The sequence below is a fragment of the Dryas octopetala genome, chromosome 1 (genome assembly GCF_963921425.1).
Source record: "Dryas octopetala chromosome 1, drDryOcto1.1, whole genome shotgun sequence".
Classification (NCBI taxonomy): Eukaryota; Viridiplantae; Streptophyta; class Magnoliopsida; order Rosales; family Rosaceae; genus Dryas; species Dryas octopetala.
Window position 1 is genome coordinate 23,769,246 of NC_141366.1, and position 127,382 is coordinate 23,896,627.

A 127,382-nucleotide genomic window follows, 5' to 3' on the forward strand; every position below is an offset into this window, starting at 1 on the left:
GAATTTGGGTTGTGGTGTACTTATAAATTTTTTCAGTTTTGGGGTTTTATGTTCTTACTTGAGATTTTGATTTTTAAGTTGTTTTGAGGTTGTGTGATGGATTTGGAGACTTTAAAAATGTTTCTAGTAGCCTAAAAAATTGATTTGAGGTGTTGAATTCGAAGGAAATTGAAGTTGAAAGAAATTTAAAAATCTGAAAATTTTCTTAACAAATGGGACAATTTCATATAGCTTACTTTGTGATCATCTATTTCAAATTTTATAACCCCGTTTTGAATGCTTTTTACACGTTATAAAGAGGAGATTCATATCTTCAAAACTAGTATAAAATTGATGAATTTGGTGGATATTTGATAGGTTAAAAGTTGGGTCAAAATTGAGAAGAAAAACTAAAAAATATGGGACATAATGGACCAAAATGAGAAGCGTCTGAAAGTTCGTGGATTATAATGATAACAAAAAAAAATTTGTGGACCAAACCGAAACAAAGTAGACCAAATTGGTAATTTTCTGAAAAAATTAATATACCAAAAGAAGAGAAAATACCAAAATATTAAGTAAAAACTAGGAAACACGTACCAACCAAAACATGAAATACAAAAACCAAAAAGCAAGTGAAATCATTGAATATACCTAAAAATAAAAAAAAAATACCAAAAATGATTTGGTAAGATTATTAACCAAATGATTGGATAGTAGCAATTGCCGAGCACTCGGTGCACAGTGTTGAGCAGTTGCTACTATTCACAGAGCGCTCGATAGGTTCCATGACATCATGTGCATTTCATTAAAGTGGACTAGGCTATGAGTGCTCTATAGCGCGTGAACTGAGTTATCAGTCTTTTTCAACTCGACTTAAAAAAAAAAAAAAAAAAAACCTAAATGTTATTTATGTCCAAAGTGGACCAGGATACTTGTCGTTCTCCTTTTATTTAATTTCTGACTTTTATTTTTATTTTTGTTACATTGAATGAAATTGAACCATACACCTATTCTAACCATAACCCATTATTCCATCCACCCTCACCATTTGGACTAACCTCAAGAGCTTATCAAAGGAGAACTTTATTCATTGAATTAAGCGTTTGTTTGTTTCTTTTTTTTTAAACACTTTCATTGAAGGATTAAGAATGCAATAGATTAGAATCCAAAAAAGTATACAAGCTAGGGAGGTTCATCCCAGCCAATACATGACCTCCTGCAAATTAACTAAGAGCATGCTAGCTGACAGCTAGCTAGTTATAAATTGAGCAAAAAATTGGAGCAAAATTGGTGGGGTGGCTAGGGTAATGATCAAGTTAGAATTAAGATACATAGATTCATTGTTTGATTCTTTCCAATTTAACAAAAAGCAACTAAGAGCATGCCTGGCAAGTTGATGGGCTACTTTATTACACTTAAGGAGGAAAACCAGAATGAAGGAGCAAAAGACTAGATCAAAACCTTGGCCTCTTCAATCGGATGTCCCTCTACACTAAGGCCTTCTACAATGCAGCCTGAATTTGATCCCCAAACTTATTTTTTGGGTATAAAATGGGTATAGTCCAGCCACAATGAGCCGGAATGTGATTCCCATAATTTTTTGAGATCCAAAAGCTATCCCCAATGTTGGATATAGACTATATCCAAAACCAAATTAAATGGCTGACCCACCAACAAATAAAAGCTGATAGAAAAGCTCATGATGTCAAGGCTGCATGCGGGCCCCACAGTTAGAATAAAGGAATGGATGGTGATATGATGGGTAATTGAAAAGCAACGACTCCTGCATGAAGTTTTGGCTTTGTTTTGATTTGCAATTCCCGGCTCAGATCTGCGTGTCGTTGAAAATCAATGGCCCAGATCAGTTAAATGTAATTTTTGAAAATAATAATAATAATAATAAATATAGAAAAATTCGAAAAAAATTCAGAATTTTTTTTAAAATTCCCTTTAATTTTATAACGGCTAGTACACCAAAAATTCTATATAAACCTCATTCTTCTTAGTTTTTTCTTCACATAATTTTCTCTTTTACACCACATTTTTATCAAATTTAGTGAATTCAATATGGTTAGAGGTCTTGATTAATGAATTTAACGTGGAAGAGGCGATTAGAAGGACAGAAGCAGAATATGATGGTGTGGAACCAAGCATACAAGGTGGGCTTCCATCATCTTTACCTGAGAAGAATGTCTGTTGCAATTTGATTAGGAACAGACGTGTGAATGCACACTTGAAGGAAAATTTGATTGAGCACATATGGATCCAAGCGGGAGGCGCACCATATGCTTGAGGGGCCAATTTTGTGTAGTTTATGTGTTTGTGGTTTAGTTTATGTGTTTGTATTATGAAATGAAATAAATTGTATTGTGTTTAACGTTTTTAATATTCTAATATTAATATATTAATATTAGTGTCATTTTGAAGAGCTAATTAAATTATTAATAATGATATAATATTGTTAATCATAAAATATTTTAAATATTTAATTAACGGGCATTTAATCAATTTTAAGATTAAGTAGTTAAATATTAATATCCCTATATTTGGGCCTCAATATCATTGTGGTGGTGATCTCCAAAATATATATATTTACACTTTTGATATCCAAAATTGATTTGGGTATTAGGTATTTGAGGATCACCATTATAGAAGACCTAATTGAAAAAGGGCAAGGGTTAAAGGAACTTTGTTTATACCCCACCCAAAATGGGTGGCCCACATGAATATTTTTTGGATTGAAAGAGGACTTGCTGTGTTTTTTTAGTAAGATGTCAGCAAGATGAGAAATAAGAGAAAGGCGATGATTTATACATACATACATATATACATATATATATATCAATCAAGAAAGATTGTAGGAGACATTGGTCGTAGACACCTAAAGATCGAATTGCATCTTGGAATATTTTTGGTGGGCCTAAATGTCATCATTTTGTGACTTTTGTCTATTGAAGAAAGATTTTAATTTGAGGTTGAGAGAAAGTAACGATGAGTATATTATCCTATTTTATGGATGAATTGGTTTCTACCGAGAGTTGAGAGTTGTATAGAAGCCTTTAGCATAGTTGATCACAAGCCTCACGGCCCAGTACCAACATTTGCTCGACTAAAGCCTCTCGGGTGAACATTTTGCAAGACCAAAAGTGACTCAGCTAAAACTCAATCTTATCTCATTCTCAAGTTCAACTATAGTTGTCCACCTCTAAAGCTAATCAATTACAGTTGTCTACTACTCTCCAAAAGTAATTCATTTTCAGCCCACACACGTAGCTACCAAAAGTTGGGAAAAAAAGAAAATGCTGAATATAAAAAGAAAGAGACAAGACAATTAAAGGAGAACAATCAACCCTCCACACAACTCCCCAAAAACTCACGAAAATGTGAAATTCCCGGCAACCTTTTTGCCCCCAAATCAGCCCAACTGCTTTTATTTCTCAAATCTTTCCTTATTTTCATTAGTCTAGCATCTCAAACTTCTTTTAATTGTCTTTAATTCTTTTATATTTATGCAATTTCCTTTGAATTTATTTTAAATTTTATTTTCTGTCAAGCACTCTTTCAAATTCATGTTGCTATTTTTTTTTTTTACATTTTGGTTTTTCATTGTCAAAGTCCTAGCTAGCTAAGCTATTTAGGTAAGAAAAGAACTTAGATAAATTTTTCTCGTTCATTTTCTATATATCGCACAATCGTTTGTTAGAAATTATATATTTAATTTGGCCCTTTTACATTTTCATCTTTATTGTTCGCAATTAGTAATATATTCTTCTAATCGGCTACTCCAATATGATTAGTGGAACACCCGCTCCAAAGGTCGAAAACGCCGCCGTTACCGACAATGAGGCGTGTTGTGGTCCATCCCGGCCCTCCACGTGGCCAGGGTATTTTTTGAGCCTCAACAAACTATCTTTGTAAATGTATCAATCACATATTCTGCTATTCATATGACTTGTGTCATATATGCAGTTGAACAGTATGCAACTTTCCTTTAACCCTTCAACTTTTCTTAACAAGTGGAGGCGAATGTGTTTGTTAAAATGCCTCAAAGACGGTTCCTACTTCCTATACTAAGGGGCAAGATACATAGTAAGCGTGAGCAAGCTTTATACGTCATGCCTCGATCCTGCCTCAGCTCCACATAGAGAAATTCGTAGTAATAGAGCTTATTGTAAAATCTTAATCATTTGTTTGCACACACTTTACACACGCATTGCAGACACACACACGCAAAGAGTCATGGACAGCAGAGCACAAGCAATATTAAGGCATGAATATACAACATTGAAACGTGAAACAATTAAATGATAATTTGTAAATTGAGGAAAAATTGGAGCAAAACTGGGATTTCCATTATTATTATTATTACTTATAATATTGTGTTACAAAGTATAAAGTATAGACTAATGTGCATAAAGGCATGGCACATTAGGAGAAGACAAGGTACTTGTGCCATGGGCATTTTTGCAGAAGGCATAAGTCTTCTTGTTCGAAACAGACGAAGTTATATCAATGTTATCCATCACAATGTTGGTGCACCCACCTCCACCACAGTCCAAATTAATCGCTTTCTCGTCCACAGAAGTTCCACGAATGTTACGGTACGTAACATCGCTCACTTGTACATGCTGCATGCATACATATTCAATACAATAGAATCAAACAAACTGTCTAATAAGAAAATATTTCATAGTAGACGAATATCGATAATTAAATATCCATAAACTATATATCTGCATGACTGCATGCATGGATTAAATTTCTCACGTACCTTCCTAAGATCAAGTGATCCCGTGAGTCTAGCATAGTAGTGTTGGTCTATGATGATAGGGTTCTGGGTTGCTTGAACTGTGATTGCCTCAAAACTGATTTTCCTAGCAAACCCTGACCCGCCCTATAAAAAAGTTTAAATAGTCATTAATCAGAGGAATTTTTCTATGTGACTCGTGTAACTTCCCTCTCGCAAATGCATGTAAACTCCATCAAATAAAGGTGGCTTTCCACATATATTGTAAGAGGGAGTGGCATATCATTGTCACATACAATTTTTTTCTATTAATCGTAGCATTAGCATATATATAAAGTAACTAAGCTAGACTGACAAAATAAGTAGTGTAAAATATTAATGACTTAATTACCTGCCATGTCTTGATTCTCACTCCATTTTGTGTTCCCTTGAAGGTGCAATTTGCCACATGTACCTCCTCTACTGTGCTAAATTCTCCATTTTGACCAAGACTTCCCACACTACATACAAATTATGTATATATATATAAATATTAATCTAGCAATTCAACATATATTTCACTTAGTATTAATGGATCAATGTTGAATCATTTACTGATTTACCTTATACCATGGCCTGGTCCACACAAAACATTAGTAATGTTGATCTTGGATGAACCACTATTTATGGCAATACAGTCATCACCTATATATAAATTTGAAATTAATAAAGATGAAGAAATAATCCAATATTTGTAATTATAAATTAAAAAGGTTGTTAATTATAATTTGTGGATTTAATTAATTGATAAATATTATTTTCAATTAGGTACGTACCAGTTCCTATGTATGAATTTCGAATGTTAATGTTGGTTGAATCAGAGATATCAATTCCATCTGTGTTTGGACTTTCTTCAGGAGCCCTAATAAAGATTCCAGAAATCTGGGCACCATTACAGCCACTGATGCTTATGTGATTTCTCGCGCTATTCAGATGAGTCAAATGACTCAGTTCGAGACCATCACATTTGTGAAGATGCAAAGCCTGCAACAATTATATATAAATTTATTAAATTTATTAAAAAATTTATTTGATAACCGATATTCGGATCATTGGATCACATTGGAAAAATTATAGGGTATAACCGATATACCGCTATGTGGTATAACCAATTCAACTTATAAGGGTATTACTGGACGATGTGTTTATATTAGTAGGGTATAATATTAATAACATCTACTCATATTATAACAAATAGACTGGTTATATCACGTGTCAATATAGCGGTTATACAAAATAATTTCTCATCACATTGAGGGATAAATCAGGACGTACTAGTCATGACCAGAGTCAAATGAGGCAATCACTTTGGTCTTTGGATCCCAATATTTGTTAGGATTGATAATCTCATTTTTATGATTTGCCTCGGACGTACATCCAAAATTTTAAAATGGACCATGAAATAGGCTCAACATGTTATTACGAGAAAGAAAAGAAATAAGGCTTACAGTTGGACGTCGCTGGCAGTTAGAGCCCTTGTTCACGCAAGCTTTCCACCAAAAGAGACCCTGGCCATCAATTTGACCTCCTCCATTGATTATTAGGCCTTGTACATTTGAAAACTTAATCCATTTATCACTCTTTGACCAAGCATCAGTGCCATATGGTGCAACGATATTTCCTTGAAGCTGTAACGCATAAAATATTGGTGAATCTACAAGTATAAGTGAGTAGAAATTATTGACTAAAAATAAAATTGACAAATCACAATATACATATATATATAACTGTAATAAAATAAACAAACGGTTTTTGTAACAGTTTGATTCACCGTTTGTTTCTTGGATAGCATTGCCCAAATGTTTAAATAGCTCGATCATTTTCAATACATGCATTTAATTAAAAGGTTACAATTCAAAGCTAATGAAAACTTTATAGTGAATACAAAAAGGTTACAAGATTTTTCACTCCAAGAAATTAATTATGGGTCCGTTTTCCTTATTTGGTCATCATTCTTTAATTTTATTCCATTATTAATCCCAAAAAATATGGTTATGCATAATTAGGGTATATTTATACCTGGAAATTTACGTTACTAGCCTTGCAAGGACCATCAAAAGCCAGAGGTTTTAACAAGAATGTTTTTCCCTTTGGTATGACCATGGTAGGGGTGCCTCGAGTTGATCCACACACTGCTCCCCATGCTTTGAGGAAGGCCTATCGATCAATAGCACAAATTAAATCAGACGGTAAAAGAAAATATATGATTAGAAAAGGGAAAAATTAATAGAAAAATAAAAACAATATAAAAAAACTAGGGTAATTTCCATTTGAATATGAGGATTTAAAATGAAAAACTTAGATATGAGTTTTTCGTTTAAATTGTTTGTATCAAATGTTAAATGAGACAATAAAAGGAGAGTTTTGATAATTTATGAAATGAAAAGAAAACTATATGGATTTTTTTTTTTTTTTTGAGCATTTAAATCCATATACATACTTGTGAATCATCAGCTCTGCCATTCCCAACTGCACCAAAATCAATCACATTGAAAGTATTTTTTGTTTCTTGGACGCCATTCCCAACAGCATCATCATCAATCCGAACATTTGTTGTTGCTGATCCCCATGCTTGCAGGAAGGCCTTCATTTCAAGAGTAGCACAAAATCAAAACACAGTAATTAGAAAAGAAAAATTAATTAACCATTAGAAAATTGGAATAAATCAATGGAATAAGAAAAAAAGAGAATTAATCCAACAAGAAATATTTACTTGTAAATCAACAGTTTGGGCATTCCCAATATCATCATCACCATAATCAAACTCATTGAAAGAGTTTTCTGTTGCAGCATTAATCAGCTGTCTAGCACATGATGAACTAGGTAATGAAGCAATACAAATCCAAATGATAAGCAAATAGATAGCAAGTGGGCCCTGCATAGTCTCCTAATGCTAAAAGGGCAAGCCAGCAAAGAGAGACACAGAGTCAGAGAGAAGGGTTGGTATACAAATAATAACCTTTGGAGTGAATTGAGATGAAGGGCAAAGGAGAACGATTGAGAAGTATATATAGGGTTTAGGGTTGCAAAAATGGCGAGTAGGAAAGCTATGGAATGCAAAATTAATTGAAACCAATCACATTCTGGTTTTGGTAAAATTATTTAGAATTCAAATCCTTTCCTTTAATTTCTTTCTTCACCAACACTACAATTCAAATCTTTAATTGCTTTTCTTTTCTTTTTTCATCAACTTTATTTTATGGCAGTGATTTCTCTGTTTCCGATTCTATATATGTTTATAAAAACGTGCATGCTCCAAAATTTGTGGCAATGATTTCTTAATTGCTCGTATTCTATGCATATTTAACAAAGTGAAAGTGGAGCTCAAAATCTTTAGATTTTAGTTTCAAAAATTGAAGTTGTAGTTTATTGATACTGTGTCAAAGTAACACATTAATTCTGCGATTTGCGGATTTTGTTAGTTAACCATGCATATGCGTGAATCCATTAAAGGAAACTCATGAGAGATTGGAATGTGGGAATTTTCAATGTTCAAATCTCCAATCACATTTATATATATTGACCAAATTTTCCGTGATTGGTAATTGAATCGTGAAACTAGTTATTCAACCATCAATTATATCTATATCGAGTTCAAGAGTGAACAAAGAAAAGAAAAAGTCAAAGGTTCAATTCTTGTTGCAGGGTAATAAAATGAAGGCTCAATGAAACCTAAAAGTAAAAAAATATTAGTTTTGCAAACTACAAAAAAAAAAAAAAAAAAAAAAAAAAAAACACAGTTTGGATTCTGATGTTAAATAATATGTTGTGCTGGACTTGGGTTCTCAATTGGACCCTAAACCCTAAGTATTTCGCTTTGTTTAGAGTATTACTGCCTTTCGGTAAAACGTGGTATTTTTGTTGAAATCTAACTAGTGTAGAGAAAAAGCCTCAAAGAAAAATAATAATAAATTACTCACAAGTCTAGTTATTGTAAGAGTGCAAATTTGCTCACCACCTCTAAAAGTGGTGAGCATCACCACTTTATTTATAGGGTAACATGTGTCATCTAAATTAACTCTAGTTAACAATTTTGAATTAATAAATTCTAATATAATAATGAGGTGAGAGAAAATCTTTTTCTTCCAAAACTTACTTGCCTTTTTTAATTCTCACGCTCTCTCTCCTTTATTTTATTTTCCTTTTTTTTTGTAAATCTTTTTTTTTCTTGTTTGACACCCTATATCTTTTCAACTTTCATCTTCTTCAGGAAAAACAAGTTTGGTCGTCTACCTTATTCCCTACTAGTTTATTTCAAATATTAATTAATTTGATTTATTTATTTTGGCCAAAATTAATTAATTTGATTAACTAATCAATAAATATGTGATCATAAATGTGATAGGCAAGTACAAGCACTCAACCAACAACTCAAGGATCATCTCGTCAGTTAAATTTTTCAGGCTCAATTTGATGCGGTGTTTGAAGAGAAGAGTTGTAAATGTCCTTTACACATAATTTTCGATATGTTAACTTTAGCATAGTTGTGTTGCATTGCAACAACAACGTTTTTGGGTCGGTAGTATTATGGGTTTTGTAAAATTATGATATATTGGGCTTCATATAAGAAGCTTATGGAGACCTCATGTAGTTTTTTCATTCAAAATTAAGAATTTAAAGCAGACTAAAATAATTTATTGTGTTATAATTTTGAATGAACAATTAGCTTAAAATAAATTCTGGAATAACAAGTATAAAAATGAGGTCTTCGATTGCTTTAGATTTAAAATGAGGTCTTCAATTGGAATAATGAGTATAAAAATTTCTGAAAATTTCTTTCAAATGTGTGATGAAAGATAGTGCAGGGTGAATAAATAAAAAAAATGGTGTAATAGGGTAATGTGACGAAGAGTGCAGTGTAAAGAAAAAAGTGCATACATGAATAAAAGAGAAAAACAAAAAAACAAGAAACAAAATCAGGAAAATAAAATAAAGGGGAGAGAGAGCGTGAGAATTGAAAAAAGCAAGTAAGTTTTGGAAAAAAGTGATTTTCTCTCGCTTCATTATTATATCAGAATTTATTAATTTAAAATTATTAACTAGAGTTTGTTTAGAAAACACATGTCATCATATAGATAAAGTGGTGATGCTCACTGCTTTTAGAGGTGGTGAGCAAATTTGCACTCTTATTGTAAGATTTTTATATGGAAACTCAGCAAAAAAAAAAAAAAGTATTTTAAGTAGAAATTCAAAATGAGAAAGAAATTTAACCTATAGCCCAACCGGCCCAAAAATTAAGTAAAAGCTCAAACTGTCTACTGAGCGCTCGGCGAATCTGCATATGCAGCCTAAAACATGCATGTACAGCCTAAAACATGAATGTACAACCTAAAATCTGTCATCTACAACTTAAAAAATTACATCTGCAACTTAAAAATATAAATATGCATATGCATATGCAGGATGCGTCTGCATCCGCTGAGCTCTCAGCAAGCATGATGTAGCACGTTTTTCCCCTCCGCTCACACGTATACACAGATAGATTGAGTTTTTACTTAATTTTTTATTTCGCTTTTTTTTCAAAAACTGAACTTTGGAGTAATTTATTTTAAAAAAATAGAGAATTGTGTTTTCCGGATAGTATGTTATAGATAGAATTATTGTGTGTGGCTCTAAAACCACGTGTAGTGTGACTAATTCATAGAATTATAACATGTATACATTTATTAATATCTAAAACCGTAAATTATAAACTTATCGTTCACCCATATTATAACATGTAGAATAATAACATTACGTGACAGTGTTATGGTTACGTACAATAATTTTTCGTTATAGATATTTAGTTCAATACTGAATGATTCCTTTTGGATTTAGATTTTTTTTTTTTTTCAAAAAAAGATTTGGTTAGCGCGCTATGCATAATTTGGTTGTGAAAGAGCTTCATACAAACTTTGCGACATTCTTTTGTTTTTAAGAGAAAATTCGCTGAGTTATTCCTTGAATTTTAACCTGATTTATACGTTTCAAAATAGAGTTTACCTAGGATTATTTTAAGTCCTTTTTTTTTTTTTTCATGAAAAAATGGAGTACTAAAGATGAAGGTACGTTTTATGAAATTTCAAAGTTAAGCCTATACACAAGAATTCTGTAGTATTATGTTTTTGGGTAACTTGGCGGGATTAATTCAAGCCCAAAAACAACAGAACACTACATCAGGACAGACCTAGTCTTAGAGATACCCATCATATCCTTGAAGCTGCTAACAGCAAGGGGAGGCAACCCGAGAACATGAGATTAGTTCTATTGTTCAATTAAGTTGTGTCATATTTTAAAATATTTTATTTTGTTCTTTTGAAGCTGTCCAAAAAAGAGAAAAATTGATCAAAGGCAGTCTTAAAACTAGAACGTAGCATCCTATTTTCCTTCAATCCCAGTACAAATGGCTTCATTGAGTTAATCGCGAGTGAGATATCTTTGAACAAAATTAACCCTCTATACGATTAAGTGAACCCGGCCATGACACCATGAATTTTTCTATGGACTACACATGACCTCAAACAGGTGGTCTACGAAGAAGTGTGATAAAGACCCAAAGATACCGAGAAGCATTGCCTTCTAACAAATGGGTATCTGCATATATCATAACAAACACATACAACATATTTATATACTTTTAATAACAAATAATATATTGACTCATAAACACCTTTAATTGTAACTCTAATCACACATATAACGATTTCCCTATTCTGGTGGTAGGTATTAATTTTTCTTCTGCAGCAAACCTAATCTCCCTAAAAATTAACAAAGTGTTATTCCAAAAAGATTGTGAAAGCACAATATCACATTTCGTGCAATTTTGTTCATCCATAAAGGAATTGATCCATACTGCAAACCAAATAAAGAACTAATTAATGAGTTAATTATGTTCTTGCAATGATAACGTTAAAACTAATCCTTTTTCTTTTTGCCTTTTCTTTTTTTGGTACTAGAGATGCTAGAGAACGAACTCTGTAATTCCATATTACATGCAGGAAGTACGTACTGATCGATTTAAGAAGAAAAAAGAAATTAAAAACATAATGAGACAAACACAACATGACAACCAATAAGTTCAATAACTAAATCCAAGTGAGAGATGAGATCAAAACAAATTACGTATTACTAATTAATTTGAGAAAGAAACTTACACTTGATTCTTAGAAATATGAGATCAAAACAAACCTCCGGGCATCTTTCTGTTGAAGACAACAATAAAAAACTGTCAGAAGTTAGTTGCATAAACCTGTGAATACATACAAGTAAAGTATATAAATACGAAAATAATTTTTGTGAATAAATATTGGATTAAAAGATGCCAGTAAGTGATCGATTCATATGATCATATGGAATTTAATTTATAATATGATTATTAGGGTAATTAGTTATCATGCGAACTGTCACCAAATAGCCACTCTGGAAATGCCTCTATTCCGTTAAAACATCTTATATACAAAGATGTTAGAGAAGTGAAGTGTTGAATTTGTTGAGGTATCAGATTTCAAATCGGGGAAAGACGAAAGACATCTTCTGCCACAGGATTCAATTGACAACTCATCAAGAGATGTGCAGGATGGTATCCCACTCGGTAGACTTGTCAATCCATCACAATTGTGAATATACAACTAATTACCAAGACATGTGAGACTATGTGAGGTTCTCTAGACTAGGAATACTCTCTAGATTAAGGAAACCAAGTATTGATAACTGCTCTAGAGATTTGCAGGATGGCAACCCGGCCACTTGGCAGACTTGTCAATATATCCATCACATTTTTGAACATGCAAATCACGAAGGGATGTGAGGTTGTCTAAACTCACAAGATGTAAATTTTGGATAATTAATTGACCTTGCAATTGGCTTAAGCCACCTAGCTCCTCAATTCCCTGGCTCATTGCCCCGTGCAGAGTATAGTGAGGTAATTGTTGGGCTCAATTTATATATAGTTTATATCTTTAAAATCATACATTTTTGTGTATGTCTTTTAGCATTTGTAGTGTTTTACTTATTATTTGGTTAATTAGTGGATTTTATTAGTTTTTATCATTTTTCTTAGATTTAATTAGTTTTCATCATGGAGGAGAGGAGAGTGCGAGAAAAATAAACAAATAAAATTTTACAACAGTAATGTTTTCAAATGAGTCAATTGCCCCATCCCAAATGGAATTTCGATATACTCATCAAAATAAACATGTCTCAAGTTGATCAAATTTTTCAGTTCCTTCAGAAACTTTTTAAGAAACTTCATATTGTGCATTCTTAATGTCGGTAGATTATAGAGCTTTCCAATAGATTTGGAGAGTTCTTTGATTCTTGTTCTTGAAATGTCAAGATACCTCAAGTGTCTCAATTCGCCAATTGAAATTAGCAACTCCTCAATATCCGCCTCATATAAATTCAAGACACACAAAGCTCTAAACCATGGGAAGAATATGCTATTAGGGACCTTGTCATTATTCAAAAATTGTGAGTGCAATCTCCCAACACTTCTTGCTGGCATTCTTTCTAGTGTTGAAGTAGAAATTTGTGCAACATGTTGAATCTCTGGTAAATCACCCATCTCATTGAAGTCTCATGTCAAGCTTTCATATTTGGATACTTCTTCGGCAAGATCATGCATAAGATTGTGCATCTTGCAACTAGTAATAATGCCAAACACATCTTTTGTAGAATCTTCAAATAAGGAGTTTTCCAATAGAATATTAATATATTCATTGCCTATATCCTCCATCTCCATGTTGCTTTTATTAGGAGAAGGGTGGATTATTCCTTGAGCCATCTAAATTAGATCAAGTTTTCTCTTTTTATTTCAAAATCTTTTGATCTTGTACATTGAGTAATATGCAAAGCACTGTTTCAAAGATGTTGATTTAATATGATCAAAACTCAATTTCAAAATCGACATGATTCTCTTCTCTTCTTCTTGTAAGTCCCACATTCTATTTTCTTTGATCAACAACCATTCAGCTGTAGTAGTTTTAGAACGTAACAAGCTTCCCAAAACCTGTTGGTAGATGAGTGAGAATTTCTATTTAATAATGAATAGGTTAAAAGAAATACTAACAAAACAAAAATAGTAGTTTAACATTCGAAGTAGACTATATTTTTCAACATTCTTTTGGATATATGCTAAGTGCTATAGTGCTCTCCATTTTGGTCATTATAATTATTTTTTTCCAACTTTGTTAGAATCATACAGGAGTTTAAAATAGAATTGTTATGAAAACTACTAAAAGTGATCATGCATGGTTTATTGGTACAAAAAATTTTACATTTAAATGTATTAGTGGCCGAGTGTAGCTCTTTCCCTAATGAAATATGTCATAAAATGTAGTGAGGAATTAATCAACTCCTTTGCCAACTTTATTTTTCTTTAGAAAAAGAAAAATATAAGAAAATGAAGAAGGGAAATGAAAAAATAAAGAATATTTCAAGTAACTTATGGTTGAGAAACCAACTAGTTATTGGTTTAGTAGTAAAAACAACAATAATAATAAACCTTGTGGGTTAGAGCTTTATTTGTAAAAAATAGGAACCAAAGAAAAAAGTGTAAATTAATTAACATCAAATAGATAATGTAATAGTATATACATACATTTGCCAACAGTGGTACAATTGCACACTTTTTAGCAATATCACTTCTATTTCTTTATAGATCTAGGTCTATTAGAGCACAACCATCTGAAAATGCTCTATCCTTTATTATGAACCAACATTCATCATTAGATAGTTTTTTCAAATCACACCTACAGATAGGAAGCGTTTCTGTGATTGATGTAACTTTAGCACTGTGGGTGGTGACAATGATGGTACTTCCTCGAGCAGAATTGAGTTTTGGCAAACAACTCATAATTAAGGTTTCTCATTTATGAGGATCTTCGTTCCAGACATCATCGAGTATGAGAATATATTTTTCCCCGTCAACTCTTCTTGGAGGGTTTTGATCAATGCATCCTGACTTTCTCTTATCGTAGCTTTTGATGGGTTAAGAGATTCTAACGAATTAAAATTGAATTGACATGAAAAGGATTAGATACACACACACCCATATTTTTCAATCAAAATATGTATTCACATCAGGTTCATTGTATAACCATTTAGCCAAAGTTGTCTTTCCTAGACTTGCAATTCCCACAATGGCCATAATCGAAAGATTTTCTTGATTGTCAGAGTTGATCAAGGTTGCAATTATGTTAGACACAACTTCCTTCCTTCCAACAAGGTTTTCATCTTTGTCAATGAATGAGCTTGTTTCTCTATCCCCTATAATTCCATGATGGGCAGGGGTTGCATCCACTTTGGTTTTATAATGTGAAACTATTCCAATAAAAGATGCCTCACTCTTAAGATCCATCAAAGATGCATTGACTTTCTGAATTTTTTGTGCTAATTTTTATATTGAGCTAGTCTTCCACTGCCTGGCAACGACCTTGTGGTTAATGAGAAACATCACCTAAGATATCTTGAATGACGGATCGACAATGATTGGTGGAGCTTTGTTAGCTCTACTTTGAACCACCAGGCATGACTGAAATCTTGAGCAGCAACTGAAGCCACCTTCTTTAGTATTTCCTCAGCTGCGAAAGTAAGGAGAGATTTCAATCATCTTTCCTTCGGTATGTAAGACAAAGAAAGAGTAGATTAATTAAGAAAACAATTTGAGAGTTGAGACGCACAATGTTTTCTCTCTTAGAAGGCGATGATGGTGTTTTCTTTCCCGGCAAGAAAAAAAATGATACCTTAGCTTATATATTATTACTTTGAACTCGACCTTCGTATTGAGGATAGATTCTCTCCTTCACATGTGGCTTACATCATAATTAATTAGCCAAATGGGCATTAGATTTGAGAAGTCCACTAAACTTTCAAATCACATCATATTATAAGTTTATAACAATTGCAATTTGCACTTACCAATGCATGCTTGTAGTTGCAATTATGGAGGAAGATGGATGAGTAGTCAAGGTTGAAGGCCTTAATTAGAATATGTCAAATATGCCTATATGGTCTAGACGATATCGACTCGAGAGGCAGTAACTCGATCGGTAATATGGTCATATGGAACAATGAAAAATATATATTATAATGACCGAGAACATGTACGAATAATTGGTAGATTATGGACGTTTACCTCAATAAAGGAGGGAGGAGCAGTAAAAGCTACAAGGACCAAAACCTCGGGTACGTGAGCGGAATCTGTGGTGGAGGATGGAACAAAGGCGTTGGAGCCTTGATGTGAGTGATGACAATTTGTTATAGAAAAAAAAAGAGGATAAATAAATATAGGAAAAAAGACTTTCATAATAGAAGTGAAGCTTATTGAATGGTTTATTTTTATGTGGCCTAGAGAACTAATAGTCTCAATGACCGGAGCATCAGTTGTCATCAAGTGGTCTTAATCTCAGCATGATCAGATTCTATTGTGCCCATTCCACCAATCGAAGCCTCAGATGATGTAGTACTAAGCAGTTAGCTGAATCACTGGGCTGGAAACCTAGCAATGGTGAAAGACTTCGATTAGGAAAGCCCAAAAAAATAAGTAAAACTTCAAAGAACCAAGTTATGAATGGCTTACCCTTAAGTCGGGTGAAGTGATAATAGACTATCATTAATTTGGACCATAATGGAACTAGGAAAAGTAAGGCCCGAGAAAATACTTACTAGAATTGGGCCCGATCGGAGCTTGACGAATATCTACAACATCCCTGCTTGTGTTAACAGCTAAGTAAAACTTCTTGGTATATGGATCTGAATCGAACGAGGAACTTGGTGAAGCCATGATGTTTGGCTACAAAGAAAAGTACCAAGAAAATATTAAAAATATGCGGGAAAGTTAGGATATTTGAAAACAAAGTTTCTTCTGGCCAAAAAAAAAAAAGTTTCTAAACAACCACCAAAAGTCACGAAATCTAAGAAATCTAAGTGGAAAAGTGAAACTTACAAACAAAACCCGAAAAAATCACCAAGAATCATCCAAGAAATCAAGCTAAATCACAAGAAAATAGAGCCTACAATGTATTTCTAGGGAGATTTTGGCTATGGAGTTCTTGTAAAATGGAGAAGATGAAGAAAATATGGGTTTTGAGGTTACCTTAATAGATGTGATGATTCCACAACTAGCTATTTGCGCTTCAACTAATTTTTGCCACATGCATCTATAAGATCATTGGAAACTAGAAAATTAAATGTAAAATCTTTTATACATATTCTGTATGAACACACAATCTAAAAACACTAGACATGTATAATCACCATTGCATAAGTATAACACATGTGAGAACAAACTTACCTGAAGAAGCCATGTCGACTGCAGCAAGTATCTTGAAGTCTAAGAGCACAAGCCTTCCAACCAGCACAAACTTTCTTCAAAGCTTTACTCAATATGGGGCAGAGTACCAAATAGCATAGATCGATCATTTGTGTGGTCAGGGACTTGAGCCTTATATAGGGTCTTGATCAAATCGTGTACCTCCCATTAAGATATCTATGGTTCAATTCTAGTATAACTTTATATAATGACTAATTAATAAATACCTTGTTTATAGTATAAGGCAGCTCACTATCATAATCCCATTCTGATTAGAAATATGACTCAGTTGAGCTTTTCCTGTGGTAGTTTGATTAATACTCCTATCACTTGCCTCTTAAGTTTTATTAGCATTGTCAGCATCCGAATAGAATAAGGATTTAGTCCATTAATTTCTTACATTAAATTCAAACAAATTCAAATTGGGTTGCAAGATGATCAGCCGAAAAACATCAAGGATGTCCAGCTGAGAGATCCTAATGGCTCTTGTATTGAAATGATCACCGAACTAAAAAAAAAAAAAATTATAACTCATACACTGAAGTAAGAGCAAACTAATTATCGATAAACCATATTGAAATGAACTTCATAAATTAAACAAAAACATTATGTAATAGTAATTAAGAGCATCGAGACCGATTGTATCTTAGACTTAAATTAAAAATTAAACGATATGAATCTTAATAAACAAGTTGGATTTATGGTTGAATCATTCAACACGATTAATTCAATATGTGGAAGGTTAATTGGTATTTCGTATAAATATAAAACGATACGATACAAATACAACCATTTAACACGAATTATCATCCATATTACGTCCCTCACCTCTAAGTACTGAGTCATAGTTTCTTTACTTATTTGCCTCTCGGGACAAAATTATTAGGTAATTACCTAGACCTTAGGCCAAATAAGCCAACTCGACACTATATTAAGAAAATTAATATGTAAGAACATTTGATATATTTGTAATTCTCTTTGGAAAAAAATGTTGTTTGACCAAAAATTTTGTGCACACATAGGGTGGATGGTTCCCTATGATAATGGGTAGCCATTGTGATAATATAAGTATAATTTGGAAAGTCAAATCGTACAACTTAACATTCATTCACTTTCCATGTATATAAGGTTAACCAGACCTAGCTCTTTGGTCTTATCAAACCAACACAATTTTCTATATAAGAGAAGCCTAGGCGACCCTTGAAAATGCACTCTTGAGCAATATTTCTACAAAGATTTTGAGGCCATGATTTTACAATTGTAAGGACCTAGAGTGAACAAAGAAAGACCCATAGAATAACTAAGGGACCTACTCCCAATTTAAAGTGCAAGGTCCATGAAAAAATGACAAAAGGCATAAGACCCCCAATTTGTTAGAAAATAGATGGACCGTGAAATTTATATCATATGACATAACTCTTATAAAAAACAAGCTACATCTTCCTAAAACAATTTAAGGGACCGACACTACAACAATGAAGTTAATAGACAACAGTGAAAAACCGTTGTCTATTTACCCAAAATTCCGTCGTCTAGGCGAGTGATGACTATAGTATATTTAGACAACGGTGAAAACCCGTTGTCTAAATGGATTAATACAATAGTTATAATTTAAAACTGTTGTCTAGTACCCACCAAAATGCATGATATTCAGCTTAAACAGTTGTGTTGAAACCCAATACACAACGTTTACAGATACAAAACTATTGTATTAATAATGATTAAACAATACTTATGTGCTATAAATGTTGTCCAAAGTACTATTAAACATCCATTTTAAGAAACACCGTTGCATAATTAAGTATAAAACCGGCATGAATGTTTGTACATAAGAAACTCACAACAGTTTTTACTAAAACATGTTATTTTAATTACTTATACATATCATTTTATATATTAAAACCGTTGGGTAATCATATTTTCCACAACTTCTTTTAACTATATGTGATGTTAAGTTATGCGTATGACAAGTAATTTTTTTTCAAAAATGTTGTATAGATAGATGATACACATCAATTTTTTGGTTAATAAACGTTTTAACTGTTGTTAGTAGGTGTGTTATACAATGGTTATTTAACTAAAACCGTTGTCTATGATTTATTAACATAATTTTTTTAAATTGAAAACTGTTGTTTGTTTGATTCACATTTTAATATCCCTGCTTACATCCAATTGAATCCCCATTAATTCCCTGCTTGCATATCCAATTGGAATTAAATCCCACTAAATCCCTGCTTGTTGCATCCAAAGTAATCCACAAATATTGGTAACTCAAAAAGATCCATGAATTCATTAAATTGGAATTGGAGTTTACAAAGTCGATCATGATAACAAACTCATTCACACATCCCTTGCCAATTAATGTATAGCCCAAAAAATTATAAGTAACTTGATAACTACAAAAAGTACTTGTTGATTACAAAAACTATAAAGCTAGGGATGACATGGTCTAACCTAAGTAATCGTGCAAAGTTAGCCATATACATACCAAAATATCTGACTTTGCAAGATTAGCTAGTCAATGAACTGCTCCCATCATAATATTGCATGTCTACACAGCCTAGCTAGTTAGCTATACAAAATATTTACCAAAAAATGCTTGTTAAACCCAGCCGGCGGACTTAGGGAAGTGAGGAGTACGTATTGGATCTACATATAGCGCACCAGAAAGCCCGCCCATTCAGCGCGTACTTCATCAATCTGGTCCTGTGAGTAGGTGTTGTCCTTTCTCCTTTCCCACTGAAATTAACCATGGAGTAACAAAGGGATTAACATAAGGGAATACACCAATAAGAAATTCAACATTTTTGTTTAATTAACCATTTTTTTTTAGTAATTGAATGAATCAATAAAAAAAAAAAAGGAGCAGAGGAAACCCCTGAACCAAAGAACAAACATACAAAGTAAGAACAAACCATCAAAATAATGATCTAAGTGACTTAAAAAACAATTAACCTGCCATAACCATCAAGTTAATCATCAACCAACAAATTAATGATCTAATTGACTTAAAAAACAATTAACTTGTCATAACCATCAAGTTAATCCATCATCATCATAATTAACAAGGGTTTTTACACAATTGATCCAAAGCACATTTTAAACAAAATGAAACATGTCCTCAAAGGAGAGGTCCGGTCCTCAATGTTCAAAACCATTTCTTGTCCTACATCAAATTATTAGCTACTAAGACTAGATATTTCCCAAAAATAAATGCAATAAAATTAGCTACTGTCACAACAGAACCTTGTCCTAACACATGGCAGGAACTTAGACTTCCAAATACAAAGAACAAGAAAAAGCTTCACAAAAAGTAGGATGTTCAGAGAACAATGTTAAGATACATTCCCAAGTTTAAGAAATTCCAATAGAAAGATACGAAATAGTAGGAAGCTAATCTGCAGTGAGTCATATGGCATGCATGTATCAATTCTGTTTAAGAAGACCCATTTAGAGGATTGAAAAGCAGTATGTAATTACCATATCTAATTTGGCATATAATACTCTTTTACATGCACAATCATACTTACAAATGCATGCTTGTTTAAGCAATAATTAATAAATCTCAACATGCTTACAAGAGTCATCAATGGTGGCAAGCAGAACTTAGTCCCTCTCCTGCTCCCACTTTCCTTTTACGATATCAAGAATGACTTTTTGTAGTGATGCTCACTTCACTGCAACCTGAAATCATACAAAAAGAAAAGTTACAAGTTGAAATTTTCAAGGGACACTTGGGAAAAACCTTGTTACATATATTATACTGATAAAAAACAGACACAGCCAACCGTCTATATGTTCATTTAAAACTTATTTTAGGAAACAATACTGTAATTACAAGAGCCTTGTAGCTAAAAATCAGACAGGGCAACAAATATAAACCGTTTAATACTATCTTTTCCCTTCTTAATTTCTTCTTCCTTTGCTTTGACTTTTTCTTGTCATTCCTCTTCCTTTCCCTTTTCAAGAGTGCTTGAAGAGAGATGGGCTGGCAATAAGATAATTTATTAAGATTATAAGAAAATGAGATTTCACTAGAACCTTATTTTAAGATATCACTTACTGCATCAAGTATGTGGCCATACAAAGGTAAGATGCACATTCCAATGCTCTCTTTGAATATGATGTTGCAGTCTGCAGAAAATGTACTCTCATCAGTAAGTATTTAAAATAACCAAAAAAATAGGTGCTAACAACTCATTAAATCACAGTACTTCTATATGGCTATTTAGCAAGGAAACATCATTGTTTAGTACTTGGCTTTGACCAAAATTTAGACTTCTAAGCTGTACTCTATTATTTTAAATTTACTATAAAAAAAAATTCAATAGGATTCATTTTCCTTTCATAATATGAAGTATGAAAATACTTGGGAACCTGATTTAGAACTTTGATGATAGAAGTAGGCTTCCTTGACCTTATGTTTTAATAAACCTGCAAAGAATTAAAACGAAAAAAAGAAAGCAAAGTAGGTTGATTGAAACTAAAAGATCAAGCTAAAAAAGTTCTAACTAAAAATGCTGAGACAAAAATAAAAAATTCTATGTTCTTGTTTTGCATAAGTCATTTAACCATATATGCAAGATCTATCAATTTACCTACCGATAAACAAGTTAATTTTGAGTGGTTCTCTTGCATATCGAGTTATAAAATTATACATCTCCAGTCCAATTTATTGCAAATCATCATAAGTGAAAATATTCATTTGTCGTCCCAACCATCCATCAATACCCAAACCATTCAGCTAATGTAAGATACAAAAAATTCACTCAAGTACATATTGGCTATGAAGTTAACCCAAAGACCATTAAAAAAATAAAACCATAGTTAGCGAAAAATTGTTTCATGCACAACTTTTATTCACAAGTATACATTGATAGATGTCCAATTTCCTGTAAAGTTAAAAGAGCACACGTGGCCCATCAATTTTATCATTCTTAACCTCCACTAAAGAAATTTCACACCCAGTCCTCTTAGCCTATATCTCCAGCTAGTCATAGGCAGTTGCTCAAAATGTATCCCCTGCTGCCATCAGTATCTGGCACAATTCCGAATCACAAGGCAATTCAAATAACAAAAGCCACTGAGGAATACACATGCTTTTCTTGGATGTATAAATACATATATATATATATATGGAGGTCTGACCTTTCACTTTAAATTCCAAAGGAGATATGGCTTGCTTCGGCACCTTTCCTGCAGGAAAATAACACAAGCTAGTCTTGTGATTTGCTAAAAGAAAAAAAAATAAAAAAGGGATTGCAGCCATCAAGATAAAAGAGGAGTGACTCATCTTCTTGTGTCTTAAGTCTTGATTTTGGAGTGGCTTGCTGCAAGATGAAAGAGCAGGTTTTCAACAAAGTCATATGAAAAAAAATAAAATAGCAAAACAAAAAAGAGGCAGTTGGCACCTGGAGAAATAAATCAAGAACATGGTCTCTTCTCTTCCCTCCCTGCCAACAAAAAAAAAAGCATGTATTAGAGAATGGAAAAAAAGAAACCAAGAAAAAAAAATGGATGGAGAAATTATGTCCATTATAAAGAAAAGGAACCTCACTCTTTGAAGTCTCACATGGAGGACTATGGGGGTATTGAATTCCTTTTTAGTTAGTTGACACCTGCAAATTAATAAAAAGGGTCAGCTACTGTTGGTATAAGACAAAGGAAAAGTATGGAAATCCAAAGTCAGCAAAAAAAGGACACATGAAAGGGATTAAACTACCAAAGAAATAATAATTATTTCTCTTGCTCCAAGCCCCACGTAGCAATGTTTGCTGCAAGTTTTCTTAGGTGCTGCAAAGTCTACAAATACACATGGCAAACAAGTTCAAGTCAGCCCAAAAGTAGATACAAGATCAAGTTAAACCCAAAAGAAAATAGTCTAACTTGCACATGAGACAGCTAGTAAGTGGTTGCTTTCACCAAATATTTATTTTCTGAACAAAGAGATAAGAAAGATCAAAAAGATGCAAAAATAGACATGCGTAAAGTGATATTGCCTACGCCGATTGCTTTGTTATTTTTCTTTGCCTCCAGTCAAAAGGAATTGGCTTGCTTTCAAAATTAGAGGAGAGGGGTTCTTGCTGCTTCCAATTTGCAACCATGTTCTTCTTAACCTTTATTTAACCCATTATTTTATTATAATTTATTTATCACCATCTAGCTAGTCCTCCATATTCCAACCCCTGCTTTCAAATTTCAATCATGAAGTCTCCTTTTCTCTTCATCTACTCTCTTTCTCTCCCCCTCTTTTATCTCTCTATCTCTCTTTTTCTCTGCTATATCAATTTCCCAACCTTTAAACCTCCCCACTCTGCTATATTAGTTGTAACATTAATTCTGCAAAATGCAGGCCATTCAAAATAAGGGCCAAGACAAAACAAACCCAAGTATACAAGTTAAATTTTTACTACAAATTAATAGATCCATCAGATTTGGAAATCAAAAACAATGATTTGGAGCTATGTAGAACTATTGAGGGTCCCTAATCTAAGTAAGTATGCCCAGTTACAACAATGCCTTACTTATGAACTCAATTCTCTGACTTGTTATTTTGTAAAGACTCCCCAGGAAAAAAAAAATAATTAAAACTCCTCTACTTCCTGTAAGATAAACACAATTTTTTTCTTCGATCTCCCTTTCTTAGAAGGTATAAAACAAAAAGATTTGCCAAAAGTGACCACAAAAATCAAAATCAAAAACCCAGAAAACTAAATCACAACCTTGCCCAAAAAAATTTTAAAAAATTAACAAGATAACCATCACACCAAAGAAGAAAAAAACCCAGCAAACAAAAATACAAAACCCCCAAAATTAAAACATCTAAACCGAAATTTAAACAAAAAAGGAGAAGAAAACCCTAACTTTGAAGAAGAACCTAATCAGGAAATAGACAGAAAGATAAGTAAAACCCGATGAAACTTCAACAAGGTGGAAGAACAACTGTAGTAGAGGAAACAACACTACTGCTGCAGCTTGATTCGCGCAAAAACACACAAACCCAGATGGAATTACCAACAAGCTAAGCTCAAAACTCACCGTCGGGGCCAAGACTAGAACATTGAAACCTGCCAGAGGATTGACCTTCCACTCCGTGAGCTCTTCGTGTATCCGATTGCCAATCTTACCTTAATCTTGAAATGGGTATCAAAATCCCTAATTTTTTTGGGGTTTTCTGGAAGTGGGAATGAAATCTGTTTAATTGTAATCATGGTGGCTAAAATGAAGAAGAGAAATGAGACAGAGACATAGACATAGAGAGTTTGGCTGGACTAGGGGGAGGGTGTGCGACAGGACAGAGAGAGTTTAATAGTGGTAGAGAGAGAGAGAGAGAGAGAGAGCAGATCAAGAGGTTTGAGAAGGAGAGGGATTTTGACTAAGTGGAAGAGGTAATGTGAAAATATAAGGAATGGGACATTACACAACCGGCCTAAGCTACAGTAAATTTTTTTAATGAAATCACTATACATCGGTTTTTTATAAATCTAGCGCTTACACAATGCTTAAAAATTAAAAACGTTGTTTAGACAAAACATAAACAATCAACGACCCAAAAATCATGAGATTCCATGTATTAATACAACAGTTTTTTAAAAAACCGTTATGCTTTGAAACTAGACAACAGTTTTAACAAAACCGTTATCTATTAAGTGTTGTCTATTTACATTATTGTAGTAGTGCGAGCAAGAAACACACTTGGGGGACCATAAGAAACACACATCATAGGTAGCCGCCCAAGAGGAAAGAAAATGGGCGCGGCCGGGTTCGCCCAAACTTGCGCATAAGAAGACCTTCCTAAGAATATGAAACATTAATTAGGTACTTAAGAAATCCATATTTCATTAGGATTCTAACTCTCACACAAATCAAATTGCTTGAATCCTTCCCAAATAAGGATTCAAGTATAGGAGTTCACTCCCATAAGGAGTATACTTCTCAATGACTACAAGTTTACTAAACTTTATTTCTAAAGGCATAAGGATTAATGCATTCTTTATATATACGTTATCATAAGATCAATAAGATGTATTTTTACTGACTTGACCGTCGGAGAGCCTTTGACCGTGTAACGCCCCAAAAATGGAAACGACACAGCGGCACCCGTCTTAAAGATCCCGAGACTATAACACCCCTTACCCCGAGTATTATATTCCCAAGCTCTCTAAAACGAGTTAAGCCCTTTTTATTGAAAAATTTGAATTGGATCAGAGTATTAAAAATGCAACGGAAGAAATTACTGAATATACCTCATATTATGAATAATAATAAATAGTACCAACCCGTGAGAGTTATATGTTTCAAATACATTAACCCTAGTGTTATATAGTAAAGCAGTAAATAAAAAAAAAAGTAAATAAACAAATATGCCAGGATAGTCCAACCCACGCCAGAGTGATTCAGTCTTCAACAAAGTGGTGCAACAAATTGGACTCATGGGTAGCCAATGGGAGATGCCACCTACGAGCATGAAAGAGAAACACCACCACGGATCCAAAGAAATGATCTACACCAGATAGCAAGGCTGAAACTGACAAGCTGCAAGTGCCACACCCAACCTCAGTCCTAGTCACCAATAACTGGATTATCTGCACTAACAAGAGTACAGTAGGAGGTAAGCGTCACATACGTTTATCGCTTCCCCTCGGGGGACCCTCGGGGGAAATCCTGGTTAGGTTTGAAACAATATTTCAAAATATAGGATTTCAATGGAAACAATTAAAAACAATGTACACCCAAAAACAGGATATAAATACCAATAATATTGTAACCAATGTCAGTAATGATAATAATAAAGATAAGGATGCCAATAATCAGTGAGTAAAGCCTTTGCATGCTCATACAGTTTTTTCAGTGAAAATTCTTCTCGTCGCATGACATAGTTCAAAAATATACCTGTAACCGATCACATACAGGCCAATCCCTAGTATCGAAAATTCAATCATCACCTCGATATTATGGTGATAGTATCCATTTACCTGGTAATACCACATTGGTTAACCTCCCCAGAAGAACATTCGACTAACCAGTCCGTACTTACCCCTCCGGAGGTTAGGGGATCAAAACCCAAGGTCAGGACACGTGCCCATTATTCTCAGGTCGTCCAAGGTGTCACACAGAGAAAATCACACAAATATGCCATACAAAAACCATGCACATTCTATGTGAAAGATATTCCATATATATATATATATATATATGTTGTACGAAAATAGGCAGGAAATCCAATAACGGGGATATGGTACCTTCCCCCTACCTGTTTTTACCAAAGTGTGTCTTTTGCCTGATCCATTTCCTATGTCTAGGTCTCACTTGTACTTGTTGGGAAACTGAAGATCCGAATCTGACAACAACTATTAGAAACGTACTAAACATACTCTCAACCTTGTCTGTTAAGACCAGATAAAATCAAGAGGTTTGGCACTAGCGTAACTGCTAGGTTGACCATATATGAACCTTACAACGTTACCAAGTCAGTATGGGGAAATTGAGGGAGCTCTTACTCAGCACCCAATGCTTGTATGCTCGTGGATTGATCTTAGTCATCATATTGTTTGGTTACCGCTGATATGACTTCAATAAATATTAAGTTCAGTTTATAACAACATTTAAACAACGTTTCGTTTATAACCACAACTTAAATAACAGCATATTAAATAAGCTGGGTTAAGAGTATACATGTTGAAAACCTTCCACGGGTAAAGTCTCGGTACTACTAGACTTGCTAAGTAACAAGATTAAAAGAGTCTAATTAAAAAAATGATTAATCTTACAAAATTTCAGCAGAACTTCGACAGGGATCAATAAATTATATATGGAACTCAGAAATGACTTTATTAAAACTTCAACAAAACCTAGCCTTCACACTACTATAACTAAAGAGCTCATCGCCACAATCGCGTAGACAAAATCGGATCATCAATCGGAACTCTAGAACTTAAGATAAATGAAAAATAAATTTGGAGGAAAAAGAAGGAAGAGAGAGAAATAGTGACTTGGGAAACGTGCCAATTTTGAATATGTGAATAACAAGAGCCGCCCGTCACTATTTATAGAAGGAAAAATGAGTCAACTCGGGTTGACTCAATCTGAGTTGACCGAGTTCACCAAGTTGACTGAATTGACTCAAGTCAATCGTCACAAGGTGGCGGCTTGTGGTGCTGCCACGTGGTAGCTGGCTGGTGTGTTGGAAAAAGCCCAGTCACATGATATGCATGTGCATGCATCGATCAGCGGCCCAGATTGTGCCACGTGGCTCGATTTGGTAATTTCTAATTTAATTTAAATTCTACCAACTTCAAAAATTAATTAAAAATAGTTCGGGACTCAGAAAAATACTCCAAAAAATACTACGAACTCGTATCGACTAGTACTATTTAACTATGAGGTCAAATTACCAATTTGTTCTTGGAAAGATTTCAGAAAATTCAAGCTCTACAAACTAAGATAAAATGCTTTAAAGAAAACTTGAGAAATTCATAAAATAATCTCCCGAGCTCGGAATAATATGAGACTTACACCGTTGGGTTTGTGGGTAAAAGTAATACTTTAACAAGGTCTAACTTGAGTCAAAACCCTAGACAAAGTTGGTCAAACTTTTAAAGGTCAAGGTGGAAAAATAAGATTTTTCGTCAAACAATTTCTAGAAAAATTCTAGAAATTAAGGAAAAATTCCAAAATAAATTTGTAAAATTTCGTGCCTCACAGACCGGCTCCACACTGGTGCCCTCTTACCCTCCGAAGGTTTTTCTCGTGTTTACAGGACTGCTGTTTTCTAAATTTAGCTACTCGGAGAGTTTGTGTTACAACAAATTTGTCATTTATTTGGCCATGCAACTTGGCCAATTTTACAAACACTTTCATTTTCATACTTGTCTTCTTCTCTATTTATCAAACAAATGTTTTTCCAAGTTCCATATAACTCATTCCCATGTCACGTGGCAAGCTTTCTCATTCACCAAGTTTCACATTTTGCTTATCCATTTGAAAAATCAAAGTCTTTCTAGCTAGTATCTTCAGAATGACATGCATTAACCATTTTCTTTCAGGATAATTATTAGCGGAATGATTGTAGAAGTTTTCTTCTACAGGATGTCAGTTGTGACCTACCTATTCTTTGGGTGCATCCCATGAGCTTAGGAATCTGTTAGTCATGGGTTAGTGTTGAACCCGAAATTTCTCAAAAAGAAATTTAGTCAACAATAATTAAAATTGATGCATGAACGTCTAACGTGGAGCAAATTAAGCAACTGAACTTTCTTGTTTATCTCGTCAAAGCTTATTCTCCTAAAAAAAGGGTTGGTTTCCAGCAAAAAAACTATCTTATGCCAAAGTCAGAGAAAGGAAACTCTCAAGTTGGTAAAAAAATGATTTTTCATGTACCTCACACCAATGATTTCTCTAGGATTTATAGAGACTTTTCTCATTAATATAAATCTCCGGATTTCATCCGTTATTCTTGCCTTTAAGAGATCATGTGATTGATTGGAGAAAATCATGGGATTCTCCCCATCAATGATTTGGTCGTTGGCTTGGTGAAAATGTGAGGAATTAATTCTCACGTTTTCCTCCCCATTATCTCTTTAATTCCTTGAGATAATGCTCAATTAAATATCATCATTAATATTAGGCTTAATTATCGATTTACTACTCAAAATTATAACTCATCCCCACATTGCCATCTGAAAGTTTTTTGTCCCAGATTACCACAGGTAACTTACATCCATGTCCCATTTTACCTTCTTCCGTCAACAATTCCATTAAAAAAGATGACCTGGCCGTTAATGCTGACGTGGCGCGCTGGATGTGTGCCACGTGTCACATCTTTTCTTGTATTTTCTATTTTTTGTATTTTCCTATTTTTATAAATTTTGAAAATTAATTAAACATAACTCCGAACTTAGAAAAATACACAGAAAATTTTTATGGACTCATCTTGACTAGTACTAATTTTCTATGGGGTCAAAATACCAATTTTCCCTCTAAAAATTTCCTGAAAATTTGGGAAGTCCAAATTTATTTCTAAAAAATGAAAATACTCTACACTCTTTGGAAATTCATAGGATAATCTCCCGAACTCCAAAAAATATGAGGTCTATACCGTTAGTCTTCTAAAAACTAACAATACATTTCTCGTGAACACTTACTACCAAAAAGACCTCTCAGTCTTAGAGGAAAATAAATTTCCCTATAAAATAAATTCTAAAAAAATTCTAGAATTTCTGTAAAGTCTCGAAATAATTCTCTAAAACAAACTTTTGGTAATTTCTAAAATATTTTTGAGAATTCATCCGAGAGTTTACGAAAATTCTAGAATTTTTCTAGAATTTATTTAATAAAGGGAAATTTATTTTAATTTTTTAGAAATAAATTTGGACTTTCCAATTTTTTTGGAAATTTTTAGAGGGTAAATTGGTAATTTAACCATATAATAAATTAGTACTAGTCAAGACGAGTATGTATGAATTTTTCGTGTATTTTTCTGAGTTCGGAACTATTTTTAATTAATTTCCAAAGTTTATTAAAATAGAAAAATAAAAAAATTCAAAAATAAAAGCAAAGATGTGACACATGGTGCACATCCAGTGCGCCACGTCAGCATTAATTGCCACGTCAGCATTTTTAATGAAATTGTTGACGGAACAAGGTAAAATGGGACACGTACGTAAGTTACAGGTAATAATCTGGGACAAAAAATCTTTTCGGTGGCAATATGAGAATGAGTTACAATTTTGGGTGGTAAATCGATAATTAAGCCTTAATATTATAATAAATATGAAGATAAGGAATCCTAATCAACTTATGCCTATAAATTGATAATTACGATATTGTAATTAAAATTAAAATTAACAAATCACTTTTTTTACTGGGTCTCCAATATTTGTAGCAAATAGGAAATCGTCACATGTCTTGGTGATTCTTGCTCCAACAGATGCCCCATTTTCTTTTCCGTATGACGTTCAAACTCTTTGAGTTAGAAGGAAAATGAAACTATTTCTCGAGTTATTTGCATTGAAGTAGGATTCCCAATTTTCAGGGTCTTTGTCGTTTGGTTTTTTAAATTGACCTTGAGGCACCTGGGTTTCACACACTGATGCGTGACATCTGCTAGTTGTGTCGTAGGTTTCCCTTGTCATTTTTTCTACTATTTTCTTTCCTCGAAGATGGTGCGAGTGAACCTTGAGGATCGAGTTCGAGGGCTCAAAGCTTCTTTTGGTGGAGTCTCTGGGAGGTTTACGCTGCTAGAAGTGGAGAAAAGTGCCTTTGTTGGACATCTTCTATCTTCTTGAGATCGATGTCTCGAGCTCGAGCTCGAGCTCGAGTCCGAGTTGGAGCTTATGATGTATGAAGGTGTCGACATAGATTTAACAAATAATGACACCATTTCTGATCCTTTGGCCTTAAAGGAGTCCGAGATTGTTTCTCCCGAACACGAGGTCGCGGCCGTAGTCAATGATGGAGCAATGGCTGACGCCTCGACCTTTGATGATGGCCCGTTGGAATCTTGGTCATCTTCATGCCTTCAGGATTTTTAGGTTTCTTGTCTCATCCTTTAGTATGGGATGCTTAGTTTGACTAAAAAATCTCTGTAGTCTTTGGGATTTTAGTTTTATCCTGTATTTCCTTTCAAATTTTGAATAAATCTATTGATTACTTTATCTTTCAAGTCTTTAGAGATGGATAAAACAGCTTTCCCCCTACGAATTTAAAATTAGGTGGGTTTAAGGGTTTATGAATACCTGGTTTAACAACTATATTCACATCAGAGTTTTGTTTCTTGGAATATCATGAGGGGAATTCGTAGATTATGGTCGGGTTTGTGCGTGCATCCTCTTCCTTGCAAAAGGAGGGGTTTTGAAAAACCATAAACTGGCTGGCGGACGTCCTATTTTTAAAGATCGACATCTTATTATGAGGATTGTGGTTTCGAGCTTGCTTCTGAGAACCTTTTTTTTTTTTTTTTTCTTAATAGTTGATTCTGTTCCAAGAGATATTTTGTCGAGCTCCAGGAAATGCTCTACTCAAGAAAATGCCCCTACTCCGACTTTGGAATAATGTTATCTTACTGCTTGCATGAAGCTCACGGTGGTGCAAGCCGAGGTCGAGCGCTCGAGGACCGAGTTGAATAAAGCTTGTTGATCCCTGGGCTCTGCCTATATTATGGTTTACCTTGATGGTTTTATTCATGGGCCGAGTTTCAATCGCGCCAAGTCTCGAATACTCTTCCTGGATCTTAATATAATGAATTAGATCTCGAAGTTGTTCTCTTTGAATTACTCACTTTTCCAGTATTTTCTTTTCAGAATATTATTCTGTAATAAGTTGGTTATCAATAAATATTGATCGGAATTTCTTTTCGAATGTAGGCCTTGCATTGAGTTTGTTTGATGCTTGAGCACATATTCCTTTGAATTTTTTCCCAAGTATTTTGCGTGTTTGCAGGTCGCTCCCGAGTTTTTTCCTCGAGGTTTTCTTTATGCATGTTTTCTCTTGATTTTTGGCGATTTTCATGTACTTTTAGTGCCTCGAATTGTCAAGGTCTTGAGATTGAGTGTTAATTTAAAAGGATATTTGCAATGATTTCTTTATAAAATTATTACTAAAGGAAATGGAAAATAAGAAATTAACACGCTTGGAATGACATTGCATAAAAATGTATCAAATAACTAACCTCACGGAAGGTGGGATCCATCATGCCCTATTTCTATTGTTTCCAAGCTTTCAGCAATGCTTAGGGAGATGAGTTGCTCAACTGGCATAGAGCGGACACATTTTGAGTTTAGAAAGGCCAAGTTGGCTAATCGGTTGGCGTCGCCATTTTATTCTCAAGGAATTTGGTTGAAAGTGATGCTTTCGAAATAACTAGCCAGTTGTTTCACCAATTTTTTGATATGCTCCCATTCTATCATCCTTAGTCGAGTATTCTCCGTTAACTTGGTTGATTACAAGTTGAGAATCGATGAATACTTGGAGATTTCAAGATCGAATTAGCTTTGCGATGTGGAGTCCGTTAACGATGGCCTCATACTCAGCTACGTTGTTGGAGGCTGGAAAATCCAAACGAAGGGCGTATTCTAACTCAAGTTTGTCGAGTGTTCGAATGATTATTTCGGCTCATGCTCCTTATATATTCGAGGATCCGTCCACGTAGAGCTCCCAAAGGGGTTCACTTTCTTTGACCTCGATTTTTTGCTTTGTGACGTTGCCACCGTAAACTTCGACGAAGAAATCGGCCACCACTTGGCCTTTGAGGGAAGTGTGAGGTTTACATTAAATGTCAAATTCTCCTAATTCAATCGCTCATTTAATCATTCTTCTTGACACGTCTGAGTTAGTCAAGATTGCCCTGATGGGTTGATTGGTCAGTACCACAATAGGATGAGCTTTAAAGTAGTGTCTCAGCTTCCTTTTTTCCGTGACCAAGGAGAGTAGTACTTTCTCGGAGATGGTGTACTTGTCTCAGCGTTAACAAGACTCTTGCTGACATAGAATATGGGTTGTTGTCGAGAGTTTTCATCCCTGAAAAGGTTTTTACTGATGGCTATTTCCGACACTGCCAAGTATAAGTATAGAGGTTCGTTAGGTCTCGGGACTCCCAAGATTGAGACTGGTGGAGTGAACATGTGGGTCTTCAATTCTCGAAAGCTTCTTTTTGCTCTTGCCCCTATACCTCGCTCTTCTTAGCTTTGATTGCCTGAAAGAAGGGTTTGCATCTATCGGTGAGTCTTGAGATGAAACGACAGAGTGCAATGATTCTCCCACTTAGCACTTGTACATCTCTTTGAGCTTTAGTTCATGCATGTTTTTTAAGGCTTCGACCTTAATAGGGTCAGGTTCAATTCCCTGTCAATTTACAATGTGCCCGAGAAATTGTCCTAATGATACTCCAAAGATGCATTTGGTCGGGTTGAACCACATTTTTTACCTCCTGAGGATCTTGAAAGCTTCGTCGAGATGTTCAAGGTGGTCTTGTCTTCTCTCACTTTTTACTACCGTGTCATCGATGTAAACCTCCATTGTCTTGCCGATTTTTTCTTTGAACATTTGATTCACAAGTCTTTGATATGTTAAGCATGTGTTCTTGAGACCGAATGACATTACTGTGTAACAATAAAGCCCTCGTTCTAAGGTGAAAGAAGTCTTGTCTTGATCTTCGGCTGCCATTGGTATTTGCTTATATCCCGAGCAGGCATCAAGAAAAGTGAGCAACTCATGCCTGGCGGTATTTGTTCTATTTTTGACAATGGATAGCAATCCTTTGGGCAGCTGTTGGTGGTGTACGAGCAGCGGTGGTTCTACCACATTCACATCGAATATGCTTGACGGTGGGATGCGCGGTGGGTCTGGGAAGGAAGAATGAGAGAACTAGGGAAAATGAAGGTAAGTGAAGCTGTTTAATGACTCGTCCATAAAGTAGATTGGGCTATTTATTGCAAGGGTAAATTCAACATTTCACAGGTAAAAAGGTTAGAACTGTAATTTTTTAGGGGAAGGGTCAAAAAGCTTTTTGCATATTAGAAAGAGTTATTGAATGAAATTACCTAGTAATCTTGGGAGAGGGATTGACTTTTCCTCAGTAACAAAGATAATTATTAATAATACTTGTCTCGAGCTCTTGTTAGAGGAGTTCTTCCAATCCCTTATCACAAAAGTATATTCTTTTTTATTTTTTATTCAATATATGAATTGATTTTTTATTTGTTTTTAAATGAAACGATTAAAAAAGATATGGAGGTCCTCCGAGTTGGATGCAAAGTATTGATGTAATTCATTACGGACAATACTTGGATCACCCCCGGGCTGATCTCCATAGACACCAACCCTCCAAAAAATGCTTGTTCGGCAATGCAAACTTAGGATTAGAACTGTTCATTTTTTAGATTATCTATTAAAGATCATTTTTGTAAAAAATCAACTCAATCGGAAATCGTTTGGTTATATAACTGTTATCGAATAAATATAATAAATAAATAATTTGTATTTAAAGAGTGATTTTTTGACCAAACTATCCATTTATTACATTTATTTGATAATAGTTATAAAACCAAACGATTTCTAATTGAGTGAATTTTTTACAGAGATGATCTATATAATAAGTGATTTAAAAAATGAACAATTTTGATCATAAACCTGCACCCTATACTGCGAACAAGCATTTTTGGAAGTGACTTGCAGGGTACTGGGGTGCCCCAAGCACTGCCCATTCATTACCAGAGCTTATCTAACTTTGTTGTGGTAAAAGAGGCAATGGTGGGCAAATAATTGCGTCCACAGTACACACCAATAAAGGGCATTGAGTGAAAAGCAAGGAGTTGAGGAGACACAAACACGTTGGCAACGCTGGTTGTGTCTTAAATATGCTGTGAAAACTGATAGGATTGGATTAACCTGGCCTCACTTACAACCTCACCCTCGTGTATATATATTTGACTCATCACAACCTTCAACTTTGTCCCTGTTGATACAAGTCTCCTCAAGTTTGGGTTTACCCCACCAATACCGACCACTTTCACATTCACCAAGGACCGCCCACAGTCCACCCCATTATATATCTCTACATAAACAAAACAAAATATATTATTACCCTGGCCCAGGGATAACGCTTCTAAGTTCTATCTATCTCCCTTTCTCTCTCTCTGACTCTCTGACTCTCTGAAAAACTTCATCCCTCAATATTGACTTGGAGCCAATAGAGGAGAAGAACAACAACAACACCCTTATCTCAATTCCTTTAGGTATGCTCACCAAAACTCTTCTCTCCCCATCTCTTTTAATTTTCCCTTTTTCTTAAATCTTTCTTAAATCATTTCATTTAAGCTGATTCTTCATAAATCTGTGTTTTTTATTTCCTGTGTTTTTTTTTCTTTCTGTTTTGCCTTTTTCATTTCCCAGATCGATCTGTGAAAGCTTTTTAACTATCATGGGTTTTTGTTGATTCAGCATGAGTTTCTGTTCTGTATGCTTTTTGTGTCGGTTACTTGAGAAAATTGAGTCCAAACCGACTTGGGTACTTTTTGTGTTGCCAATTTTCCATGAAATTCGGTAGCTTTTTTCTTTTCTGATGAGACCCAGTTTGTCTTTCTCCAGCTGTTGTCAGATGAGATCTGAGTCTTTGAGTTCTATGAGATCTAAAACCTGACTGTTTATTTGGCTCTTCCTTTTTGGGAATAATTCAGTTTTCTTCTGAAAACGTGTTATGTTATATATTTACTGTCTTTAGTGTTCAATTTCGTATGTGGGATATGCTGATCCGTTTGTTTTTGTGTCAAATCATTGTGTAAGTGATAGAAAAGTTGTTCTATGTGGAGTATGAAACTGATTTGTTTATAGGATAGAGAATATATCTTCTTTTTGGTCTGTTCTATAAAAAAGATTGAAAATTGAAAGCATCTTTTGGTGAAGATTAAAAATTAGTGGCTTTCAGATGCTGCTGCTCTCTGATTTTGTAGTAAATGAACATATAGATTTGCTATACTGATTAGATGCTCTAATTTCCTTTAAAAAATAATTAGAATTTTAATTGCTTTTTCCCTTTTGTCTATTTGCTATTGTGACAGTTTTACAGGTGAAAAAACATTGCAATCGAGTTATTTCCAAGTTATATCTGTGTACTTTGAGATTGAAGCTAGATCCTAGAATTGCCGCTTGAAATTCTTGTGAATTGTCGAGTTTGTTTGGTGGTTTTCATTTGGGAAATGATGATGATGTTCGATGAGATGGGATTTTGTGGTGATCTGGATTTCATATCTGCGGCTCCTGGGGGAGGAGATGTGGCCATCCCGCAGGCTGATACAGAGGCCACTGTGGAGGACGATTATACAGATGAAGAGATGGATGTAGATGAGCTTGAGAGAAGGATGTGGAGGGATAAAATGCGTCTCAAAAGACTCAAAGAACAGACTAAGGGTAAGGAAGGAACTGTCACAGCAAAGCAGAGGCAGTCTCAAGAGCAGGCAAGAAGGAAGAAGATGTCGAGGGCCCAAGATGGGATTTTGAAGTACATGTTGAAGATGATGGAAGTTTGTAAAGCTCAAGGCTTTGTCTATGGTATTATTCCAGAGAAAGGAAAACCAGTTACTGGGGCATCAGACAATCTTCGTGAATGGTGGAAGGATAAGGTCAGGTTTGATCGAAATGGACCAGCTGCTATAGCCAAGTACCAAGCTGATAATTCAGTTCCTGGCAGGAACGATGGGTGCAACCCAATTGGTCCAACCCCACACACCTTGCAAGAGCTTCAAGACACCACTCTTGGTTCTCTCTTATCAGCTCTCATGCAGCATTGTGATCCTCCTCAGAGACGGTTTCCTCTAGAGAAAGGTGTTCCGCCACCATGGTGGCCCACTGGAAACGAAGAATGGTGGCCTCAACTGGGTTTGCCTAACGAACAGGGGCCTCCGCCTTACAAGAAGCCACATGACTTGAAAAAGGCATGGAAGGTGGGTGTTCTCACTGCAGTTATTAAGCACATGTCCCCTGATATTGCCAAGATCCGTAAGCTTGTGAGGCAATCTAAATGCTTGCAAGACAAGATGACAGCCAAGGAGAGTTCTACCTGGCTTGCCATCATCAACCAAGAGGAGGCCTTGGCTCGAGAGCTTTACCCCAATTCCTGCCCCCCTCTGTCTTCAGCTGGAGGGAGCGGATCTCTGGTCATTAATGATTGCAGTGAGTATGATGTTGAAGGGGTTGAAGATGAGCCGAACTTTGACGTGCAAGAGTGTAAGCCTGAGAATCTTCATTCGTCCAATTTTGGGGTGGATATAATGAGGGAAAGGGTTCAAGTCCACCCTCCTTATCCAGTTAAAGGAGAAGTTGTCACCAACTTAGATTTCATGAGGAAAAGGAAGCCTTCAAGCGATTTAAACATGATGATGGATCAAAAGATCTACACCTGTGAGTTCCTTCAGTGTCCTTACAGCGAATTCCGTCTTGGGTTTCATGACAGGACTTCCAGGGACAATCATCAATTGACTTGTCCGTATAGTAACAGGTCTTCAGAGTTTGGGGCATCTAATTTTCATGTTAATGAGGTTAAACCAGTTATCTTCCCCCAATCCTTTGTCCAAAACAAGCCAGCTGCTCCTTCCGCTAAATCAGTCCCACCTTCCTTTGATCTATCAGGTGTAGGAGTTCCAGAAGATGGGCAAAAAATGATTGGTGACCTCATGTCATTCTATGATACTAATGTTCAAGGCAACAAGAACATAAATATCAACAATGTTGTCACAGAAGGTCAGAATCTTCCTCAGCTTAAAGTTCAACATCAACAGGATGAGTTCTTCCGTGGCCAAGGGGTTGGGTTGGATGGGAATTTCTTTGAACAATCCAACATCTCCAGTAACCACCAGGTGTTTCCTCAAGCAGAAGGTCAATTCGACCGTTTTAAGGTTATGAATTCTCCATTTGAGACCAACCATAGCAATAACTTCCCCATGATGTTTGCGTCTCCGTTTGACTTGGCCTCTTTTGACTATAAAGAAGAATTATCAGGAATAGCAATGGAGAAGCAGCCGAATGCCTCAATCTGGTACCAGTGAAATGGAGAATTGCACACAGCATCTGCCCCACAAAGTTGTTATTCTACATCAACACAGCAAAAAGTCCATGGTTAAGCCTAAGGTGCTGAAACCTAGTGTTTGTCCTTGTTAGTTATTTGTACCTTCCTTTAACATGTATTCTTGTAGAATCAAGGTTAGAAATAGCCTTAAATGGGCTAATAATGAAGTAGAGGGAGGGGTGTATAAGCTACCCCTGTTGTTAATTATATATGTATGACTTGTCATATAAATAATTAGGTGTTTATTTTCACTTCCTTTTTCCTTTTTCTTTCAAAAATCCAGATCAACCATGATCATGGTTAGAAATCTGTTTGTTTGTTTGTGTTGTCTTGTAATGGGTACTTTCAGATAGTTGAATGGAAGGCATGTCCTTATTGCATTTTGTTGCTTATCTCTTAGGCTGTAGACAGTGCTGTGCTAGACCCACAAGAGTTATTATTGGCAGATGCCTAGTTGAAGATCATTTCCATTATTCAACTTCTGTAGTGGTGGGGTCTGTTCAAGGACAGCTCCTTCCCTTCTGTCAAGTCTGCGGTCAAAATATGTGGGCTTGCTGTCAACATATTCCATAGCTTTGTTCAAAAGATTGAGACTAACCCTCAAAATGACCCAGGAAACAAAACGACAAGAAGGAAAGTGAAGAGAAGATAGAAGAGTTCAATCTCATCTCAATTCTGGAGGGCATCAAAGAATCTTCCAAGCACCTAATTTTATTCCTTCTTCTTTCTTAATAACTCTATTAGCTTTTACTTACGTTAAGTTTATATTATTTAATGACAGTGTTTTATTTACTCAATGTTTGACTTCATTGTATACTTTTTTTTTTATCTCTAACGCATCGTGATTCAGTGAACAAATTATGATTGTTTATAACGCATTAGTAAGATTTTATATGGCTAAAAATTGTTGAGGTAAACCTTAAAAATCTAGAATCAACTAGCTATTAGTCGGATGCAATTTTTCTTCTTTATTAGAAAAGATTTCAAAGTTCAAATCTTTTTCTCTAAAAATTTCAACTAGTTATTGAACCACAACATCTCTAATATTGTGAAGAAAAATATTACTAAACTATAAGCTAGTTAGTAACAAATACACTTAACGGTATATACATCATTGTGTCTACATTATGTAACGGGTATATATACCATTGTGTCTATCTCTCTCATTACGTGTTAGATCATATGATGAAAAAGATAGACATAATAGTTGTATACAACCGTAATAAATCAGTTATTTTCGTAGTGTGCATAAGCGGTGAAAAGAAAAAGAATATAATAAATTAGCAAGTGATGTGCCTACATGTTGATCATCTGTGTTTATTATAAAAAATAAATAAAAGAAAAATTGAAGCAGCAGTTTCTGGCAGAAGAACATGCATTGCTTTCTATAGGCTGGTCTGTTGAGCATCTCTAAGTGCACGCACCAGAACACTCTGCTAGCTGCACCATATGCATTAAAACTCATATATTGTAATTGAATTTAGCACACACATCCAAAACGTACCATACATAATTTAAATCAGTTGACAGAATAGTAAATATTATATAGATCCAAGAAGTTGAGTGACAGTTAAGCGTTGGTGTAACTGATTGATCATTTATGTGTATCTCAAGCTTAGAAGCTCATTTTTATTGACATTTTTTTTTCAAACAATAAATGTCAATGGGGCAACAACTCTGTCGAAGATTAGTTCCAAATTAATAATTTAGATATGTGGCTGACTTCCAAGCATTAAATTAATTGTTCATGATAGGATCTGGTTGTGACACTTTTATGACCGAACTGAATTCTGATTAAAGTTTAAGCTCAATTATTGGCCATCTACCATCCATCATATGTAGAATAAAAAATAAATAATGATGATGATGTAACACAAGTAATTCATACTAGAATTTCATATAGTCCTTTGAGTTATCTTGAAAACTAACTGTTGATGTAAAAGTATGGTATATATAGGACTTCATCCAATGTCTAACGTGTATGATATCGGTGTAAACTATATATAAAACATCCAGTTATATATACTTGAGACATACATGTATAAGAACACAAAATCATCACTACCTGCAAGTCCGAACTTACCCTTAGATGAGGAAGACATAGTGGAATCAACAAGCTAGCCTTCTACTCTCTCTACAACTTGAAGCAATTGATTCTATGGGGCTCAATATTCTGCAGTGTGTATGAGAGCAGGGACTAGCTCTATTTATAGAGGTTGTCTCGGCAAGTCCTTCCCATAGTAGACTTTGTGCCGAGATACAATCCTGCTCCTCTAAGGTTAAGAGTCCTAGTTCATATCTAGGTGAAGTCCTACAACTTCTATAAGTCCCTCATCCCTTAAAACTTATTAACACAGCTGTCATATAGGGTGAATCCGGATAGACCATGGAGAGCTCAATTCCTTTGTTCTTAAACATGATGAGTTGTTTTGTTTCCTAAGTAAACTAGGTTTGTCCATAAATAATTCTTACAATCGGTCTTATATATAACATGTCTCTTCCGTTGAAGTATACTTCAACTTAAATATGATGAGGTATGGTTTGTGAGAGTCACTCTGCATTGTAATTCAATGATTGAATCCGTCTATTTTTAAGTCTATATTCAAGAATCATCTTTGCCAAAAATTAGGTAAATCAGAAACCATTAAGACATCTAATTGTAATAGAATAAATAGACAAATATATGGATTTCATTAACACTTGAAATGATGGCTCTTTAATCAAATGGTTAAACAATTTCTGATATATCTAATTTTTTACAAGGATGATCCTTGTATAGAGACTTAGAAAATAGACAGCTTTGGTCATCAAATTACAATGCGGAGTGAATCCCACAAGTTATACCTCATTATGTTTAAGATGAGGTATACCTCAATAGAAGGGGTCTTTATAACATATATATATATATACATATATATATATATGGGGCAGATCCGTGACATTATATATTGTACACAAATTTTGACACAAGTTTTCAATAGGACTCACTTCGTATAGGATTTCAACGATCCGAACCGTCTATTTTTTAAGTCTCTATTAAAGGATCATCCTTGCAAAAAATTAGGTAAATCGGAAACTATTTATCTACAAAAATTAAATAGTCAACAAAATAAACACTTGAAATATTGACAATTTAATTTTTGTATGTAAATAATTTTTGATTTACCTCTCAGACATACATACATACATATATATATATATAGTTTGGGTGTTAGGGCTGTAATTGATTGCCACTAACTAGGTGAGAGATTGTTGAAAATATGCTCTAAAGTCAAGTTAATTATGTGATGTACGTACCTTTTGGGATATTTCATGAATTATATATGTTGAATTAATGCATGAGTAATAGTCCATGAATTAGCCTTGAGATTTATGATTTCTCATATATATTTGAGAGTTCTTAATGTTTCTAGCTAGTCAAGAGGTTATTAATTGGTTGTTAATAATTCATATAAGACTAGTACAAACTAATGCATGTTTGCTTGAGGACATAGTGAGACTAGCTCATGCCCCTGGTATTATGACACTATAGGCCTATAGGGGCACTAGGGCAAGTGTGTGTGTGCATATGTTGAGGAACATATTCACTAAATATGACTAATAAGAGATTTTGTACGGACTTTTACCGATATGTAAAGGAAGAACTCTTACGTTGTGATAGGTACAAATTAGTCCGTAGACTTGAGGCACCAAATTTTTCTTATGAGTATGCGCGTTTTTAGATAATTAACATGAGATGTAAAAATAGAGGGAGATGACTTATACCTCTAGTGGTTAAGAGCATTTAGTCTTTTACCCATATATATAAAGTTTCAAGTTCAAATATCTCAACAAGAGCTACACCTATCAAGGTACTTGCCATATGTGTTCATTGGATTGTCGGTTTACTCATAGAAGGCATATGAGTGTACACAATATATATATATATATATATATATATATATATATATATATATCTCTTTCACCTTTCAAAATGAACAAGAATTCCAATTGAATAATTTCGACAAGTCTTTGGACAAAGTATTATGAATCATATATATATGGATTAATTATATTAGGGGTTTGACAAACAGCTTGCATGCTCCAAAATAATATACTGTGGACATACATAAAAGAATTATCGTATTATATTGTATTGTATTCACAACTAAATAAGGTTACCACTATAACAGAGTTAGATGTCAATCCGTAGTTTGTGAAAACTTTGAGAATCGATACAATAGTTTTATTGATTCCCTTTAAGCAACAAGAATAAAATGTGATAGCCATAATGAAAAAGGAAAATAATTAAACATGGTTAATAAATGAAATCCAGAGTTGACCCATGTGGGAGAAAATTAACATGATTAATTAAGGAATAAGATAAAATAAGAAAAAAAGATGAAAAGAAGAAAGTGTACTGCAATCTGCAAACAAATATATAACAACCCCAGATGCATTTGAAGTCTATTTACAACGCGGGAAGGAGGTTTCCCCCACATACCCACCAGTCATAGCCCTTTTCACATTAGACTGAAACATCTTGGGGTCATCCCTCAACACTAGAGCTGCTTCATGGTTTAGTGGATCTTCATAATTTGGTTCTGTGAAAAGATGATAGAGTCCATAAACCATAGTGTTTATATTAAGTACAGGTTTCCAATCTTGATCTCTTAGGATGTTGAGGCACACATTCCCTTCCAAGTCAATGTTAGGATGGTACACCTTGGTCTTGCACTTCACTTTTGGTGCCTCATGTGGATACACAGGGGAAACTTGGAAAGAAAACCAAAATTTACCACCTTTGTAATATCCTTCGTCGGGTCGAATCATAACCTCAAAGTTCATCAGCTCATCTTTTCCTTTGGGAAACGATATGGCACAAGATTTTGGTAGCTTCAACTCGGATATATCTTTATGAAGACGCAATTCTCCAGCACTTTGCTTCTTAACAAGCAACCCTCTATTGGCATTTTCAGTTAGCTCTCTCTGCTGTTCCTTTACTTTGAATAGCCTAATCATATTTCAAAAGGATTGGATTGTTCTTAGAATATATCGCTCTTAGATTAATCACTCCTCTGAATTTTTGATCGCTTGATATAAAAATATATGAGATTTTCTCTCTAGAGGAGGAGGTATATATAGGAGTACAACCCTAATTACACAATCAAAATAAAAAATAAAAAAAAGACATGTCCTATTTTGATCTGGATTATGAATGTCTCCTTAACCGAGTTAACTTAGTCTTCTTGCAATCCTTTCCTTTTTTTTTCTTTTCCTTACCCCAACACTTTACGTACTGGCCAAGTATCTCTTCATTACCAAACGAAAAGTAATTCCTCATGGGCCTTGCATATTTGCAGGCTTCCATCATTTAGGTATACATGTGGGCCCAATTTTGAACTAGGACTTCGCATTTCCCACTACTATGGTGTCTTGGCCTTATGCACTATGGGCTGTGTACAGAATGGGTCCAAACAAATATGAATTATTGGGGTCTATAAATGCACTTATAGGTCGTGAGCAGTTCAAAAGCATTTATTGTCAACGCAGAAATCAGAATGTTACATAAATCATAAATGTGAGGAGTTTTTTCATACCAATTCATTCAAATTATAACATATGTATAAATTATAATTATTAATAAAATCCGTTGATTTTAGGTATCAAAATATAATGTTTTTTCATTTTAACTACTAAAATATTTTTGTCATTTCATTTTAGATACTAAATTTCAGTTTATGTACCAACTTTAAAAAATATGATTATACTGAGCTGTGACTAACTAACAGTCATAACTTTTTTATTAATTTTTTATTTTATTCAATATTTACAAGGCTTAAATTTGAATATTTAGTCTATGAATTATAGGACTTCATCCCCTAAGTCTAAATCAAAAGCGTTAAACCTTTATAAATTTTAAATTTTTATGAATTTGAAACAGTCACAGTTACTGTTCGACAGTCACAACTGTATAGCAAACCGATGTTTGACTTAATCCAAAATGTCTTGCTCTATGTTAGTACCTAAACTACAAAAAAAAAATTAATGTTTTGCTACTTTGCTGAAAAATTATTAATATTTAATATTTAATCATAATTTTCTATTATTAATATCTAAAATTTTAAATTTTAAATAATACCTTTAAAATTATACACGTGTTATAATTTAATATAATAGTTCCATACAAAAGTTTCGCTATATGTGGCCTATTGGTGTTTTTTTTTTTTGTTTTTTGGCAATCCAACCTGTGAACTTTTGGACCAAAGTTTTTTAGAATAAATTTATTTAGACCATCTCAATTGGTAATTTGGTATCATATTTCTAACATATACCAGATTTATTTGTGTGGGTCACTCATGAGTGAGTTTAATACATAAAATGATGAGTTAAGACAGTTAATAATAATAGTGCAAACTCCAATAGGTGGATGTAGTAGGAGGGGCATGTCATTGAAGACCAAATCATGTAGCAGCAGCAGGTGAAAGAAGCATCAGCACGGGATCAGTTAAGCCAGCCAGTGATAATTCTCTCCTCCTCCTCCATAAAGCACTTGGGATCAGTACGATGCTGTCCATATTCTCAAAAAGCAGAAAATTAAACACTGAAAGTCTGAAACAAAACAAGAAAAGCTTTCTTTTATAAAAAGAGAAAAAGAAAAAAATGAAAAGAAGAAAGAAAGTGCGTGAGAGAAAGGAAGCCCAAGCCAAGTCAAAGCACCACACACCCACTGATGCACTGACCCCCAGGCCCAAGTCACATTGTGTATTCAATTGAATATTGTATTTGTAACTATAACAGCTTCCCAAAAGCGAAGGAAAGCTGTCTCTATCTGGGTTTCCTCCCAAATAATGACAAAAACACAGCACCACCTACCTACTACCCATCTCAGTTCTCTCACTCTAACTGGCTCTACTGTAGTCTCTAGTGGTTTTAGGCTGTTACCCATTCATTATCATTTGGGTTGCTTCACCTTCACTCTCTATCCCTCTATCTCTGACATTCACCATTTCTACTTCCAATGCTTACAAACGTTCATGAATTTAGCATTTCAGGAGTGAGGACGTTCACATTTACTGGGCTTCATTTACTCTTCCTTTCTGGTCTGTTTCTTTTACCCACTATTCTTAGCATTCTTGTTGTCCTTGTTGTTGTTGTTGTTATTGTAGTTCTCTTAATTATGTAGAGTTGTTCAGTCTTGGAGCTTTGTGTGTTAAGCATTATTGTATTCTTTGCTTTTTTTTTCTGACAGTGTTGAGTATAGTTTATTATTACATTTTGAGCTTGAGTTGATTTGGATTTGGGACAATGGGTTCATTATTATAGCCATTGTTGAGCTGTGGGAAACAAATTAAGTAGGCTTCTTCAATTTTGTAGTTCAAATTGTTGACGGATTTTTGTTGAATTCTCCTATTAGTTATTGTTACTTGTCTTGCTTTGCAAATTTTATACCTTTCTTTTTAGTATCCAAATAATGGCCCAGTGATTTAGATTTTCACTAAGAGTATATTTCTGTTTTCCAACTTGGTACATTATAACCCTCTGTGTTTCCCTGAAGTTTGGATGCTGGGGCTGCTGAAGGAGTAATGCAGACAATCTGTTTGATATTACTGTTGTTGGTAGTAATTGCATCAGGACAATCAGATTTGGAAGCACTCTTAGAGCTCAAGAAAGGCATTCAGAAAGACCCTTCTGGGAAAGTTCTTGTTTCATGGGATTCAAAGTCCTTGGACTCTGATGGATGCCCCCTGAATTGGTTTGGGATAATTTGTAGTAATGGCCGTGTGACATCAATTACTATAAATGATGTTGGCCTGGTTGGTGAGTTCAGTTTTTCCACCATTATTGGACTTCAAATGCTTCGCAATTTATCACTTTCAAACAGCCAGCTTACAGGGACTATCTCAAAGGTTGGATTAATTGAGTCTCTGGAATATTTAGATCTTTCACGCAATTTGTTTCATGGGCTAATACCCTCTGGCTTGGCCAACTTAAAGGGTTTGGTGCTTTTGAATCTTTCTTCAAACCAATTTGAAGGCATTTTTCCCTCTGGTCTTGGCAAACTTGAGCAGTTGAGATATATAGATTTTCAAGCTAATGGCTTTTCCGGGGATATTATGAACTTTCTATCCAAAATGGGTAGTGTGGTCCATGTTGATCTAAGCAGTAATCTGTTTTCTGGCTCACTTGATTTGGGACTTAGTAACTCCTCGTTTGTTTCTTCTATTCAATATTTGAATGTTAGCCACAATTCCTTGGTTGGAGAGCTTTTTCGGCACGATGGAATGCCATATTTTGATAGTTTGGAAATATTTGATGCTAGTTATAATCAGTTAGTGGGTCCTATACCTTCCTTCAATTTTGTAGTCTCTCTACGTATTCTTCAGCTTGGAAGCAACCAACTATCAGGTTCTCTACCAGAAGCTCTATTGCAAGAGAGCTCAATGCTCTTGTCTGAACTGGATCTTAGTCTTAACCAACTTGAAGGTATGGTGATTCGAACAGTTTTCTGCACTTCTTAGCTTTGGTGAACACTTTTTGAAGTGCCAAAATGCCCCATTTTTGTTTTATTTTGTTTCTTATTTATTTATATTTCACATTGTGTGTGAAAAAATGATAAGCTCTTGCTTGTTTGTTTGTTTGTTTTTTTCTTTTCTTTTTAAGACATGGAATTGAAATCAATCCAAGTGGAAAAAGCCAACTAACCATCCCATCAAGGAATGGCCTTTCGTTCAGTTACTTGTTTTTTCTCCAAAAAAAAAAAAAAAAGTTTTCTCACAATTTTCAGAAAAGCAATTGCATTAGGAAATTAATCTCAAATGTCATTATAATTAAAAATATGTTGGAGACCATGTTTCCATCCTTACATTAGCATCTTTACATGAATCTATGATCTGAAGTGCTTCATGAACTATCAGAAATACTGCAAACAATAATTTAAGTTTCTATCACCAACAGTAGGGTCTGGATTTTCATATTGGTCGGGGTGGGGATTAAGTTGGGAAGCTAGCAAATAGTACTTGGTGTACACGTAATTATGGGAAGACAAGCATAATAATTTATAGATTCAGCTTTAGTGTGAATGCTAAAGTGGGGAGCTGTTCATCTTTTCAGTATGTGGAATTTTTCTTTCGCATGATATTTCATGTTTTATTGACTGAAGTCACCAGTTCTTAAAAGTTTTCATTTCATCTTCAAATTTATGATTATAGTTATTTATCCCCTTTTCCCCCTCCCTTTCTGTCCTACATTTTACTAATTTACCTTAATGGCAGGCCCAGTAGGAAGCATCACCTCTGCAACTCTGAAGAAGCTTAATATATCTTCGAACAAATTGTCAGGCTCCTTACCTGCCAAGGTTGGCCACTGTGCTATCATAGATCTGAGTAATAATATGCTCACAGGAAACTTGTCCCGAATCCGGAGTTGGGGAAATTACATGGAAGTTATCCAGCTAAGTTCCAATTCCTTGACAGGAAGCTTGCCTAACCAAACATCTCAATTTTTGAGGCTAACTTCATTTAAGATATCCAACAACTCATTAGAGGGTTTTCTTCCACCAGTATTGGGTACATACCCAGAACTAAAAGTGCTTGATCTTAGCCTCAACCGGCTACAAGGTTTCCTTCTTCCAAGCTTTTTCTCTTCGACAAAATTGACTGATCTTAACTTGTCAGGCAACAATTTCTCTGGGTCGATACCTGTCCAGGAAATCTCAAGTCATCCGTCAATCGGTTCTGCTCAAAATTTGAGCCTGGTGTCTATTGATCTATCAAATAACTCATTGAGTGGTCATTTTCCTCCAGAGATCAGTAAGTTCCGTAACTTGGTATATCTCAACCTATCTAATAACAATTTTGGAGGTAGCATTCCTGAGGACCTTCCAGGTGAACTGAAAGGATTCGACGTGTCTTTCAATAATCTTTCTGGCATCATACCTGAAAACTTAAGGCATTTCCCTGATTCAGCATTCTATCCAGGGAATTCTTTGCTGATTTTTCCTCATTCCTCATCATCACCGAAAAATGTCCAAGATATGACTTCTAGAGAACACAAGCCCTTTATGACAGCTGCTATTAGAATTGCCCTCATTGCATGTTTGGTTGGTGGTGTTGCTATTGTAGCTCTTTCATGCATGATGATCTATTACAGGGCCCACTGGTATGGATGTAGAAAGAGAGGTGTTGCACAAGGAGGTTCTTCCCCTTCTCATAGATCAGCACCTGACAAAAATGTAGACTGCTCAAAATCTTCATGTGGTTTCCATCAAGATCATTCACCATCATCCCAAATGGGGTCTGCTCTTGATGCCTGTGACCCTTCACCAGAAACAGAAAAGCCCAAGAATTTGGTTCAACCTGAATCAACAATAAAAGATGAAGGGGCATCTTCTCCTATGTCTCTCTTATCATCAACAAAGCCATCACCTTCTAAAAACCAACCGCTTGAGAGTTCTGTTGTGTCCAAAATTTGTTCTCCAGACAAATTGGCTGGTGATTTACATTTATTTGATGGCTCCTTGGTGTTCACCGCAGAAGAACTGTCAAGTGCTCCAGCAGAAGCTATTGGAAGAAGTTGTCATGGAACAATGTACAAAGCTATGCTTGACACCGGTCATGTTTTGGCTGTGAAATGGTTAAGGGAGGGAATAGCAAAAGAAAGGAAAGAATTTGCAAGAGAAGTGAAGAAACTTGGAAACATCAGACATCCAAATCTAGTGTCTCTGCAAGGCTACTACTGGGGCCCAAAGGAGCATGAGAAACTGATCATATCAAATTATATCAATGCACATTCATTGGCCTTCTATCTACATGGTAAGATTCTGTTCTCTGTGTTTCCTTGTATGAATGCAAATAAGAATCTCCTGAATATTACCACCATAGAAATCTTGTTAAAAATGACCAAGCCAATGCTGGGCCCATCATTTGATCCACATAGAATATCTGAGCTCAAAGACCGATAACTTACAAGCATACTTGATATGTGTGTCTCCGTTGGTGTTGGGAAAAGTTCTCTCACAGAAATAACCAATAGCTCAGATTATTTTTGTTTTGCATAATGGTTGAAGCATTGATCTAAAAGGCTGGGAGCCTGGGACTGAAATATTGTGTCACTTGCACCCTGGATTTCACTAGAAATCATTCCTCTCCTCCACTATCTATGTGAAAATTTTTTCTTTTATCATGAAATTGATTGCTAATTTGACCTTTTGAGTTTTTTTGGCATTCTCATCATCCATGAGAGTTGTGTAGGCAACACATGCATCATCTTTTCTAAACAGACCACCTGCTTCTTGTTTTCGCCATGTGCAAGCTGTAGTAGCTAGTAACCATACAACCTGAAATTAAGGATTAGCCTAAAGGCTAAAGGTATATATAGCAGTTGGTTAAGATGGACCGTAACAGAGTAATTGAACATACATTGTTTCAAATGCAACAAGATGACAGCGACCTTAGATGTATTGTTGGCTGCACTGAAGTGATCAAGTAACTTCAAACCAGCTATTTTTCAGAATCTGCTATATTCATGTATTACTCTTGAAACAGTACAAGTAAATTATGCCAAGGTACCCCAGAGTTTAGTAACTTTGTGCTATTATTCTATAACTTTGAGATAACTTGCAATGCAAAAAATCCATTAAAATAAGCCCTCAATTAACTTTTTACAGAAATATACTTGTATTATTTGTTAGAGGATATTAAATATGTGACAATAAAGAACATTAAAACCTTTCATCAATACCGAAAATTGTTGAGGAGAGAGAGAGAGAGTAGATCCTACATTACTTAGATTTCTTTGACTGAAGTTGATGACTTTTATCTAGTGCTATATTACTTTAATTTATAATTGGTTAGCTTGCTTTATTTTTAATGAAGCCAAAACTATAGCGCTACTGATGTGTTTGTTTATTTGGGATGGTGGTTTATGCTGTGGGTGTATCAGGTGTCCCTTGATGGGAAATTGTTTCAGAATGTCTTGTGTGGTTGTAGTTTTTGTGTTACTGAACGAATTGGAGTTTAGGAGACCAGTTCAATCTTTGATTAAAAGTTCAGTTTCCTTTTTCTGCTCTGTTTCTTTACTGTTAATGAATTAATGAATTGTTAAAGTTTTTGCAAGACAAGAAAACTTGTGATAAAATATGATCCTTGAGCTTTTGCAAGTGAACAGCTGCTGTTGGCACTTTGAAATGCACAAAACAGGTTCAAAAGAGTTTGTACCATCTAGTTGGTCCCTGCCACTTTCCCATAATAAATCCATCACTTTAACTGAACAATTTATGGATGACAGGGAGAACACCCTTCTAATATTTTGTATATGCTTTTATTATCTTTTCTAATTTTATCCTTGCATCTAACATGAGTTTGTTAAATCTTTCTGTCTTATGAAGAGGCTGAGCCAAGAAAACTCTCACCCTTGTCTCTTGAGCAAAGGCTAAGGATTTCTGTAGATGTGGCTCGATGTCTGAACTACCTACATAATGAGAAGGCAATTCCCCATGGCAACCTCAAATCCACAAATATTTTATTAGAAACTCCTAGTCTGAATGCACTCCTTACAGATTACAGTCTCCACCGAATACTGACTACGGCTGGCACTACTGAGCAAGTCCTGAATGCAGGTGCCCTTGGATATCGTCCCCCTGAGTTTGCTAGCTCAAGTAAACCCTGCCCATCATTGAAGAGTGATGTTTATGCATTTGGGGTGATCTTGTTGGAGCTCCTGACGGGTAAGAGTTCTGGGGAGATTGTTTCTGGCATACCCGGTGTGGTTGATCTGACAGACTGGGTGAGATTATTGGCAGAAGAAAACCGTGCTTTTGAATGCCTCGACAGACTGATTCTTGAAAAACACAATGCCAAGCACTCGACTGGAGTTCTTGATGGTATGCTGCAGGTAGCTCTAAGATGTATCCTTCCAGCATCTGAGAGACCAGACATTAAAACTGTGTTTGAAGACATTTCAAGAATAGTTTCCTAAAGGGCACCCCAGGAAGAACAAATGTTCAACTGTAGTCTTTGGCATTAACACCACACCTACATTCTTTTCTTTTTTTTAGCCTTATTTTGTTTTGAAATTTTTTCTGTAATTGTCTAATTGTATTTGTGAATTGGTCCTGTAATGACAAAGCTAAACATGCAGTGTTACAGTTTAGAGGAAAATAAGTTATTTGTTGATGGGTGGGGTTAATCATTTCTATAAACCCTATTCTGTGATATGATTTCATACAGGAATCATGTGGTGTTAATTTATGAAGGAAATCTTTGTTGTGGATTTTCATTTTTTAATAGCTAGGTCTTTCCAGAACTCCTTCAGTAGTGCTTCTTCCTTAATAACCTCCTTTGAACCCATATAGGCCTGACTTGAAGCCCAGCCCTTTGGCTTCACAAAAACTAATAAACTATAAAGTCTGCTAAGAAGGATGACATGGTGTAGTGCATATCTACTTTTGTCACCTACCAGGCCTTCACCAGTGATGATATTGAGCTTGAGAGTGAGAGTGGGAGGAAACTCTCATTTTCTCTACAGTGGGCCGGATGTGTGAGAGTGAGGGTGAGTGAGAGTTTGAGCTGAGGGCGAGGGGATGATCTGGCTGAGAGTGAGAGTGTGTGAGTTTTTTATTCAAGTGGGCCCCACCGAAGTTGAAAAGACCATGAAGGGCTTCAGCAGAAATCAAAAAGTGCTGGGCTGGTCCGGAATTATAAAAGAAGGCAGGGGCAATTTGGTACTTGCGGAGGGAGGGAATAAAGTGGCAGCAGCTGTCTGCCACTGTTCACCGCAGCAGCTGTCTGCCACTCGCCGGGACGCGCGCCTGCTGCTCACGATCGGCCAGGATCGTCCGCCCGTTGCTGATCAACGGTCCACAATTAAAGCCGGTTTCAATTTTAAAAAAAAAAAAATGTAACCCAGCCACACGTGGCAGCGTTTGGAGGCTCTGATTAATGTATCCGTTGGAGATCAACGGCTACAATTAATTGACCGTTATAATGCAATTAAAAATACAAAAAAATTACAAAAAAAATTTGAAAAAATATTTAAAAATTCTGAAAAATTTATAACGGTTATTTCATCATTTTTCCTATAAATTGAGCATTCACACTTCATTTTTTCACACATCTATCTATCCAATTCATTCATTTTATCAATCTATTCAAATCACCTCACTTTTCCTAGAAAATTCTTTTTTTCCAATCATGAAAAATGCAAAGAGAAAGAATTGGTCCAATGAAGAAGAGGTAGCGCTTGTTGAAGCTTGGATGGAAAATTGGGAAGATTGTGAAATCGGATCCAATCAAAGAAACATAGAATTTTGGAATAAAGTGTACGATCAATTTATTCGGAAATATCCTCTCGCCGTGAGGAATGGGCGACAAATTGGGGCGGTCATGGCTCACTTCAAGATAATAGGGCAAGCCACCTCGAAATATCATAAATGTATCTTGGTGGCCGAACGATCACGCACTAGCGGGCAAAATCAAATTGATACGGTGAGTTTTGCTGATTAAACTCAAATATTTTTGTTAATTAAATTCACATATTTATGTTTGATTAATATGTGTGTACTCTATTTTAAATTGTGTATACTTTATTTTTGCTAGTTAAACTCAAATATTTTTATTAATTAAATTCACATATTTATGTTTGATTAATATGTGTGTACTCTATTTTAAATTGTGTATACTTTATTTTTGCTAGTTAAACTCAAATATTTTTGTTAATTAAATTCACATATTTATGTTTGATTAATATGTGTGTACTCTATTTTAAATTGTGTATACTTTATTTTTGCTAGTTAAACTCAAATATTTTTATTAATTAAATTCACATATTTATGTTTGATTAATATGTGTGTACCCTATTTTAAATTGTGTATACTTTTATTTTTGCTAGTTAAACTCAAATATTTTTGTTAATTAAATTCATATATTTATGTTTGATCAATATGTGTGTACTATATTTCAAATTGTGTATACTTGATTTTTGCTAGTTAAACTCAAATATTTGTGATAATTGGGTTTAGGTGAGCTTTGCCAACGCACGATACCAAGCAACAAACTCGAGAAACCGTCCTTTTGCTTGGCACCATTGTTTTGCTAAGATGCAACACTTTGTGAAGTGGCAACATGCACAAACCGACACCCCCACTGATGCCGATACCGAAGCTGAAGCGGTTCAATTGAGCGCGGATGAGGATGCCCCGGCCTTTCAACCACTTAGCGGTAGTCGCTCGAGGCCACCTGGCAGAAACAACTCCAAGAGGGCCAAACAAGTTGATACTAATGATGATGACCTTGCCGATAGTATTAGGTTTCTTTGCCAAGGGCAGAAGGACATAGCTGCTTCACGCGACCGATTGATCAAAGAGCACACCGATTTCAAACAAAAGCAGCAAGATTATGAGGTCATGGGCAAGGACCTCACCAACATGCACGGAGAACAACGAGCGTTTTGGGAGGCACGACAGCGTGAAATTTTGGCGAGGTGGAATGCAAGTGCTGCTAACGAGGCCAATCAGGGCACGTCAAGCTCGGGAGGGTACTTCCCCAACACTGACTTTTCACAATATGACTGATGTATCATTGTTTTTCCAGCTATTTCTGTCGTGTACTTTATGTATGCATTTTATTATGAATTAAAATAAAATACCCTATTATTAAATATGTCTCGGATTCTTTTACTTTTCCAAGATGATAAGATAGTCTGTTATGACTGATGATAAGATTCTGATTCGTTTAACTTTCCAAGATGATAAGATTCTGATTCGTTTAACTTTCCAAGATGATAAGATAGTCTATTATGACTGATGATAAGATTCTGATTCGTTTAACTTTCCAAGATGATAAGATTCTGATTCGTTTAATTTTCCAAGATGATAAGATTTTGATTCGTTTACATTATCACACTTAGTCTATAAATTTCACCATGTCGTGCCTTCACCAATTCATCCTGCTTAGTAATTGCAGAAAATTCGTTTACACTCTGCTTCAGGATGTCTACCCCCCGTGATTATGATTCAGATGAAGAGATGTTTCAGGCACAACTAGACATGTACGATGACCAGCTCACAAATATCACGGCGTGTGCCATGGCTGCTTACCGACGACATACACAACGAAGTGAAAGAAGGCCAATACATGGAGGCACATCCCAACCACGACGATATATCCCTCGAGACCGACAACTAGGCCATGGTCTTATTATGAGCAACTATTTCGACCTTGGAGCAAGATATACTGAAGAGATGTTCCGACGACGCTATCGGATGAAGAAATCATTGTTCTTAAAGATGATGCAAGATGTGTGCAACAAAGATGTCTACTTCCAACAAAGACAAGACGCTGCTGGAAGATGGGGCTGCACGCCAGAGCAAAAGCTGACTTCGGTCATGAGAATGCTCTCCGCTGGGTACTCGGCTGATGCCCCAGACAAGGGCTTCCAAATTGCCCAAACCACAGTGCTGGAGTCATTCAAGAAGTTCATAAGAGTTATTCCGGAGGTGTACGGAGCGGAATACCTCCGCACACCAACAGTGGCTGATCTCCAACGGCTATTGCGTAAGGCTAAAAAAAGAGGATTCCCAGGTATGCTAGGGAGTCTAGATTGCATGCATTGGGAATGGAAAAATTGCCCAGTAGGACAACAAGGGGCATATCAAGGCCATTATCACACCCCAACTGTGATATTAGAGGACGTTGCCGGATACGACACTTGGATTTGGCATGCCAATTTTGGTTTTCCAGGGAGCAACAATGACATCAACGTATTGGATGGCTCACACCTTTTTGATGATGAGGAGCAGATACGAAACCATCGGATCAAGTATAAGGTTAATGGCAATGACTACACAATGGGGTATTATCTAGTGGACCGGATCTATCCCAAATGGGCCACGCTTATACAAATAATAACGAATCCGGTAGGAGAGGCAAGTCAGCTATTTGCAAGATATCAAGAGTCCTATCGTAAAGATATCGAGAGAGCGTTCGGGATTCTGAGGGCTAGATGGGAGATTCTAAAAAAACCCGCCAGAGGATGGAAAGCCAATGATCTGGGCTATATTATGAAGACATGCATAATTTTGCACAACATGATCATTGAGGACGAGCGTCCAGAGAACGAGGACGATGAATCGGACGATGACATTGACCACGTTCAGGAAAGAATCTCCCGGGCTGTGGCACGGTATGACACTGAACCATATGATGGAGGCCAAAGTTATCAGCCAATTCTTTTAGAGCAACGGCTTTCCCGGGTTAGGTTGATACGGTCAACAACACTCCACCAGCAACTGAAGAATGATTTGGTCCAGCACCTTTGGACGCGAGAAGGAAGTCGTGGCCAAGCACGACGCCAACGCCGGCGATGAACGCCGAAATGTTGAAGATGTCTCCAATACCATTGTGTGTTTGTTTGTGTTTGTTTTTGTGGCTGTCGTTTTGTGTTTGTTTGTGTTTGTTTTTTGTTTTATTTGTTTATGTTTATTTGTGTTTGTCTTAAATTTTCTTGTTTTATGTTGGTGAAATGAAATAAAGGTATTGTTTTCTTGTTTTATGTTGGTGAAATGAAATAAAGGTATTGGTGGAGACAAAATATAGAATTTATATTTTAGGTAATAAAATTATAAATCCAAATATATTCAATATTGACCTTATATTAAATATCTCTTTAAAATAAAACTAATGGTATAATTTTTATAAATATTTAAGCTATAAATTATAACTTAACTATAACTTAATCTAACTTAGGCTTAATTTAATTATATACAATTACATTACTCTCAGCTCTTACTCTCAGCACCACTGTAGCTTCAGCACATATCACTCTCACTCTGAGGACAAAAAATCATTTTTCAGGCCAAAAAATCACTTTTCAGGCTATGTCTTACTCTCACCACTGTGGATGGCCCCACAACACCTCCAGGATTTTTCTTGGTCCAAGCACCTTGATTATGACCAAAATATATTTATACCTTATATTTTTATAGTTAGTTTTAAATTTTGAATTTTGATTTATTTGTCTTTTACATTAATAATATCATTTTTTTATTATAAAGATTTTTTTTCTCAAAAGAAATATTGAAACCCTGCATGCCTGATACTAGAGTCTCCCTGTTTAACAACGGGACGAAAATGGTAATGGCAAACCTGACCCAGCCCATTTTTCCCCAAAACGTCTTAATTCAATTCCTCTATATCGTTTAATCTTGTAGAAAAATAAATTAATGAAATTAAAACAACATAAAATGATAGAAATACCACTTCATTCCGGCTATTTAGAGTTCAGGCCAATTTAGGTACGACCGTTCGAATAGAGCGTCGAGCTAGTGTATAATTTTTGTGTGTCGAGTGCTCGAACTTAGTTTATCAGCTTTTATAATAGGATTTAACTTTGAAATTTTGAGTAGAGTTAAAACCCTAACACAACACCTTCACAAAAAACTATTCTACACTCTAAAATCCCATCGGCTTATATTCTCAAAAACAGACGGAGGAAGTAACACTAAGCGTTACAAAAAACAATTACATGTTTTCACATACTTTCATCGAGCTCTCGACATCATTACCGAGTGCTTAATGCACACGTTTCGTACCTGAACGGCTTCGATTTAGAGTTAATGATTTGAAGTTTATTGTATACGAATGAAATTGGAAGTCATAATTAAGTAACTACATCATTGAAAATTATTTTTTATTTTTGTCTAAAATAATATTGCAGAATTAGATGAAGATGATTCTAGTGTAATTTGGAGAGAGACGCAGTGGAGTGTCCGAATAGAGAAGCGTGTAGTGCCAACTGTCATTTACCCAATTACGTTTTCATACTCATTGCTCAATACACACTGCAGTCCCCGCACGCACTCAAAAATTCAAAATCAGATTACGACGACAAACATAAAGACGAGCAGAACACGCAGTCGCAGCATATATCATGCCATGGCCCACAACTTATTTAAGACTCATTCTCATTGCTCTCGCTCTCTCCCTATTTCTTGACATCAAAGAATGAACTGTACCCAACCCAACCCAACCCAACCTAACCCAACCCAATCCTATTTAGTATTTACTGAGTCAGTCTAATGAATCGTTCACACTTTCTCCTTCCTTCTCATTGCCAACTGAGGCAGACCCATTCCCACATATAAACTCCGTCAACTACTTAATCCATATATAAATTAATTAATTAATAATTAAACTATAACATACACACACGCATAAATATATATAGTCTACCATTTTCACAAAGTTTCGATCTTCTCACATATGTTCAACAAAACCAGCTACCTCTCTCTGCTCTCCTACAATCTCTAGCTCTTTGGGTTTCAGGTACTTCAATTTCCAGCTTATTGGTCTTAAATTCTTAATGGAAAATGGTTCTTGTTTCCTCATGCCATAATATATTTTAACTTTTTAAGAATGCATGCATATATTGCTTAATTTGTTAGTTTTCTTAATTAATTTATAAATGGAATCATCCAAATCACATTTCAATGATTTCATGACTTTCACTTACTACTTTTTAGAACAGCAAACCTCACATTTGTCGTTCATTCTTGGCTTTTCTGCGATGTTTGTCATCCCCATGCTCTTCATTCAAGAATTAAAATTAAAAAAAATAAAAATTAATTTGATGTTCTTTTTGGGGAGAAAATTAAGGCCGAGATTCTCCCACAAACTTCATTTACAACGTGCACCCCACTATTTCTTTAACTATTCTATGTGGACACTCTTTCCCCTGTAATGATTTTTTTAATTTCTTTTTATATTTTTAAATTTTTTCCTCACTCCAATTAAAGATTCTAAAGAATGTCATCCCCAATTTTTATTTTATTTAGATCATAAAAGTTGTTGGTTCCGTAGATTCTGCAGGCTGGGTGGGTTTTAAACAACAATAGTGATTGACTGATAGCCTCGGAAATGAATTATCTGTTGTACTGTTTATTATTTGTTTCAATCTTAGTTATGAATTGTATATCAATTCATATGTAATTTTATCCGCATTTAAAAACGTTATGAATCGAATCATTCTTTTGTTTGTATATTTTTGAATTTATAATATACCGCTAAAATTAAAGTTAATCAAAAACCAATATATAAGAAATAAGTAAAGGATTCGCATCCAATAAATTTATTAAATTTTCTCATCAAATTTATTCATAAATTATTTTTACATGTTAAAAAGAAAAGAGACTTAGAGTTGTCTATATTAACATAAATAAAACATTATTATATTATTTAGTAAATAAAATTTAATAAATGAATTTGACAGATATAGCAATACTCTCAAATTAAATATTTAACTACAAACAGTACTACAATTACTGAAATTTTGCTTTCCCATACCAATTTTGATTTTCTAGATTTTTAGACTATATCATGTATTTATTGTGAAGATTGCTAATTACCAAAAAGATTGGCAATTACCCAAAAAACAAATTGCTAACTACCAAATCATTATATACAGTGAGCTAGCGTAAAGATTTCAATTACAAAAAATATTATTTCCTGAAATTCCATATATACCCTTCCCGTACGCGGTTTCATTGACTATAAAAGCCAAAACCCCAAAGACTCTAACACTCTCTCTCTCTCTTTCTTCTGCTCGATTTCTCAGACAAAGCTCAAGCTCTGCCGACTTGTCTCAGTCTCTCACTTTCCACTGAGTCACTCCACCATGGCCGACCGAGTTCACCCGCGTGACTCGCCCCCATCCGACTCATCCGACTCGCCCCGAAAACCCTCCCCTCCGGACTCTGAAAAACCGGTTCCTCCGCCGGGAACCTACGTCATCCAGATCCCCAAGGATCAAGTCTACCGCGTGCCGCCGCCTGAGAACGCCCGCCGCTACCAGACCTACACTCGCCGGAAGCCTCGCCGGAGATCCTGCCGGTGCTGTCTCTGCTGGCTCCTCGGCGTCGTCGCCGTCCTCCTCATCCTCTCCGGCGTCTCTGCCCTCGTCTTCTACCTCGTGGTCCGCCCTGAGTCCCCCAACTACTCTGTCCAGAGCATCGCATTCAAAGGCCTCAACGTCTCGTCGTCGTCCTTGTTCACCGTCTCGCCGGAGATCGACGTGTCCGTACGGGCCGAAAACCCTAACAGGAAGATCGGGATCTACTACGAGAGAGAGAGCTCGGCGGAGGTCTTTTACACCGACATAAAGCTATGCGACGGCGTTTTGCCCGCGTTTTACCAGCCGACGGAAAACGTGACGGAGTTTCGGACGGCGTTAACGGGGTCCGGGATCGAGTTGACGAGCGCGGTGCACAAGGGGTTAGTGGAGGCGCAGAAACAAGGGAATGTACCGTTGAAGTTGAAGCTGAGGGCGCCCGTTAGAATTAAAGTGGGGCCCATCAAGACTTGGACGATCACCGTTAAAGTTGGCTGTGATGTAACGGTGGATAAGTTAACGGCGGATGCCAAGATTGTGTCCAAGGACTGTGATTACAGTGTGGATCCTTGGTAGAACATCAAGGAAAATGAGGATTTGTTTATTGCATTAAATTGTTATAGAATTAGACAATTATGATTTAATTCTTACTGTGATTTAAACTTTTTTATTTTCTTATAGCTTTTGTTATACAGATTATATTTTAATATTTAGACACAGAAATTGCAGTCTCTATTCGTTGATGGTTGTTTTTTTTATTATTATTTTTTTTTGTTTAAGGGGGACCATTCTATTCTTTATTAACAATATGTATGTTATTCTTCATTTTATTTTATCTTTTCTTTTTGACGCAATGTTTTGTTGTTATTACTTATTAGACCGAGTACAACACTACTTTCCGAATTTTTTTTTTTTAAAGATGATGAGGAAAAAAGTCTATTGTGCGGGCTTAGTTGTCTACTTAATATTAATTTTTAATTTAATTTGTTTGGACTATGAAAGTTAGCTTTAGTATTCGACCAAAAAAAAAAAGCTTTAGTATTAGGTCGGTCCTATATTTTTCAAAGATAATTGTGTTTCTAAGTTGAGGTGGGTGGTGTAACGAGTCTATATTAAGTTAGCGTTAAAATTAAGGATCAGTTTAGTATTGCTGTGAGGAAAAATAGCTGTGAAGTAAAATAGCTGTGACGTAAAATCAGCGGTAAAATAAAACAGTTTAGTGTTTGGTAAACTATGTTTTTAAAAGTGTTGTGAGTGCAAAAAATAGTATCAAAGCATTTGATAAATGTTAATGTAAAAGTGTTGTTGTTGTGTATAATTATTAAGGTGGACATGATGCTAAAAATGTTTTTCACTTATTTATTTGGTAAAAATAAAATGTTTTTTTTACTTGTTTTTTGAAATTTTTGACTACAAATTTGTATTAGCATTAATTTTTATATGAACAAAATTATTAAATAAGTATTCCTATTATGTTTTTTAGGTATATTATAATTTTGATCGTACAAATAAAATATTATAAATAATGATCACAATATCAAATATAACTAACAATGGACATATTTTTTAATTTAAAATAAATAAATAAAAATTATAGAAGTTTAAATAGGGATAAGAGGGATAAGAGATGTGATTTTAAAAAATCAATGAGGGTGTTATAGGTAAAATAAAATATTAATTGTTGCTGTGATTCACAGCAATTTTCAAAACAATGTAGAAACCTATTTTCTATTTTTGCTGTGGGAAGTTGAGAATTGTGAGGAAAAACAGTTTTTAATTTTTTTACCAAACACCAAAACTACTGTAGATGATTGAGAATTGTTATCCAAAGCAACTTTTGGGTCCTCCACCGCAATTCTAAACGGGGCCTAAGTCTTTTCGATGTTACAGAAAAATATAAAGATGATTTTATTTCATTAGGCCCTACCCAATGGGCCGGAAAGCTAATACACAAGCCCAATTTTAAGTATCAAACTCAACACAATGGGCCAGAATGTTCATATCCATTTTTGCCTGATCCCCAAAACACAAACTCAATATTTTGTTTTTTGATACCCAAATGCAGTTGATACTCAAACAAGGCTGGCCCACCCATGTGCTTGGAGAGAGAAACGGGTTTATGAACAAAATTTGATGCAAAATTTTAGCACTTAGATTCGACTCTCATCACCATTGTAGCAACAATAATTATAGCACTCACTTTCAGCACTATTTGATGTCCAAAAATAAGTTTGGCACTTAAAAAATGAGTCTCATCATTGGAGAAAAGCCTTATGGGTGCCAAAAACCCTAGCTTAGTAGCTTTCGCTCAATACTAGGGTTGCCCATCGATTGGTTTGGTTTGGTATTGGGGCTTACCAAAACCAAAATCAAAAATTTTGGTACTTTTTCTATTTTGGCATTTTGTTCGATTTTGATAATTTTGGTATTTAATACGTATGATTTATTTTTGATATATCTTCGATTCATTTTTTGTTTAATTATAATAATACTATTATATAATACTGATATAAATTGCAATTTAATTAAATATGATGCATAACATATAATGTTTGATAGATATATATTTGCACAAGTAGTATTGGTAGTTTAGTATAATAGTGGTATTAATAGCAATAATATTAATATTAGTATCTAAAACAATATATACTAGCAAAAGTAGTTTAATAATATATATTGATATCTATTATATTAATTTCAGTTAATTATAAAAAAGTCTACTTGTAGAGCCCTTTGTACAAAAAAACCCACCTAAAAATTTGAATGACAAATAAGTCCACTTTGTACAAACAAGTCTACTTTTTTTTTTTTTTTTTACAAATAAGTCCACGTTATGTTTTTTTCCATGATTTATTTTATTAATAAAAAACTAAGTAAATTGTCACAATAACAATGATTGCTACTACCAAACATAATTAATTAATAATGTATTTTTACAATTTAAATAGTCACTGTTCCACAGTAATAATGATTGCTACTACTAAACAGTAGCAATTAATAGTGTATTTTTCAATTTAAATAGTTACTGTTAGACATTGACAATTTTCAAGTAACGCTACTACAGTAGTACCTGATTTTTTAAAAGTGGGCCGGCTGAGAATTGGGCTTCCGTATTTGGGTTTTTTAAAAACTACTTTTGTCCAAATGGGCTTATTAAAAAAAACCCTATTAATTTAGTATGTATATATACCCATAAATATGAAAACTATGTATGATATATATATATATATATATGCAATACTTACCTAACAATGAAGTTCTTATTTCCCTAAAAATGATAACTTTTACTTTATTAGAGAATGGCTATATATCTTATAACCTACACTTTTGATAATATTAAAAATTTAAAATGATAACATTATATATTTATATTTTCTTATAGTTGTTTATAATATATATTAGTGGTTTAGTATTTATGGTACTACTAACATAATAATACTATATAAGCATATATATAATTAAATTTCGATAATGCATGGTTTCGGTAATAATCCGTTTGGTTTCTTTCGGTAACAATTTTCAGCAATCGGTTGATTTACCAACTTTTTTCGGTTTCAGATTTCAATTTGTGAAAATCAGTTTACCAAACCAAAAAAAATTTTGTTGGTAGTCGGTTAGTTCAGTAAAAACCAAGCCAATGGGTAGCCCTACTCAATACTCTTCAAATCCCTTCACATAAAAAAAAAAAAACTGTATGTGTTGCCCACCTTTATATGATGGGATACACATATATCTTGTAAGAGGAAAATTACATGCATATGACTGTTACATACAAAAATTTCTCACATGGCCGAACTCATAGGCTGGCTCGTGCCTATGTTGTGGGTTGTGTTAGGCCTCTCTATACGTCAATGTGGACTGTCTACTGTTTGCCATACCTTGCACCATGTTGGGCCTGACTCTTTATCTAGCCCATGTTATATTACTTGTATCCTTTTATTCGAAACTCATATGAGTCTTGCCCTGGAAATAGCCCAATAGGACTACAAAATAGAAAATAGTGGTGTCTGACATGCTAGATTCCATTCCCAATCATCTGCCATGTCATTGCTCTTTGCCTTATTAGAGCATCTCCAACAGACTCTTCAAATTTGGCTATTTAAATTAATCTTACTTTGTTGACCTATGTGGCCATTTGAAGAGCCAAATTTCTTACTTTAAAATTGTGAACTCCAACATACTCTTCAATTTCATTAATTTATTATTATTTTTTTTTATCTTTTTCTTGTTTAGACAAAATATTAAAATTTCATTAAATTTTAATATTTGAAGAGCCAAGTTTACTCTTCAAAATTGAAGAGCTGACTTTGGGTACTTATTTTGAAGAGCCCATTTGCAGAGGTTGTTAGAGATTATTTATCTAACGGGGCACAGCTAATTAAGCAGCCAAAGTCATTTGTAGAGGCTATTGGAGATGCTCTTAGATGCCACCTTATGTGTGAGAAATTTATGGTTCAAGCAAATTTATATGCAATAGACTCAATTATAGCTAATTCTCTCTCTATCTCACACAGTCGAATATGAAAATCGAAGTTCCAATTTCCCAAATATTATTTAAATGGTAATACATATATGGCATTAAACAAACAAATTCTTTTTATAATAGCTCAATATTTGACACTTTTGTTTAGGAATGTAGCACTACTTACTAGGTATACCTACCTCTATTATTTATGATGTTCCACTAAATGTGAGACAAAGCTGTTGTGAAGTAAGCAGTTTTTTTTTTTTTTTAAATGTTTTGAGTGTTAGAAGCAACATCAAAGTGGTTGATAAATTTTAAAGTAGAAGTGATGTGACTGCATATAATGACTATAATATGAATGAGAGAATATCTATAATAGGAGAAATTATGACATACAATACAACTACATTCAATGGTTGAAAATCTATGCCTTTTAGAAGATATGTGAATGCATGTCAACATCTAAGGATAAAAAGTGTGGTACGTTGTATAACATGCTGTGGCTATATTGTAAATTAAATTGTCCAAACAAGAAATTTAAGAGAATGCATAAGAAATTTTCGTAAAATAACTATGAAGACTAAACTATTGCAACTCAAAACAGAAATCGTTCATTACTTTGATGACTGTTTGGGTGTTTTTTTAACCAAAATACTCATCATATCTACTATAATCTCGACATATTCGATTGGATAAAATGCAGAAAAATAAAGTTCTTCAAAGTCCTAATTAAGTTCGTTTAAGTCTTTAAGAGTTTTAAACATACCACAGGGAAACCACAACGAAAAGGGTCTTGAATTTTGTTTAGTCGTAATTTTCATTTTTCATGTTCATTGCAATCCGGTACATCATATATGGTAGGCTTCTTTAGATTACAGAAAGTTATTAAAACCAAGAGTACAGTGCAATGCAGCATCCTTGATCAGCTCCTTGAGGCTTCTTTCTTTTTTTTATTCTCAAGAATATGCATGTGGGTACCTATAAACATTTATGCTAGAGATACTAAATTTGGATCCAAATGATGTGGATAGAGAGCATGCATGCCAGTATTTATTAAGAATAAATGAGTTCCTAATAGACGGGGACCAAATATGAATCAATGAATTAACACTGTCATATTATTTGACATAGAGAAAGGATTGGAGTAGGGAAAATAAACCTAATTAATCAATGAATCAATGAGTTCCTAATAAATATTGCAGCTTCAACCTACAATAACCCATTGTTATAGATCCAAGTCCTGATGAGGTGCCTTACAAGAAAATTGGGGTCTTCATAGATTAAAGATCGCCATGACTTTGACACACACGTGAAGCGCCATAAGGACTTTATCGGTAGCCTCAAAAGAAGGTCTTCTAAGATATCCGATGGAAGGTCTTTAGGGTTTCCCATCATCAGCTGGTGCTCCATCTTCTTTCAGCTGCTCTTCTACTCCAAACCCTAAGAAAGGCTTTAGAAAGAGGATTGTAGGTTTATTATTAAAGGTACACAAACTTATATATATGTATGGGAGTCCTATTTGCTGCTTGAGATCTATATATATAAGGAGTCCTAGCTGTTTTAGGGCATGCACCATTTGAAATAGTAAATACATATCGAGCTTGTTTGGGCACTGCTTTTAGAATTGTCAAAAGCGCTTTGAAATTAGTAGAAGTGTTTTTGGTAGCGTTTGGTAAAAATAAATAAAAGTGTTTCTAAGTTATAAAAGCGCTTTTAATGGGTTTTTTAAGAAGCACTTTCAAGTGCTTTTGCATGAACCACTTATAATTTTTATAAAAATATGTTTGTGCTTCTTAGCAAAAGCGCTATTAAGTAAAAGTGCTTTCAAGAAGCAGTGTCAAACGGACCCATTGTTTGTTTTGTTGTGTTATATATGGGCCGACTTACAGCTGGGCTGAGGTGGGAGCCCACCCCAGTTTTTTGAAAAAAGATATATAATATGTGGTATTTTAGCCCAAAATAGCTTAATAGCTAGCCCACTATCCTCCTTAGTCATTCCTTTATCATTAACCTAATCATTGGGCGACATAGCTATAGTCATTCCCTTCCAAGGCTTTAGTCATCCCATTTAGGCCCAATTACCCAATCAGTCTCACACACCCTCATCCCAAGGCTTTATAGTAATTAAAACATATTTGGCATCAAACAGAAGGGTTGTCCTTTAGCCTTTTAGCCTTTGGTGCTGAACATGACCTCATCATATTTATTATTTAAATGAAATTTGTCAAGGTCTTGGGTTTTTAGAAGTTCTGAAACATAAGTTACATAACACAGGGAAAAGGGTTATGGGTCTTGCACTTTCCTTCGGTCGTAATTTTCATTTTCATTGACTTCTTTGGAGCTTGGCCATGAAGCACGTGCCATCTGATACATAACATCATGGATTGGTAGGCTCCTTTAGGCTACCCAAGGGTATCAAACCTGATGAACTCTAAGGCCAGTGCTCAAGCAAAGAGTATTATGCAATGCAGAATGGTAAGAGAAAATAGAACAAAACAAAAATATGTTTTTTTTTTTTCTTAAGAGAAAACAGCTTGTCTGAACTAAATACCAGCATTAATGCTGGCACATCCCTCTAACTAGAAGCAGCAAAGCAATCAGGGAAGTTAATAAAGGGGACCTTATATGCACAATGAGAAAAATTAAATTTAAAAAAACAAAGAAAAAAGAGAAGCAAAGGAATGTGTTTGTGTGTGCGCACCACACAGAACAAACACATAACACAAAGCAAGGGTTGGGGTAGGGGATTAAATGCGCGCACACTTGAAAAACATTATGAGCTCATTAATAATCCTGGTAGAAATGAGGGTGGACCTTTATCAAAGAGTTCCTACAAGAAAAACACTATACAAGTTTTTCTATATATTGCATACAACTTCTCTTGACCACTACCAGCCATTGTAATTACAGCTTCAACCAACAAAAACCATCCCATTATAATAGATACAAGTTACATATTTTATTTGATTCCTTTATTTTCCACTTCAATTTAATGTGGAACTTCGAACCAGATTGCCTTTATTTTTCTCTTCATATACAAATGCCATGTCCAATTGAACTTGTATCCAAATTGCCTTACGTTTTCTAGATTTCTCAAACTCCATTCGATGGGACTTAATGTTCATGCATTGCTTCCTCTCCCCTGCATCCAATCCTTCAAACTGAAGAAGTTTGAGACTTAAACTCATCATAATAAATCTTAGCACGCTGAATGGCATCCTGAAGCTCTACATACATCTTCACAGAAGCGTCTGCAAAGTTGGTCAACTTACCAAAAAATCCCGCCAAGCTTATCTGGAAACGATCAAAACCTGAAATCCCGTCTTGACAAACTTCACCTCTCAACATATTAACTGCAGAATCACTACCAGTATCAGCCTTCCAGGATGTTAAATCTGAATGGTTTGCATCCTTCCCCTCTTTTTTTTCTTGGCGTGGTAAAAACTGGGCAGTTTCAGCTGCCAAAGTCTTTATAGAATCTTCCACTTCCTTGTCAGGCAAGCTCTCAAGCTTATCAAGCCAGAGACCACAGGTGACATATATTGGAGGGCCATTGTATCTTAAGGGGTTTTCTTGTTGCCGCCTTTTCCTTTTGCCAGACTTCTGTGGAACAGAGACACATTTTAAAAGCCATTCATGTATACACTTCAAATAGGACTTTTGAGCCCCAATCCACTTCATAAAACTTGACGATAGAGATCTAAGTTCATTTTCAAGATGGCTAGTAATCTGACGATGAGATTCTGACTGTACAGAGATTTTGGTGTTGCCACTGTTGTAAGCTATTGAGATTATGTGAAACTGAAGCTTGAAACATTCAAGCATCACCTCCCACATCCGACTTAACCTACAATTTGGTAAGAAGAGAGAAATTGAAGCCCAAAAGTGAAGAAGAATCACATCAAAGAAGCACATACTAATCGATATGATTGAGAATATAATAATAATGAGCTTGTGAGGATAAATGATTATTGTATGTGTGTGTGTGTGTCCACATATAGTCATATATACATGAAAATTCTTTAATGCTTACAGGGAAAATGCAGAGTGGGATGCCTACTCTAATCCAACAAAGCTATGGGTAATAGATAGGTAGTTTTTAACTGAAACCCATAGCTCCGTACCATCAATTACTAAACAGGGTTAGCACCACTGCTTGGCCAAACTTTGAAGAACATCTCAAGCAGCAGTTCCCAACTTCCCATATATCCGGCTAAACACATGGAGGTGAGTTTCAGCGGAGTATGCAGCATAGGAAAAGAAAACCATGGCATTAATATTTGACCAGAAGCCCAACTTTTCGTAGTCTCTAAAATCTTCTGAGGTAAACATTCATTTACTGGGAAAGTTCTAATTATTGAATTGACCAATATTTGAGGAAAGGGATGCGAAACATTACGGTACCAAACAATATCAGCTAGATGGCAACCCAACCGTAACTTATTTAGGCAGTAGTTTATCATATATATTCAAAAGCATAGACAGACAAGAGCTACATATAGTAATTCTGTAACCACTTCCATCACTATATCATATTTTTGGCCATAACCACTTCCATCACTATATCATATTTTTGGCCATGAAAGGAAAACCTCCATCACTAATTTGTGGACAAATTTGAGAGCTAGGATGCATACATACATACATGCTTAAGCTGGTAAACTACAAGGACAAAATTGAAAAGTGGAGGGACCAAATTGAAACTTGTAGTAAACTACAGGGGGTAAAATTGTACCTTGGCCTAAATTAAATCATTACTATTCTCTTGTTCTACATTCCACTGATTCACAAAACTTATACTGGTAATATATGAATATAACTTCTGCCACATGGTTTGTCCCAAACTATGTCAACATTCAACTTAACTCGTATTGGTTTTATAAGCAACCACGAATAACAAAATGAACTAAATTAATGAATCAGATTATACAAAATCAAGTACCCAATTCCAATTTTTATCAGTTTCCGAAATTGAGTTTCTAGGACATATTAACTTATAATCAAGCCCTAGTGAAAAGGAACATACAAATACATACCCCTGAATCAACTCTTCGAGTTGTGGATGGAGCTCTTTGTCTCGTAATTCCTCAATCCTCTTCGATATAGAGTCAATTCTGTGAATAGCAACTCTGATTCTTGAATGTAGATCCTTGACAACAGCACGAGTTCTATCAATCTTTTGAGTACTTTCTCCTTTTGATTCTTGCTGCCTTAAAAACTTACACTTCAAGTCATAATCCCTTCTGACCATCTGAATAGCCTGAAAATGAGAGTTATTGAGTTCATAACAATCAGGGAAGACCCATATACTCGGTCAATAAAACCAGATCAAATTTAGAAAATCAACAACCTTAGATTTGAAAGTGACAAATCAAAAGGTTTACAAGAAACATAATGCACATATTGTTTTGAGCTCCAGATCAGAAATTCCAAAGCAAGTTCCACATCTTTTTTATTTTTTTTGCATCTCTGGAATTTCTGATTTTTCAAAAGTTGGCAGTACTATATACATGGGCATCATGGTATGTGGTGTCAACTAGTGAATCATATCTGTTTATTAGCAGATACGTAATTAGCAAATCCAGTTATAGATTACCTCGCTCCAGTAAATTTGATCACTATGGTGAGTTTGAAATTAAAGATAAGTAGGAATATTAAATGAAATGAAGACACTGTAATGTAATCCAAAATCATTTGGTAAAATTTCTGTTATGAAATGTCTATAAAACATATTCGTGCATCTATTTTCTGTTCATTTGAATAATAAATGCTTTTGATAACAATGATAATGCTGTTAATTATAGAAAAGTAATTTTGATGATAAAAATAAATGCCGTAACTACTGTGAATTTATCAACAGTACCTTGACCTCATCATACAGCTTCCTCTCCCACGCATACAATCTATCCAAGGTTGAGGCATGACTGCCTGAGATCATGCAGGAGTTATCAAAGAGGTTACCAGTAAGATCCTCAATATCATCTTTTAAGTTTGCTCCCAAAGGATTCCTTGATGAAGAGGATAGCGATGATGTTGTCCTATGCCAAGTCAAGTACTTCACATCAGTTTGAGGAGGCTCTAAGTGGACATACAGAAAGGATCAGCTCAGAAATCAAGGGCAAGACCAAGAATTACCTTATACAAATAGCATGAAAAGGAAAAAAGCTATTTAACATAGAACAAACTAAAACCGTCACACAAGCATCTGAGTTAATCCTAAGCACTGAACATTCAAATGGTACCTTGCATACCTTCTTGAGATGGTAATTAACATTATCTAGAAAACCTCCGAGAACTTAACCAACATTATCTAAAGGATCTCTGCAACCCTTATTTACGATAGTTGGAAGGCTGTCACTATGTATGCTAGCCACCAATGCTGTTGTTTCCTATGAGTATGCTAAAGTCAACACGATATACTGAAGGTTTAGTTGTTTTTTTCTATTAATTATTAAGTTTAAATTTATAGAATATGATGTCAATACGGTAAACTTATACAATTTTATGCAGATCCATACATCTCCATTATGCAACTATGTGAATTCAAGGAATAACTGAACAGATTTAGATGTTTAAATTGTTAATCTATTTAGTGGACAAGGACCTTCTCTAAGCATGTCAGGTTGTTCATTTATTTCAATACAATATAATTTATATACAATAATGCCATTATTATCATTATGTTTTACATCTTATGTGATATAAGCATAGTTTGCATCCTCAGTTGTCATTTTTCTGTAGCATTATAATGTCAGATAGTTATAAAATGGTTCAACATGCTTTCCTCCGCCTCCACACAAACAACTTCCTAGGGATAACTCATATGCATCTATACCGCTTTCAGTAAGGTCTCTTGTGAAAAATACATTGCACTCAGTTACTCACATATGTTTCATCAATATTTCCAAGGGCTGCCATGTGATTCAAAAGTTTAATGTCGTTTTTAATACATTTTGTTAACACCTTGACCAACCAAAATGCTTCACCAAAACAAAATGATAAAACCCTTGTTGATCGTGATTTTTACTTTCAAAATTTTATGTTTTAATTTCTGATCAAGACAAAAGACTAAGCATGACAAACAGACTGGAAGTCATTGCATAAACATGTAAGGGAAAGAGAATATATAATCTTTCACAGGATATTACTATGCATACAGTTTTCTTCTCCCAGATACAACTTTTGCATCCAAAACGTTCTCTCTCTCTCTCTCTCTCTCTCTCTCTCTCTCTCTCACACACACACAGCACACACACACACACATTCCAATAATAGAAACTACTAATTTCCCCCAAAATTTTCATTTTCTCATATAAATTTTTTGGTGGTTTACTCTTCTCTAATCTTACCACACCATGTGAGGAACACACCAGTGTTTAATTGTACAAGACTGAATTGTTTAATTGTCAGAGAATTTTGGATATCCATTAAAGTATTATCAGACACCCATAGCAGATACAGCACCTATGATTGTTTGAACACTAACAGGTCAGAAAACCATAATAGAATTCTTGCGCTAGGCATTCCTGAACCAGCACCCATGTTTTAAAATCAATGTATCTATCATGCATCAGTGACAAAAAATAAAGTAATAAGCTTAAATATCAGGAGATCTACCTTCCTGAACTTGATTTGGGTCTTCACCACAGGAGAAACAAGCCTTCAAGAATGTGGATGACATTGATCCACCTGCAACAGTAGAAATCCTAGTGTTCATAACTTACATCAAAAGACTATGAATAGAAACCTCAACAAACTTCCAATGTTCTATAGGAAAATAATGTAATATGAAATTATTTCAAAAAAGGGAAACAATATCCATTTCTTTTCTCAATCTTAATGTCCCATGAGAGAGAGAGAGAGAGAGAGAGAGAGAGAGAGACAGACAGACAGAGACAGACAGACAGACAGAGACATAGAGAGAGAGAGAGAGAGAGAGAGAGAGAGAGAGAAAGAAAGAGAGACAGAGAGATCTTACTTTCTTTTGCTGGGAATATTGGACGGAAATGCAACTTATTTGCTTCAAGCATTCTGGGAATTTCTTGACCAGCCTCAAAAGCTTTTAAAAAGAGATTTTCAATATCTTTCATGCTTGAAAAAAAATCTTTTGGGGCAACCTTACTTTCAATGCAATCTTCTTTCACTGTTGTTTTATTTGTGTCATTTTCACCAGCAACTACTGAGGATGTGGCTCTCAATGGCGACAAATGAGGAGAGTTAGCTTTCTCCCCATTCAATAACTCAGTTTCTGAAGTTACACTTCCTTCAGAAGGCATTGTAGGCGAAGCATTAGCTTTAACATGATCATGTAATGAGGATGTGGCTCTCAATGGCGACAAATGAGGAGAGTTAGTTTTCTCCCCATTCAATAACTCAGTTTCTGAAGTTACACTTTCTGCAGAAGGCATTGTAGGTGAAGCATTAGCTTCAACATGATCATGTACTCTATTAAGATTTTCAAAGCTTCGAACCAGAGTATCGGCAGCAGGCTCATCAAATTCATCTTCAGAATCCTGAGATTCTTCCCTTCCATGAAAAGAAACCTTCTCTTCCTCATCTTCCAGCTCAGGAATTCCCTCCTCTTCCCTAAGACGTCTTATATCATCAGTATTTTCACACCCCTGGTTCATTCCTTTCCCATCTTGAAAAGATAACTGATGGTCAATTGGATGAAAAATACCAAAGTAATCCCATGGTGGAGTTTCATGTGGGAGTGAAGAAGCTTCAAATGGTGATGTTTCAGGTTTTCCAGCAGAGCGAGGTGTAGTACTCTGTGGGGTGCTCGAGGAGGTTACTGTTGCAGTAACAGGTATAGAAGGTTTTTCTTCAACCTTTTTAGAAAAGCTACCCCTGAATTTCATATGATTTGAATGAAATTGAGTAGAATTTGGAGGAGAAGGCGAGGGAGAGAATGTTTCAGTTGCATCTATGCGTTGTGACACAGATGGAGAAGAAAATGAGAATTGAGAGAGGGACTTGTCAGTTTGAATGAGAGGGTCTGGCGTTGCACTAGTGGAAGTATACAAGGAAGACTCAACGGGAGCTACAGGCTCAACAAATTTCTTAAGAGCTGTTCCTGTATTCTTTAGTGAATGAATATACATAACATGAGCTGCTGCTAGTGAGCACCTGCCATCAAGTGCCTGCTTAACATACCTCTTTCTTTCTCGACATAGCTGCAGGGCCTTATCTTCCTCTATTTTAGAGCTTGAGGCCCCCATATCTGCAGATCTGACCGAATACCCTCTAATTACATCAGAAGCACATAAGGTTCTTCCTGAAACTCAATTTAAAAGAAGTAATTAAGAAATGGAAGATAGATGCAACGGTAAAAATTGTTCACGGAATCAAAATTATTTGAAGCATGTAATTAGCACAAGGTGTAAATTATATTCACTTTAGTAGCACACCTTAAATTAAAAGTAATAAACAAAATGTGTACAGATAGATTGAATTTGAAAGAAAAAACATATACACAAGAAAATCACGCTTCATGGAACCCTTTCCCTTTTTTGTGTAAAGAAAACGTACAAATGAATTGCCTAATTCCTTAATGATTATATAAATGAAAGAGTGGCACACCAGGGAAAACTAACATAAGAAAAATTGCAAGACAAGGTAGAGCATGCTAAAAGAAATCAGCTTCTAAACATCTAATTGAGGACTCAATCACATAGCCATGACCCATGATTATAACCCTTGCCAAAAGAACTCAGTGACATTACTGATTATAAATTCATAATGTATAAAATGAAAATTTCTCATGGCAAACCCAATAAATAGAAACTCATGTAAAAGATAAGCTGAAGAAATCAGCAGCATCACCAATACCAGCAATAACAACAAGAAGAGAAGGAAATATTGGTTCAACTCATAGCTAATCGCTCATTTTCTGTTTCCCTCATTCAAAAAACCAGCATAAATCTATATGAATCGATATCAAAGACCAAGGAACAAACCCAAAAGTTGATAAATGCAAAATTTAAGCTAAAAGGCAGAGCATCCAAAAGGGACGGAATCTCTGAATATTCGTAAACACCACCCCATATCCAAAGCAAAGGGAAGCAAGTGAATTGTTCCAAGAAAAGCTATGGAAGTTTGAAATTTCCATGTAATTAACTCCTCTTATCTCAAAAGTCAAAATCAATCCCTGAGATCAATTTCCTAAGCTCTAAGTCACTAAACCTACTTTTTCTTTACTCTAATTAAAACGGCAAACCCACCAGGAGAGAGAGCTCAGAAGAAAACCCAGTTGAGTGAATCAATCAATTATTGGAAGAAAGTAGATCAAATTGAAGTCCCTGGTCCCTGGAGTTTGTGAAAGGCAATCAGAGCCTCTGCAGTTGAACAGAACACATAGAGGATTAGATAATTGGCAACAAAGAGACCAAAACCAAGCAAGATTCACAAAAACTAGAGAGAGAGAGAAAACAAAGAAAACCCATCTCATAAAACCAACAATCAACGAAATTAGAAACCAGAAATTGAACCCAAATCCAGTACACACAGCAAGAACAAGCAGAAATAGAATTCTACACAAGCAGAGAAAAATGAAATAAACTGAGAAAACAAAAAACAGGGCTAGTCGGTGGGGAGAGGAGGAAGTAGGGTGGACCTGAGAATTGAAGTGAAGCAGAAGAATTGGGTGTACGATGATAGCTCGGATTTCAGAGTAGAGAGAGACAGGAGATATGAGAGGAGTGTGTGTATGAGTTTCAGGGAAAGAAAGAATAATAAATAAATAAATAAAAAGAATGGTTTGTGAAAAAGAGAAGTCCAGAGGCGAATCGGATGGACGCATAGCTGATTCCACTTTCATGCAAAAGGCATTACACAAAGACAAGAGATCGGTGTGAAACAGTGGACCCCACCCTTTTTTCCAAAACTACCCCTGTCAGTCTCCCCTTAACGGTTAAAACTTCTTGCGTGAGACCTAAGCGCTTGGATTTTCCAAGTAGCCTCCCCTGGCTGGAATTGTAGTGATTAATGCCTCAAAAGTTTTTTAAAATTTAAAACGTTTATTGTTTATATATGCTTTAAAAAGAATATTAAAGACAAAAATACGGCGTTTTACTTTTACCCTTTCGTTGAGGTTGTTTTACTGTGCAATTGTAGTTTGATGACGATGTAGCAACACCAAAAAGTATAACATTTGGTCAATTTTATGCAGGTTTATTCACATCAATGCCTCTAAAAGTAATTTTAATTTTTAATTTACTTCTTAAAATTTTATTCCTTCCACTTTACACTCTAACTTTATAAAATATCATGTTCTATCAAGTCCATTACAAGTTCCGTCAAATAAGTTGACGTGACAGTTTATTATCCCTTCCACATAAGTGCCACGTAGGATTTTTTGACGGACTCATAAACAAACTTAACGGAATATGGTATTTTGTAAAGTTTGAGGGGCAAAGTTGAAGGAATAAAGTTTCAGGAAGCAAATTGAAAATCAAACCTACTTTTAAAGGGCATTGATGCAAATAAGTCTTTTTAATGAGAGACTTATTTTTTTTTACGTAGACGGAAATTTTTATATTTCATAGCTCTTTGGTTATTTTTGGACAAAAATACTTTTCAGAGTTGATAAAGTTGACACAATGTGGCTACATGCCTACATCACCATTTGAAGTGACTACAACACTCGTTCATCTTTTAACCTAGATCTGTAAAATTCCTAAATTAACCTAGATCTATAAACAAAACAAAGAGCAATCAACACCATATTTAGAAACCAAATCCCTAAACCATTGTAAAATAATTTCATTTTAATTGCAGCTGAAAAATATAAATCAAATATTTTTGTTCAACTTTCAAACAAAGAAAAGAAACATTAATATAGTGAACTCGATATACTATAGAAAATTAAAATACCAAATTAAGACAATTGAAATTACAGTTACTTTAGTAAAACTTGGCTCTAACTACAAGTAATAAAATCATAATTTTGTCATAAAAGAATTAAAGACCTTTTCAATAATTGTCACTTTTAACTGTTACCTGGAATAACAAGGTTTTTATTTTTATTTTGGAATACTATCCCTCTACGGAGCTTCTTGACAATACAATTCTCAGCATTAGACCTCTACCAAGTCAAATTAATGCTAATATACCAAAGATCCTCAAGCTCAATATTCTGAATACACTACTCATCAAACTCCTCCATAGCCATAGTTCTCTCAGAGCCACTCAGCCACTAACCACTTTCATAGAACTCTAGCAGACATTGAACTCCATACGGGCTGTGTGGTCGAATGGTCTTAAAAGCAATATTTATAAATATTGAAATATCATTAAGTATTTTTCATAGGTTGCAAGCTTTATATTTATATTTATCCTTTCGGATAAAAATGAAGCTTTATATATATATATATATGAATTTTTTCTAGAGAGAATGTCCGCATTTTTTAAAATTTACGGATGTCGACATTGTTTACCCCTTGTCGACACTGTGGCAACATTCGTAAATTTTTTATAAAATACGGACATCCTCTCTAGAGAATGACTATATATATATAGCCAAGTATGAATCTACGTAAAGTATAAATATACAGATAATCAAGGGAGAAGATGAAGGGATGCAATGAATCTTGGTATAATCAATATATCAAGGGAGGAGGTGATCTGAATATTATTAACATTTATTTCTTAATCAAGCCTTGGAAGAGATTTTGTTTTTTTTATTTTTTATTCTAGTAATACATACCATATATTAGATAGAAAAGTGATTTTGAGAAAGTGTTACAAGTCCTTTTTTTGCTGGAAAATTTTATAAAGTTAACTGAAAGCATGTGCACTTTATTATATATGTTGGGTGAGAGGAAATGAAGTTTAGATAATGTAGCACTTTTTTTTTTTTTTTGGGTCAGAAGATAATATATGTAGCACTAAACAAGTACAGAAATGAGTAAGAAAGAATGAGAATGATATGGAAGGGTATCTCTTTTATGTGGCTATGCTTCTGGACAAAGCCTTTAGCAGTTGCTTTAACCCTGCCTTTGTTTAACTAATTAAATTTCTTCATGTAATATTCAGTTGCCCAAGATGACACTGGAAAGTTATCAAGTGTCAACCAAAGAATCAATGCAGATTCCCTACCTGATGCTAGATCTTTAATAAATAAAAAAATGACAAAAACAAATTAAACAAAAAGTAGCTACAAAACTCTCGGAAAGTTAATGGAAATTAAACCCTAAGGTAAAATGGTAAATTGCCCTTGAAAACCTATAGTCTATTAGAGGGAAGAACTATGGATCTCAAATTGCATAACCTATATATAATATTTCTTTAGATTACATCTTAATAATCATGTAAAGTTGATCTTAGTGGGAATATGAAATTTTTTGGTAGCGTATTTGAAAACTATATATGAATATAATTGGCATTTAATTTTTAACATAATAAATATATAGTCCGTAATTTGTAGCACCCATTTATAGAGAAAACTTTGTTGCCGCACCCACCTTTAATCAAACACACCACCAGCACCTAAGAATAAGCCTACTAATAATTTAGGCTTATTAATTACATTAATTTACATGTATGCCATTAGAACCCAGCCATTACCGCATCCTAGCTAGCACGTCCACAGGACAGCTAGAAGCCCAACCCTATCCTTCTGACTTGCGCTGACGCGCGCTGACACTTGCTGACACGTGCTGACGCACGCTGACATCACTGTAACTGAATTTTGGTGAAATTGTTTTTTTTTTTTTTGAATTGAAGTTTTTGCTAAAACTCAATATTTCGTTAAAACTAAAATCAAACACTGAAATTGAATTTCATTACACTAAAACTGAATTTCAAAAATTCAATTACACTGAAACTGAATTTCAAAAATTCAGTTACACTAAATTGAAGAATTCAGTTATGAATTCACTTACTGAAACTGAATTAAGTGATGAAATAATTACACCTTGACTAAAATGCAATTACACCTTAATTTAAAAATAATTACACCTTCACTAAAACAATTACACCTTCACTAAAACAATTACATCTTTACTGAATTCTGTTTCACTAAAAAGAACACAGCAACCTTATAAAAAAAAAAAAAACAATACAACAAGCCATCGAGATGAGAGGAGTAGCAACCACAGCAAGCCATCGATATGAGTCTATCAAACAACTATAGACTAAATTCAGTTTCAGTTTGAATTCAATTTCAGTGTATTCAGTTTCATTGCATTCATTAAATTCAAATTCAGTTCACTGAATGCACTGAAACTGAATTCAGTGAAATTGAATTTAGTGAAACTGAAACCCTAGACAACATCGTCCGATCACCTCACGCGCGACAAATACACGACAGTCGCCACTGCCTTGATCTGTTTCTACCTGCAAATTTGATTCATCATATTTCAGAACCATAATTTCATTCAAAATTCATTTAAAACTCATGTTTCACGAACTGAAACTGTTTTACGAACTGAAACTGTTTCACGAACTGAAACTGTTTCATCAATAAATAAAGTAAATTTGTATATACTTATAAATCAATTAAAAAACCCACATTTCTATCCGATTAACAACAAATTCAACTAAAACAGATTCACAAATTATACATTTCACAAACAGATTCACAAATCAATTTCAAATTAGGGTTTTCAAATTAGGGCTTTTGAACCAAACCATCTGCAAATAGCTCACCAATTCAAAGGAAACAAAAAAATTCAAACGAACCAAACCGTCTGCAAATAGCTCATTTTATCCTAAGCAATAAAATGGGGTTTTTTGATTCATCAACAATTGGACCAATCCAAACACACATAAGTGACGAGCACAACGAGGAGAAAAAGATGGATACCTGACACGACAGAAATGGTTGCCGGAACACAGAGATCTCCGGCGAGGTTGTTGCTGGCTTCTCTCCTTAGAAACGGAGGCGATACGGGTTGGGTTGGAGTTCTGATGGCACCAGCGCACTCAGGACGACGAGAGGAAGCCATCCCTAGCAGTTCGACAGCTCGTCCTCGCCGGAATCGGCGGATCGCCGGCGATGGAACTCGGGTCTGCTTAGACCCAATCCGGCATAGAAGTTTGGTTTCACGGCATGTGGAGGGCAAGAGGAGGAAGAAGGAGGAATGAAGGTTGTTCTGAGACTGGTCTCACCGGCAACCGTCACCGGACGACGAAGAACGCGTCGGCACAGCCGCGCGAGGAGAGAGAGAGAATGCTGAGGAGAAATAAAGATCGAATGTGAGAGAGAGAGAGAGAGAGAGAGAGAGAGAGAGAGAGAGAGAGATGGCTGGGTATTAATTGTCTGGGGATATAATTGGAATATTAGAAAAATTGAGGGTCAAACCTGGTTGGGTATTAGTTGACTAGAGGGTTTTGGGAGAGATTAAGTGACTAACAGGGGATTGTGAAATAGTTTTATTAAGGGTGGAGTGGGGATATAATTGGAATATTAGAAAAATTGAGGGTTAAACCTGGTTGGGTATTAGTTGACTAGGGGGTTTTGGGAGAGATTAAGTGACTAACAGGGGATTGTGAAATAGTTTTATTAAGGGTGGAGGTTTATAAATAATCAAGCTCAAACTTGGGGGTTTTAAATAGTTTACTAATAAATATAATATTTGAATTAATTAGTTTTTAGTTTAGTAATATTCCTCTTCATATTGTTTGAAAAAAAATTCAAGTTCGACTCTCTTTTTTCCTTATATAAAAAAATAAAGATAATATATTATGAAGACCTATATTTAAAATATTTATTTATATAACTATTCTACATTTTATTAATTACTTGCTAATTTATTATTTTACTATGAATATTTTATTTTGTTAAAATAGATTGCACTAGTTGGATATATTGTATTTTCTATGGTTTTATATATAACTTGGAAAATTACATTATTTTATTAGGGCAAATAAGTAAATGACTTGATGTTAGATTTCTATTTGAAAGCCATGCATATAGTCAATTACGTTGGCATTTTTTCCTACGTATTAATACACCTATTCTATTTTGTTAATTTACTATATTATCCTATCCTTTACGATCTTATCTAAGATAAGTTTTGACCCAAAAAAAAAATCTAAGATAAAGTTAAACTGTCACATTCTTAGGAGCCTGAAAACCGATGTACCTCTCCAAAAGTAATTTGACACATATATTATAGCTCATGTGTCTCTTCTAGTCTAACTATTTTTTTTTTTTTGGTCAGACTTTGTGACTAAGGTAATTAAATTGCATTGACACTTAAGCCAACTTTAGGTGGTGTTTATCATCAATTCATCATTACTTCTAGCTAGGTGCCAAAGTACGTACTGAACACCCGTCTGCATGCTATTCGACATCACCAACCTTCTCTCATGCCTGTTGGGCTTCGATTTCTAATATTTATCTTGTTGTTTTGTGCTTAGGAGTTGTAATGGTGCAGCACATTCGCTTGCCTCATTTTTGCTTCATTGCTAGCTTCTTGAGCAGTTGGCCTCTGACTTTGTTAATAATGATTTCAAATTAGAGAAATTTCATTGAATAATCTCTTTTAATAGAACTCTTACGTTTTTAATCCTTTCCAGCCAACTTTTATTTTTATGACTTTCTGGTCTTTTTTTGAATAAAAATATAAAAAAATGTAAAAAATAATGAATTTGATGAACTGACTATAGCACCATCTAAAGTGATTGTAGCACCGTTTATCGACTGTGTGTCGATTATTTGTTGTCAACGATCATCAATAAAGTGATGAAAGAGTGGCCTCCTTATAAATTAAGATCCATTGGTCCCTATAATTTTTCCAAGTAATTTAAAAGAAATTAAAAGAGATTGTGTTGGTGGTTAGTTGTTAAAAGGCATCCACATCACACATGATGATGACATCAACAGAAGAAGAAAAGCATCATTCATCATTCCTTTATACTCTGGTGATCACCTGGAATTGCTACCCACATGAAGTACTCAACAAGAAAGTGAAGAATGTAATCAATCATCCAATATTCCTTTTTCTTTGACTTGTGATGATCAGTAAATACCCAGGGCTTTATAATTTTCCTTTCACCAAAAAACACCGAAAAACCAAGTGAAAAGGCATGCAACAGCTTAAAAGGGGAATAATGTAGGTGATCATCAAGGTTGGGAAGAGTTAAAAAAAGAAGCAGAAAGGAAAACATATGCATGTGATTAGGATCCAAAGAGATCTATAAAAAAAAAAAAGTTGCCTTAAACTTTTTATATCAATCAAGTTCAATTTTCAGTGGATTCTAGTACCAAAGTGTCCAGACATTGCATGATGCTGGCATGTGGTCTTAGGTACACGAGTCAAGAGCAAAAAGTCTTTAATTTATCTGTTTATACTAAACTCAAATTCAATTCGTTAAATTTTGTGTCCTATCGTGTTTAATCGGGTTTTTTTTTGTTTGTTAACCAAACAATCAATATCCAAAGCTACATAAATTACTAAAAGTAAGCACAAATGCGTATGAACAATAAATAAGTATGAATGCGGGTGCCGACATAGTATGAATACGGTGTCGACACACAAAATTGAGATGTGTCGACACCATATCCGTACTATGTTAGCACCCGCATTCATGCTTATTTACTATTCATCCACATTAACTTGCCCCAAAATTACCAAGCATAACATAGATAAAAACATTGTAAAATACTGGTTAAAATTTATGTCCAACACATTACATAACAGAGTTCTAAAACATTTTAGAAGAAAACACATCTTAGGAATAAATAAGAGCCTAAAAATTTTTGTCAAACAAAAAAACTTATTTTTATAAATATAAAGTGTCGTTGCATTTCGCGAAAAACACTAATCCGACAGATTAATTTTCATGTTACTATTGTGTCAACCCGTTATGGACCCAACCAGATAATGCTTGCACCGAACACCAATAACTTTGTGCATATTTGGGTCGTGAATGATTTTGCATTTTTGCCACATCTAAATACAACAACCCTAAACTACACCAAAGCCCCCAACAAAAAACAAGGGAGACCCAAATAACAGAATTAAACTGGAAAGACAAAAGAACCCTAGCCCTAGATACATTGATGTGCGCCACCACCAGTGGAAGCCAAAAAACAGCACGACATGGACATGGACCCACGATGCCATGTGGACGTTGCAACAAGGCAAGACAGAGGATAAGAAAAATCCTCCTGACGCCGACTACACCTGCAAAGACAAGACCATACCTTCCGGAAAAAACAAAAAAAAAAAAAAAAAGAAAGGAAAAGGATGATGGAGGTTTTGACACCAATGCCTTGTTGCAACATGATCCACAACTCCAACATAGTTCTGGTACAGAACGGGGTTTTAAGGGCAAAGCTAGGCGACCCCATGAAGGCCAACATACTGAAGGCAAAACAGAGAACGAAAAAGGCGAAAGGCGAGTTAGAGGAAGAAATGGGGAGTGGTGGGTTTTGAAGGGAGGGGCTGTCAAGGCAGGCATCAGGTCAACTACAGGGGGAGGAAGGGAAGATTAAGAAAAGAAAGAGAACAGAGGAAGGTGGAGCAAAGGCAAAAAGAGGATATAGAGGAGGACTGTTGATGCAAATTCTTGTAAGGCAGATGCAACAACGTAGAGATGATGACTTGGCTGATCCGAAGTCCTGTTGGATGTTGATGTGGATGTTGATTGGGATCTTCTTGTAGACAAAACAATATCAAAGGGAATGGACCGGTGTGGTACCAGCCAAACACACTCCGATGATGAAATCAGTGATGGTGTTTGATGGTGGATGAGGAAGAACAGAGGATGAATTTGGGAGAATAGGAAGAACAAGGCAAATGTTTTGGGTTATTCTCAGCAAGTTGGGTAAGCTCTTTGGTGAATGGAAATTTTTGTGCAAGTGTTTTTAGGTAGGTGCGTAAAATGTCAGATCCCTCATTTTGTGCATATGTGGTGCCTTATATAGGCAAAGGAAGACTTAATGAATAAGTTACCTGTATGTGAATGAGTGGTTGCCAGAGATCCACGCACCTGGTCAGACTTAGTTGCATGTTCAGCTGCTTACTTCCTCAGCATTTAATGTTGCATTGAATGCCCCATTAAATGCTAGGTTGGAAGGATCAGGCAAATTGTCCCAGTAGTCATGAATGCAAGCCTGATATTCTCTCTGTCAGAAGATTATGTCAGGTGCATTCAAGTGTGGCGGTTCGTCCCAGCGTGATCTTCCTGGGAATGGCGGTGGAAAACCGAGCCGAGCCGATACAAACATATGTTCTCATGCAAAGACACGAAGCCCATGTGTGGTCGGATCGGACATGGGATTCCAGGCCGAGCCGGTCCCATAGATTGGGGTCTTTCCGAGCCCTAACTGGTCGACGCTAGAAATCGGAAGGAGACCATCTCCTGTGCCGAGCCGAGCCGAGATGATCGTGGGAAGATGGACATTCGATCCCTTAGAAGATCATCGGTTCGGCTCGGACCGAACATAGAGGGCCCGGTGTGGAGATCCGGTCCGAGCTGGCAGAGGCGATGCTGAGTGATGATGGCGTGGAGGTCAAAGTTTGACCACTGAGAGTCAACTCCGAGGTGGATGTTGACCAGCCACGTGTCGAGCTGTGATTGGCTATTCGGATCGATGTGGATTTTCCCACAAACAGGAGTCCCCCAACTTCCGATCCGAGCAGACAGTGGTGGATTGGAAGTTGAGATGTAAGGATCTTCCCAAAGATAGCACTTTGTTTGATCCGAGCCGAACCCTACAAGTCCATGTTCTCGAAGATCCGAACACATGACGACTTGTGATTGGCCAAAATATCTCAAGGGCAGGTGAAGGGACGTTTGATTTCTGCATGGGGGAACGTAAGGGTCACCTCGTTATGGGCATTTTTGAATGCTTGACAGGTGTCAAGATCTGGCATGTGAAGCGCCAGAAATGAAGGGCTGAGATCAGTTTGCATGGGGGTATAAATCATGCCTTTCTCTCTCTTCCCTCTCACTTTCCAACCTTTTCAGAAACTCCCACTCTCTCTCTGCAAACTCTTCCCTCCTCCGCCGTGAATCTCCTCCTATCTCCGTCGTCAGTGTAGCAGTTCGGTCACGGTTTCGGGCAAGCGTAACCATAGACGAAGCCATTCCGAGTGTGTGAGGGGTGGAGAGATTGGCCGGACAAAAACCAGTAAGTGATTCTGTCCATTCTTGAGTTTTTGTGTTTTTCGGGTTTTTCTGGGTTTGTTCTTGGTGTTCTTGAAAAAGGACACCTTTTGATCCAAAAAGCAAGAGAGAGAAAAAGAGAAACTGTTAGTGATGTCTGGATCCGACTCGAGTGATCGGCTCGGCTCTGGAGAGGCGTTTGAAGGAGATAGTGAGGCCGATCTGAGCCGAAGCCCTTCTGTGGACGAGGCCGAATCGAGCCGAAGTCCACTTGCGGGTGAGGCGAGTTGGGACGGGTTGTCCGAAGAGTTGGACGAGGCCGGCTCGGCATTGAATCGCAACCCAGGTGGTGAGCGCCGAGCCCGAGGAGACCAAGAGAATCCCGAGATACTGAGTTCCGATCGGGAACAAGGGACGGCCGAAGGAGGCGACGAAGAGCCTCTTGACGTCGAGCCGATCGCCACCATCCCGAGCAGACTCACCTCAGGCTCGGATGAAAGAGACAGGGGTCATGAGGCGTCGACCTCGGCTCAGGGGGTGACGGGGAGTCCAATCGACCCGGACTTCTACGAGGAATTGGCGTGGAAGGCCGATCAGATCCCCAATGAGATGACAGAGTATCATCTCAGGGACTTGAGGGATAGGTACTCAGTTCCCGGCTCCGTGTTGATGAGGTTGCCGACCGAGGGGGAGAAGCCGAGCCGACCCCCGATAGGATGGGTGACCATGTATCCGGAGATGTTTGAGAACGGGGTTCGGCTTCCCCTGCATGCCTTCTTGCAGGACTGGCTCGCGACGATCGGCGCGGCGCCACACCAACTGAATCCAAATGTATACAGGATCATCCTGTCTATGCATATCTTGTGGCACAAAGTGCACAAGTGTGTGCCACACAAGGATATCCTGTTCTGTAATTACGCGCTGAGGTCGAAGCGGAGCGAGCTCGGGTTTTACAACCTTCAGGCGTACTCGGGGCCACTCTTCGGTGGGAATCCCTCTTCCCAGAAGACATGGAAGAAAAGATATTTCTTTGTCTCTGGGGATTGGGAGTTCGCCGATCCGAACAGATTGACTTCGGCTCGGGTTCCCAGAGCCTTTAGGATTCCAGGTGGGCATTGGGAGTTTGGGGCCGATCCGAGGACAATTTGCTTACGTCTTGTAATAATTGCATTTTTTTTTTTTCTAACTCTTTTTGGCTTCGTCCTTGCAGTCAGCTGGGGCAAGTATAAACTCCGAGGTGAGCTCAAGGACCAGATCGCCGCGATCAGGGACTCACCAGCAGAGTACTTGTCAACCAAGTTTCTGCTCGGGGAAACCCAGATCAGACAGAGCGGGATCTCCTGGTTTGTACCCAGGTGGAATCCTAGGGCAGAAAGGGGAATGGCGCCCACCGAACTGGAGGCTCGCCTGAGGAGGAAGGCTGCTCGGAGCGTCCAGAGGAGGGCCGCGGGGCGGGCCCCTGCCGAGCCGGTCCAGGCTCCTGCCCCAGCGGCAGCTCAGCCTAGATCTCCTGCGCCGAGACCGACTCGGCAGGCAGAGAAGAGGAAAGCTCCCCAGGCCGAGGCCCCGGTGGAGAAGAGAGCTCGGGCCGGGCCCAGCGGTTCTGGTGCCGAGGCGTCCGGATCGGGGCCCCTGAAGGCGGTGGAGGTAGACCCTTGCCTCGAGCCGTTCGTCACGGGCCTTAAGCGTGTGATGACGCCAAAGGCGCAGGAGGGGCTGTGGACTGGTCATGGCGAGCCGGGCTTCAGCCACCAGGCTCTGATCACATCCCGCCAGGCTATGATGGTAAGTCTTTTTTACTTTGGATTTTGTTTATTCGCTCGGTTCGGATTAGTAACAGATTTGTTTCTCTTGCAGCTCGCCATGAGGCAGTTCGAAGCTGCTAAGGCCGCCGTTGATGCCGAGGCGAAACTGGAGAGGTTTCGGGCACGAATCCTGGAGCTAAAAGAGAAGCTGGCCGAGGCCGAGCGGACGGTCAATGCCGAGCGCGAACGGTCGGAGGGTCTGCAGTCCAGGCTGGCCAGGAAGGAGGAGGAGGTCGCTCGGCTCGGCAAGGAGCTTGCGTCCTCGGAGCAAAATGTGGCTGACTTGAGGCACTATGTCGGCGATCTCCAGCGAGACGTCGAGGCGGCCGAACGGAGGGTCGAAAATGCCGAACTCCGACGTCGAGCTGAAATGCCGAGTGCCCAGGCACTTGCCGATGCCCACTTCGAGGGGTATAAGGAGCTTCTGGACGAGATCAAATCGAAGAGGCCGGACTGGGATGTCTCATTCCTTGGCGAGTCCGATGACGAGGGGGAGGATACCCAGGGGAGTCACCAGGACGAGCTTCCTCCTCCCGATCGCCAAGTCCCCGCTGAAGCCGAGCCGACTCCGGAAGATCCTCCACTGCCCGCGTACGAGCCGACCCCGATCCCCCCGGCCCCCGAATCCGATCCCAACGCTGAGATGCAGATCGGCGGGGTTGAGGTGGTGCAGCTCGGTGAGGAGACGCCCGAGGAGTCCATCGAGCCGATCCTGGAGGGCCCTGCCGAGCGATCTGCATGATGGCTTATTTTGTTTTTTATGTTATCTTGTTTTTGTTTTTTGTTCCCGAGCCGAAGTGTGGCTCGGGTTTAATTGTTTTTGGAACAATTTGTATTTGGTTTTATGTTATTTATTTTATCAGTATTTTCTTTATGAGTCAAGTTATTATCAGTTCAGCTCGGAAATTAAGCTAAAGACATAACCAATAACACATGAATAAGAAAGTGATAAAAGTGACAAAAATAACAAAAACCAAGACATTCTGGGATCGGCTCGACATGCCGATCGCAATGAAAATGAATGGTAATGATAAATTAGAACTTGTCTTAGGGTCAGCTTGATAAGCATACCCAAGCTTGATAAATTAAAACCCTAGTAATCCCGGCTGGGCTCGGCATACCCATCGAGATATTTAGGAATTTTGTTTTTTGAGAAAAATATTCAAACTTACTTTCAGATCGGCTCGGCATGCACGATGAAAGTTTTGGTTGGAGTATATTTTTCTTTTAGAAATATCCTGTTGAATGTTAGGACTGTAGGAAGTCACTTCGGCTCGGACAGGGATTTTTATAGACCTGATAAGTCTGTAATATGCCGAGCATCGGGCCGGAAATGGCGCGCCAGCTCGGCACATGAGTTTATAGACCTGATGAGTCTGTAATATGCCGAGCATCGGGCCGAAAGTGGCGCGCCCGCTCGATACATGAGTTTATAGACCTGATGAGTCTGTAATATGCCGAGCATCGGGCCGAAAGTGGCGCGCCCGCTCGACACATGAGTTTATAGACCTGATGAGTCTGTAATATGCCGAGCATCGGGCCGAAAGTGGCGCGCCCGCTCGACACATGAGTTTATAGACCTGATGAGTCTGTAATATGCCGAGCATCGGGCCGAAAGTGACGCGCCAGCTCGACACATGAGTTTATAGACCTGATGAGTCTGTAATGTACCGAGCGTCGGGCCGAAAATGGCACTTCGGCTCGGCACCTGGGTTTGTTATTTTTTCGGAGGGAACACTTAGGTCTTTCCTCTTTGTTGAAAGTGTATAGGAGTAGAGTCCCCAGTGTTCGCTTCGAAAAATAAGAAGAAGATGAGTCAAAAATGTGTTCATCTTTTCATTGATTGGAATGAGTGTTAGGTCGGACAGTCCCCGATCCTAACTGCATTTTTACTGATAATAAGTCTTCAAGTGCTCAGCGTTCCAGCTATGCTTGAGAGGTTTCCCAGCCAGAGTGGCCAAGTTGTAAGTGCCAGGCTTGACTATGCCTGTGATTCTGTATGGTCCGGTCCAGTTCGGATCGAACGAACTCTCCTTGATGGCAAGGGGGTTCTTTTTCATGACGAGACTGCCCAATCCGAAGCTCCGGGGTCTGACCCTTTGGTTGTAGTACTTGGCTACCCTTTTTTGATAAGCGGCTCGGCAGAGGTTAGCGTCGGTCCGCCTCTCCTCGATCATGTCCAGGCCGAGCCGAAGTCCGGTGTCATTGGTCTCGGGATTGTATGTACTGGTCCGGAATGAAGGAGTCCCCATTTCGACCGGGACGACAGCGTCAGTTCCGAACGCCAATGCATAGGGTGTTTCCTTCGTGGAGTTGCGATAGGAAGTTCGGTAGGACCAAAGCACTTCTGGCAAGAGTTCAGGCCAATTCCCCTTAGCATTATCAAGCTTAGTTTTGAGGGTTTTCTTGATGATCTTGTTGATGGCCTCGACCTGTCCGTTTGACTGCGGATGGTAAGGCGCGGTGAAGCGCAAGTTGATGTTCAGACGTGAACAAAAACTCCTGAACTTCTTGCAGTCGAACTGTTTGCCATTGTCCGCAATGATGGTGTGCGGCATGCCGAACCGGCAAATGATGTTCTTCCAGACGAAGGTCTCCATTCGTTCGGCTGTGGTTGTGGCTAGGGGCTCGGCCTCGGCCCATTTGGTGAAGTAGTCGACTGCTACTACGGCCATGGTGACTTGCCCTTTCGCCTTCGGCATAGGACCGATCAGATCGAGTCCCCATTGCGCGAACGGCCAAGGATTGGATATGGAGGTCAGAACCTGGGGAGGTTGATGGGGGACCGCGGCAAATTGCTGGCATCTGAGACAAGCGCGAGAGAGATGATCTGCGTCTTTGTTCAGCGTTGGCCAGAAGTAACCCTGTCTGATCGTCTTGTAGGCAAGGGCTCTTCCTCCAGAGTGGTTTCCGCATATCCCCTCGTGGATTTCTCTCAGCACATCCTGACCTTCTTGGGGAGTGACGCACCGCAAGTAGGGCAGGGAGAAACTCCTTTTGTAGAGCTGACCGTTGATCATGCTGAACCGAGCCGACCTCGTCTTGATGAGACGTGCCTTGTCCCTCTCTGGGGGAAGGATCCCGGAGACCAAGTAGTTGATGATCGGTGTCATCCAGTACGGCCCGGCTTCGGTCTGCATGACGGTGACTTCGTTTTCGGCGGTGCTAGGTCTGTCCAGGATTTCAACTGGAACGTGCCTAGCGGATCCGGTGTCTGTGGCCGAAGCCAGGCGTGCCAAGGCGTCGGCTCGGCAGTTCTCTGCCCTTGGGATTTGGGATATTTTGTACTCATGGAAGTTCCCAAGCAGCAGACGAGTCTTCTCGAGATAGGCAGTCATGCTAGGTTCTCGAGTCTCATACTCTCCCAATATCTGATTGACGATGAGTTGGGAGTCGCTGAAGATGTTCAGTTTGGTTGCGCCGAGCTCCTTTGCCAGTCTGAGTCCGGCTATGAGAGCCTCATACTCTGCTTCATTGTTGGATGCTTGAAATCTGAAGCGAAGGGCATACTCCATCACAACTTGTTCTGGGGAGATCAGAACAAGCCCGGCTCCACTTCCCATGGTGTTGGAAGATCCGTCCACATAGAGGGTCCAGGTGAGGAGGTCAACCTGGCTGCGATCGCCGTTTGTGTTCGGATCAGACGCCGCTGGCATAGCGTCGGTGCGCGGTGGGTCCTCCGTCGAGGTGGTCGACTCACAGATGAAGTCCGACATGGCCTGACTTTTGATTGCCGTCCTGGGACGGTAGATGATGTCAAACTCGCCGAGCTCGACTGACCATTTGATGAGCCGACCCGAGGTCTCGGGTTTTGCCAGGATTTGTCTGAGCGGTTGATCCGTTAAGACGACGATTGAATGAGCCTGGAAGTAGGGTCTCAATTTCCGAGCCGAGCTGACCAGGGCGAGAGCCATCTTCTCGAATTTAGGATATCTGATCTCGTCATCGGCGAGGGCTCAGCTCGTATAGAAGACGGGGTGTTGCACACCGCCGACCTCTCTTACTAGAACTGAGCTGAGAGCCGAGTCAGAAACAGAGAGGTAGAGAAAAAGTTCTTCACCTTCCTCTGGTTTGGATAAGATGGGAGGTTCCCCCATGTGCCTTTTCAGATCTTGAAAGGCCTGCTCGCATTGGGGGGTCCATTCTATGCCCTTCCCTGCTCCCCTTAAGGCTTTGAAGAAAGGGAGGCACCGGTCGGTGGATTTTGAGATGAACCGGTTCAGGGCGGCGACTCTTCCAGTCAGACTCTGGATTTCCTTGCGTGTCCTTGGGGACTTCATGTCGATCAAGGCTCGGATTTTCTCTGGGTTGGCCTCAATCCCCCGTTGGCTGACCAGGTAGCCAAGGAACTTGCCGGACCGAACCCCAAAGACACATTTGGTTGGGTTCAGCCGCATCTGATATTCTTTTAGAACTCCGAACATGTCTGAGAGGTCCTTGACGTGATCATCCGCCTTGATGCTTTTGACCAGCATGTCATCCACGTAAACCTCTACGGATTTGCCGATGGAAGATCTGAACATGTGGTTGACCAGCCTTTGGTAAGTGGCTCCGGCGTTCTTGAGGCCGAAGGGCATGACCTTGTAACAGTACATGCCGCGATCCGTTATGAAAGATGTGCCTTCCTGGTCAGACTTGTGCATCAGGATCTGGTTATATCCAGAGTAGGCGTCCATGAAGCTGAGGAGCTGATGTCCTGCTGTTGCATCGACGAGCTGATCTATTCTGGGCAAGGGAAAGCTATCCTTGGGACAAGCCCTGTTCAGATCGGTGAAGTCCACGCACATCCTCCATTTCCCATTGTTCTTTTTCACCATGACCACGTTGGCAAGCCAGTCAGGGTAGTTGACCTCCCGGATGAACCCGTTGTTTTGCAACTTGGTTACCTCTTCAGCCATGGCGGCGTATCGGACCGGATCGTATGACCTCCTCTTCTGACGGACCGGTTTGCATCCCGGGTCGGTGTTCAGCCTGTGGGTGATCACGTCAGACGATATGCCTGGCATGTCATCGTAAGACCAGGCGAACACTTCCGCATTGGCACGGAGGAAGTCAATGATGGCAGAACGTTGCTCGGGGCTGATCTGAGTCCCCACTCGGACGAGCCGATCCGGTGTCTCGGCCGAGATCGGCACTTCCTCCCAGGCCTCGGCGGGAAGGGGCCGAGATTCTGGGTTCGGCTCGGAAGTGAAATCGAATGTCTCCGCCCTCGGCCACCTGCCCGAATCAGCGATGGAGTCGAGTTCCTGTGAGTTCGGCAGCTGACCCTTCTGCTTGATCGAAGCGGCGTAGCAAGACCGAGCCGAGCACTGGTCTCCCTGAATGACGATGCAGTCGTCGCCCACCGGACATTTGATGAGGAGGTTGGCGTAATGGACGATGCAGTCAAGGTCGACCAGAGCCGGTCTGCCCAGAATGATGTTGTAGGCTGACGGCCGCTTGACGACAATGAAGTACGTCATGCAGGTCTTCTTGATCGGTCCCTTCCCGAGCGAAAGGGGAAGGTAGATGTGTCCGAGGGGCTGAACCACTTCTCCCCCGAACCCGACCAAGGCAGGTGTGTCGGTCTCCAGCTTATCCTCGCCGATGCCCATCTGCGCGAACGCAGAGTGGTAGAGGATGTTGACTGAACTCCCTCCATCGACGAAGGAGCGCGCGATGGTTGTTCCGGCCACCTCAGCCACTATGACGACCGGATCATAGTGGGGGAAGATGATCTCATTCGCCTCGTTCGGCTCAAAGGTGACCGGTGCCCAGTCCTTCCGCTGTCTTTTGGAAGTGCTGGGCTGACTTGCCTGGATCGACAGGGACTCGTGAGCTTGAGCCGCTTGCCTGACATACTCTTTCTGGGATCGGTTAGAGCTTCCCACGAAGGTTGGCCCTCTGCCGATCGATCCGATTGCAGCATCCTGGACCTCGATGGTGTTGGTGGGCTTCTTCAGCGCGGCCTTGGGTACCCTAGGCCCGCCGGCCAGGAATTGGTTGATCTTACCCGCCCGGGCAAGAGTCTCAATTCCGTCGCGGAGGGCGTAGCAATCACCCGTGACATGGCCGTGATTGGAGTGGTACTTGCAGAAGACGCCCTCCTTGATTTTGTTTGGGGGTGGTCCCTTGATCTCCCTGGCAGCCGGGAGTTGGTCTTTGATCTTGGAATAGATCGTCTCTAGACCAGCGTTGAGGGGAGTATACTCCGTGTACTGGACAAATTTGGGTCCCTTGCCCAAAAGTTGGCGTGGCTCCTCGGTCCTGGTCTTCTTGGATTGGACCTGGGGTTTGGGACTTGCAACTTCTCCCTCCTTTCTCTTGGTCGAGGTCGGCCTGGGATTCAGGGCCTCCACCTGAGCATCCCATTCCTCAGCCCGCGCCCACTTAGTCGCTTCGGCAGAAAGCTCATCGTAAGTGGAGGGAGGATTCCTCATTAGGTGGGAGCGGAGTCCCCCGGCATGCAGACCTTGCATGAGGGCGTTCTTTGCGGACCTATCGTCGCAATCGTCGCACTTCGTATACTCGATGTTGAAGCGGATCAGATAGGCCTTGAGGCTCTCCCCTTCCTGCTGCTTAACGAGCGACATATCGTTCAAGTTGTAGAGTCGTTCGGATACAACCCGATATCTCGCCAGGAAGGCCCTTCGGAGGTCGGAGAAGGAGTCGATGGAGTTCGGTTGGAGAGTTCGGAACCATCCCCGAGCCGAGCCCTTCAAGGTCGAAGGGAAGATTCTGCACTTCGTGGCTTCAGATGCCTGACGGGCCTCCATGGCATATCTGAAGCTGTCAAGATGGTCGTAGGGATCCTTGGTCCCATCGTACTGATCCATCTTGGGGGGTTTGGTGTCGCGGGAGACCTCAGCATCCAGGATTCTGCTGGTGTACGGGAGGGGGAGTTCCTCTCCGTGGTCGGCCCTACCGGTGTACCCCCTGGAGACCTCGACGTGGCCGAGCCGATCGTGGACGCTCCGGATTTGGTCCTGGACCAGAGTCCGGACAAGATTTTCCACGTCGGGCGGGGTCGGCTCGGCCGCATTTTCCCCCGAGCATTCGGCCTGGTTACCGAGTCTCTCACTCACCGGCTGGCGAGTGATCCTCTCGCTCACCGGTCGTCGATCCGACATGATCATAGTCGATCCCAGTCGGTCGCTCACCGATCGTCTCCCTGAGTGAGCTCCTGATGGGGAAGGATCCTGGCTGGTAATGGGGCCGAGCCTATCCCCAATCGGGACCCTGGTTTCGGCCGAACCGGCTGGACTGTTGGCCCCCAACCTTGATTGGGCCGGGGGTCGTCGGTTTGTATTCGGGTCGGCACGGTCTCCGCTCGAATTCTTGGGGGCACGCTTCCCGAAAGCCGCCTGTTTTTGCTGAAGAAGACGGTGGGCGTTCAGGCACTCGGCCTGTTCGGCCGGGGGCATGTCCTCGAAGCCCGGGAAGACGTGATCCGAGTCCTGCCGATCGGTCTGGTCGTTCGGCTCGGCAGGAGTGCTTTTCCGAGAAGGAGATGGTGAAAGGACCTCCTGCTCGGTTCGGGTCCGACGCGATCGGAAGCCCGATCCCCCACTGTTCTCGAGCCGAGCACGATGGCGTGCAAGTTCGCCGGCCAGCTCGGCCTGTTTTGCAAGCAGCTCATTATTCTGCTTCAGGAGTGCATTCTCTGCGGCTAGATGTCGCCGGCTCTCCTTAAGGAGTTTATGGGCAGCTCGAATTTTCGAGGGACCTTTGGACTTTGATGTCCTGGGGAGTTGTGCTCCCCTCGTTTTCTCAGGCGTCTCAGGCTGATGTTGTTCATCATTCTGAGATGTTCCTGAGGAAGAGCTAGTGTCCCGAAAGATGGTAGTCATGATGACTCGCGTGAAGGAAGAGCTTAGCGCTTGCGGTGATGAACACAACGGCTGAAGTCAATTCCCACAGACGGCGCCAATCTGTTGATGCAAATTCTTGTAAGGCAGATGCAACAACGTAGAGATGATGACTTGGCTGATCCGAAGTCCTGCTGGATGTTGATGTGGATGTTGATTGGGATCTTCCTGTAGACAAAACAATATCAAAGGGAATGGACCGGTGTGGTACCAGCCAAACACACTCCGATGATGAAATCAGTGATGGTGTTTGATGGTGGATGAGGAAGAACAGAGGATGAATTTGGGAGAATAGGAAGAACAAGGCAAATGTTCTGGGTTATTCTCAGCAAGTTGGGTAAGCTCTTTGGTGAATGGGAATTTTTGTGCAAGTGTTTTTAGGTAGGTGCGTAAAATGTCAGATCCCTCATTTTGTGCATATGTGGTGCCTTATATAGGCAAAGGAAGACTTAATGAATAAGTTACCTGTATGTGAATGAGTGGTTGCCAGAGATCCACGCACCTGGTCAGACTTAGTTGCATGTTCAGCTGCTTACTTCCTCAGCATTTAATGTTGCATTGAATGCCCCATTAAATGCTAGGTTGGAAGGATCAGGCAAATTGTCCCAGTAGTCATGAATGCAAGCCTGATATTCTCTCTGTCAGAAGATTATGTCAGGTGCATTCAAGTGTGGCGGTTCGTCCCAGCGTGATCTTCCTGGGAATGGCGGTGGAAAATCGAGCCGAGCCGATACAAACATATGTTCTCATGCAAAGACACGAAGCCCATGTGTGGTCGGATCGGACATGGGATTCCAGGCCGAGCCGGTCCCATAGATTGGGGTCTTTCCGAGCCCTAACTGGTCGACGCTAGAAATCGGAAGGAGACCATCTCCTGTGCCGAGCCGAGCCGAGATGATCGTGGGAAGATGGACACTCGATCCCTTAGAAGATCATCGGTTCGGCTCGGACCGAACATGGAGGGCCCGGTGTGGAGATCCGGTCCGAGCTGGCAGAGGCGATGCTGAGTGATGATGGCGTGGAGGTCAAAGTTTGACCACTGAGAGTCAACTCCGAGGTGGATGTTGACCAGCCACGTGTCGAGCTGTGATTGGCTATTCGGATCGATGTGGATTTTCCCACAAACAAGGACCTTAACCTTCTCACTTTAAACCTCAAGGAAAACTTGCAGCATAACAAGAACTCAAGTGTCTAAACACAAATTGATATGAGGGCTGCTATTTGCACACCCCTAAATTTCTTTTTGCACACCCTTTCTGAAAAAAAAAGAGTGCTGCTATTTGCACACCCTAAATTTCTCTTTGCACACCCTTTCTTGAAAAAAAAAAAAAAAACTCAAGGAAAAAGACCATTTGGCCCTTCCCTCACCCACACACCCCCATCCATTTTTCTTTTTGCACACCCTCCTTAAACAGAAAAAAAAAACACACACACACACCCAAAACTCACACACCCCATCCCCATCTCCCCCCCCCCCCCCGTACACACCCCCTCCCCACCTCTCCACCATGCTGCACCACCCTCCCCGCGCGCAGCACCACCACTGTGCGCCCACCACCCTGCTGCACCACCCTCCCCGCGCCCACCACCATGCTGCACTACCCTCCCCGCGCGCAGTACCACCACCTTGCGCCCACCACCCTGCTGCACCACCCTCCCCGCGCGCAGCACCACCACCGTGCGCCCACCACCCTGCTGCACCACTCTCCCCGCGCCCAACCCAGCCCTGACCACCCCAGCCCTCCAGCCACCGCGCGCAGCGCTCTCTCTCTCTCTCTCTCTCTCTCTCTCTCTCTCTCTCTCTCTCTCTCTCCTTCCCTCTCTCCTCTCACCCAGCAGACAGCCAAACAAATTAAAAAAAAAATAAAAATGCAGCGGGTTCGGCGGACCAGTGCCGAACCCGGTGGTTTCGTTCGACAGGTACCTGCCGAATAGAATAGGATTGTTCGGTGGGTACTTACCGAACGAAACCATCGGGTTCGGCACTGGTCCGCCGAACCCACTCCAATTTTTTTTTTTTTTTAAGTTATCTTCTCTCCGGCGCGCGACGGTGAGCTAGCTGCGAGGAAGGTGGTGGCGCGTGGTGGTGGTTATGCGAGGAATGTGGTGCTGCTGGTGCGAGGAAGGTGGTGATCGGCAGAGGGAAAAAAAACAGAGAGAGGGGTGGGGTGGTCGGGGCTGGGTTGGGGGCGGGGAGAGTGGTGCAGCATGGAGGAGAGAGAGGGGTGGTGCAGCATGGAGGAGAGAGAGGGGTGGTGCATGGTGGTGGGCACGGGGAGAGTGGTGCAGCAGGGTGGTGGGCGCACGGTGGTGGTACTGCGCGCGGGGAGGGTAGTGCAGCATGGTGGTGGGCGCGGGGAGGGTGGTGCAGCAGGGTGGTGGGCGCACGGTGGTGGTGCTGCGCGCGGGGAGGGTGGTGCAGCATGGTGGAGAGGTGGGGAGGGGGTGTTTACGTGGGGGGGGGGGGAGATGGGGATGGGGTGTGTGAGTTTTGGGTGTGTGTGTGTGTTTTTTTTTTCTGTTTAGGGAAGGTGTGCAAAAAGAAAAATGAATGGGGGTGTGTGGGTGAGGGAAGGGCCAAATGGTCTTTTCCCTTGAGGTTTTTTTTTTTTTTTTTTCAAGAAAGGGTGTGCAAAGAGAAATTTAGGGTGTGCAAATAGCAGCACTCAAAAAGAAAAGAAAAATTCAAGAGAAAAGACCATTTGGCCCTTGCCTCACCCACACACCCCCATCCCCATCTCCCCCCTGTACACACCCCCTTGCTCTGTTTTTTTTCCCTCCGCCCCATCACCACCTTCCTCGCACCAGCAGCACCACATTCCTCGCACCACCATCTTCCTCGCAGCACCACCACCTTCCTCGCAGCACCACCACCGCGCGCAGCACCACCCAAAATAGCCACCATAACCAGCCCGGCAGCCCCTCCTCGGCTCCTCCCTTTCTCCTCTCTCTCTCTCTCTCTCTCTCTCTCTCTCTCTATCTCTCCTTCCTTCTCTCCTCTCACCCAAGCAGACAGCCAAACTAGTAAAAAAAAAAAAAAATTGCAGCGGGTTCGGCGGACCAGTGCCGAACCCGGTGGTTTCGTTCGACAGGTACCCGCCGAATAGAATAGGATTGTTCGGTGGGTACCTACCGAACGAAACCATTGGGTTCGGCACTGGTCCACCGAACCCGATCCAATTTTTTTTTTTTTTAAGTTTTCTTCTCCGGCGCGCGACGGTGAGCTTGCTGGAGGAAGGGAGGTGGTCCTGGTAAGGGGAAGAAAAAGAAGAGAGGGTGGGGTGGCCGCCGGTGGTGGTAGGCTGCTCGGGGATGGGTGTGTGCCGGAGAGAGGAGAGGTGGGGAGGAGGTGTGTGAGTGAGGGGGTGTGTACGGGGGGGAGGGGGGAGATGGGGATGGGGTGTGTGATTTTTGGGTGTGTGTGTGTGTTTTTTTTTTTTCTGTTTAGGAAGGGTGTGCAAAAAGAAAAATTGATGGGGTATAAAATCTTTTCCTTTGAGTTTTTATTTTTTATTTTAAGAAAGGGTGTACAAAGAGAAGAAAAGGGTGTGCAAATAGCAGCACTCATTGATATTCTTTATTTATATAAATAGACTAGTCAAAATCATGCCATACAAATTAGAAAACTAACCTCTTTTGAACCAGGGAACTATGTCATAATTATGCCATACATCTATCACCTCTTATGCCTATTCTCTCATCTTTCCTTCTCTATCTCAAATTGAAAATACTAACCATAAACAAAAATGTTACAAAATGACTCAACTGACCCCAAAAGAACAAATAGATAAAATGCTGAGCTAAAGAAACAAATTCAATTTCAAACTCTTATTGGTCAATTTCCACAAGGTCTAAACTACACGTTCTCTTTTTTGTTTTTTTTGTTTTTGCGGTTTCTGTTTCCATCCCTCTCTGTCACTCTTTCTTTCTTAAAACAAAAATGGTTTTTCCTATGTACAAGTTACAATCCAGAGAAGGATTGAAATGATAGAGAAAAAGCAGAGGCGCCATCTTCAAGCTTGCAGATAACTCCAATAAAAGATATAGCCAGGAGCCAACAAAACCTTAAACAAAAAACTCAGCAGTCAGCAGCCCCCCGCCTCCCTCACAAAGCTGTAAAATCCATCAATACATAATATACAGAAGCCATCTCCTTCTTTCTTTGCCTCGAGACCAAAAACGCTGCAACCTGACTCCCTTGTAAAGCTGTCAGAATTGTCTTTCAAAATTGGGATGTCATCAAGTTCATTACTTACTGCTAGCTGCTGCTGCTGCTCCTGCAGTAGCAGCTAATGACTTCTCTTTCATGGCAGTGCTTCTCTCTTTAGCACGGAAGTCCTCCAAGCTACGGTATACTTCCCTTAGCAACCTATCCAATTCTGGATGTTTCTTTAGAGGCTCTTTCTGATCCCGTTGTTCGCGATAATGGTGAAATGCCCTGCCACATATATGAGGATTGCAAAATCATAAAAACCTACTTACATACAACTTGTACAACAAAAAGATTACTAGCATATTCTCTCTAATTTTAACACCATTCAATTCAAGACAGTGGTACATGAATTTTTTTTTTTTTTCATTATATAATTAAAGATGCTCAATTCTATGTGAGTTCTATATTAAATTAAGTTTAGCTTCCTTGTATGTTTTCAGCATAAGAATAGGTGAACATGGAGCCTTCTATAAATCCTCTAAACTAAATGGAAACCAATATAGTAATGAATAATTTCAAAGAAACAGCACATGACATGCATTCCAGTTTCTATGAACATCATTTATTGGAATCCAATTCAACAATTATGGAATCAAATAGACCAAATGTTTTCACTTTAAACAGTCATATGCTTACTAGATTGATTTAGAATTCACCACCTTGCATGTTACCTTTTTTCTTTTCTCCTTTTCAACCTGAGATTATATCCCCAATCTATCATCTTTGGGCACAGTACTTGCCAAAACCACTCAATTGTAATTGTATAGCAGCGCATTAATTAACCATAAATACATGGAGCAAATATATGGATGGGATAAAGAAATAGGGACTAGTCAGAACATGAAATGCACTTCAAACTTCTCTCTTTGTAATCATTCATCACCGTCATAAATGGATCCTAAGTTACCTACAAGCTCAATACCTTTCATGTGATCCATGGAGAAGTGCTGTAAAGTCACCACTCTCGAACAAAATAGAAATGCAAAATGGGCACACCTCTAAGAAGAAAATTAAAAGAAAAAAAAAGTTGTTCTCTCTTTAACACAACTTCAGTGTAAGTAAAAGTATCACACAGCTCCAACCAAATCTTACCACTAGAAAAATGATAAAGTTCCACTTCAGTCCAGGGTATACAAGGCATTGTAAAGCCACATTTATAGGTATTGTTACTCCACACTGCTCAACTTGGCCACTCAAACCCGTAGTGGTTTACCAAATTCCCCTCCAACTAGTTAAACCTGTCCAAACCAATACACTAGAACTTCTATTTATCATTTGACAATCTTCAAAGTGGTTTGTGTTCACACCCAGCCTCCCTAACTTTCCTGGTCCAATCGTATATGTCAAAGGTAAACATGTTGTCTATATGTTATTCATCTTCATCTTTGGGGTTAAAAACTTAAAATTATATGAGTAGAGTAAATACAAACTGGGAAAGGAATTAGCAAAGAATCAATGCAGCTCTTTCTAGACCTGATAGCCTAATTACAGATTGGAAAAATTAATACAAACTTGGGAAATCAATATCTTACAGCTGGAGCCCATATATCTCGCATGCCTAGCTTGTCAAGTGTAAAATTAAGAAGCCTACTATGCACTCCAATTGTCAATATATGCAAGCTGATCCTCAATCTTCACAAATGAAGCCTATCAACACTACTAACTGTAACAAAGCGCTAAGGTCAACCTTCCAATCCGAGAAAACTGTTTTTCTTTTTTCTATAACAAAGGATGAGAATCTTTCACCGACTCTCTATCCACTCAGTTTCCTTCAGTGTTTTAAAAAGCGTTTTTGAGGCGCGAGGTGGTGGTAGATCGCCTTAGGCGTAGGGTTGTTTAGAAAAATCAATCACGTTTGGCTGCAGGAGGCGGTGCTAGGCATTCGCATTTCTGCAGAGGTGGCTGACCTGGGCCTGAGACATAAGCCTCGCAATAGGACAACCTAACTTTTATTTCTGAAATCTTTGGGACAAAAGACGTCATTTTGTCCCTTCTACTGACTCCTCCCTTTAATGAAACAGTGAGTTTTGGTGTTCTGTTCTGATTAAACAAAACGCACAGCCCATAGGGTTTCAAACTCATTCTTCAGTTCTTCCCCTTCTTTTTCTTACCAGCTGATGCCACCCTTCTTGGTTCTTGCCAACTGACGCTGCAAGCCTTGGAGTGTTATTCTTATCTCTATTGATGCTAGTCGAAATCATCTTCAGTTTGACAAAAAATAAAACTCCTACATAGATATAAAAACCTAATAGAGAAAAACTATCAATATTAAATAAAATAAAACATCTAATACAAAAATACTAAGTAAAATAAAACTTTTAATGCTAACAAACCTATCATAATAGTGTCAAAGATGTCTAGGGAGGGTATTTTGTGCCATATATATAATTTTATAAAAAAATATATTTACAAAAAATATAATTGTATTTTTTAATTATTATAATTTATATACCGAAAAGCTTATGCTTCAATGCCTCGCCTTGTGAGGCATAAAATGCCTTGTGTCAACGCTTCGCCTTTTAAAACATTGGTTTCCTTATCATTTAGCAGAAAATTACTCATCAACAAATCCACATTTATGTTGTTTTATTTTTTCAAATATCAGCAAATTTCTTAACAGCTAACAACATGCTTATAATATGCCACACAGAACACCATGCCCAACAAAAAAATGCAGCCAATCTGCATAGAAATCAGAAAGGGAAAGGTAGTCAATATTAAGAATAGTTACCAATATTTTTCAAGGCCATAGAGATTGTCTTTATGGTAAAACTCAAGAGTGAGCTGTTCAAAGTCCTTATATAGGTCCTCTGTATATTCCTTCTCCAAACCATAACTGAAATAAGGATATACAAGCACACACACACATTAGTAATGAATGCATTTGCAAGAGAGAAACAAACTTAGAATCCTTTGTTGTGGTGCAAGGGAAAAAAAAAAAAAAAAAAAAGAACTCTCAGAAATGAAATAGCTTAAAACATAAGCAAAGTTGAAAGGGGAACCAGAAAAGGCACTCTAACCAGCAAAGTTGAAAAAACTCTCATAAGTTATCACTAACCTGTAGAACCTGAAAAGGCATTCTACTCCATAATTATAACCAGCAGCAGCATCTTCAAGTGCATATTTCCGGAACTCATCATACATTGAACGGTTGAACCTGTTTCTTAGGAAATAGGACCAAAATCTATACAGAGTATTCATTTCCTGCATGGAAAGTAACAAGGGAACACATTCACCAGAAATAACTGCAGATCGTATATCCAGATATCTTATATGAACATTGAAGGAAAACAAAAAGGAAAGAAAACAATAAATCAAATTTAGACAAGCATCCAGACTATTTTATGTAGACACACTTGCATAATGAAGTGCGCATGGACCAAAACCTTTAGTTCAAGGATTAACATGAGCACCCAAATGAGACACAAAAAGTTGAACCTTTATTTTCTAAGATAACATAAAGCGATCAAGCACTATAGACAATAACTAAACATCACCAAAACAAGAACTTTATCCAACATCCAGGCTTAGTTAATTATTACTTTATATTTATGTAACTGTCTCGAGGTTCAATTGCAAACAAAAATAGATTCTTTTACGTCCTCACATACAAACATAAAGATACAACAATTATGTGGAGGTGGGAGTTGTAAATTTGATATGTATAGCCCATAAAATAATTTTAGCAAAACATATAACAGGGAACAGAGAACACAAAATGATGTGATAGATTACAGAAAAAGGAAGATAATTTTGTTATGGGGAAAAGGAATCTAAATTTAGGTGATGACAATCTAATCATAAAATATTTCAACCCATAAACACAGAAGAAAAAATTGCAGATCTCATTGTTTTTCCTTTATTATTATTGGGTAATGTAATTAATATGAAAACAGAAGTTCAGAGACATCTCCACCTCACTGCAACCAATTCCCAACTTCTTTCTGTCATTTAGGCACCGCTTATGAAACTTTAGGTACCTAAAAGGAAGAGAAACCATGTCAGAAAACATATTATGCTCTCTCTCTCTCTCTCTCTCTCTCTCTCTCTCTCTCTCTCTCCACACATGCACAAGCGTATACACAAACTCAAAATCGCATCCCCTTACTTCTGCTGTTTAAAACCATTTTGTTCCAGAAGCTGATGGCTTGGATGCTGAAATGCTGGAAATGACTTTGGCACAGAACCCACTGGTGGACTACTGCCTGAGAGAAACCCATGGGGAGAAACACTCAATTTTGAAGACCTTGGGCTGTAAAATTCAAATTTGCATTTGGATTAGTTTGGTGGAATTATAAGAGCTATTATGCTTAGACATTAGCTTAGTGTTGCCATTGTTGCCCTTGCTTTTGATAATTACAATTTCTCATCTCCGAATCAAATCTAAAATGTCATAAACAAAAGAAAAAGCCATGTCCAACTAACCCATGACTCTCAGGAGGTGTGGAACTAAAGAAAAAGCCAACAGAGTTACTTGGTGGACTTTCTGAAATAATTCCTAGAGAGTTCCGACCAGTTCCATGATTTCTAAAGTTGCTCGAGAAGAATCGCTGTCTATGGGACGACTGTTGATTTTGGGAGTTTTTACTTTGCTTCTTTCGGGAATTAGAACTTCCAAACTCTTCAATGCCAATGTTACTGCCAGATATTTCACCAGGCTTTAAATTTGAAAATCCTTTAGCAACGCTTGAAAATCTTGAGTTTGTATCTCTATTTTCATAACTGAAGTTGTTCTTTTTACGGTTTGAACGCTTGGTTTTCAGTTCCTGCAAATTGATAATAAGTTAGGGCAGTGAAAGTACAGTAAAGTGACAAACTAAAAGGAGGTTTCCTCAACCTGCTCATAGAAGTAAAGGCCATCATTTATAGTAGAAGCAAGCTCACTGGAAATGGTTTTTGATTCTTCATCACCAGTTTTTGATCTCTCACCTACTCTACTATTCTGCACAGAAAACAAATGTCAAGTTATCAAAATGCTAAAGACATTAAAGTCCCATTCATCATGAGAAAATCATGAACAGAAGTAGAAAAAGATAACAGGACCTTTATAAGCACAAAAACATAATTTCAGGACAGCTATTTTCTAGACCTTAGGCAGTTGTTCTATGATTCAGTGGTAGACTAGCAGCTTAAAAAAAAATTTATATGACAAAGTCTCCATTCTTCATCCCATATAGAAAACCTGCTTTAAATCAGTTTTTTTTTTTTTTTTTTTTTGGCCATTTAAAGGAGTTGCAAAATTACACAATTTAGTTGCTGCAAGTAGAGAAAATTGATGAGCAATTCTGCTCAGGGCAATCAGAGAACATTCCTTAGACACTTCGTAAGATTTTTAATGCAAAAAATGGCAAGTCATCTCAATCCCATTCACTTGGATGAACAAATATTATACTTCTATTCTTTTTTTGTTTTTTGAGAAAAAATATTTTATTAAATATGATGAATCGTATAATCATACAACACAGAAGACAAGATGTCCACTGAACACCAAAGCTAGCAACTAACAAACAAACATGAAGATTGACAAAATAAAAACAAACAAACATGAAGAGTCTGATAGTTTGTTTGGCTGAACAAAATATTGAACTTGGATAATGATTAGTTGTTAATGATTGTTAGATTAGTAAAAAAAAATCTTTGGTACTGATGTAAGCACAATCTTTTTTACTAGATTATTCTGTTGATAATGATTAGTTGTTATAGATGGGAAAATAGAATGACTGGATACTTTTTTTTTTTATCTTTTTGGAGAAATATCATGATGGTGCACCTGACAACGTCCTTTTAGGCTTACCAAGTGCCATGTATATAGGTCTGATGAGGTTGTATTTGCACCAAACAGAAACAACAGATCAAATAGTACATGCAACTTCCCGGGGGCATGCGGGCCTATGTGCAATACAAATCTTATTATGCTTGAGGATATAAGCAGTGCTTACATCAAATAATAGTAAACTGGAAATGATGCTACAGAAATATTTAGAACGGAATCAAATGACAACATCATGGTAGCCGCTTTATTGACAATATGATAAGACTAATAACTTATTTCAAATAGAGAGCTTTCCTGCTTAATGGGTATACCTGGGTGACAATTACAAGTCTCTGGACATCCTGATCATTGACTGCAATCTCATCATCTTCATCATCAATCCTTTGGGCAACACATCATATAAAGAACACATACAATTAGCGACCATATGCAAATATTTAGAAAACCACTAAAAAACAGGAAAGTGTAATCTCAAATGGTCATAAAATTGTAATGCTATTGAAGCCAAAAAAAATAAAAAAGGCTCCAATTAAAAAGAAGTATGCTATGGTTCCAAATTACATTAAACTGAATGGAGCCACGAAACAATTCAATCACCAGTTTTATTCCACCAACAAATAAAATATATCAGTGAAGCATACTTTTATCAATAAAGAAGCAAAATATCAAATTTGGATAGCTGAAAAATCTTCTTCCCACGTAGTTACATGACTTTTCAACCAATGCTAATAATCATTAAATAGCTTAATTTGTATTAAAAGTTCAGGAAAGTTTTAGGAAAGTAACTACGGCACATAGTGCATCCAGAATCTTTTTCTTATTCAAGCTTACCATAAATACGAAATTTGGAAACTCCAAATAAATTAATATTTATTTTGGTGAAAAGCGGGCATAAGATACGAGCAAAGGAAAAGAACTACAATAACACAGCACGAGGCCAAGTAACTCCAACCAAATCCTCAGAGGAATGGCTCACAACACAAAGGGGGAGTGTCAAAAACAGTTAACCCCAAACTCAAAGAGAGTGCAAAATAAGCAACCCCATCAGCCACCATGTTCCTCTCGCGATAAATATGAGCCATCTCACAACAACTCTACTTAAGGAAGACTTTGACACGCTTCAAATAAGAGTAGCTAGAGCATGCAAACGGACATCGAGCAGCAGATGGCAGAAGCAGAATCAGTTTCCACCTGAACTTTCCTGTAACCTCTATCCCAAGCCAAATGCAAATCATGGAAGATACCCCAAAGCTCAGCAGTGATGACATCTTCCTGCCCAAATTAGCAGCAAACACATGGAGCCAATCCCCATTACAGTCTCTCATTACACCCCCAGCGCCAAGAAGGCCCTCATCACCCTTCCTACAGCCATCAACATTCAACTTTACCCAATATTTGGTGGGGGAACGCAAGAAAGGAGAACCTAAGACTTAATGGGATTAGAGCAGTCCCCAGAGTTAGCATAAGCCACTCACAAGCATACATGCCAATAACAGTTTCCAGGTCAGAAGGAACTGAAAAGTCAGAATCAAATAACCCCTTATTCCTCCATTTCTAAATAAACCAGCAGGCAAAACAAAGTAGGAGTCTCCATTCCTCATTCAAGTAGATTTTATCAACAAAAAAAATGTCAACATTCAACAAATTAATCTCTCCATTAATCCTGATATCCCATCAAACTTTACTAGAAAATTAGCTCAACTTTGTATCCTCTTAACTTGATGATTGTAACTGTGGCATCAAAAGAATAATTGCATACTAAAGATCATACCTATCCAATGTGACATTCCTCGTATCTAAGCAATGCTCACTTATTTTCTTCAACACTAGTACCTGCCCCAATCCATTGGGGCCAGCTCCATAATGCTTATGGTTATTGTAATTACTACATTGACCTGAGACACATGGGTAAGGGTGTTTTGACTTTTTGTGCACCTGGGGTTTCGCCACCTCTATCCCAAAAGGGGGATTTAAGGGTTTCCAGAATTATTTTTTCATTAAAAAAAACAAAGTAGAAGGAAAAAGGAAAGAAAGAAAGAAAACACTTAAAATCCAAAGTGGCATTCCATACTCTTTTGAAGGACCTTAGAGTCAGAAGGGACAAAGGAAACTAGAAAGAGAAAGTAGATAAAGCATATCAAGCAAATACAAAAAAGTCGAAATACCTTCTAACAGGAGAAAGATCATCCTTCTTTATTATTTTCTGCTCAAGCTCTAGCTCTTCATCCAGCATAAATGTGTTTGCAAAATCATTAGACAGGTCACCAAGATTCATCATGTCCATATCTGAAGGCATGCCTTCAGTCCCATGTTTGTCAAATCTTACATGCTCAGTTCCCTCTGAACGGTCTGGGCAGTTTGAGTAATGATTTGTTTTAAGATTTGAGGACTTGTACTTTGATTTGGAAGTCAACTTTCCAGTTAAATAACCATTATCACCAGTAAATGCTTGCGATCCACCATCAACCTGAACATTATCAATACTATGTTCAGTGTTTGATGGCACACGCTCCATCAAGTTGTTTTCATCTGATGAAAGTTCAACATTTTCTTCAAAAGCACTCCTTCTATCATCACCGGCATCACTATTCTCAGGAGCATTGCTAGAACTATCTTCAAGTTGCACCAATGGAGTTTCCGTTTTTGATGTCAACATAGAGTCCGCAGAAGCTGGAATCCACTTTGACCACTCATCGCGTCTCCTTATCTTGTTACCCTACAAAATGCAACACCAACTCCAATACCTTTAGTACTTTGAGTAGGCTACCAAGATCACAGAGGCGCACCAACACTAATAGTAATTACATGAACACCCCCATTAACTTTAGATTACGAGGGCCAGTCCTTTATTACAGGACCCTCCAAGTCCAAAATTACATGAAACCCCCAAACCTAGAATGGAAAATTAAAAAAGAAAAAGAGTAAAATAAAATAAGGAGACTCATTCACATGATTATTAACACCCATTTCATAATCTTGAAAATAATCCACTCAGTATTACAGTGATATTGGAATGCTATGCCAGATAATACAAGGGACCCCAAATAGAAGTCAAATGCAACTGCTCAAAACACTATGAAGACTCAATCTAGAAAGAAATAAATGCACACATACTGAAAAAAGGATTAGTAAAATAAAGTGATAAAATACTGAATTCAAACGCCCTATTATTTCATTTGGTTTTTAAGGACAGTATTATCTAACCTACTATGGTATTGCTGAACAAAATATTTCAATATTTTTGTGTTTTTGGTTTGGCAAGTAATGTCAAGGCACAATCATATCCATACTTTCAAATGCCAATCTTCAAATTTTAAGATAAAAATTTGAAACTGATTTGCATCTTGATACATTTTTTTCATCACAATGATAATGACATTCCTCTCCTACGCATCTCACAAGCATAAAGAGACGGGAAAAGAAAAAGTAAATCAATATTAGAATATGAACAAAGATTATATTTTAGAAAAATAAAATAAAATGAAATCAAGCAAAGGGGAAAGCCACTAAAACACATTCTATCAAGGCTGTTAATATAGGACAAAATAATTTTAAAAACTCATGCAGTTCAGAGAAATCAGACTAAATATTAATAAATTCAGCGATTATTAGTAAGCTGATGAGTTTGGAAAAGGGCAGCAGGAAGAGGAAGAAATAAAGGAGATAAAAAAAATGAATACTTCTATGATGTTTTAATTTGAAAAAGATAAAGGAGAGAGAGAGAGAAAAATGTTATTCCATATCATTAGGTTGTCATTCCACTGTTGTCTTCCATCGTTAGCAGACAACAGACTACATCATTAGGTTGCCGTTCCATATACCAAAGATATTTTCTGGCCCCACCGCGACATCAGACATGCAGTCAAAATTATACATCATGATCAAAACATCAAACAGTGCAAAGAATATTAACCTGCACTTCTACAGTAGTTGATCCCAGTAGCGAATCAAGGATAAATGTTATGTCTGTACACATTCGCTTAACCTGTAACAAAAAGAGTAGCTTATTTACATTATGCAAGCTGCAAAACAAGACTATATATAGAGGAGCTTCCATTAAGTGATCCCTCAAATAACTTTATTTAAAAGATCCTTTGTGGGGCCCACTCCACATTGTATTTCAACAATTTGAGCCGTCAATTTTTTTAGGTCTATGAAGATTATCGCTGCAAAAAATTAAACAAATCGGAAACCATTAAAATATCTAATTATGATCAAATAAAAAGATGAACATTAATATTTTCGACAAACACTTGAAATGATGACCATTCAATCAAACGGTCAAATGATTTCTGATTAATTTATTTTTTGCAAGGATGATTTCTGAATGGAGACCTAAAAAGTAGTAGGTCCAGATCGTTGAAATACAATGTGGAGTGGGCTCCACGAGAGATCCCTTAAATAAGCTTATTTAAGGGATCCCTTATCGGAAGCTCCATGTATATATATGAGATCCCTCAAATAATTTTATTTAAGTGATCCCTCATAGAGCCCACTCCATTTAGTATTTCAACAATCCGAACCGTCTATTTTTTAGGTCTATATTCAAAGATCATCCTTGCAAAAAATTAGACAAATCAGAAACCATTAAGCTATCAAACTTCGATGAAATAAATAGACGAACATAATATTTTGGATAAACACTTGAAATGGTGACCGTTTAATCAACGGTTAAATGGTTTCCGATTAACCTAATTTTTTGCAAGGACGATCATTTAAAGAAGACAAAAAAAAAAAAACTGTTCAAATCATGAAAATATAATGTGGAGTGGACCCCACAAGAGAACCCTTAAATAAGGTTATTTAAGGGATCCCTCAATGGAAGAGGCATGGATATGAATATATATATATATATATATACACACACACACTAATCGGATATACGAAACAACGCCACCCAAATAGCAAGCAGTAAAATACACATGTATTACTTTTAGCTTCTACAATATGCACTATTGTATGAAAACATACCCTTTTAAAGTTAGCAATAGTGGTTATTGGCACCCATCCTTGGTCATCCATCAATGAAATGAGGTAAAGGTCATTCTTTAGATTTTCATCACTGGCGAAAAGAGATTAAAAGAGTTAATTAATAATGAAAGCATATAGAAGACTTTGTTATGGATAAAGGAAAAAAAATTATATTAATTTTGATAATAATAGCAAGCTGTTAAATCATTGTGCAAGTTTCTTCTTACTACCACCTCATACTTCTAGTTAATTTAAGTCGTATATTTCATAATCCTTAAGGAAAAGGAAAAGGTTTTTCAAACATTACAATATTATCAAAGAAATGCAAGAAAAGAGTCTTTTTTAACCAACTTACCTGAAATAGTACTCTATTTGTTTTACAATATTATCCCTCAAAGTTGGTGTATGTGTCTCTAAGGATAGTAACGGAGCCCCTGGATTTAAAGGATGTGGAATAAAGCGCGGAAGATGAGGTCCCCTAATTGCACCTGATGGTGAGACTGGAACATAGCACATCGATGCAGGTCCTGTAATATTGATATAAATCATTTTGGAAAGAATCTAATTCTGGTCGTAAACCCAAACTAAAATAGCAGCTGAGAAAATTCATTCAGTACACTGATTTCTCCTTTTTACAGATAAGTAACTTCGCAGTATACAGGTGACAGATAAAATGGTCAGATACCAAGTATGAATTATAAAATTGAATTATAAATAACAAACATAATTGAAATCTAAATAATACAGCTCAGCACTGGGATCATATGATTACCAGGAAGACTTGGGCCGACCATGAACCCTGGAGCTGGACCGAAAAATTGAGGTCTTAAGAAAGGCCTAGGTCCAACACCCTGTTGCATAGGAATGTTCTCTCTGGAGTTAAATGCTCGTTGATGATGCCAAGCATGATTCCAATGGCCACCAGTTTCTTGCATATTGGGTCTTCTAGCAGAAAAATTGACACCATAAGCATGTTGATTACCTCGTGGTTGAGGCTGAACTGGTGGCACAAAAGCTTGCACTGGGGTCTCACATCCAGATTTTGCTATATGATTTTCAACACTTGGCATGGGTCCAGGGTATGGCTGGTACGCATACCCCGAAGCGGCAATGTGTGGCTGATGTACCATAGCATGGAAAACAGGAGGAAGTGGTGGTTGATGGTAAGGTAAGGGTACTGGAAAAGGAGGTGCAACATTTGGGTTGCGCTTAGGGCCTGTTTTTTGATGTTGTGATGATGAATGCTTGTGTGAAGCATTAGAATTTCCAGACCCATTGGACTTCTGCTGCACTATTAATCCCTGGATGACCAAACAAAACATATAAAAGCAAATACAGTCAATGGTCAGATGAACTAAAGTACCATCTATCTTTCTTTTTTTTGGAACTAATGCTCATTTAGAGAGAGAGAGAGAGAGAGAGATTGAAGAACAGTATGGTAGTGAATGTCTGATAATTTTCTGTCCTAGTCCTCTAGGTAATAAAATATTGAAAAAAATGCAAAATGTGTATTTAGCAGGATATTTAGAACAACATTTTTGAAGTAAATTCCAGAAAGATTACCAGAAGCATGGATTGAGCTTAAATGATCAATGATATGTATATTTAATTATTTATGTAAAGTACATGCATAAATGCATGCATACATACTTATTAATGTGAAATGAGGATGCTCCAACAGTTTGCTATTCCCTCTTTTCTTTTCCTTAAAAGTGCCAGGCACATTTTCATAATAAAAAATGAGTAGTGCTAGGGATCCAAAATTTGTGTCGCAAATTTGGATCCCAAATGAAGTGGCAGTGTTTGATAGATTCATGCTTGGGTCCAAGAGCATGTTCCTCAAATTATATTTACAATTTTCCAAGCAAACACAAAAACCAACTCAAACAATAGAAAAAATATATCTTCCTGAAAGCTCATTCCCACAGATAACAACTTCCTATAGAAAACAAAGGGACCCTAAAACCAACAAAAAACCACATGTTGGGCAATTAGCAATTTACCTTTGCAGGCAGCTGAGACGGCTCCGGAGCTGGCGGCTCGGGATTCTTGGGCCTGTGCGCATCGGCAAGAGCAGGCCAGGACTCGGCGCCCATGACCGGGGCATCTTCGGCCGCCTTGGCATCGAGGGGGACCGGAGTCTTCCAAGGAGACTTGGGCCCACCATTGAGGTCCCTCTGGTCATCCGCAGCCTCATTCTCAGCCATCACCATCACTCCCTCCGATCTCGCCAAACTCAAAATGATTTATTGAAGAGAGTGAAGAGGAGAGTGGCAGTGGCAGTGACAGTGGCAAAGGTGTAAAATTGGGGGCGGAGGGGGGCAAGAGTTTTGAGCTGGAGGAGTATCAAGACTCAAGAGCTTCTTGTTGTTGGGTTTGTAATGAAACAAGGCGTGATCAGAGCAAAACGCAGGGTTTTGTGATGTTTCATTCCGGCATTGTTTGCGGGGAGTTAGGGTTTTAAGGACAGTGAGGAAGAGAGAGAAAGAGAGAGAGTGGGATTGACAGTTGCGGACGCCAACAAAGTGCGGTACTGTTGAAAAGGTGTGTTTAGGTTTGGCGTCCTTTTATATCAGAGGATTTAGTGACGCTGAGTCAAATTCAATGGCTCTTGTCCATTGGTAGACCGGTGTTTGCCTACCCGTTTGGAATTTAAGAGTTAAATAAATAATAAAGGAATTTTTTTGCAGTCAAAGAATACTTTGAATATTACAAATCGATCAAATCTTATAGTTTCAATTTCAATTTAGTCACGGTTGACAAGGTGAAAAAAGAAGCTTGAATCCATTAAAACCCATCTCCCACATCAAAAATGGTGTCAAGTTGTTGCCCTGTGAATTACAACTTTCATCCATGTAGTGCAATGTGAGAGATGTTATCGAAGACCTTCTTGATGATATAGCTCGAAATAGAATCGGATATGGTGGTTTGATGTGAGAGATGTTGTCAAAGACAGCACGACATGATACACCGCCAATAAGTAGCCGAAGATGGAAGTAGGTCAGGTGGCATGACTATACGGGTGGTGGCTGGGTAATTGGGTATGATAGAATTATTAGAGTTTTCATTTAAAACCTAAGATTGGGCAAAAGACCATTCTGCCTCCACTTTCAAACATCCGTAATATTTTCATTTTACCTTCAATTTGTGTATCGTTTGCGCCAAAACACTTGTGGTCTCAACATCTACAAATAGATCATCTACAATTCATAAAAAAAAAAAAATAATAAAAAAAAATAATAAAAAAAAACTATTACTCTTAACCAAAGAGTAAAATTTCGGTTTCGAGGAAATTTTTGATGGAAGTTTCAAGGAAATTTTCGATGGAAATTTCGACGGAAATTTTGGTGGAAATTTCGATTAAAATTTCGATTTCGACAAAATTAGACAAAAACGACGGAAATTATGAATAAAACTTGATCATATGTTTATTTAACATATTATCTACTATATTAATAAAAAACATTGAAGAAACCAAATTATATAATTGGTTTCATGTGATATAAGATGAATATAATGCGCGTTGGAGGCAATTACTGTTAAACAAAATTAGTATAATGAATAAATGAAATCAGTATATTCTTTACACTCTATAATTTATACACTAACCCTAATACTAAACCCTATATATTCTATATACCCTAATACTCTTTATACTCTATAATCTATGCACTAAACCCTATGTACTGTATGTTCTTTAAGATATGGACCATATGGTATAAGATATTATGATTTAGGCCCTTTAGGGTATTTTTAATTATTTTTTATATAAAAGTGTATTAGGGTTTAGGGTTTAAAAACAACTATACGAAACCCCAAACTATTTTTTTTCTTTCCAATTGCCCAAAGGCCTCAAACCCCAATCAACCCTAAAGTTTTTTCTTTGTTTTTTTCTCTTTTTTTATTTCTTTTTTATTTCTTTTCTTCTTCTTTTTTATTTTTCTTTCCTTCCTTTTCTTTTTTATTTTTCTTTCCTTCCTTTTCTTTTCTTTTTTGTTTCTTTCCTTCCTTTTACTTTTAAGTTAACTTGTAACTTTGTAAGCAATATACGTTGATGATGTCATAATGGTCATTCATTTGCTTGATCATCAGTGGTGGGAATTCCATTTTAATTAAAATTGTTGATAGGATCTTGTTGCTTTTTGTCATTTCCTGTCAATAAATCGTAACCATATCAAATCCTTTCTCCTCTACCTAGGCATGACAGTATGTTGGCATGTTGCCTAAAAGCAAAATTAAAAAAAGCATATTCCTATCTCCTCCAACATTAAAATATGCATCATAATAATAAAAATTATTATTTTTTAATTATAATTATTGGATAGAACATGGTCAAGCAGTTGTTTTGGACATTGACTTTTATGTCTTGCAATTGACAAACACAGCTTTCGTTCACAGTATGTTGGCATGTCTTTTTTTTTCCTTCCTCTTCCTCCTACACGTGACTCTCTTTCTTTCTCTTCTTCTTCACAGTCTTCTTTCTCTCTTCCTTCCTTTTCCTCCTTCCCATGACTCTCCCTCTTCTTCTTCCCCACCAAGCACCAGCCCCCCTGCCTCTCTCCCCCCAACCCAGCCCATCCCCGACACACCCCCCCTCACCCAACCCCTCCCCGCCCCTCTCCCCCCAAACCCAGCCCCTCCCAGCCCTTTTTCCCCCAAACCCAGCCCTTCCCAGCCCCTTTTCCCCCAAACCCAGACCCTTCCCAGCCCCATTTCCCCCAAACTCAGCCGAAATTTCGTCAATTTCATTGAAATTTTCAAAATTTCACCGAAACAATTACCGAAAATAATTGGGTATGTGATAAAATTTCGGTGACCCAAAAAAACGAAATTTTCAGCGAAATTTCGTCGAAAATTTCGAAATTTCACTCCTTGCTCTTAACAATTTTGAATTGATTGCATTCACATTTTATGTTTTTTTAATTGTGTGACATTCAACAAATTCATATGTAACATAAATTTTTTGTTGTAATTTCATTCATTAGGCAGCCAAACGTCATCAAAAGCATCGTATCACTCAAACACCCTCAACTCAATTTTGTACCTACAAATAGATCAACAATATGGCCACAAAAGCTCAAAGATTTCACAAGTGACACAACAAAAGATGTAAATAAATCAAGATTCCATTAAGCCACATGATGGTCAATGAGCTCAATGCTTTCAAATTAATGGTCAATTAGTTATGCAATAAACAAGAATTAAATTCTTCAACTAGATTAACCAACTTAGGTAAGTATATGTGTATAAGATCAATACATATACAAAACTATCTTGTTTAATCTATCCAAGTAATCCATAAAGCATTTGACACAAGATATGTTAACGCGAAAACACTCATTAGGGTGAAAACCGTGGGATGCAAGTCCAAGCACCAAATCCACTATGAAAGAAAGATATAGAATGACACAAGACTTACAATGGACACATCACATTGCTTGCTCAGGTATTTTCTTACTCCACCCGCTCATGTAAGCCACCGTTGCAACGATCCTTGTACGACAAATGGAAGAGTCCACAAATTAGAATGACATGAACATGACAAGCATGAAAAGCATAATCATCTAACAACCTAAAATCATCCGGATCAAAGATTTATGATGAACACATTTAAAAAAAAAAAAATCCCCAAATCTCAAAACCTAGGATTTGATCACAATAGCTAGATATGTTCAAGAACCAAGCATGATATTGAATAAAAAAGAACCTAGATAACATTAAGGCAAGATATATGAGCTTCAAATATGCATTAATGGAGTTCCTTCAAATCTCACCAAACTAGGGCATGACACCAATAGCAAAATATATTTAAGATATGAACAAACTACTGAATTACAATGCAACCTAGAATCATTGATGCAAGGATATGAGCTTAAAGAACACATCAATGGAGTTTTCCCCAACTCAATCTAGGGCTTGAAAATGAATTCAAGAGATTCAAAGAGAAGCTAGAAATCATAACATTCATTTATAAAAAAACCTAGAAAATCATAGATGAAAGAAGTATGGAACTCTAGTATGCATCAATGGTTTTGGGCTCACCAAAATAGAGGGGAGATGAGGCAAAAGAAAGCCCTTGACTGCTGTAATTTTTAAAAACACAAAAACTACAATTTTCAATGAAAAACACGAAATATGTAAAAAGAAACACGTAAATCACTGTAGCACTTTCGTGCCACCTACTGGTATAACAAGCCTTGCATTAATATCAACTACCAACATTAAAAATCCAACAACATTCATCTAGGTTTGCCCTATAAAACATTCTTCTTCAGAGTATACCTGAAGGCAAGAGATTTTGTGGTACGTTTTCGATTTTAATTTGTTTGCATAGCATCTTGTCTCCATTTACTAGTCATTGATATGTCCCTTAAGTGATCATGCTGGTTCATCATGTATTCAAGTTTGTTCATTGTTCTAGTCTTAGCACATGAATTTGTGGTGTTTGAATAAATATGCTTTTAGTTTTTGTCCATTAAATAGGCTTGTTGATCTAGTTGCTTATTTTTATTGATTGTCATTTTGGTTGTTTTGTTTGCTAGGATATTGACAAGCAAGATGAATGAATCATCTGTAGTGTCAACAGTTGAAGATCCTATAGACGTCGACAACATCTCACAACCACTGCGCAGGGAGTGACGCAAAACTGCTCGTATGGCTCGATTTGTTCGATTGAAGAAATGGGCAAAATAGGTCGAACATGAAGCCAAAATGGACTGAATTTGACAACAACGAATACGAAGACTATCAGAAAGGGTTTAAGTTGGTGAGCCATCTACAAAGGTTGAAGAAAATAGCTAAACAAGAGATTATAGATATGGAGTTAATTACAATTATATATTATATACCTCAATTATACACTACTTTTCAACTTGGTACCTCATATTCAAAAATTTTTATTTGGGTACATCAACTTCAATATCTCGGCAACTTAGTACCTCTATTACTCTGACGTTAGGAGGATCGTTAACTGCCTACGTGGCGCTGACTTGGCACACGTGGACCTATCACTAAACGTTGACTTGTCTTTTAAAAATAGACACATGTACCAAAAATAATTAAAAAATCAATAAAACCCTTAAAAGTAATATAAAATACAAAAAACTTTGAATAAAAAAAAAAGGAAAACAAAAAAAGAAGGGCAACCCAGTAACCCAGCAACCCCCAAACCCACCTAGTTGACCTTCTATTGTCAGCTGAGCTTGCCTAATCTGCATCTGTCTAACCCATTACATCAAGACCACCAGCTTGTTTAGTAAACAACAATCCCTTACCAGGTGCAGACTTTAGATACCTCAAGATACGCTCTACATCATCTATATGTGGTTTGCGCGGAGTATGCATAATAAATTGACTAACCACATTCACAGCATATGCAATATCAAGACATGTATAAGCCAAATAAATTAGTTTACCTACAAGTCTTTCATACCTCCCTTTATCAATAAACACTGCACTTGCACATTCAAACAATTTGTGATTCTGTTCAATTAGAGTATCAATAGGTTTACACGCAAGCATATATGTTTTAGTTAGAAAATCTAACACGTACTTTATTTGAGACAAGAAAATCCCATGATTGGACCAAACAACTTCAATAACAAGAAACTATTGTAGATCTCCAAGTTGTTTCATTTCAAACTCACTTGCCAAGTAACTCTGCAACCTAACAATTTATTCTTGATCACCACGTGTTAACACCATATCATCCATATAAACAATCAATGCAGTAACTTTACTATGCCTACACTTCAATAACAACGAATGGTCCAAGCTACTCTGCTTATAGCTATAATTTCTCATAGACTTGGTGAATCTTCCAAACCAAGCTCTTGTACAAAGCCTTCTTGAGCTTACAAACAACATCAGCTGAAAAAAACTCCACACCTAGAGGAGGATCCATATATACTTCTTTTTCCAATACACCATGTAAGAAGACATTCTTTACATCAAACTGCAACAAAGGCCAATCTAAATTAGTAGCCAAAGACAAATAACACACGCACCATATTGAGTTTTTCTACAGGTGCAAAAGTATCTTGGTAGTCAATTCCATAAGATTGAGTATAGCCCTTAGCCACTAAGCGAGCTTTGAACCTTTCAATCGATCCATCTGATGCTTCACCGCAAACACTCATCTACACCCCCACAGTCTTCTTTCCCTTGGTTAAGGGTACAAGCTCCCAGGTAGAGTTCTTCTGTAATACATCCATTTCATCTGTCATAGCTTTGGTCCATCTAGCATCTTTTAAGACATCCTGCAATTTACTTGGAATAGATACAGAAAATAATTGATGTACAAAAAAATCATGACTTAGATAATTTGTGAGAGGACATATAATGATTAATTGGATATTTAGCTTTTGCATTTAGGTCAGGTTCATATTTGGTAGGAGGATTACCCTGTGTAGACCTAGGAGGGAGGTTGCACTACCAAATTAATCAACATTCACAACATCTTCCAGGGCCGAACGCTGGCCCGATACAGGATCAGTTAGAGGATTGATCCTCTAGAGACAGATTTTGAGAGGATCGATCCTCTAGAGACAAATTTTGAGAGGATCGATCCTGGTCTTCTACCGATCGCTCGGCAAGAGGAGCCGAGCTATTAACAGGAATTGCCGAGCTCTCAGTGGCATCTTATGTTTCGTCTGTAACATCCTTTTGATTTTTTCCCCAAAACAACTCATAAAAAACTGTATCATCCAACGTCTTCTCTTCTCACACGCTCTTCCCCTGAAGAGAAGACACATAACCACCCCTATAGAATAAAACATCCTCATCAAACGTAACATTCATGGTAACAAAGTGTTTCCGAGAAGGAGGATCATAACACTTATACGCTTTATGAGACTGTCCATAACCAACAAATACACACTTCAAAGCACGATAATCCTACTTATTCCGTTGATGAGGATATAAGTAGATATATGCAACGAATCCAAAAATATGTGGTTCCACCTGCACTAAAGGTGGCATAGCACAAAAATCCGACAAAATATCCAAAGGTCAGCGAAAATCAACGGCAGTAGAACAAGTCTGATTAATGAAATAAACTGTTGAGCTAAGAGCATCACCTCAAAGATAAGAATAAACCTTACCACCAATCAATAAAGATCGTGCAACCTCCAATAAATGACGATTCTTCCTCTCAGCCACCCCATTTTGTTGAGGGGAATAAGAGCAAGAAGTGTGGTGGATAATGCCTTTCGACTTAAAAAAGTCACGAAAGCCATTATTAACATATTCACCTCCATTATCGGACCTAAGAACCCGAATATGAGACTGAAACTGAGTCAACACCATTTGACAAAAAAGTGGAATAACAGTACCCACATCAGATTTCTCTTTCAGAAGATAAATTCAAACCATCCTAGTGCAATCATCAATAAAAGTAACAACAATTGCATGCCATTAGTAGTAGACACCGGAGCAGGCCCGCAAACATCAGAATGAACCAATTGAAACTGGACGGAAACTTTATTAAAATGGGGAACATAAACAATACAATGTTCATCAATAAGATGAACATTACACCTAAATGACATACATATCCTATATTGATATTTATTGGTTCAAACACAAGTTATGGATGTAAAGAAAATAAATAAATACAAGTAAGGTCATTTTGGTAATGTACCAAACATTCAAATTTCTACATTAGAAAATACATGCAAATGAATCTAGAGTTAGTCTTCTAAAGGATTTTATGATAAAGTGGCAATTTCCAAGCTAGCTTGTGGCAATCTAAAAAACTTTATAGTTAAATTCGAATTTTCCGATTATTATATATACTCTATACCCTATACTAGTATATTCTATATCCTATATCATATACACATTATAACTATAATAGTTTTAGTGTATATGTATATATGTATATATAGATATATATATATATCCTAGTTGGCTAAAACCCTCTAGTAGTATAGTTTATACTTTATAGTATATACAAACTATGAATTATAAACTAAACCTATAAACTATACTATAAAGTATATTTCATTTATAAGATAAAAGCCTCAAGGGCAATTTTGTGAAAACCTTATAAATTTTAACTAACACTCATCATATGTGGGCTAAAGGACAAAAATGTTAAATGAAAAAATTAAATGAGTCAACATGTCTGTGACCTAATATAAAAAACTACATTTAAATTTGGTAATTTAATTGAAATATTATATGGTCTTCATGCTATACCAAAAAATTATTAGGATTTGGTATTTAATCCTAATTTTCTAAAAAGAAAACTAGTTGGGAATGAAGTTGACTAAATGAGTTAGAGGCAGGGGAAAAAAAATTCTAATAATTTATAAGAAAAAAAAAAGTGACCAATCAACTAATTGTGTGTGACGATAGTGTGCACGATTTGTTAAATGAAGAATGTTTTTTTCGATTCATGAGTGAAAAAAGTGACCAACTGACCGACTATGTACGACGTTAGCATGCGCTGAAACTGCTAAATAAAGAAAGTTTTATATGTATTTATGAGTGAAAACCAAAAATTTTCAATAATAAATTTATTATTTTTCATTCTCATTAAATATTTTAATTTGGTCTTTTATATTCCTAATTTTAATCATGTCATAGTTTTGAAATTGCATCAATTTACACACTTTGTTATGTTTATTAATTAACGTTGAACTAAAATGTATGAAATAAATAAAGATGATATTGTGCACCACTCACTAAATAATTAATTGTTAAGTGCCAAACAATGGCATTTGCTATCATGCCCTGCAACAACGTTTGTTAACCAATGTGAAATTGTGAATACCGGACAATTCTCAAATGCTCAATAAGTAATTGTCGAGGGTGGGTTTCAATTTGAACTCATTTAGCCAATCAAAGCCCTAACCTACTAACTGTGAAAAATTCTATTGTAATTACTATTATTGTTTTATGAAGTCCAAAACAACTGATACTAGCTGAGCTTGATGTGAGGTGTACCCATGATTAGCTCCTTCTATAACCTGTAGTTTGTGGCTAGGTATTATCTTGTGAAACTCCAATGCATCTTCAATAGGGACGATGTTATCAACAGTTCCATGAACTGTCAAGACCCTGCATATACAGAATCGCCAACACACATACTTGGTCATGCAGAAAATGCAAGAGAAAATAATAATAATAAGAACAGAAAGAAAGAAAAGAAAAAAGGAAACATAACACAGTTAAAATGGATCAAATTAATTACTGTTTGCTTACCGGCATTCTTTGTCAATCTGAAGGCATGATCCATGCATATCAGTACTTAGGCGATCCATCAAACTTTCCTTGGTCACGCGATAACTAACACTTCCTACAAGCAGAGCATCCATCCATTAACTGTGTGAAAAGCCAGCATAAACATTGCTTGTTTGCGTCTTGTGTGTGTGTGTGAGAGAGAGAGAGAGAGAGAGAGAGAGAGAGAGAGAGAGAGAGAGAGAGAGAGAGAGGCTAGTTTCCAGTCTTTTGGCAACTATCTTTTATGTTTCAAATTTCGACTCAAAAGTCACAACTATAATCATATTATTTCTAAACCTCTAGTCACAGATTATTGTTTCCAAAATTCAAAAGAAAGAAAAGAAAAGGAAACAAATAGGTAAGTTGGTCCTTCATTTGTTTAGTATAGGCCTGGGCAATATTCTAGGACCTTGGACCTGCTTAACACTAGCGACTATTTAGTGTCCGGAAAGTAAATGTATATAAGCATTGAAATCAATTCATCCATGCCATCTCTGGCCTCATATACAAAAATTTTGGAATTCATCACTAGAGATAAAGAATTAGGATATTACCTTTCTTATTCTTAACATCAATGAATCCTTCCTTCTTGATTTTTTCCATAAAGTCTTTCCCCAAGCGTTCTTCAATGCCTTTCTTCAGATCATAACGTCCAGAAATATTGACAACCGTATGGACGTCGTGATACTCAGAAGCATACAGGAGCACCACATCGCCTCCTGCAATAACATTTTTTAGGAATAATTATGGCACAAGCTACAGAACTACTCTATTTTCAATATGGTTTTACGCAATATCAACAGTTCTAGATCTATTGACATTGACTTTGCAAACTGCTAAGCTGCTAAATATCATGTTGGTCTAAAAGTAAAGTTATGGTCCAGACTTTTGTAAGAGAAAGTAAGCATTAAAATGAGTCTCATTCGAAATTTTCATGAATGATTCTTCTCAATGAAACTTTTACAGTAAGGCCTAAAAGTAAAGTTATGGTCCAGACATTTGTAAGAGATAGTAAGCATTAAAATGAGTCTCATTCGAAATTTTCATGAATGATTATTCTCAATGAAACTTTTACAGTAAAATTTCATATATTAATCACGCACAACAATCCAACGCACCTTTACTGTGACCAATAATTGCGCTGGCTACACGGTTTGCCCTAGAGAAGTGTTGGATTATAGCATGTAAGTCATCAGCCTCTCTCCAATAGAGATCCTCCAAGGCGCCTTCACTTTCCCTGGAAACCAAAAATACCATAACTAAATCAGCATCAATATAAAGTGTAGATCTGAAACACCCAAGACTGTCTTTTATAACGCAAACTTGCCAATTAAGAGCAACATGATAAAGACAGAGCCACACAACTGCGAGATTAAAGAGGTGCACACAACTGAATTCTTCATAGAACCTGTTAGATTCAAGAATTTTAACTCCTGTAATATCACAGCCTTACCCACTTCCAGCAAAGTCAAAACGGAAGGAACTAATTCCTTGATTTCCAAATGCAACGGCAAGGTTGACCATAGTATTGCTTCCCTGGAAATCAAGAGACATGGTCTGTTAAACTTTGCCACTATGAAGCAAATTATAATTTTGTCATGAATGAGGTAATAATCTATTAATTAAAAATTTAGTAATGGGCCTCATAGTTGTCTACATAGTTAGTATTCAGTAATGGGCCTCAAAATCACATACTAAATCTAACAGTCAAAACTCCATGATAGAATCATTAACGAAAAATAACTTAAACTTAAAAGCCATTTTTATCCCAATGAAGCTGAAAGTAAATTTTAAGAAGAACAAAAGAATAGCAGTTAATAATATATCAAAAGACCAACCTTAGTGGACAGAAAACCATGGCATAAGATTACAATCTCCTCAGAACCAGTCTCATGCAATATGCCCACGAGCTTTTCACCATGTTTGTTGGGTACAATAATTTTCTGTTGCTGGCTCACTAAAACAGTACAATCCACAAAGCAACCATTAAATTTCATAGACAGTTGGGAACCATAAAATTCATAAGGTCTCAGTCTCTTAGATTGATTTTTACAATAGCCTTTTGTTCGTGAATCAGATAATACTAGCAGTTTGGGTTTCTTAAAACTACTACTGCTGCAACACACACATATATGAGTGAGATGATGAAATTTCATACCTGAGTTCTGTGCAGACGACACCATCTTCACGATTTGTTTTGGGCTGCGATTTTTGGTGAAGAGAACCTTATGGAAGACAGAGAATTTGAGAGCGATATCAATGGAATACTCACTGTAAGTGAGTTTAGAATCCGAGTATGCAGAAAGACGATTCGCAAAATTGTCAACAAGAAACCTGAAAACAAGAGTTTAAAAATAATCGATCACACCAAACCTAGCACAAGCCCTAATCGGAAAGGAAAAGCAATCCTCATCGTTTTTGTTTTGGGCCATTAAAGCAATCCTAATCTTAAATTGAAAAGAAAAGCCCATAATTACACAATTTCCAAAAGTTTCTCTTTTCCGAAAGGAAAGGCCAAATACACTTTTGGTCTTTTCACTTTCAGGATTTTTTTTTTCGTCCTGAATTTTTTTTTTTTAAATTTTAGTCTTGTACTTTTTATACGATATAATTAAGTTCAAATAGTTTACATCATTTAAATTGTTGAAGAAAAATTTGACATGAAAGCACGTGATTCGCACATGAGTGACATTTCAAATATTTTAGTCCACCTCGATGCCGATTAAGCCCTTACTCGCCATTTAACTTATTTAATTTGACGTTGAAACTTTTTATTTTTACATATTACTTGCGTATAAGGGTAGATATAAGATTATATAAACATCTAGATGAAATAAGATGTCTGAAATGTCATTCACATGCAATGTACGTTGAATTTTTCATTATCAATTTAAACGAGTTAAATAATACTTAAAAAATAATAAAAATTAAAGAAAAGAAGAGAGGGATGGGATGAGATGGGATGGGTGTTGGAAGGATATGAAGCAGAGCAGAATGGCATGAGTCTTCCATGGGGCATGTCATAATAGAGCATCTCTCCCAATTAGGTAGGTCCCGATAGGACATTTCTCTCTTTTTTTCTTAAATTTTTATTTTTTTTAAGTATTATTTAAAAGACTTAATTACCCTTATTTTTGTTAAGTTAGCTGACATAAATTTGATTGGGTATATATTAAATAAAAAATAAAAAATTTAAGTATTCAATTAGATCAAATAAAAAGTTCAAATATCAAATTGAGACATATGGTAAAGTTTAGCTACCAAATTTAAAAAAAAAAAAATCTTAAATTTTGATGATATTATTCCCTTCAAACTTTCGATATTTCCCAAAATTTAATACTTGGCGCTTGGGAGAAGTAGAAGGGTCGGTTCGTTTTAGCAAAGGGTAAAAAGGGAAATTTCATTGGAGACAAGGAGAGATACTTAAACTGCGGACACAGATCTCAACTCATCTGTCATCTCCACGGGGTCTGCCTCTGTTTCTGTCTTCCGCTAAATCCAAACCCTAAGTAAATTAACAGAGATCGACTAGGCAATGGCAGACCAACTATCGGCGCTAGAATTGGAAGAGCTCCGCGAAATCCTCAACCTCCAGAGCATTGTGAAACGCCCCCATATCCTCAACCGTATTTCCTCTGAGATTCGCCGTTTGGAACTACAAACACAGCGATAGCAGGTTGGTTTACATATTTTTTATCCAAATCTTTGAGGGCAAAATGGTCCCTTCCAATTAGATCTTATCATTTTTTCCTCATGCATCATTTTTCCTCTTTTATTTCTTGCTAAATTTTGCTTGATCATCTCGACATTTTAGATGAAAAATGTATAAATTGATGGAATAACCTTAATTGGCAAAATTGAAAAAGTCAGGATCCTTAATTTTCTAAATTAGAAGTCTGGGGAGCAAACTGATACATGTGTAATAGTCTGGGGAGCAAAATGACATTAATCCCTATATATATATATGTTACCAAATAGACCTGTCAATCGATTGGATATCCAGCAGATTAGCTTGAATCCGATTCGATCCGATAAGAAAATTAACTTGATCCGATCCGATAATCCAATGGATTTTTAATAACTAAATCCATATCTGATCCATTGGATTATTAGGTCTCTAATATGAGAATCCAATATGAAAATATTTTATTCATATTATGTATATCGTGTGGTGTTGAAGTCATGTGGACTGTTAGTGACCCGTCAAGTGTTTGTGTCGTTTTCATGTTCACCCGTTAATGACCGGTTAAGAAATAAATGTATTTTTTTTTTGTATGATATTGATAATTTAATTTGCATATTTCTTAGATATTTCTTTTGTGTAAAGTTTAGACTCTACATTTATGTAATAAAATGCATTTTCTTATGTAATAAAATATATTAAAAATTTTTTTTTGTTGAAAAATGTATATTTTTTTCTTAACGGGTTCTGTCTTTTACACCCCATAACGGGGCTGTGTCGTGTTTGACCTGAACCCGCAAAAACATGATATGTTTCTAGGTCCAACCAAATCCATTTCCGATTAATTATATCAGATAAAAATCCGATCCATTGACAGGTCTATTATACCAAATATTTCTGTTCTCTATTCATATAGTTGTTTAATTTGAATCTTGTCACTTATTGCATTTGCAGTACTTGTCAAAGACTATACGACTCACATTTGAAGAAGGTGTTCGAATGCTCAAGGTTAGGAATAATGAGTTATTTTAATTATATTTGTTCCTTTTCCCCTAATTAAGTAGCAGAAAAATCAATGAAATGTAGAGTGTGGAGATATATATTGCATAATGGGCAACATATGAAAACCTCGAAAGCGGATGTGCATATGTGAAATTAGCTGAACATGCTTCCAATTGCAATTTTTTTAATTTTTAATTTTGTTAAAATTGGTTTTGCTTTTTTAGGATGTCGGTGTTGAAATTGATCCTGTGGGGGACCTAGATACCGAGGCCAAGAGAAAATTGGGACAACTTGTTTTGGAGAAGTAGATTTGGTTTTTGTTGTTCTATATTGTCTTGTCTTAATTTTATTACTATAGATTCCGCTACCAAACTATGCCTTGTTTGACACATTACACCAGACTAAATTTTTTGCTCTTTACTCCCAAACTCAATTCGTAAACACCTTACCCCAAAACTATTAAAAATTAAATTCCCAGTTTGCACATGTGGCGCCACATTGACCTTCTATCTAAGGGCATTTTCATGTTAATCGTCAATTGAAATGCCCTCAAGAAAAAGGCCACGTGTCGGTACCACGTTTGCAAAAATGATGAGAAATTGATATTTAATGGTTTTTGGGTAAAGTGTCAAAAAATTTAGACTGGGGCATAGTTTGGGCCTTTGGGAGTGGTATGTGTAATTAGCTCTTGATTTTTTATAATTTAACTTAATGCTTGAACTGGGTTTTACTTTATTATATAGGTATGACACTGAGTTAATTATGATTAAAAACAAGAATTGAAGCACATCGATAAAAAATATCAAACAAGAATTGAAGCGTCGATCAAAAAACCAAACAAGAATTGAAGCGTCGATTATAAACAATAAGAAAAAGAAGTTCATCAAAATCGAACAAAAATTGAAGCATCGATAGTTACTCTGATTTTTTGAACAATTTATGAAAATTGAAACATTCATGAGTTCTACTTCTAAAACTCAATTTACCTTCACAGGCTTTTCAAAGCAGGATTCATTTCTTGCTGCATCTTCAATAGTGAAGGGTAGGCGCTCGGCCCTAGATACACAGAATAATTTTTTCAAATGAACTTCCACCTGTAATTATTGAACAATTAGTTATTAAACTAAACAAAGACTGAAACAATCATACGGAGCTGCATCTTACTCAAAACACACAGAAAAGCCATAAAAATTAAAACCTGCTGAGTGGTAACAGAACAATCAAAGAGTGGAATCAACAAATGGACTGCTGTTGCTGCGCTGACTAAGGAGCTGAACGGCCAGCGTGTCCTCCTCAGAGCAAAGATACAAAGGAGCAAACGAGTCTCCAAGAAGTTGGCCTTCATTGTTGTGACAGAAAATGGATCGAGTGAGAGGGCCAACTTCTGTCCAACTTCAGAAAATGGCCTTTTATTTGTTCAGTAGGGCTGAACACAATCCCTTCAATATCTACAGCTGAGTTGCAGGTCAATTCAGAAATATATTTGACAACTGGATCCACCGTTGGAAGGTCTGACCCAGTAGCCACACATTGAACAGTGGCACTCGATCCATTTTCTGTCACAACAATGAAGGCCAACTTCTTGGAGTAAGATGGACAAAGAGTGGAATTATAAAAAAGGGAATTGTTTTGCTTTGAAACCGAAAATTAATTGAATTTTGGATGCATGTTGATGACTTCAACTTGCCTTGTGAGGATGAAATAAATTACTTTACTTGTTCTAGGATCAACAAGTGGACTTAAGTGAATTTATTTGAGAATTAAATCACTAGGGCTGCATGTTTAGTTTTAAACAAACTAGCCTAGGATTTAAGGTTCTAATTGGACTTTAATTGGTTTATTTGGTAAAGTAATAAATCGCTTGACATCTTAATGTGGTTTGGAAGGGTATTAGATCACCTAGACCTAAACTAATAGGGCCTACATAATTGATTGTACCCAAGGGTTATTAAGACTTGATTTTTACCTTGTTGCTAATCTTGGAGGTTCTAAGGTTCAAGAATTAAATTAAAGGGTAAAAGAGGATTGAACCAATGAAAGAAATTTGTTCTTTGACCTTGTTATTGGTTTCGGCTATGATTTATTAAATTTAAAACTTAGATGTTTATTTAATTGCTCTTGTTGTTTTATACTTGTTGTGTTATAAAGCATGTTATATAATGAAAGGAATGAATTGATAATTGGATTGTCGTTTCATGTTCATTTGGCATCATATATACATATGAAGCATTGAGGGCAGCCATGCTTTGCATGGGGGCTGCCAAGGCATACATTGGCATTCATATTTATTAAATTAAGAATGTTTACACTAATGTGGTTTTAGTGTTTGGACTTCCTAATTAGAGATGAAGGGGTACAGTTCCTACTCTATCCTTGGGATCAATTCCCTAAACGTATGCATACATGTGTCGTCTAGAGTGGTTATAAGAAATAAAGAATATGCTAGCGGGAAGTAAATGAGTTTTTATTTACTTCGATGAAAGGACATCTCGCTATTTAGATTTTACTCTTAGTAAGATATAAGGGATAGCGGTAATTAATTTTACGAATTAGGGGATAAGTCCACTGTTTATAAACTTTGACAGGTTTACAATGTTATAGAGAAAAAGGTACGCTTGCATTGTTATTTACTTTAACATGCATATGCATGCATGAGATTAATTATGTTTGATACATATTAAAAATGGATGCATGATGGTTTGATAATACCCAACCTGAAAAGGCATGGATTTATGTTGGGAATTATGGCTATGACTTTATGCTTGTGAAATTGTGTTTTGAGCATTGAAATTGATTATACTTGTGCTTGTATATAATTGTGGTTTTGATTTTTGAAAATAGATTTGTTTATTTTTCAAAAAAAGAATAATTTGATTTCTATTTAAATGTTTTAAATAGGTTGCCATTTAATTAATTGAATTATTTATTTGGGAAATAGTTATTTCGGCATGGGCTTAGGCCATTATTAAATCCTACTTGTAATTGAATTGTTTAAGTTTTGTTGGACTAGTTGAGTGTGTGATCAGTTGTTTTGGTAATGCTCACCCCTACATAGTTTGTTAAGTTGCAGGAAAACTATAGAGCAAGAGAATAGTTAGCTTCATATATAGGTGTTTCGGATAGTAAAGGATGGAGGTTTGAAAGTAGAGAGAATTCACTAAGGATTAGTATACCATCACCATCCACGTCCGTATACTCAACTACTCAAGTGATGAGAAAGAAGACTCAATCATGGATGAGTTCGTTAATTACTATCCTTTTTTATTTTCTATCTTTTATATTTTAGTTGAGAAATTAGTGAATTGATGATTCAAGGATTAGTATGGCTCAATTACTTATTTAATATTTGATACTTATTTATGTTGATTCGTTTACACCAAAAATTAGATTTTAAATTAAAGTTTTCACTCTCACTTGTATTTCAATTTCTTATTTGATGTCTTGTTTATTGATTTTAAAATAAAGGGTCTACCTTCATCTTCTTGAAATTGATTTATCTTGCAAAGTGAATAACTAAATCTCATCATTTCACAAAGCTTCAAATTTCGGTTTACTTTGATTAGTTGTTAAAAAAAAAAAAAAATTCCTACTGTTTTGGAGTTTAGATTGTTTAAATTTTATGCCTTACACATCTTCGATTTTGGCATGTTCTTACTTAGGTATAGTGAGGGTATGTCGAGGTTGAAGACCAATGTGGCGCTGCCACATACCCAAAGTGTTAGACCCCATTTTGGGGTGTGCCAGCAACTACAAGAAATTTGGGCTTTAGTGATGGAGCATTTTGGTCACTAAAAGTCAATTTTTCATCACTAAAGCAATTCAGTGACGAAAAAATGTTCATCACTGCGCCATCACTAGAAC

The 127,382-nt window shown here is 37.1% G+C and overlaps 8 protein-coding genes and 2 pseudogenes across 12 annotated transcripts; 4 read left to right on the forward strand and 6 right to left on the reverse strand.

Annotated features, from left to right (window-relative positions):
- Positions 1-4,385: 4,385 nt before the first annotated feature.
- On the reverse strand, positions 4,386-7,649 carry LOC147299280 (putative polygalacturonase At3g15720). The gene is made up of 9 exons (XM_086230009.1): positions 7,482-7,649; positions 7,209-7,352; positions 6,788-6,925; positions 6,217-6,396; positions 5,545-5,752; positions 5,332-5,413; positions 5,121-5,229; positions 4,754-4,876; positions 4,386-4,610 (listed from the first exon to the last, which is right to left on the reverse strand). Exons 1-9 carry the CDS (start codon positions 7,647-7,649, stop codon positions 4,386-4,388), a joined length of 1,377 nt encoding a protein of 458 aa, XP_086086135.1.
- A 4,813-nt stretch (positions 7,650-12,462) lies between these two features.
- LOC147299281 (putative disease resistance protein RGA4) lies at positions 12,463-15,140 on the reverse strand (annotated as a pseudogene).
- A 19,382-nt stretch (positions 15,141-34,522) lies between these two features.
- On the forward strand, positions 34,523-37,865 carry LOC147299282 (protein ETHYLENE INSENSITIVE 3-like). The gene is made up of 2 exons (XM_086234625.1): positions 34,523-34,789; positions 35,612-37,865. Exon 2 carries the CDS (start codon positions 35,750-35,752, stop codon positions 37,592-37,594), a length of 1,845 nt encoding a protein of 614 aa, XP_086090751.1. The 5' UTR covers positions 34,523-34,789; positions 35,612-35,749; the 3' UTR covers positions 37,595-37,865.
- A 4,195-nt stretch (positions 37,866-42,060) lies between these two features.
- LOC147299283 (NEDD8-conjugating enzyme Ubc12 pseudogene) lies at positions 42,061-42,615 on the reverse strand (annotated as a pseudogene).
- A 2,014-nt stretch (positions 42,616-44,629) lies between these two features.
- On the forward strand, positions 44,630-50,725 carry LOC147299284 (Leucine-rich repeat protein kinase family protein). 2 transcript variants are annotated; one of them, XM_086228739.1, is made up of 4 exons: positions 44,630-44,696; positions 45,152-46,080; positions 46,869-48,407; positions 49,982-50,725. In XM_086228739.1, the coding sequence occupies exons 2-4, from the start codon at positions 45,180-45,182 to the stop codon at positions 50,569-50,571; spliced, it is 3,030 nt and encodes a 1,009-aa protein (XP_086084865.1). In that variant the 5' UTR covers positions 44,630-44,696; positions 45,152-45,179; the 3' UTR covers positions 50,572-50,725. The 2 variants fall into 2 exon arrangements, with proteins under 2 accessions (XP_086084865.1, XP_086084866.1); XM_086228740.1 differs by having other exon boundaries at positions 46,878-48,407.
- A 2,856-nt stretch (positions 50,726-53,581) lies between these two features.
- On the forward strand, positions 53,582-54,958 carry LOC147299285 (protein ANTAGONIST OF LIKE HETEROCHROMATIN PROTEIN 1-like). The gene has a single exon (XM_086230029.1). It carries the CDS (start codon positions 53,582-53,584, stop codon positions 54,956-54,958), a length of 1,377 nt encoding a protein of 458 aa, XP_086086155.1.
- A 3,212-nt stretch (positions 54,959-58,170) lies between these two features.
- On the forward strand, positions 58,171-59,219 carry LOC147299286 (Late embryogenesis abundant (LEA) hydroxyproline-rich glycoprotein family). Its single transcript, XM_086256776.1, has one exon. It carries the CDS (start codon positions 58,264-58,266, stop codon positions 59,050-59,052), a length of 789 nt encoding a protein of 262 aa, XP_086112902.1. The 5' UTR covers positions 58,171-58,263; the 3' UTR covers positions 59,053-59,219.
- A 6,485-nt stretch (positions 59,220-65,704) lies between these two features.
- Positions 65,705-73,705, reverse strand: LOC147299287 (bZIP transcription factor (DUF630 and DUF632)). 3 transcript variants are annotated; one of them, XM_086253081.1, is made up of 8 exons: positions 73,557-73,705; positions 73,165-73,278; positions 70,920-72,218; positions 70,559-70,630; positions 68,805-69,019; positions 67,978-68,201; positions 66,695-66,788; positions 65,705-66,544 (listed from the first exon to the last, which is right to left on the reverse strand). In XM_086253081.1, the coding sequence occupies exons 3-8, from the start codon at positions 72,160-72,162 to the stop codon at positions 66,098-66,100; spliced, it is 2,295 nt and encodes a 764-aa protein (XP_086109207.1). In that variant the 5' UTR covers positions 72,163-72,218; positions 73,165-73,278; positions 73,557-73,705; the 3' UTR covers positions 65,705-66,097. The 3 variants fall into 3 exon arrangements, with proteins under 3 accessions (XP_086109207.1, XP_086109189.1, XP_086109198.1); XM_086253063.1 differs by having other exon boundaries at positions 65,705-66,788; XM_086253072.1 differs by lacking the exon at positions 73,165-73,278 and having other exon boundaries at positions 65,705-66,788; positions 73,557-73,665.
- A 22,510-nt stretch (positions 73,706-96,215) lies between these two features.
- LARP1A (LA RNA-binding protein) lies at positions 96,216-110,272 on the reverse strand. 2 transcript variants are annotated; one of them, XM_086250541.1, is made up of 14 exons: positions 109,615-110,265; positions 108,384-108,912; positions 107,967-108,138; positions 107,612-107,702; positions 106,554-106,625; positions 104,806-105,356; positions 102,952-103,021; positions 101,705-101,809; positions 101,293-101,633; positions 100,976-101,119; positions 100,784-100,847; positions 99,926-100,071; positions 99,599-99,703; positions 96,216-97,092 (listed from the first exon to the last, which is right to left on the reverse strand). In XM_086250541.1, exons 1-14 carry the CDS (start codon positions 109,822-109,824, stop codon positions 96,903-96,905), a joined length of 2,790 nt encoding a protein of 929 aa, XP_086106667.1. In that variant the 5' UTR covers positions 109,825-110,265; the 3' UTR covers positions 96,216-96,902. The 2 variants fall into 2 exon arrangements, with proteins under 2 accessions (XP_086106667.1, XP_086106675.1); XM_086250549.1 differs by lacking the exon at positions 96,216-97,092 and having other exon boundaries at positions 99,595-99,703; positions 109,615-110,272.
- An 8,196-nt stretch (positions 110,273-118,468) lies between these two features.
- Positions 118,469-121,147, reverse strand: LOC147299289 (uncharacterized). The gene is made up of 7 exons (XM_086246693.1): positions 120,996-121,147; positions 120,676-120,794; positions 120,291-120,373; positions 119,956-120,074; positions 119,392-119,556; positions 118,820-118,913; positions 118,469-118,675 (listed from the first exon to the last, which is right to left on the reverse strand). Exons 1-7 carry the CDS (start codon positions 121,018-121,020, stop codon positions 118,504-118,506), a joined length of 777 nt encoding a protein of 258 aa, XP_086102819.1. The 5' UTR covers positions 121,021-121,147; the 3' UTR covers positions 118,469-118,503.
- Positions 121,148-127,382: the final 6,235 nt, after the last annotated feature.

Excerpts from the sequence above, each read along its gene's own strand:
- LOC147299289 (XM_086246693.1), bottom strand. The coding sequence starts at position 121,020 with ATGGTGTCGTCTGCACAGAACTCAG. Across the intron at positions 120,075-120,290 it reads TTTGACTTTGCTGGAAGTGG|GGAAAGTGAAGGCGCCTTGG; the intron begins GTAAGGCTGTGA and ends TTTGGTTTCCAG. Across the intron at positions 118,676-118,819 it reads CAGATTGACAAAGAATGCCG|GGTCTTGACAGTTCATGGAA; the intron begins GTAAGCAAACAG and ends CTGTATATGCAG.
- LOC147299280 (XM_086230009.1), bottom strand. The coding sequence starts at position 7,649 with ATGCAGGGCCCACTTGCTATCTATTTGCTTATCATTTGGATTTGTATT. Across the intron at positions 5,414-5,544 it reads AAATTCATACATAGGAACTG|GTGATGACTGTATTGCCATA; the intron begins GTACGTACCTAA and ends ATTTATATATAG. Across the intron at positions 5,230-5,331 it reads GGACCAGGCCATGGTATAAG|TGTGGGAAGTCTTGGTCAAA; the intron begins GTAAATCAGTAA and ends ATTTGTATGTAG.
- LOC147299284 (XM_086228739.1), top strand. The coding sequence starts at position 45,180 with ATGCAGACAATCTGTTTGATATTACTGTTGTTGGTAGTAATTGCATCA. Across the intron at positions 46,081-46,868 it reads TAGTCTTAACCAACTTGAAG|GCCCAGTAGGAAGCATCACC; the intron begins GTATGGTGATTC and ends CCTTAATGGCAG. Across the intron at positions 48,408-49,981 it reads ATTGGCCTTCTATCTACATG|AGGCTGAGCCAAGAAAACTC; the intron begins GTAAGATTCTGT and ends TGTCTTATGAAG.
- LOC147299287 (XM_086253063.1), bottom strand. The coding sequence starts at position 72,162 with ATGGGGGCCTCAAGCTCTAAAATAGAGGAAGATAAGGCCCTGCAGCTA. Across the intron at positions 70,631-70,919 it reads AATATTCCCAGCAAAAGAAA|GTGGATCAATGTCATCCACA; the intron begins GTAAGATCTCTC and ends CTACTGTTGCAG. Across the intron at positions 66,789-67,977 it reads CTCGAAGAGTTGATTCAGGG|GTTAAGTCGGATGTGGGAGG; the intron begins GTATGTATTTGT and ends ACCAAATTGTAG.
- LOC147299282 (XM_086234625.1), top strand. The coding sequence starts at position 35,750 with ATGATGATGATGTTCGATGAGATGGGATTTTGTGGTGATCTGGATTTC.
- LOC147299285 (XM_086230029.1), top strand. The coding sequence starts at position 53,582 with ATGTCTACCCCCCGTGATTATGATTCAGATGAAGAGATGTTTCAGGCA.
- LARP1A (XM_086250541.1), bottom strand. The coding sequence starts at position 109,824 with ATGGTGATGGCTGAGAATGAGGCTGCGGATGACCAGAGGGACCTCAAT. Across the intron at positions 101,810-102,951 it reads GACTTGTAATTGTCACCCAG|AATAGTAGAGTAGGTGAGAG; the intron begins GTATACCCATTA and ends TTTTCTGTGCAG. Across the intron at positions 99,704-99,925 it reads TGCCTTTTCAGGTTCTACAG|TTATGGTTTGGAGAAGGAAT; the intron begins GTTAGTGATAAC and ends TCCTTATTTCAG.
- LOC147299286 (XM_086256776.1), top strand. The coding sequence starts at position 58,264 with ATGGCCGACCGAGTTCACCCGCGTGACTCGCCCCCATCCGACTCATCC.